This window comes from Pteronotus mesoamericanus, unplaced genomic scaffold, assembly GCF_021234165.1.
Source record: "Pteronotus mesoamericanus isolate MK-2021 breed Mesoamerican mustached bat unplaced genomic scaffold, CSHL_Meso_final scaffold_408, whole genome shotgun sequence".
Taxonomy (NCBI): domain Eukaryota; kingdom Metazoa; phylum Chordata; class Mammalia; order Chiroptera; family Mormoopidae; genus Pteronotus; species Pteronotus mesoamericanus.
In genome coordinates this window covers 4468909-4593046 of record NW_026555315.1, presented here as the reverse complement: position 1 = coordinate 4593046, position 124138 = coordinate 4468909, and the positions used below count along the sequence as shown (strand labels likewise).

General features: G+C 51.6%; 9 protein-coding genes and 3 non-coding genes across 17 annotated transcripts in view; 6 read left to right on the top strand and 6 right to left on the bottom strand.

Annotated features, from left to right (window-relative positions):
- The first annotated feature begins 5275 nt into the window (after nt 1–5275).
- On the top strand, nt 5276–15517 carry CDR2L (cerebellar degeneration related protein 2 like). Its single transcript, XM_054593310.1, has 5 exons — nt 5276–5449; nt 10537–10649; nt 10894–11042; nt 11620–11784; nt 13102–15517. The coding sequence occupies exons 1-5, from the start codon at nt 5371–5373 to the stop codon at nt 13991–13993; spliced, it is 1398 nt and encodes a 465-aa protein (XP_054449285.1). The 5' UTR covers nt 5276–5370; the 3' UTR covers nt 13994–15517.
- A 3680-nt stretch (nt 15518–19197) lies between these two features.
- On the top strand, nt 19198–25799 carry MRPL58 (mitochondrial ribosomal protein L58). 3 transcript variants are annotated; one of them, XM_054593246.1, is made up of 6 exons: nt 19198–19317; nt 21950–21986; nt 23975–24034; nt 24610–24692; nt 25029–25198; nt 25463–25799. In XM_054593246.1, the coding sequence occupies exons 1-6, from the start codon at nt 19219–19221 to the stop codon at nt 25545–25547; spliced, it is 534 nt and encodes a 177-aa protein (XP_054449221.1). In that variant the 5' UTR covers nt 19198–19218; the 3' UTR covers nt 25548–25799. The 3 variants fall into 3 exon arrangements, with proteins under 3 accessions (XP_054449221.1, XP_054449223.1, XP_054449220.1); XM_054593248.1 differs by having other exon boundaries at nt 19198–19404; nt 25468–25799; XM_054593245.1 differs by having other exon boundaries at nt 19198–19404.
- A 3251-nt stretch (nt 25800–29050) lies between these two features.
- On the top strand, nt 29051–29123 carry TRNAR-CCU (transfer RNA arginine (anticodon CCU)). Its single transcript has one exon. It is a non-coding gene; the product is annotated as a tRNA-Arg (tRNA).
- Nucleotides 29124–29456: 333 nt separating this feature from the next.
- TRNAR-CCU (transfer RNA arginine (anticodon CCU)) lies at nt 29457–29529 on the bottom strand. The gene has a single exon. It is a non-coding gene; the product is annotated as a tRNA-Arg (tRNA).
- Nucleotides 29530–29852: 323 nt separating this feature from the next.
- TRNAR-UCG (transfer RNA arginine (anticodon UCG)) lies at nt 29853–29925 on the bottom strand. Its single transcript has one exon. It is a non-coding gene; the product is annotated as a tRNA-Arg (tRNA).
- A 2297-nt stretch (nt 29926–32222) lies between these two features.
- Nucleotides 32223–36461, bottom strand: ATP5PD (ATP synthase peripheral stalk subunit d). Of its 2 annotated transcripts, none has more exons than XM_054593043.1 (6): nt 36398–36461; nt 34688–34818; nt 34296–34392; nt 33334–33405; nt 32547–32609; nt 32223–32424 (listed from the first exon to the last, which is right to left on the bottom strand). In XM_054593043.1, the coding sequence occupies exons 2-6, from the start codon at nt 34807–34809 to the stop codon at nt 32293–32295; spliced, it is 486 nt and encodes a 161-aa protein (XP_054449018.1). In that variant the 5' UTR covers nt 34810–34818; nt 36398–36461; the 3' UTR covers nt 32223–32292. The 2 variants fall into 2 exon arrangements, with proteins under 2 accessions (XP_054449018.1, XP_054449019.1); XM_054593044.1 differs by having other exon boundaries at nt 36364–36415.
- Nucleotides 36462–36608: 147 nt separating this feature from the next.
- Nucleotides 36609–49343, top strand: KCTD2 (potassium channel tetramerization domain containing 2). The gene is made up of 6 exons (XM_054593001.1): nt 36609–37053; nt 38678–38786; nt 40553–40644; nt 44058–44153; nt 45815–45940; nt 46711–49343. The coding sequence occupies exons 1-6, from the start codon at nt 36718–36720 to the stop codon at nt 46738–46740; spliced, it is 789 nt and encodes a 262-aa protein (XP_054448976.1). The 5' UTR covers nt 36609–36717; the 3' UTR covers nt 46741–49343.
- Nucleotides 49344–60982: 11639 nt separating this feature from the next.
- On the top strand, nt 60983–74156 carry SLC16A5 (solute carrier family 16 member 5). The gene is made up of 6 exons (XM_054593257.1): nt 60983–61150; nt 62151–62335; nt 66074–66342; nt 68954–69097; nt 71094–71903; nt 73159–74156. The coding sequence occupies exons 3-6, from the start codon at nt 66144–66146 to the stop codon at nt 73407–73409; spliced, it is 1404 nt and encodes a 467-aa protein (XP_054449232.1). The 5' UTR covers nt 60983–61150; nt 62151–62335; nt 66074–66143; the 3' UTR covers nt 73410–74156.
- Nucleotides 74157–77088: 2932 nt separating this feature from the next.
- Nucleotides 77089–90902, top strand: ARMC7 (armadillo repeat containing 7). 2 transcript variants are annotated; one of them, XM_054593334.1, is made up of 3 exons: nt 77089–77472; nt 77567–77710; nt 89175–90902. In XM_054593334.1, exons 1-3 carry the CDS (start codon nt 77382–77384, stop codon nt 89534–89536), a joined length of 597 nt encoding a protein of 198 aa, XP_054449309.1. In that variant the 5' UTR covers nt 77089–77381; the 3' UTR covers nt 89537–90902. The 2 variants fall into 2 exon arrangements, with proteins under 2 accessions (XP_054449309.1, XP_054449310.1); XM_054593335.1 differs by having other exon boundaries at nt 77567–77646; nt 89175–89315.
- A 56-nt stretch (nt 90903–90958) lies between these two features.
- On the bottom strand, nt 90959–92470 carry NT5C (5', 3'-nucleotidase, cytosolic). The gene is made up of 5 exons (XM_054593333.1): nt 92250–92470; nt 91848–91948; nt 91716–91776; nt 91404–91518; nt 90959–91274 (listed from the first exon to the last, which is right to left on the bottom strand). Exons 1-5 carry the CDS (start codon nt 92445–92447, stop codon nt 91108–91110), a joined length of 642 nt encoding a protein of 213 aa, XP_054449308.1. The 5' UTR covers nt 92448–92470; the 3' UTR covers nt 90959–91107.
- A 2261-nt stretch (nt 92471–94731) lies between these two features.
- JPT1 (Jupiter microtubule associated homolog 1) lies at nt 94732–108942 on the bottom strand. Of its 2 annotated transcripts, XM_054593336.1 has the most exons (5): nt 108775–108942; nt 101378–101520; nt 100895–100992; nt 99462–99480; nt 94732–95704 (listed from the first exon to the last, which is right to left on the bottom strand). In XM_054593336.1, exons 1-5 carry the CDS (start codon nt 108828–108830, stop codon nt 95556–95558), a joined length of 465 nt encoding a protein of 154 aa, XP_054449311.1. In that variant the 5' UTR covers nt 108831–108942; the 3' UTR covers nt 94732–95555. The 2 variants fall into 2 exon arrangements, with proteins under 2 accessions (XP_054449311.1, XP_054449312.1); XM_054593337.1 differs by lacking the exon at nt 99462–99480.
- Nucleotides 108943–115897: 6955 nt separating this feature from the next.
- The window catches only part of SUMO2 (small ubiquitin like modifier 2), a 14161-nt gene continuing 5920 nt past the window's right edge, over nt 115898–124138 (bottom strand). Inside the window, exons 3-4 of the mRNA XM_054592939.1 lie at nt 122226–122297; nt 115898–116574 (exon numbers count right to left, since the gene is read on the bottom strand). Of these exons, the coding sequence (XP_054448914.1) occupies nt 116512–116574; nt 122226–122297 (135 nt within the window). The 3' untranslated portion in view covers nt 115898–116511. The remainder of the gene's footprint in view (nt 116575–122225; nt 122298–124138) is intronic.

The following is a 124138-nucleotide window of genomic DNA, read 5'->3' as shown; positions in this document are numbered from 1 at the left end:
GGAATGACACATTCACCGGCTGTTTCTCAGATTCTTTTTTTCAGCACTTTTGGGAGCCTTTCAGGTGGGACAGGTGGACCTGAGCTGGGACGGAGAAGGATGAGGAAGGGCCAAGGGACGTGGTTGTACCACTGGCTTTAGTGCGTTTGCTCGTTCATCCGCTGGGGACTGCTACGTGCCTACCCTCAGGGGCTCTGTCTGACAGGTTGGTCCCGTGCAGGGTCTTGCACACTGTGAAGTGGGCGTGCAAGACACAGTGGGAGCTTCTCCACGTGTCTTAAGCCCGTGGCTCCGGCCTTCCCTGGAAGCCTCACCTGCCCCGGACTAGAAACGTGAGATCCCTGGACAAGGCTCCCCAGGAACCCTCCGGAAGAGGGGTAGTCACGGGCAAGGAATAGATCCTCCAGGTAAAAAACGGTATACTAAAAACGACCCTAAAGGCAAACTGGCTGGTGCTCACATGACCTAGGCCCTGCTGGACACCTTTGGCCTGTGTTAACTCACAGAGTCCTCCCAATAACGCCCCCGAGGTGGCCCTGAAGGAGCAGGGTGAGACCCCAGGAGGACAGTCAGCATGCATTTCCTAAAGGACAAGCGTGGGACTTGAGGAAGACATGGGAAATGGAGGCACTTTCAGACCGCTGGGACTGAGAATCTGGTCTGGGACAGACTCGGATGGTTTGTGGGGGGAAGGGAGGGGCACCAGATGACCTCACTCATTCAAATGTATTAAGCGCCTTACCCTGCCAGGCGCTGACCTCAGACTGGAGGACGGGCAGATGGGGCCAGAGCATTCAGTGCAGCGGGCGCCCAGCGCTGGAAAGTCTGAGGACAGGGAGGGCGGCAGCTCAGCCTCCAGGGTTAGGGGCACCGGAGGAAGGTGTCCTGGCGCCGCCTGATCCCTTGACCTCACCCAAAATGCTCAGTGTTGGAGGTGGGTGGGAAGCCCGAGGGCCCAGAGGCGCCGCTGGGCACCCTGACCCTCCCCCGGCGTGACTCGCGTGACTGGGAGTGACCGAGACCCTCAACGTCAGCACTGCCTGCGCCGTCATTTCCGGTGGGCTGGGCTGGGCTGGGCTGGGGAGTGGGCAGTGGCAACTGTGCCCGCGGATTGTTGCATCAGCATCCCCAGCCGACTGGAGGGCGTCTGCAGGTTGCGTCCGGCTCGGAGCACCGCCCCGCCCCGCCCCGCCCCCGCCCCCACCCCCGCCCCGGTCCATATCTAGCTCTGGTCCCAGCTCTAGGATCTGGGCTTGCACTCTGAAGGGAGGTCCTTGGCTGGGGACTGGGCAAGTGCTTCTGGTCCGAGGAGTGTGAAACCGACCCAAGGGGAATCACACTGCCCAAGGCTTAGGAGACGGTGAGTCCTTGAACGTGCCTCTTCACGCTCCTGACAAGGACGCATGAAATAGGTCTGCCTGACCCACAGACGGAGCACCAGGCTCTGGGGGTTCCCATGGTCAGGTCGGGTGTAGGGCCCAGCCATGGGCTCGCTCTATACTCTGTTTAGGGCTTCTTGGCTCGTAGCTCAGGAAGGCAAAGGAATTTCCTTCTTCAAAGGCAGGTCTGATTTCTCTCCTCATGCAACAGTTTAGAAAATATGAAGTCTGCCCCGAAGATACCAAGAGTGATCCCACTGGGCAAGGAGCCTGGGGCTCCCATGAACCAAATTGGGCAAAAGGCCCAGCACAGCCTGGTATGCAGCAGGAGCCCCATCCCCCAGCTGCCCACAGCTCTGGGGATCACCTGGGCCTCCTCCCTCTGTCCCCTGCAGAAGCCGACAGGGAGGTTCCACCGACCTGGCGGAGTTAGTGGCCCAGCGTCAGCCAGCCCCCGCCCCATGCCAGCCTCGTGGGACCGAGGGACCTAGGGGCGTCCAGCCGGAATTCCCCTGCCTCGTACTCGAGAATCCCGCCTTTGGGACATGCCCGTCCCTACGAGGCATCACTCCTGGGACGGGCACAGGGAGGGTGGTCACGGGAAAGGAGGGTACGTGGGTAGAGCCACGCCGAGGGTGCAGTCAGTGTGGTGAAGGCCAAAGGCCAAGGGATGGCCCCGGAGCTGGGTGTTTTCAAACATCATCCGTGAAAACAGCCTTAGCTCCAGGGGCTGCAGGTGCACCTTCAGGTCGGGGGCTACATTTCATTGCCTTGGCAACAGGCGGCCCCCTGGTAGCATCGACAGAGCCAAGGCCCCGGCCCTTTGGCCCTGCTTTGTCTCTGGGACTTCCTACACTCCCCTGGGGCAGCCCTGGCTCCTGTAGTTAACACTTCCACAGAGCTGCAGAATGAAAACATGAACAAGGGCAGAAGGGACTTGGTGGGCTGGGGACCCCGATCAGATCCCTCTGGAACTCAGCCCTCCCCAACCTCGTTGTCCATTAGACTCATTTTGTCCCCATCTCAATAAATGACATCGCCACCGCCCTGTTACTGGAACCAGAAGTCTGAGTGGTCACTCCGATTCTTTAGTCAGTTCATCTGAACATCTTGGGTCTACACGCAAAATATTTTTCATCTCGCCCCTTCTCCACTGCCACCAGCTTTGTCCACCCCACCGTCACCTCCTTTCTAGACTATTGAAGAAAGCTCCATACTCGTCTTCTTGCTTTTCTTCTTAAGCAAGCTATTTTACTGAAGTATAGTATATTCAGAGAAGTGTACACATCGCAAGTGTACACATCAATGATTTTCACTAGTGAGTACACCTGTGTAACCAGCACCGAGGTCAAGAAATGAAACACTCCCAGCCCTTCAGAGTTCCCCACGTGACTCCCCAAGGCCAAACGCTGTCCCAGTTAGATTCATTTTCACCAGTTTTAAACTTTATATAAATGGAATCATGATTCTCCCAACGTGTCCACACTCTAATCTTAGAATCTTTGAATATGTTGCATTACATTGCAAAAGGGACTTTACAGATGTGAGGAAGTGAAGGACCTTGAGTTGAGGAGATGATGCTGGATTATTATCCAGGTGGGCCCCATATAATCCCACATGTCTTTTTTTAAAAAAATATTTTATTTATCTATCTATCAGTCATCTATGTATTTATTTTAGAGACGGGAAAGGAGGGAGAAAAAGGGAGTGAAATATCCATGTGTGAGAAACACATTGATCGGTTGCCTCTCAACCAGGGACTTGGACCACAACCCGGGCTTGTGCCCTGACCAGGAACCAAAATGGTGCCCTTTCGGCCGGCACTCAGTCCACTGAGGCACACCAGCCAGGGCCCCAACGGTCTTTAAACGTGGAAAAGAGAAGCAAAAGGGGTCAGAGTGATGCAGTGTAAGAAGGGCTCAACCTGCTGTTGATGGTTTGAAGATGGAGGAAGGGGGCCATCAACCAAGGAATGTGGGAAGCCTCTAGAAAGTGAAAGAAGCAAGGAAATAGACTCTCTCCTGGAGCCTCCAGAGGGAACTCAGCCTTGCGGACACCTAGAATTCAGTCACTGAGGCCACGTCAGACTTGTAACGTACAGAACAGTAAGCAAATCAGTGCTGTGTCAAGCCACTACCTTTGGGATAATCTGTTACAGAAATGATAGTAAACACAAGTGCTTACTCCTTGTGTCCAGTGTCCTTCACTCAACATTTTATTTGTACTCTATAATCCTCCGATGCATGAGCACACCACATGTTATTTATCAACTATTGATGGACATTTGGGTTGTTTCTGGTTTACACTGTTATTATGAACAGTGCTGCTGTAAACGTTTTTTGTACATGTCTTTCGGCTAATGTATGTACCTATTTCTGTTGCACAAATACATGAACAAAATTGCTGGGTCCTAGGGTGTGCATTTATAGCAGATGCTGTGATGCAGAGGCTGCATCTTCAGGGCTGCCCATTCCCCCAGCTGCTGGAGGCTGTCAGCCCTCTCTGGGGAGAGAGACACCCAAAAGAGCTCCTATGCCAATGCCACACCCCCTTCCCAGGGGCAGCCTGCATCCATTCAATGACTGGTGATGGGGGGGGCACGGGTGGGAGGGGAGCAAATATAAAAACCCTCTCCCTGCTGCCACTTGGACCAACTTGGATGGGTCATCCCAGATTCAAAGCTTCCCAGAAACCAGGGGAGGTTTCGTTGAGGCCGCATCTTAACCCAACTTTTCCCTCTTTTGAGCCTGCTTCCTTCTCTTTCCCTATAGGTGTTGATCCTTTTAAAGAAGTTGAACACCTTGTCACATGTTTATTGGGTCATTTTGGTCATTTGTGAAATTCCTAGTCAAGTCTTTTACCCATTTTTGCACTGAATTGTCTTCCTTTGTCTTGTGGTTTGCAGGTGTTCTTTCTATATTCTAGATACAAGTCCTTTGTTGGATATATTTGCCACATATTTTCAGTTGAGTATGCTCAGGGTACTTCAACAGTAACAGCACATACTGGGTGCTAATAAAAATGAGTTTCATGAATGCTTGAGTCCAAAAACTCCTTTAAGGGAAAGAATGCTTGGATAGGTAAAACTGTATTTGATTTTAATGGGTATAATTGCATATAGGATAGGGATCCCACTCCTGGCCTGAGGTTTCTGACCAACAGGCATTTAAACACTCAACTTCTTAAAGGTAATTGTGAATGAATAGTCATTCATTCATTCAAAGAGTCTTTGTCCAGAGAAGGTATCAATAGGCCAGCTTGTTCTAGGCACTGAGGAACCAGCTGTGGACAAAAGATAAGTTCCCTGCTTTCAGGAGACCCAAAGGGAGAGAAACACAACAACAGGTAAACAGAATAAAATAATTTTACACAAGGAGCCCTGAAGTGAAGGAGGTCATCATGGAGGGAAGGGGCGTGTTGATCCAGCAGCATCTAAACCAGGGCACTACGGAGATCCCGCCCCGGCCCCGCCTCCAGCTTTGCATACGTCTTCTGATTGGCTAACGGTGTCTGGCTCCACCCCGTGGAGCGGGCTGTTGGGGAAGCGCTGGGCGGTTGGGGAAACGCCGGGCGAACCCTGCCGGGATGTAGCCGCAGCTCCGGGTGTCGCCGGGCGGGCCGGGGCAGCGCGGGCCGGAGTTGGGCAAGGGGCGTCCGCCGTGGCACCCGCGTATTCTTAGCGCCCCAGACCTGCCGGCGGACCCGGACCCTTCTTGTCACCGAATCACCCGCCGTCCCCTCCCCTCCACCCTTTGTGCCGCCGCCGCTTCGTGTCCCAGGCTCCGCAGGACCCGGGCCGGGCCAGATCGCCGCGGCGAGTCAGCCCCGTGTGGGCGCCGGGTTAGCGGCCGATGGCGAAGGGGCGCGGCGCGGGCTGGGGCGCTGCAGCCGGAGTCCGCGACGCGGGAGACCCGGCCCGCCTCCGCCGCATTGTCCCGGGCCCCGCACCCCGGCCCTGAACCTCGCCGCTGCAGCGCCCGCCCGCGGGGCCATGCGGAGGGCCTCGGGGATGGAGGACTTCTCCGCAGAGGAAGAGGAGCCCTGGTACGACCAGCAGGACCTGGAGCAGGGTGAGCACGGAGGAGGGGGCAGGAGAGCGAGGTGCGCCCCGCGACCCCGTCCGCTATTCCATTGTTGGGCGGTGTCACCCCCGGGAGGGCTGGGCTGGACCCCGCGACCCGGATTCCCTGGGACGATGCGTGGGGGGAACGGGAAGGTGGAGAGAAGGGGCGTGCTGCCGGGGAAGACCGGGCCCGGGCCCGCGGAGACCTGCAAAAGTCGGGAGACCGCTCTTCCTCTTTCCCGATGGACAAGGGCGTACTTCATCCAGCTCGCCCACCCCAACTTAGAGGCGGGAGTTGCCCAGGGCCCCTGATGTTGTCGGGGCACCAGAGTCCTGACTGGAAGTCTTTGGAGGCAGGGAGGTTGTTTTCCTGGGAGGGGTGGAGTGTGTGGGGGAAGGGGGGGACTTATCCCAAATCCAGCGACACCCTTCCTTCGCTGCCAGAATTCCTGAGCTCTAAGACTCCCAGAAAGTTTCCCCAGCTCCCTTCCCCTCCACCCAGGGAGGGAGTGGGGCTGCAGGGACCCTGCCAAGGGAGAAATGGAGATTTGGAGTCATCAATCTGGCTTCCTGAGGGAATGGTCCCCTGGTCCTTCCCCTCCGGTGCCCTCACAAACTGCTGGTGGTGTGGAGGGGGTCAGGTGTGGGAATTCTGAGCAAGCGCCCAGCTTAGAACCTGAATAAAGAGGGAGCCACCTACCCCTCCATCTGAGGGCAGAGAGAGTGAGTCGAAGTGGGTTAGAAGCTGGTGATGAGGTGGCCGAAGTGACATCACTCCGAGTAGGGGGCGGGCTGTTGGGGACAGGAAAGAGGAGGAGGCCTAAGAGGGTCAGGGCCAAGGCCTACCAGAGTGGAGTCAAATCCACCCTCTCCTTCCCAAGAACGCCTCCTTCTGGAATGGTCAGGGCCGGAAGGGTGTCCAGGAGGAGTGGCCACAGTCCCCCGCAAGCCAGCATGTGCGGACACGAGTCTGGTCCAGTGTGTGCAGAGACTCCTGCTCTGGGGCTCCACCCACGGCCCCGAAGCCTGGCTTTGCCCTCATGGGAGGCACCTACCTAGATTCTGGAGCCTTTGCTTCCTGGCTCTGACCCACATCCCCCTTTGGCCAGATTTGCTGGCAGGTGAGGATTGGTCCTTGTGCTCAGGAATGTGGGGAAATCCGAGCCTCTGGGGGAACTAGCGTGGGAACTATCCGGGTGCTGGGCCATCCCCTGCCATACTCTATGCCCGGAGTCTACCCTCAGCTCTGCTGCCTGGAGCGAGAGGCCCAATTCTGGCTGTGACAGCCCCTCCCTAAACCTGGGCACTACCCCCACCCCCAAATGTTGCCTCCCACAAACACCTATCAGGCTCCACTTAAGTGTCAGACACTATGCTGGGCACTGGGAGTAGCGCCAGCCCTGGGCCCCTGAGTGGACCTGGGCAGGTGGAGGTGGGCCTGTCATTGAGTATAGTTGGCAGGATGCAGTGAGAGGGCTCCATGGAAGAGGTGGGCCCGGAAGGAAAGCCTGGAAGCCGGGTGCCTCGGAAACGACCTCTGGGAGACAGATGCTGATATTCTTGCTGTCTCATTTCATTCTGCACCCTTAACGAAGTCTCTGGGCGTCTCTGGCACTGTGCCCGGCCCAGATGTGGGAGGAAGGAGACCAGAGAGTAGCAGTGGGAGATGTGCTGCTCCCAGAGAGGGAGAGGTGTCCAGATTCCCGGCTGGGCTGGGTGCCCGCTCTGGGCCAGGGTGAGGGGTGGGCCCAGCCGGCTCCCTGCTCTGGCCTTGCTGCCCCAGAGCGGTCAGCTGCCCCTCAGGCTCCCCTCGTAGCCACCAGAAATGAGACAGTCTCAGAAGACACTGGAGCTTTGCACCAAAACCAGATGTCTGCTGCCATGGCTGTGTGCTGAGCCCGGGGAGACGCCACATTCCAGCGGAGGGAGCAGAAAGGAGATCAAACTAGCAACTGTGGCAGAGCCACAGGGGCGCTGCAGCGGGCCCAGCCAGGAGGGTTCCCACAGAGGCCCCTTGGAGCTGCGCAGTGGAAAGGTGCTCCCTGGGCTGAGGATGGCAGGCAAGCATTCGCGGGGGAAGGGACGCTTGTGCAAGGCATGGAGCGACGTGGGAAGACCACACGTGGCTGGAAAGAAGGACTTAGGTAGAGTGTGAGCTGGGATCAGAGGAAATCCCAGGCACAGGTGCTGCGGCACCATCCCCGTGGGGCCCGCACGGAGGGCCGATGGTGGCGTGAGTGTTCACCAAAGGTCGGCCACGTTGGGGATCAGGCGCCTGTTGCGTTCTCCTTCCCTATACTCAGTCCCCCAGTTCTCTGCCCAGCTGCTCCCCAGTGCCTCAGTGGCCCCGGAAGCAGTTTGTCCAGCCAGCCTGGTCCCCTCAGCCACGCTAAGATAGGCCCTGACTTCACTTCCAAAGCTTGGCCGTCGAGGTCCTATTTGACTTTGATGCTGTTCTGTCCCAATAGCAAGGTTCTCGGTTCTCACTGTGTTCCCTCTGCCCACTGCCACAGCACCTCTAAAAATAGAAAATGCCATTAATTATTAAGCGCTGGCACTCTTTCTCTTCCCGCCTGCCTCCCCATCTCGGACCTGGCTTGGCAGGCCCTGTGGGTACCACTCTCCAGCCTGGGAGATGGTTGCTGAGTCATGGATTTGAAGTCCCGGGCACCTGACCTTGAGTCTCAGCCTCTGAAGAGAGGTCTGGCGTGGCAAGGGGAGGAGGTGACTGGATCCCAGTTCTGTGGACCCAGAGTTCCGGACGTCCATACCCTGCGGGCTATGTGCCAGACACCCGCAGCCCTGCCAGGTGGTAGATGGCCTCCTCCCTCCCCCCAGCCCCTTTATCTTTGTCTCTCCTTCCCTGTGCCTGTTCTCTGTCCCTTTCCTACCTCTCTGCTCCGGGGTCTATAGGGCCCCACCCAGACCCCAACCAGTGAGGGGCAGCGGGATTTCAGCGTTTCTTTTCAAAGACATCTGCCTGTCTCCCGGCCATGCCCTCTCAGGCTTCCGGGGCATTGCTCCTGGGCAGCATCTCAGCTGACCGAGGCGGAGAGACTGCTGAAGCCTGTGGCAGGAGACCCAGGAAACTCCGGTCCAGGAAGGGGAGGTGCGGTGGACTTAAGCCCAGTGCTTTCCCTGGCTTGGTCCGGGGATCTGGTTGTGACAGGCTGTTTATCTCGCTGGCACCCAGCCCACCCCATCGCCCACTCCCAGGCCTCCCCCTGCTCTGCTCCATGGGGAGCTGCACTCTCCCTGGAGCCCTCAGTTTGCTGGCGTCCCTTCCCTGGCACTTGGCTGTGCTCAGTCCCTAGCTGCGCAGCTTCTGTAATTCTCTCGTGATCCCTCGCGGCGGCTTTGACCAGCTTAGCTTGCATTGTGATCCGGTTTCCCAGAGAAAGTCCCTGAGACTCTACCCACCCCAAAGAGCTTCTTTTGTGTTCCCTTATTCCCCATTCTTGAATCACTAGGGGACCCAGGTCACAGTCACTGCCTTCTGAGGGCCATGTCCCTGGTTTTGAGTGTGACTTTAGCTGCCCCGGCCCCCGCCGCAGGAATGCACATAGCTCAGATGCTCGCCTGGGAGGAGGACGAGCAGAAAGTGCAGTGTTCACGACCATTTTTCGCTCCACCTGAGTCGTGGCTTTGGACTGTAGGTTAAGCTGCAAGGGATCCACACAGGCCACCCCCAGAACCTGTCCCCTGACACCAAGGCATGTGCCATCAGTAGCAATGGCGTCTTCACAGGCTACCTGACAGTCCCCGAGGGAGAAAATGATGAGTGTGATCCTAGGAGTGGTTTTGCTGGGCCCCTAAATTTCCAAGCACTCAGCATAGCATGGGGCTGCAGATCCATGGCCCTAACGTCAAACTTCGCACTTTGTAGACTTGCCAAACTTACAGTTAATAAATTTATACTGCAAGTGTCGTCATTCCCCCTCTAGGTGGGTGGCAGGTAACTAGTTTTTCTGGGCAGCATCATCAGAAGGTTAATTGCTCAAGGCTGACCTGACATTTGTATGAGCTAGTATTTTGTATAATGGCTAAGGCAGGTGTTCAGGACAGCAGCTGTGTTTGTTCAGGCAAAGTTATTGTTACTGCAGGTTTGCACTCCTCAACCAGGGAACTCCTCTGGGTGACACCTGGGCACAGGGTCCTCCCCACCCCCGACTTAGGTCCTGCCTGGAGGCTGCACTCAGGCTGTTTTAAAACCTCAGCTCCCTGTGTGGAGGCAGACTCTGGGCTTGTTTCCAGGGAAAGGAGGTTTCAGAGAGGGGCACGTGTCACTAAGGCCAAGTGCTCCTTGAGCCTGGTGCAAGGGACCTGAATTCTTCCAATATGGCTATAACCCAGCTGGTGACCTTGAGCAAGTCATTCTTCCCTCTCCAGCCTGTCATCCATAGAATAAGGTGGTCGAGCCAAAGAGCTTTGAAGCCTCCTCCAGTTCTAATACCCAGCAAGCCCTGTGCCCCTTCCACTTCTCAGTGAGCTCCTAGTCACCCCTCCGGACCCAACTCAAACGCCGCCCATCGTCTGAGCCTCTTGCTGTGCCCGGGAAAAAGGATCTCCCTCACTTGTCGTCCAAGGCACTTTGCGCCTATGTCTTATCATTCTGTCAAAACAGACTTACATACCTGCTCTGTGCCAGGTACTGTTTTAGGTCCTGGGAATATCAGTGAAAGAAACAGGCAAAATCCTGCCCTGTGAGCTTGCAATTAATTAATCAGGAGAGATGAAAAGATAAATAAGCAAATTGTTTGGTAGGTTAGATGGTGATTTCTGCTAAGAAAAACTTAAGTGGGGAGGGAATGCTGGCGGGGGGAGGGTACAATTTTAAATCAACGGCTGGGGCCTCCTGGAGAAAGTGATGTTTAAGTCCAGACCTGAAGGCAGAGACGGAAGAGCCCTCAAGTGTCCGGGGAGAGCGCATTCCAGGCAGAAACCACAGCCAGTGTAAAGGGCAGCCCCTGTGTCCTGGTCGTCTTGGGGTCCCCGGGCCCAGCTCAGAATGAATGCTCGGAACATGAATGGGGGTCCTCTGGCTTCCTTCTCACACTGCTCATTGCTTCCCCCACCCTCCGCCCCTCCTCCCAGACTTGCACTTGGCCGCGGAGCTGGGGAAGACGCTGCTGGAGAGGAACAAGGAGCTGGAGGAATCTCTGCAGCACATGTATGCCACCAACGAGGAGCAGGTGCAGGAGATCGAGGTGAGGGCCTTGGGCCCCGCACACACTCCCCCACCTAAGTCACCTATGTGCAACTTACAAAAAGACACAGCTTGCACGACTCTCCCGGGCGGTCCTCTGGCCCCACAGTCTTTACCCCGCATTCTGGGCACAGGAATGCCCCAAAGCAAACCTGTTCCTAGAGGTGGGCAGAGGCCCCGGCAGAGACATTTCCCTAACCCTCTTCCGAAAGGTTCCTCACCCTCTGTCCCCTCCCCACCCCCAGTACCTGACCAAGCAGCTGGACACGCTGCGGCATGTGAACGAGCAGCATGCCAAAGTGTACGAGCAGCTGGACCTGACAGCCCGAGACCTGGAGCTGGCCAACCAGAAGCTGGTGCTGGAGAGTAAGGCTGCCCAGCAGAAGATCCATGGGTGAGGGCCGGGTGGAGGGCTGTGGGGAGGAGGGGCGGGCAAGGAGAGGCCCGGGACGGGGTGTGCACGTGGGTGTGTGGACCGGTGGGCGTGACTCCTGCTCCTTCTCCCAGAAGCTCAAGCTGGGAACCTGGGATAGTAGTGAGATTGTCCCTGTAGATTTGGGGTGGTTTAACATTCAGGCTATACTCCTATAAGCAGCAACTATGCAGCAGGCTCTGTTCAGGCACCTAGGGTACAAGGGATGGGGATACAAAGACACTGTCCCACTCTGGGAGCTCGCAGCCCAGGAGGGAAGGCAGGCATGTGAATATCTCATTGCAATGCAGGGTGATAAGTGATAAAAGAAGATGTACAAGGAATGGAGGTGGTGCAGAGGAGAGATGGTGGGCGCGGCCTGGGAGGCATGGGAGAAGGGTGGGTGCTTGCAGTGCCCCATCTGACCTCAGTACCAGGCAGCATGGCTCAAGGTTGCCCATCTGTCCCCAGACGCATGTCCCCCCAGGGCTGCAGTGAGGAGGGCTGGCCGTGTCCCCTGAAAGTGCCCCCCATGCGTGTCCCCCACCCAACCCCCCAGGCTGACGGAGACCATTGAGCGTCTGCAGGCCCAGGTGGAGGAGCTGCAGGCCCAGGTGGAGCAGCTTCGGGGCCTGGAGCAGCTGAGATTGTGCCGGGAGAAGCGGGAGCGCCGGCGCACCATCCACACCTTCCCCTGCTTCAAGGAGCTGTGCACCAGCCCCCGGTAGGTGAGGGCGCCGCTCGTGGGTAGAATTCCTGGACCCTGGACGGCATCCGCACGTGCCCAGGACTGCCATCCAGGGGAGCGGGGGGAGGGTGGGCACCGGGCAGCAGGTGGGAACAAGAGCTGGTGCATTGCCCAGGCCGTCGGCGAGACCGGTCCTGTTGCTAACAGCAGTCGGCAGCTGGTGTCCGCTGAGCACTGGCCGTGTGCCCGCGACTCTGCTAAGTGTTGTAATAGTCATGGCAGTGCCGCGAGGAGTGTTTTATCATCCTCACTGCTCAGATGAGGAAATTGAACCCCACAGGTTATGTGCCTTTCCCAGGCCGCCGGGTTAGTAAGCCAGAACTCTGACCCAGGAGGGGTTAACTACTGCACCTCTCAGTTCCCATGAAACCTCAATGGGATGACTTCTTAATGTAGGAATACATATGGTCTATTTTGTGGGTTTGTTGTTGTTGTTGTTGTTTTTTGCATAAGTGTTGAATTTTTATTTTTTTAATTAAATGATTGGGGTGATGCTGGCTAATAAGATCACGTAGGTTTCAAGTGTGCTTTTCTATGATACGTGATCTGTATGTTGTTGCACTGTCTGCCACCCCCCAAAGTCAAATTGTCTTCTGTTACCCCCTTCCTTCTGGTAACCATCACAGTTGTTGGTGTCTATGAGCTTCAGTTTTATGTCCTCATATGAGTGAAATCATATAGTTCTTAGCTTTCTCTGACTGACTTATTTCCTTACCATGTTATTCTCAAGGTCCATCCATGTTGTCGCAAATGGCAATATTTCATCTTCTACGAGTAGAAGTACGAGGCTGCGTAGTTTTCCACTGTGCATGTGTACCACATCTTCTTTAGCCAATCCTGGTGTTTCAGTAAGGGTGCTGTCAAGAGTAACTGAGGGGCGATTAATAAAGAGGTGTGGACAGGTGTAGGAAAATGGGCGCCCCAGGCTTGCTATGGTGAGAAGCCGTTGCATCCCTAGGCTGCAGACGGCAGGGTGCAGAGCCTAGACGGCATGGAGGATGTTGCACTGATCAGGAAGGAGCCTGGGGGAAGACATCCCCACTGCCTGCGTCTGCTCCCACTCTCCGATCCCCTGGCGGAGCGCCCCCCCCCCCCCCCCCGACGGAGCTCGGGTAGCCTGGCTGAAGTAGGCCGTTGGGGTCAGAGGGCAGAGGGAGAAGGGCCTGGAGTGGCTCTAGAGGGACAAACAATACGCAGCTCAGTGGCCTAGAATGATGTTAAGTGTCGGGTGCCAGGCACCCAGGCCTTGCCCATGACCAAAGCCTCTGCCCACCTGCCCCTCCCTCCTCCCAGGTGTGAGGATGCCTTCCGCCTGCACAGTTCCTCGCTGGAGCTGGGCCCCAGGCCCCTGGAGCAGGAGAATGAGCGCCTGCAGAGCCTGGTGGGAGTCCTGCGGTCCCAGGTGAGCCAGGAGCGGCAGCGCAAGGAGCGGGCGGAACGCGAGTTTGCGGCCGTGCTCCAGGAGTACGCGGAGCTGGAGCAGCAGCTGTGCGAGATGGAGGGCTGCCGCCTTCGCGTGCAGGAGCTGGAGGCCGAGCTGCTGGAGCTGCAGCAGATGAAGCAGGCGAAGACCTACCTGCTGGGCCAGGAGGATCACCTAGCCGAGGCCCTATTGGCACCCCTCACCCAGGCCCCTGAGGCCGATGACCCCCAGCCAGGCCTCGGAGATGAGTTCGGTGTCCAGGATGGTGTCTCCTCCCCGGCCACCTCCCCGGGCCACTCCGTGCGCAAGAGCTGCAGCGACACGGCGCTCAATGCCATCGTGGCCAAAGACCCAGCCAGCCGGCACGCAGGCAACCTCACGCTGCACGCCAACAGCGTGCGCAGGCGGGGCATGTCCATCCTGCGTGAGGTGGATGAGCAGTACCACGCGCTGCTAGAGAAGTACGAGGAGCTGCTGAGCAAGTGCCGACAGCACCGGGCTGGGGTGCGGCATGCTGGCGTGCAGACCTCGCGGCCCATCTCCCGGGACAGCTCCTGGAGGGACCTCCGGGGCGGCGAGGAGGGCCAGGGGGAGGCCAAGGCCATGGAGAAGAGCCTGAGCCAGCACTTGGAGGCCGTGGACAAGCGGCTGGAGCAGAGCCAGCCTGAGTACAAGGCGCTCTTCCAGGAGATCTTCTCCAGGATCCAGAAGACCAAGGCCGACATCAACGCCACCAAGGTCAAGACCCATAGCAGCAAGTGACCTGCAGGCCCCCCCAACCAGGGTCAGGCCATGGGTGCCTCATGCCTGGGCCGTACTGCCTCTGGTGAATGAGGGAGCCTCTTTGCGGCAATATATCCCAGTGGAGGCCGCTGTCCAGCCCAGGGAGCCGGCGGAGGACCCAGCTTGTTCGCTGCTGAAGTGGGAGGTGGTCAACATGTCGACACGCCTGGCCCCTCAGGACCCTCCATGATCCTGTGTCAGCCCAAGGCACAGCTAAGAGTTACAAAGCCAAACACCCCTGCTTCCCTCCCCTGGCTTTCTGACCCCAGATTTGTCGCCAGGCTTCTGAGAGCCATGCTGGACCTAGTTTGCTTCCCCCCCACCCCCCAAAGTTTGGTTTCTTCTTTTTGAGAGATTTGCAATGTAAGGTCCCCCTAACTCCTTGCCACAACTGGAAACACTTGAAGGGGGACCCCAGAGCCCGCCGTGGCAGGTTCCTGGGGCCTCCTGGACCACCCGCTGCTTCTCCCCGGCTCTAACCGCTGTCATTCCTTTGGCACCAGCTGTCCCACCCCCAGGGTCCTCATCAGGTCAGAGATGGCCTCTGTCATGCAAAGCAGAACACCTCTGCCTGGCCTCGAGTGTCCCCCACCCTGGCCCAGGTGAGGGTGGCCTTTCTTTTGGAGACCCTCAGCCTGGCACATCTGGAGCCACGCGAGGGGCGGGACAGAGCGCCCCTCGCTGCCATATGTGAGCGAGCGGCGCGCCACTGCCCTCAGAGCCCTCCTCCTTGGGTTCTACCCTGGAAACACCCTCTGGGCACTAAGCCTTCCAGGGGCCTGGGCCGCGGGGAGCCCCCTCCTCTGCACGCTGCCTGCAACGCATCAAGTCCGGCCTCCGCCTGCTCCCGCCTCAGGGACCTTACCATGTCTCCCTCACTCCTGTGCTCCCCACACGCTGACCTCACCACAGGTCACACCTGCTGCCCCCAGAATGTGCTGCAAGCCAGTGGCCGCAGCTTCCGCCCTGCCCCCCTTCCCTGGGGATGGCCCAAGACTCCCACCCCACACTGAACAGTATTTAAAACGGGACTGGGAGGGAGAGTGTGTCTCCTTCCTCTCATAAAATGCCTGCTCTTAACCTCCTGCCTTTGCGGGGGTCTCTTGAGGACCCTGCTGGGGCTCAGCCTATTGTGAAGGCTTCAGAAAGTCCAGCTTCAACTAGGAGATGCCCAGGTCCCCAGCTTGCCCTGAGCAATTCAGGGCTCCCAGTTTCTGCCGCCCACTCCCCCTGAAGCCCAAGCAGTCAGGGGGGCCATCCAGCCCGGGGAAGGCGGTGGCCCTGGCCTCTGTGCGGGGAGCCCAGTGGGCACCTTCATGCCTTACTCACTTCTAAGGGGTAAAGGGGTTTTCTTAATACGCTCGCCGGACCTCCCCAGAGGTGCCAACCTGCTCTCCGGGCGGCACTGTGATGAGAGCTGTCGGCTGGTCCTTCGGCCACACATCTTGGAACCCTTTGTCCTTTGGAGCCAGGCGGCTCCCAGCCCTCCATGTGTCTCTGTCATCTAGGGTGGAGGGGGTGGGGTGCATCGGGGTGGGGGAGGGGCTCCTGCCTGTTCGATTCCCAGTTCTGTAGCAGCCGACCAGCATCACCTTTGAGGTATACATGAGAGAAATATATTTACAAATGCTTTATTCTCTTCTTTAATAAAAAAAAAAAAAAAGCACCAGTATTCTAAAAGCAGAAATGGCCCTGGAGCCATGGTCCTATCTCTGTGCGTCTCACACACCTGCCTTCCATCAAACAGCTCTGAAGGGAGAGGACTTTCTGAGCCCCACTCCCGGCACGGGTGGCAGCCACTGAGCTCTGAAGAGCAGGTCTCAGAAGTTGTTTACTGAGCGCCACCCATGAGGGCCATGTTGCCTTGCAGGGCACCCCATGCTATGTGGACCCCCCTTGCTGGAGGGAATTTTGCGGTTCCCTCCTCCCAACCCATACCTGCCAACACATTCAACTTCAGAAGCCAAAGAAAATGCGTCTGAATCTTTGGGGCTCAGTTTCTCGTTGCCTTCTCCACTCTCTCGCTTCCATGCAGAAAATTCGGCGGACCCTGTGGACCTCACCCCCACAAGGAAAAGCTTCCAAAATCGTCCCCTGGAGGCGGGCTCAGGGACCTCGCCCCAACAGCCCTCCCCGCTCTTCCTGAAGGAGCCGGGAGCAACCTCCCTTGGCCCCTGCAGGTGAGGACGGTGCGCTGTGGTGTGGGGAGCCCAGAACCAGGCCCCACATTGGTGGTGTCTGCTTTCTAAATGAACTGACCAGCACGCAAACGGCTGTCGGATTTTCCCGTCCTGCTGTGACCCGTCTGCAGCGGGATGGGGAGCACAGTGGGGCAGCCGGGGCAGCCGGGGCAGCCGGGGCAGCCGTATCCGAGGCGCAGAGGAAGCTGTGACTTGTACCTTCTCTCGCCTTTCGAATTCCCCACTGGATATATTTTCCCCCGGCCTCCTCTTCCTTCCTGTCACCATTTTGTCCTTCCTGGGCTCCCCTCCCCCGCCGCCCCAGGGTCTCTCCCCTGCTTCCTTCCTCTCCCAGCCCGCCAGCCGTCCCAGAGACCAAACACTGGGTAAGAGGAGTTGTGCCCCCTTCCCCCCACTACCCAGGAAGCAGACCCCCGCCTGTGCCCTCCCTGCAAACAGCTGGAAGCCTGGCCGTGTTTTCAGGTAACTAGGCAGAGAGGGAAGCAGCTTCTGGGAAGCAGGGGGCAGCTTTGCCCACCCAGGCCAGGGGGCACGCTCCCCTGCCTGCCCAGCCCCTCGGGAGAAGGAAGGAAGGTCTGGAACTGAGCTAGTCCACCTGGATTTCCCAGCCAGTGCTGCAGAAAAAAGAAGATAAAAGCTATCAGGTCTCTGAAAGTAAAAGGAAGTTCCTTCAAAAAACCTGTACACACTTAGCACCCTTAGTAACAGCCAAGTTTTGCTGCCTGCTGACAGGCAGCTATAAAATCTCTTTTACTGAGGGGGATCCTGAGGCTTAGAGGTTAAGTTAGTAATTCAAGAGCACATAGAAATGTTTGAACCCAGGCCTCACCCACTCCCACTGTGCACTACTGCGCAATCCCTATTTCCATATAATGTTGAGGCTTAAGAGCCATTCTGTCCCAGGGCACTCCAGAAAAGAAAGGAAAATCCTGTGGACCCCCAACACGGCTGTGGCACTCCAACTCCGGCCACCGAGAAGGGCCGGTGCCTGCAAGCTCCCCAGCTGCCAGGAAAGCCTGGATGATTCTTTCTCGCCTCTTCCCCCTGCTCACCTCTGTGAATGTCCCTTTTCTGAAGTACTGTCTCCACCTATGGGGGACCAAGGAGGGGGAAGTAGGCTGGCGTCAGCCTTTGTGCCTACCATTTTAAGGGAACAGGTGGCACCTCTCAGTCCCGTTTTTCCCAGAAGGGCCTCTATTCTGGATGGTTCACCGCAGCAGCAGGTGAAAGGAGCCTGGCGGCTGCTCTCTCTGCCCCCTCCCCCAGGGTAACTTGTCTCATTCTCTCCTGTACGTGCCTCCGCCCCCCCTCCCAGAATCCAGGGCGCCAGATGGCCCGAGCAGGCTGTGTTTATTTGGGGCCAAGGAAACCTGCAGCTTCCTTTTGCTATCATTCTGAGTCAGGCACAGGGCTGGAGCTCAGCTCAAAGTAATGATTGAATGGTGGTGACTTTGTTATTCATAATCCCAGAGCATGGACCTGGACGAGCCCTGGCTTTGCTCCCCTGAGCAGCTTATTCCAGTCACCATGTAGATACCTCTGTTCCCTCTGAGGCCTTGGGACTAAGTCAGACAGGAGGGACCCAGGAGACTCCCACCCAACCCAGAGCCACGCTGCCCTTTGGGGTTTACAAAGCCAGGGTCTGGAGGGCAGCGTATTCCCTCCTAAACACTGCCTGGATCAATGAGGCCAAGACCGGAAAGCCCTGGTTTGATAACAATCTCCTGTTTCAAACAGCCAACATCCCCAGGGACATATTTTTCTAGGTAATTATGCTTTTCCTAAAAATAGAACTCTTCATTAAGAAACAACCACTAATATTACTAATCTCTAACATTCATCAAGCTGTTTTCATTTACCACACTGCCTCTCAACAAAGTAACTCAGTCAATATTTAGCTGTTTCTAAACACTGCTTACTCTACTTTGAACCTTCCTTGGAGTTACAACTTTTCAGTTTTCTAGTTCATGTCTTAACATCCCTGCAAAAGGGCTCTGCTTAGCCTGTCTGGCTGTCTGCAGCTCCACCTACTTCCTCAGCCTTCCTTTACCTCCTGGCTAGGAGAAACCCACCGGGCTCCACCGGACTGCTGGTTCTCCCACAAAGGGGGGTGGGTGGGGTCCACTTATATGTTTATTTTAGAGAGAAACTTCGATTTGTTGCTTCACTTATTTATGCCTTCGCTTGTTGATTCTTGTATGTTTCCTGACCGGAGGATCAAATCCGCCTCCTTGGGTATCAAGATGATGCTGCCCTGCACTTCTTTCTCCACCTTCCTGCGTCTCCTCCCATCTGGTTAATTGCCCTGTAGACTTTTCACACACGTGCTCAGTGCGGTCTTGCTTATACGCTGCCTTGTGAAATGAAACTGCATTTACTAAAACTCAGCTCTAGCGGATCTCAACTTTTAAAAACACATTCCCAAAGAACTGGTCCTAACAATGTTTTATGAGCACCTATGATGTGCTAGGTTCTGGCTGCTTGGGATCCAGCAGTGACCCAGTGCCTTCCTGAAGCTTCTTGCAGTCTGGCTGGGAGACAAGCAATAAACAAGTAACACTGAGTGATGTGAAAGAAAGAAAAAGATTAAAAAAAAAAAAAAAAGACAGCAGGGTAAGGGGGATGAAGATGAACTAGGCCAGATAGGGCTGGCCTCCTAAGGAACGGTGTGAGATATGGGGGGAGAGCGGTCCGGGAGGAGAGGTGAGAGGGTGTTTTGGGGGACACGGATCTGGGGGTTCTTTCACCAGGAGCCTCCCTTGGGCGCTCACTGGCTGGCTAACGTCTTCCCCACCGCTGCGGCCGACCTCAGAGCGCCAAGCAGGCCTCCCGGAGACAGCCGATGGGGACGTTCCAAGACCAGCCGCGCTAGAGCTGCGCCGAGAGCTCAGCTCGCCGCTTCCCTCGGCGCTAAAAGTCGCGCGGAACCAAAGTCCAGAGCGAAACACGACGTAGCGGATCCCGGAAGGAAGAGCCCACCGGAAGCAGCTCCGAGACTCGAACATGGCGGCCGCCCGGGGCCTCCGCTGGGGCCTGAGCCGAGCCCGGGCCTGGCTGCTACCACCACCCGCGCTCTGCCCCCGCCGGGAGCTGCACAAGCAGGTAGACGGCACCGAATTCCAAAGCATCTACAGTCTGGACAAGCTCTACCCGGAATCGCGGGGCGTGGACACCGCCTGGAAGGTCCCGGTGAGCCGGGAGGGCCAGACGGAAGGGGCGTTTCCTCGCCTCTGGAGGGTGACGTCAGGAAGCCGGGGCCCTATTGGCCATGCGCGCCGTTCATCGAAGGGGGGCCACCTTGGAAGAGAGCTGGTTGCCTGAGCAACCGAGAACGGGGGCCCCTGGGCGGTAGGCGCCCCGGGAGGCTCGGAGTGTGGGGGTGCTGGGAGAACACGCAGGACCTTCTTACGAGACCACCAGCTTTTCCACATTAGTTCCCCACCTTTCAGACCCAGATCCTTGCCCCGGGGAAAATGAGGGCATTCTGGCCCTGCAGAGTGGGCAATAAATGCAGGAGGCTGCCAAGTTGTTTGCTCCCTTCTAGAATCTTGGAATGTTACACTGTCTTAGCCTCTAGTAACCCCAGCGCACGTGAAGAAGCTGGTCTCCCATTCGTTTCCTCAGGTCGCATTTGATCACAGCCCGTTGTGTGCAGGCTACAGCTCTGGCTCTGGCTCTAGCCCTGGCCGGGGAGCAGGAGAGATAGCACCTAGTCAATTCTGTTGAGTTTCCACGAACAGGACTGGAAGAGAACGTTCGTCGATTCATTCACTCAGTCAACAAAGTTCTGTTGAGAGCATGCTTTGTGTAGCACACTAGGCATGGGGATAGAGTAGTGAACAGAACACAAAAATTCTACTCTTTGTGGAGCTTGAATTCTAAAGGAGGGAGACAGCAATAAGTAAAATAAGTAGTACAGAACATGTGAGATGGTGACTTACTTTGGAGAAGATAAAGCCCGGAAGGAAGAAGTGTGCTGCGGTAGGGGGTGGCGTTACGGTTTTAAGTAGGATGGTCTGGGAAGGCCTCTGAGAAGGTGATGTTTGAGTAAGGACCTAGAAGGAGCAAGGCAGGGAGCCATGAGAATAGAAGGGAGGTGGACATCCTGTAGGGGACAGCAGATGCAGCCACCTGAATGCAGTAGCATGCTCTGCTTGTTCAAGGAACTGCAGGCAGGCCCATATGGGGACCTGCTAGAGGATGAGGCAGAGGAATGGAATTATCCAACTGGGCTTAACAGGGCTCACTCTTACAGAGCCTTATAAAGAGGAGACTGTGGAATGACAAGGGCAGAAAGGCCAGTTAGGAGATTGCGACAATCCAGGCGAGAGATGAGAAGCAGGGTGGAAGCAGTAGGAATCATGAGAATTGTTCGGGCTCTAGATGCATTCTGAAGGGAAGGCCTCTAGAATTTGCTAAGGGATTTTCTATGAGAAGTGAGAACAAGAGAGGAGTTGAAGTCTGGCGCCTTGAGCAATGGAAGGATTAAGTTGTCATAAATTGAGGTTAGAAGGTTCTTTCATTTCGCAAAAAAGAAATGACTGTATGCCTGCTGTGTCAGACACTGTTCCAAGCTTTGCAGAGACAGCTTCTGTTCAAGTGGAAGGAGCAGGCAGTAAACAAGTGGAGAAGACATACAAGCTGTTGAAAAGAAATGACCAGAGCAGTGCGCTGCCGTCGAGAGTGCCTGCGAGCTACTCAGTGGGAGTAGGAGAAGTTCTCTCTGCGCTTGGACGGTTGAGGCATCTGAGAGGAGGCCTCGAAGGGCTGTTGGCTGTGGGTCGGCAGTTGAAGGAAAAAGGTGTGAGTTTGCACCAGGAAAGTTGGGAGTCACCAACACAGAGGATATTTTTATCGACACGGAGGAAATGTTCTAGGGAAAGAGTAAGAGTGAGAAGAGAAAGGATTTCAGGGGCACATCAGTGTTTAAAGGTTGCAAATAGCAAGCAAAGGAGAGCGATAAAGTCCTAGGGAGGGAAGAGAAAAAACAAGGTCGCTCAGAAGAAGGTGCTGTGTGGAGGGCCTGGTCCATGGCCTTCAGTGCGGCGGAGAGGCAGAGTAAGATGAGGATCCCCCAACCCCTGAAATAATTCCAAGATGAAAAGGGGCGGGGGGTGGAGAACAGGACAGGCGAGGCTACTTTTTGAGATCGGTTGGCCAGAACCGCCTCAGAGGGGCAATGTTTGCCCGGGGCCCGTGGGTATGAGGCTCAAAGGCTGAAGGCCACTGCCAGAGGAACGGCCGGGAGAGGCGTGGAGGCAAGAAATCCTGGAGGGAGTGGCTCAGTGTGACACAGACTCTAAAGGCAGAAGTGCTAGTCACCGTTCAAGGCAGGCAACCTCCTAGGGGAGCAGAGAGAACGCGATGGCCCACCAGGTTTATCACTCCAGGCCAGCAGAGGGTGTTCCTGTTGGAGTCCCCCGATGTATGTGTGCTGTGGCGCCCACCCTCCCTCTTCCCAGCAGCCAGGCCTCTGATGGTCCCACGCAAGTTCGGGCGGGGGCAGGGAGGGCTGGAGACGTCAGCTCCATTTTCCTGGAGGAGTGTTTCTGAGATGCTCCGTCTGGAGTCTTGGGAAGCTTTTTCTGTCCTCTGATAGGATTTCCCTGGGGTCCTGGAAATAGCTGTATTACATTTGTGTCGTGGCTTTACATCATTTCTTTGGTTGCCCTGGACCAGTTAGGAGTCACCCAGCAAGTAATATTTATTTGACACTGTGTACCTTACATTCCAGGATGACGCAAAGCAAGCCAACAATGACATTCCTCTGGGTAAGTAATTTGGTTTTATTTAAAAAATCAGCCATTTCCCCCACCCCTCACACATTCCTTCCAGGTCTTTTCAGCCTGATAAAAGTAAAGAAACTGTCTTTGGGTGTGCAAAGGTGCAGTCCTTTCTTGGTTTAGAATAGCAAAAAACAGAAACAAAAACAATGGCACAGCCGCTCTGGAGTGCTGTGTGGCTTGAACAGAGAGCTCTTCCGTTCTTGTGGCGTGGGATAATCTTAACAATAGCTGAATTGATCCTTAGGTGGAGAAAACAACGTACAGAAGAATATGTATAGTAAGCTAGCATGTGTGTCTTATGTGTATATATATGTATGTCTGAAATATATACATATATTTCTCTATAGGTACATAGATCCGAAAGGATGCACAAGAAATTGGGTAGGAGGACTGCCTTGGGGAGCGGAGAGGGAAGGACACACTCATAGGGACTTCTCCCAGTAAACCAATTGTGCAGCCATCATGCGTGAGGCAGGGCCTGAAAAGATACAACCAGCCCTTTTCCAATTCAGAGAGCTTGTGACCTCCCAGACTGGGAAAGAAAGTACCAAAGGCGCCAGCTCCCCATGGCCCTTGCTCAGGTGACACTGAAACAAAGAGGCCAGGTGACAGCTACACAAGGGAGAGGACGCCCTGTGACCGACTTGATCGCTTGCAGCTGAGCCCTGAGGTGTGCACATGCCTGGAGGCAGGTCTCAGAACAGGAGGCTCCAGAGCTGTCTCAGGACATCCTTCCGGAGACAGGGAGACGAGTGGGAGGTGGCCGCGCTATAGCTCCTCGGTTGCCAGCATCGCTCCTGTGTTCTGGGAGGGTCATGGGCATTCCTGCGGGGACAGGCTTGGTGGTGGCACCAGCCAGACCTCGGTGGCCTCCGTGGACACAGGCTGTGTTGCTGATGCCGTGGTTGGAGTGCTCCCCGTACAGTACCGCGGGCACCCGTCACCTAAGCTGTCGCAGGAGGGAAGCGCCTCAGAAGCGGTCCCGAGATGGGTCACTGCTGGCCGCGGGGGCCTGCTCTCCACCGCCAGGACGCCACAGTTGTTTGCCACCCAGGCTTCTTGCCGCCCAGCTTCTAGTCACCCGGAATTTTCCCACTTCCCTGCTCTCCTCAGACAGTACAAGGCTGCTTGTCATGAATTACAAAAATAGAAGGAAGAGCCCTGGCTGGCGTGGCTCAGTGGATTGAGCCCCAGCTTGCGAAATGAAAGGTCTCGGGTTCCATTCCCAGTCAGGGCACATGCCTGGGTGTGGGCCAGGTCCCCAGTGGGGGGCGCACGAGAGGCAACTGATGGATGATGAATCTCTCACACATTGCTGTTTCTCTCCCTTTCTTTCTCCCTCCCTTCTCCTCTCTAAAAAGAGATAAATTAAATCTTTAAAAAAAATAGAAGGAAGAAACCTCATTTTACAGATTGCAAACAGACACACAAAACAGACCCAGAGAAGCAGTGGCACTTGGCCAAGAGCACATAGTCGGTGGCTGTGCCAGTGTTAGAAGCAAGGCCCCCCAGCTCCAAATCCAACGCTCAGTCACCCAGCACTGACCAAGCGCTAGTCACAGGGAGTCCGCCGTGAACACGTACCTGCCCTCTGGGCGCCTACAGGCTACTGGACACCATGTCCCTCACGTTTTAAAATAAAACATTAAACTAAGTGTGTCCCTTAGGTTGACCTTCTGAAAGTCTTTGCTTTAAAACAAAGTGCAAAAAGCTGGGACAGCTGGAATGTATGGACCAGAAGCAGACGACCTGGGTCATAATTTCATGTCCTCTGCTGTCTGTGACCTTGGGAAAGTCGCTTAGTCTTGACTCTAGTTTTGACATCTATAAATAATCTCTTCTTACTCTACTGATCTCAATGTTAATGTTTATATGTACATATATATGTACGTAAAATATACACGTCATTGAGAGGGATATGTTACATTTTGCCATGGGATAACCATTTCTTTGGTGTGCCTTTTATTTTGCAGATCGTTTGACAATATCTTATTGTCGGAGTAGTGGTCCTGGAGGCCAGAACGTTAACAAAGGTACAGGCACCTTGCCGTTTCCTTCGGTTGGAAGAGGGACTTGATTCTGTGTTTACAGTCATGGGGAATAAAGAGTTTCCGTTTTGGGGGTTGGTTGTTTTTTTTTTTTTTTGTTTTTTTTTTGAGCAGAAGCTTAAATGCTGCCAGTTTATAATAATCCTCTTTATTCTTTTAAATGTGGCCCAATTCTCAGCCCGAGCTGTGGGTTGCCGGGACTCGGGTTGGCTGTGAGTCTCCACAAAGGGCAACCCGGCGCGAGCTGGCAGCTGCTCTGAGAACAGGCCACCCGCGTTCTTGTGGAGCACCCCCGCCCCGCCCTTCTCAGCACCCAAGGCACTCACTGTAAGAAGGGCACCGGGCATCTAGATCCTGGAAGTTTATTTTTGTCCCAAAGTGTCTCACCATCTTGCGGGCTCATTCCACGACCAGCTTTGTGTCCCCACGTTGACAGAGGATGGAAACGTCCCTGGTTGGGTTCCTCGCCTCCCCTCCTTTCAGGATGCTCACCAGCCACCCAGGCGCCGAGCCTCCCTAGAGTCTCAGTGCCCCGTGCCCCCTTCTCCCTTTCTTCCCAGTGAATTCCAAGGCTGAAGTCAGGTTCCACTTGGCCACCGCAGACTGGATTGCAGAGCCTGTGCGGCAGAAAATAGCTGTCACGGTAACCGCCGCCCCTTTTTTTTCTCTTGAATCCCTCCATCGCCTTCATTGTTTTTATTTTTTAAAAGATTTTATTTAATTTTAGACACAGGGGAAGTGAGGGAAAAAGAGAGGGGGAGAAACCTGGCTAGGTTGCCTCTCCTTGGCACCCTAGGCGCGCGCCTGGACCTGGGTCAGAACCTGCAGCCCAGGCACGTGCCCGGACCGGGAATCGCACGTGTGATCTTTGCTTTGTGGGATGATGCCCAGCCAACTGATCTACACTGGTCAGGGCATCCCTCATTAGCTTTTAAACCTTTACTCAGTAGAACCCTGGTTTTCCTTTTGTTGCCTGCAGCATAAAAATAAGATCAACAAGTCAGGAGAGCTGATCCTCACCTCTGAATGCAGCCGCTATCAGCTCCGAAATCTGGCAGATTGCCTACAGAAAATTCGAGACATGATCGCTGAAGCCAGCCAGCCAGCCAAGGAGCCCTCCAAAGAAGATGCTGCACTATGGAGAATCAGGTACCAGAAAACACCCCAAATTTCTTCCAGCTGAGTCGTGAGGGAGCAGCACAAGGAGGAAAGGGGGCAGGGTCAAGTCCACGCCCTCCCAGCAAACGGGCAGAAAAGCTCCTGCGGGGGAGAAGCCGGGCCCGGAGTGGTGGCTCGGGAGCTGCCGCAGGCTGACTTGGCGGCTCTGCTTCCCGCCGAGCTGTCAGCTCCTCTCGCTGCTTTGAAAAGCGCTGACTGGGCCCCTGGGCCTAACTGTGCTGTTTTTCTTTGCAGGATAGAAAGGATGAATCGGGAAAGGCTGAGAAAAAAGAGAATCAGTTCTGCTGTAAAGACAAGCAGGAGGGTAGATATGGACTGAAGTCGCCCTCCAGAGCTGGCAGACACCCTCTGCAGGGCACCCAGGCCGCCGGCCGAGAGCTTTGGTGCCGTTGGGAGACTGACGTGCTGCTCGCGGTTGCTGACACTGCTCGTCTCTGAGACTGGAGCTGTCTGGGGATGTTCATTCGGAATGAGGGCGGCAGGCACTGGCTGCCGAGGTCCCTACGGGCAATGACATGTTGTCGAACCTTAATTAGCCACCGTATGTATGAGCGTCAATAAAATTCTAAATACAGAAGGCGTCTGTTCTTCAGAATGCTTCAGAACAGGATTCCTACCTTTCCCTCGGTTGAAATCTGCCTGCCTAACAATTCCTGATCGGCGCTGACTGCTTGTCATGGCCTGCGGGAAACAGGGATGAGCGAGGTGTGGGCCCTCAAGGGACACACAGTCGTTAGAAGCTGAGACAGGCGAGTGGGCAGCAGAGCTGGGCCTCGAAAAAGGTGCAGCATTTTAATCAGGACAAAGGCGGGGGCCATGCCAGTTGGAAGAACAGTATGGATGAAGAGAACCAAAGAAAAGGCTGGGCGGAGGAGACAATGAGGAAGACCCTTGAACGGTGGATTTGTGCAGGGGGGCCCAGGAGCGACGTCTGGAGAGGGAGATGGAAGCTCAGTGTGGAGATTCTTGAATTCAAGTTCAGCAGGTTAGGTTTTAAGAAATGTAGGTAACGGGGAACCACCTGAGTGGGAAGGAATGCCATGTGTTAGGCACTGTCGCAGGCTCTAGGGTTGTGGGAGCCGGAAAAGAGTGGATTGGAACTAGAAAAAGGGTTTTGCAACCCTATGGGTGGGGAAGCAGCCAAACCAGCACAACGGTAGCAGGTTGCTCTGACATGCTTGAATTTCATAGAATATTCTCTATTATTTTTATCTAGTTCACTCATTTGACAAAATGCATTGTGATCCTCTAAATGCAACATCGTGGATGTAGTAATGTGTACACTATATGTGAGCAGGAACCTCATTCATGTGAGTGTAAACAAAGGGAAAAAGCTTCAATAAATGACTTAGAACATACAAAAGATGTGGAAGGCATGGTCCCAGTCCTCAAGAGACTGAGAGCGTACTGGGGACCAAGGAAGTACGACATTCATTAGTCCATGAGGCCCTGGGTGAGTTCCCCGGCGAATCAGCAGTGAACCACGTCCATTCTTCCAGAGAACTGACATTCGGTCAGTTGAAAAGAAAAACGGATTCCTGTATGGTAACATGACCTAAAACGTAGTAAATAACATAAGAAAGGTCCAAATAGATTGTGGGAGGCAGAGAAACAGTAAGTTCCAGCTGGAAGCTCAGGGAAGATGGGTTGGAGGTGGGCCTGCAAGCAAGGTAAGAGCTTGTCGCCCGGAGGCTCCAGAGTGGCCAGGAAGCTGGGACAGTGAACTGTAGCACTGAGAACGGGCTCTGAGGCCAGACCGGGGTAGTCCGGCCCCTGCCCTCCTCCACCCCCAGCTGTGGAGCCTTGGGCACACTACTTAGCCTCCCTGAACCTTTGTTTCCCGTCTGGAAACCAGGGATGATGTTATCAGTGCCTACCTCCTCGGGCTGTTCTGAGACTTAAGTGAATAAATAAGTGGTTAATGGCTCTGAGTTTGTGCCATTAACTCAGGGGGAATGGTGGTTAATAGCCCAGTTTGGCGGGGACCCAGGGGATGAGGAGCTGTGGAAGGCACATCTGCCACATTGAGAGGGAGCCAGGTCTAGAATGTCCTTAAATGTGACAGCTAAGACACTTAGGCCCTACCCTGACAGAGGCTACCGGGGGAAGGCTAATCTGGCCGTGAATGGAGGAGGAACGGCCACAGGGAAGTGAGCACAGGTTGGTAGACTGACCCCCCCTGAGCAGTCAGGGGCCCATCCTGGAACTAGAGCGGTGACAACAGGGATGGAGGGAAAACATGTAAAAGGACTGTGGGGACAGAAAACTGGCCCACATGGAATGGGAGCAGGTGTGTGACGTGGGCGATGCTGTGCACTGAAACAGAATCACAAAGGGAGCGGGCTCGGGAGGGCGGGGGGGATGATGAGGGTGGTTTTGTCTGGGAGAAGCCGACGTCACGGGCCTGGGAGCGAGGTTGCCTCTGGGAAATGCAGGACAAGGGGAGCCTTGGGAATGGCAGGAGCTGTTGAGGAGGAGGCAAGGCAGAGCGCAGGGATACTGGCCCCGATGGTGTCAAAGGGAAACCGGAGAAGGCATCCCTGTGGGTTGCCCCTGAGCAAAGTGCTGGATCCCTGAGGCCCTCAGAAGACATTGGCGGCATGTGAAAGGACCTGGAAAAGCGTTCAAGACAGGAGGGGAAGGAGAGGTACAAAGAAACAGAACAGGCTGGGGGATGAGAGGAGAACACCGGGGTAGGACTTCTTCTTTTAAAAAGCTGAGGGCGAAAGAATGAACATGGATGAACCTCATGGACACGATGTTGAGCAAAAGAGGCCAAGATACCAAAGAGTATCCTTCCATTTACATGGAGTTCAAAACGAGGCAAAGCTGCTTAATGGTGATGCAAGTCAGGAAAGTACTCGGGGGAGGGGGAGATCCCCTGGGACGCTGGGAATGTTCTGCATCTCATCAGGCTGTGGCCTGCGATGCGTGCACTTTGCCACATGATTGTTACACCTCAGCAGACAAACTGATTAACTTAAAATGAGGGCAGGAGACTGGAGCCAGGTCGGTTAAACTCGTCTTGCTGATGTGAAAGGAGGAGCTCGGTTTCTGCAGACTCTACACGCTGGAGAGAGTAACGGAAGAGTATGCGCGAGCGCCCTGTGCCCTGAAATAGGGAGGCTTGGGGGTCAAGGTCTCAACACGGGCCTGGAAATGCACGTCGCCCTCGCCTGAAGCTTCTGCTGTGACTTCTTTCAGATGTGCATGGGTTCTAAGAGTGGCTTTTCAACGTTCGTAACGTTTAAAAATGTGTTTATTCTTTATTTGTATTATTTTTTGTCCAACAGTTTTAAAGGAACAAAATATTAGGGTGAAGTATCTATTTGGCTGATACATTTTTCTTCTGCATATCACACATTTGCATATAACATATACATATGTATATACACGTATACATACATGGAAGGATTTGTTCCTCCTGGTTGTCCATTGTCCTTGTTTATGTTTCGGTGTTCATGCAACCTGTTCTCCTTCACTCCTCACACCACTTTTCCTTAAAACACCTGGATTTTCTGTCGGTTCAGTAGAAGTAGACACGATGGCTCGAACCGCAGTCTTCACCCGCCGTGACCCAGGTGTTTGGGCAGCCCCAGCCCCACTGTGCTTCGAGGTGTGGAGGCTGCAGGTCGGTCAGCTGGGCTCCCAGGGTAGCGCCTTCCCGCATCCTCGTGGTCGACTGTGGACTTCCGGGGCCTCTCCATGCCCATCCCTGGCTAGGCATTCCTCCGTAAACGTGTGACCCGCTGACTCCTGCCTTGCAAGACCCGAAGTCTGACCATCTACTAGAGAGAGAGATACGAGGGGTGTGAGCTGCAAGCCCCAGTGGCCTAATGGATAAGGCACTGGCCTCCTAAGCCAGGGATTGTGGGTTCGAGTCCCACCTGGGGTAAGGGTTTGTCTCTTTTGTCACTGAGAAAATTTCACCCCGTCGTGGGTGGATCTTATTAAAAACGTCCCTAAACCTCAAGTGCGCGAGGTGAAAAACCGAAAGGTTCCCAGAAAAAAAAAAAAAAGGCACCTAGCGGAGACACCCGCCCCGCTCAGGTTTTCTACAGATCACAGGCCGAGAATAGACGGCAAGACGGCAAACGAGAGGAGACTGTAAAACGGGTGCCCAGGGCCCAAATTACGTGCAAGGGAGCCCCTGGTGACCCGGGCGAAGCCTGAGAGGGTACATGAACTCGCAGAGCCAGAATTACCCGGAGAGCAAAACCACACATATCACCCCAGGTGGGACTCGAACCCACAATCCCTGGCTTAGGAGGCCAGTGCCTTATCCATTAGGCCACTGGGGCGCGACAAAACGCCGTGTTCACGTGGTCCATGGTAATGCTCAAAAGCACGTGCACAAATCTCACAAGCCTTTCCCTCCATTGCTCGCGCCCGAACTGCCTACTCCTAGACCAGGACGTAGTACAGGTCGCGGGAAGCCAATTAGATAACCGATTACATCGCCTTGCCAAGCGAAAAGCTAAAAATCAAGGCGAGACGATTGGGAAGTGCCGGCTCAGACCTAAGACCGGTGGCACGCGAGTTCAAGAAGATAAGCCAGGTCCTCAGAAGACAGGTGCTTTCAGGGAGAGAAACTAGGACACGCGCCGCTCGCCCAAAATGGAACCGACCACGAAGGGACTCGAACCCTCAATCTTCTGATCCGAAGTCAGACGCCTTATCCGTTAGGCCACGCGGTCCTAGTACAACGCGGTACCCAATGCGCGGTCCAGGTACAACCTCCTCCTAGGTGGTAGCGCCGACTTCAGGTGCCCGGCCTTAGAATGCGATACCGACGTAGCGAAGGCGGAGCCAGGATGCAGGCTCTGCGGTCGACATCTGTGCTGTTGCGTCCACTGATCCCTAAGGAAACAGCGCGGTAGAGCTGTTGTCTCCGTGGAGTCTGCGTGGCATAGCGAGTAGAGCAGCTGGCTTCTGTTCAGGAAGTCGAAAGGTCGCGTTTCCTGCACCCGTGTACCGTCCTCCTCCCATAAGAGAGGACAGCACATTTGCACCACAGCTGAACTACAGCCTTTGTTTTCCTACCAGAGGGTTCCGGCATGATGTCATCACGCAGCTCCGCGGCATCACAGCTGAAAAGGCAAAAGATTGCACGCAACCTACGTAACGTTTTGGCAGCCTAGTGGTTAACGCGCTAGTCTATGAGCTTGGAAAATATAACGGCGAAGGGTTCTAAGGTTCGAGTCCTCGTTGAGGTAATTTAATGACCAACCCTTCTCTATTACTAATGTAAGGTGAAAACAAAAATTATGAGGTGTTTTCCTTTTAATAGCGCCTCAATCATTTTGCTTTTTCTTTTTGGTCATGCCAAACTACACTTTGAAAGGTAAACCAACGAGGGCCAATGGGACCCTACTTCTTGCCACTTTGAGTCGGTATCCACTCATCTCGTGAAACGAGTGTGTTCTGTGAGGCAATCACTGTAAAGTGAAAAGCAGCTAAAACTGCAGCCTCTGGCCCCTCCATTCTCCCTAAGCCACCCACTGGAGACAGGGCAGGTGAGATGGGAATGCGGCCCAACTCCATGCCTTCCATCCCGCTGTGAGCCCTTCCCATTGCGATGGCGCCCACAGCTCTGTGCAGACTGTGTACAAGGAAGCATGCGTGCACTCATTGGACAGTAGGATTAATAATCGCCGATCACAGGAAGATGGCACACTCAAATTGTGCAATCCCAGTCGTGTTTAATTTTTAAACTGAGTATTAGAGAGAGAGCGGCATCGGTTTGCCGTTTCTCTTTACTGATGCATTTATTGGTTGATTCTCCTGAGCCCTGGCTAGAGATCGAACCAGCGTACTGGGACAGTGCACTAGCCACCAGAGCTGCCTGGCCGGGCCCGATCCCAGTACCCTTCAGGAAGGGACTATTGGAGAGATGTGCATTTATGATTTCTGCACTTTCCTGTGTATTCCCTTAGTAAATTAAATCTTGAAGCCAATAGCTCCTGAGGAGCTATGGCTGGGCTTTAGAAGTTGACTATCTCACATTATGTGCACTTTGGGGGTAGTTGTATTTATTGAGGGAAAAATTGAATTGTTTGTAAGTCCTTGATTCAAAAGTTTCAAAACCACTGTTTTTTGTACTTTTGTACAACAAACAAAACAAAAAATTGTAAGTACAGAATTATCGTCTCCCTTCTCCAGGGTCACCCGGAATCCTCCTCTCTACTCCAAACCGGTCGCTGTCTCCTGGATGCCACTTTTAAGCTCCCAGGCCCTGCTACATAACTGCAGCCCCCTGGGCCTCGGCTGCACTACTCCAGACAACGCTGCATTTCTGGTTTCAGCCTTCAATTCTACCTAAAGCTATTCCCCAGGCTGCCTCCAGGGAGCTTATATTCTATTGACAGGACAGTAAACAGGTTAATAAACAGATGATTCAAAATAAAGAGGGTGATGGGAAATATTAGAGAAGGCCCCTGGGTAGAGTTGCAAACATACCATTGACAATTTTGTCACCTTCAAAGGACCTCTTTAATGGCGTGGCTGATACACTACCTACCTCATAGGGTTGTTGTGAGGTACACATTTATCTAAAGTGATTAGAACAATTCCTGGAACTTGGTATGTGCTCTGCAAGTCATGATCACCATCAATTACTAATATGCTAGTTGGCCCTATTATTCAGGGTTTAAGGGCAATAATCTCCTCCCTAGATGTGAACCCCTGAAGGTTCACAGGTCTTTTCTTTCATTCATAATGTACTCATATTAAGACTCTTCTAAATTCCAAGCACAGTGCTAAGTCCTGGGGAACATAAATATGACTGAGATATAGTGCTGACACACAGCAAAGAATCTTCTGGAATCCTCTAGATCATTTTTATCTTCGGGGATTAGAAGCAGATCCTGATCACCAGATACCTGGACCAGCACACACCTCTAGGCTCACCCTTCCATTTGAACAAAAAGCCCACTTCCAGTGGGGTCGCCTCCGAGTTGTAACCATCTCAACTGCAAAGGAGCACACACACAGGGCATCACATAATTATGTTTAATGTCCAGAGTTTATAATATAGAAGACAGAGCCTTCTCCCAGACTGAAGTTTATAAATTCTCAATTGGCTTGTGAGGCCAGTAGGGATACTTCTTTTTGTCTAATTTGGTTTCTGGGAAGACTTCATTCAAATCCTCAATGGTCATCTGGTCAAATGGAATTATGTTCCTCATCTTCTCTAGCTGGAAGGAAGGCAAACATGTTAAGGTAAACAAGGCTGCGAAGATGCAAAAAAGATTCCATGACAGGTCACCGCCCCTAAGTGGGAGAGGAAACATACCACAAGGCCAAAGCTCATCCTTACCTCTTTCTCATATTGCTCAATCCTGGCCTTTGAGAGAGACAAAAACTCAGCACAACTTTTCACCTTTAAAAGAAGGGAGAAATTCTGTTTTGAAACTGAGTTGAACTGTCCTAACCCTGAGACTCCCAAGGTCTGCGAAGTCCCAGCGGCAGACCACCCCTGCTCCCGTGACTACTGGGGGAAGCTCGCTTTGGGAGGCCAACTATATAACCTTTGCAAAATGCACAAGGAGGCCCACACGGGAGAACCAGCTTAGGATGGCAGGACCAGGGTCCCTCAGCAAGTTACTCGTCTAGGCAGCCTGCACAATGGCTGTGTTTCATGGGGCCTGGTTACCAAACGGTCAGGACAAGCCGCTTGACCACCCAGCCAGGCTGCTCTTTGGTCATGCCCCCTGAGCTCCAACATTTGGCCTTCAGTATTTTCAAGCACATTGTTTGGTATTTGAATATTACCTTAGATAATTTTCCCACCCAACTCCAACTCCTTCATTGTTTGTAACAGCTTTGCTGAGGCATAACTGATGTACAATAAAATGTACATGTTTAAAGAACACTACTTGGTCAGTTTTGATATATGTATCTGCCTGTGAAATCAGCCACGACCAAGAGAGAGAACAAATTGAATAGCCCCCTCTCTCCAATTCCCAGGCAACTACTGAGGTTGCATTTTCTCGTTTTATTTTCTCTCCTTTTAGTTCACTCTACCCCAACCTAGTGACAAAGAAATACAGAGCCATTAGGAATTAAAGATGATTTTAAAATAAGTAAGAGCCTCAACTACTTACATCTTCTTTTTCTTCAGCGTCCACCAGGGCGCTGTATTTATCCTCGGGCACAGGAACCTTCAGGGCATTAAACTACAAACACAGGCACAGTGAGTTGTCGCGAACATCCCCAGGCGCCCAAAGAAAGGGCTCAAGGCTGCTAACCCTTATAGACAACATAACAACACATTCTCCACTCCAAGGGGATACCAGTATGAATGTAGGGTGTTGTAGTGGAAAAAATTACTAAGACTGGGGAAGAGAGCTCAAGGTGCTTCTCGGCCCTGTTCCTAACTAACTGGAGACCTCAGACAATTCTTTATTACAATGAGCTTCAGTTTCCTCATCTGAAAAGGACCGTTGGACTGGCTGACCTCAAAAAACGGCCTCCTAGAGATTTGTAGTTTTAAAGAAATTATGATTTCTTTTAAGTGAACCCCTGTGGACATGGTGGAAGTAATGCTCGCATAATGGAGATAGAGATGGCCTCCTTAAACGACTGCTTCGGGTTAGAGCCCAGCACTCAGCAGCCGTGCCTGGCACAGCAGACCCTTGATAGGTTGACAAGAAATTACAGCTACAGGAGACAGTAAAGAAGGCAGCGCAGAGAAAGGAGAAAACTGTGAAAGAGTAGAAAAAGATGTCAGTTTTTCCCAAAGGGTGAGAAGAATGGGAACATTTAACGTGACAACCCTCTAGCCCCCTGCCCAAGGCCATACTGTATTGTTTCTTTGGATAAGAACCTGCTGAATGAACGGACTCTGAATTCTTTGCATGTATTCACCTTCAAATCAACTAGCGTAAGACCTTTGGCTACGTCGTCTACCTCTCCTGGGCTTCCTTTGGGATCTGAGTGTTTAACACCACCCTTCCTTCCTTGCTGTCAGCCTGCACATGGAATTATGTATCATCCTCCCCTCCCGGCCACAAGCCGCGTCGCCAGACCAGTGCTTTAGTTGACACCTTCCTGCCTGAAGTCTCACCTTCTTCTCAAAGTCATCTACCAAGCCGGCCTTTGCTATATTGGCCTTGTAGTACGCCCAGTCAATAGCAGGTGGGTTCTCAGGAAGGGCAGCCAACCTGCTCACATGGAAAAGCAAAAATTAAGATTGTTCTATGAGCAACACAAAATTCACACAATAATTTCCCCGTTCATTATTCCTATAGCCTGGACCTATCATCACACTTTCCTCTAGGAGGAAGAGCACAGAAATGCAAAAACAAAAATTACTTTTACTTGGTAAATACACGGATTTCGTCCTACTTTCTGTCAAAAAAGCATCAGAAAGTCGCAGTCATTTGTAACTGCAAATCACTGTTTTGTTTCCACATTACAGTGGCAAGTGAAGAGGCTCCCTCTCAGAAGGGTACTGACCTGGAGGTGAGGGTCTCATTCCAGGATTTCAGGGTGTTAGCAATGGCCTTCTGGTTTCGGGGTATTATCTCCCCAAAAGCTACCCAGTCAATGGCTTTCAGAGCAAGTTTCCGCCCGGCCATCTTGAGATCCTAGAAAACAAAATAGCTTAGATCAAAGCAGGGCTCTTGGGGAGAATCCCGTCAAGGTCACCTCATTCCCATGAAGTGCTTTAGGAGACCCGTCAGCATCCCCTGAGGGCGCGGTGGGTATATGAACTAAAGAAATTAGGATTACTAACTCAGCAAAGGAGGACAGTTTAGCTTTTCAAATTCAAGGTGGACGACCTGGCACATAAATACACCCTTTCCCCCTAAATGTCCCTCCCTCTATTCCGTGGCTCCTAACTCGTCCTTAAAAGCCCAGTTCCCTGGTGTTTGTTCTCCATGTACCTTTGGAAACTTTGCCAAAGCAATACGTTTACTTTACATATGCATTGCGTTACAGTTAATAATTTAATTCAAATGCATTTCCACTCAGATTGTGTTTTATTCACTGACTTTCCAGTGCAGAGAACAGACACACCCCCAAGTTCCCACAAGGTTTGAACAGAGCAGACTCTAGACCAAAATGTCCTCACCTGAAATACGACAATAACATCAGCCCTGCCTACCTGAGAAAGCTGTTGAAAGTATCACATGAAACTGTGCACGTCAATTTGCTCTACAGTCTTAGACAAACTTAAGGGGCTCTGTATTCCCCTTCTGTTGGATTCGTAATACACCTGTATTTCCTATTCATGTCTGATTTATCCCCTGCAGCACCAGCACATACCCTAAGTATTAGCAACCCCTTTAAAAGAGATATTCGATATACATATGAACGTGAGAAAAGATGGGAAATGATTACAGCCCTTTTAAAAAAATCCAAAACAGAATAAAGTAAAATAGTCAAACTAAATAATCAGACATTAGGAGAAAGACTGAAATGTCAAAGGTCTTTACAGGCCATGGGGTGGATCACAAGGGAGGTGGTAGTAAATCTTCCCCAGGACCTTAGAAATCGTCCGACACCTGCCGCTTCCTTTCCTTTCCTCCCAGGATAGCTTATGTTTCCTGGCATGGAGGCGAGAGGCAGGTGACTTAAAGATGCCAGAGGAATAAGCTTCCTAACAGACACTGTTCCAAGCCCCAGTAGCAGGTAGGCTTCATAAATGAAGGGATTGGTGTGTTTTATTTACTGCGGAACCCCCAGCGCCTAGAACTGCTTATGCACACGGGAGGTGCTCAATGACCATTTGTTGAAGGATTACAGGAAGCCTGCACTTGAGAAGCTCCGAACGGCCCACACGCTCGAAAGCTGGGACCCTGAGGAGGGAGGGGAAGGTATATCGAGTCATATAACTAACTTCAGGTAACGTTTCTCCAGCCCCCAAACTGGACTGCTGCAGTCGGTCGCTCCGGGGGCCGAGTGGACGAGACCAGGTTTGTGGAAGCGCCTAAGTTAGAGGCGATCTGGTCACAGCTCGGCCCCTTCGACCTCTCGCGCGGGGGAGGGAAAAAGGGAGAGCGGAGCAAAGGGGCAGAAAATACAGTCGGGGCCCTCTGCCAGCGGGGCAACGGCAGGCCCGACCTCCTTAGCAGGGTTGCGACAAGGGGCCACGAAAAGTTTTGAGGCGAAAAAGCAAAGGAACCGACCTGGGTCCGACCCGACGTCCCAAACCCTACTCACCTTCACCGACCCCGGCGCCCCACAGTCTACAGCCGCAAGTAACGGAAGTGGGTCACCGGAAAGTCTTCTCCCAGCCAACCCCAAACCCAAAGGGGCAGGCCTTGTTCCACAGGTCAGCCAATAGAGGCAAAGCTCTGTTTAGGAAGTCCCGCCTACAGGGCGGGCCCAGCGCCTCCACCGTGCGGGTCCCCGGGTGCTGGTTGGGGGTGCTCCCATCCCTCTGCCGGCCCCACCCCCGCCGATGGGCCGGCCCGGCTCTCCCTGCCGAGAGATGGGCCGGCCCGGCGGCGCGCGGGCAGTGGCGGCGGCGGCGGCCCAAGATGGCGGAGCTGCAATTGGACCCGGCGATGGCCGGGCTGGGAGGGGGTGGTGGGAGCGGGCTGGGCGACGGGAGCGGCTCGGGCCGCGGACCTCCGAGCCCTCGCCCTGCTGGCCCCACGTCCCGCGGGCACAGCCGCCAGCCCACCGCCGCGCAGCCGCTCGAGCCGGGTCCCGGACCGCCCGAGCGGGCAGGGGGCGCCGGCGCAGCCCGCTGGGTTCGGCTGAACGTGGGCGGCACCTACTTCGTGACCACCAGGCAGACCCTAGGCCGGGAGCCCAAGTCTTTTCTCTGCCGCCTCTGCTGTCAGGAAGACCCGGAGCTGGACTCGGACAAGGTGCGCCCCGCCCTCGGGCGCGCCCAGGCCTTTGGACCCCCTCGTTCCTTCTAGGCGCGTCCCCAGATTCCTGCGACACGCTCGTCACAGGCGTGCTCCTAGAGCCGGGACCCCCCTCCCCGATCCTTCCTCAGCCAGGCAGCTATTCTCGCCCATCCTCAGGCGCTCCCAGGGTTTCTCTCTGACCCCACCCTTCGTTTGGTTCTCAGCGACTCGTTCCCCAAACTCACCACCAGCACCCACGAGATCCCACTCCGCACCCTTTCCCCGTACTCATCTCTACACCTCATCCCAGCCCCTCAGGTCTGCATGAGTTTCTCCCTGGCTCCTCGTCAGCCCATCACTGCATGTGCCAGATACATCCAGAACTGGGTCAGGGTGAGCTAAGGCATCTTTGTAGCTTTCTCAGACTAACTCTAGGACCCTCTGCCAAGTTGGGTGAAAGCCTGGGTTAGAGGATGGCTTCGACTGCCGCAGGAAGTGTTTCTCGTGGTACCACACTTCTTTCCTGTGGTGCTGGTCCCAGAGCTCGTATCTAAGAACAGCCGCTCTTTTGGGTCCATGTTTGAGATCAGATGCACTCCTCGGAAAGAGGTTACCGTTTCCAGTGCAAACCTAACACCTCTGGTTAAGACCCAGGAAAAATGAAAACGAGAATGCTGTTGGGCAAGATGCGTGGCTGTTAACCAAATTGGTGAGAGGACCCAAGATACATAACCCATTTCCAGTTTGAACTGTTGTTGGAATTTTTTTAACTTTACACCTTCGTCTTTTAGTCCCCAGTGTATAGGAATTGACCTTCGTCTTTTAGTCCCCAGTGTATAGGATTACACCACCTATCTCCCATGTAGCATTCAGCCTGCTACCTTGGAACAGTCTTGGGGTTGGGTAAAATTGGTTGATTTCATTCATTCATCTCTTACCTTTCCTCTAACAAATTTCAGATTGATGGAAACCTGTCCTGCCCCAACTTTAAAGCAAAAAGATTCTAAAACCTTTGCTTAGAGAGGAATTTTTTCATCTTCCCTATCTGCCTGATTGCAGTAGAAGCCAGTTTATTCTTGTTTCTCTTACTGTAAAGATGAGTAGGCTTAAAGCTGCTCGGAGCCAAGTCCTGTCAGTGCCAGGCTTCCTCTTGGCACGGAGCTGGGCTGTGTGAGGTACAGCTGGCAGTGCAGACTTCCACTGATGTTGGCCTTGAGCTCAGGAGCGTTGCCAGTTAAACAGGTTTTCTTAGAATCAGGAATGTGATTTGGGGGCAACAGAGAATTCAGAATGTCCATCTCAAGCAAAGATTTAAATCAAAGGAGGGAAGTGTTTTCTTCCTCCCTTTCTTTATAACAAATATCCTACAGAAGAATGTTGGTAATTGTCTCCAGTTAAATATTTTAGAAGTTCAAGTAAATGCCTAGAATAGATGATATGACTGTGCATCCACAATACCCTACCGGGCGTGATCTTGAAGTACAAGATCATAAAGCTAACTTTCTTGCTAGTATCCTGTGATAAGCAAACATGTAGCAAAACTTGCCCTCCCACTGACAGATTGAGACAGAGGTTGAAACCCTGTCCTGACTTGGTCTGAAAGCTCGGTGGTGATGACACCCTTGTGTTTGGTTGGCAGGACGAGACGGGAGCCTATCTGATTGACAGGGACCCCACCTACTTTGGTCCTATCCTAAACTACCTCCGCCACGGGAAGCTCATCATCACGAAGGAGTTGGCAGAAGAAGGTAAGGACCGCGTCTGAACCAGGCGTTTTCAAAGTTCAGGTCGACTTTTTCGCAGCTTTGACTTTCACGCGAGCCTTTCACCGAGCTTTTGTGCAGGTGTCAGTGAAGGCCCGTGAGAGTGAGCAGAGGGCCTCCACCTGCCTAGTGGCGTCTGAGGGAGGCCCTTTGAAGGGAGCCCGTCAGGTCCCGAGCATCCGCCTTCTGGAGGTGGCAGACAGGTTGCGCAGCTTCGCTGACGGCTGAGTTTCATTCTGCACTGCAGAATCGTCGGGCTCCCTTCTCATGTTCGCTTGTGTGCCAGCAGTGAACGTCCATAGCCTGGAGCAGCACATCCTGACAGCTAGTCATTTATATTTCCAAATTTAATTTGGGTTTGCAGCTGTAAAAAATTATAAAGGCTTGGCCTCGTTTCTTTTACGGCTGCTCTCGGGCCTCCTTGTAAATTTTTTCAGCTGACCCAGTTCCTTCTCCGGTCCTTGTCAGGTGCGTCGTCTTTGGTTTTTAGGGCATTTGGACTGTAAGCAGGTCTACATATCTTTGTAAAAGTCTTGACTTGGTCTCATTGAAGGCATTCAGTTGAAAATCGGGGCCTGTCCCTAAATCCGAGGCACCTGACCGGGGAGCGTTAGCTCCGAGAAGAGCGCTGTAATGGCTGTGCTCGTCGGTTAAATGGCTGCACAACGCCTGTTTCAACCAGTAGGAAGAGGACTTGCTCGCTCTCTTTTTTTAATGCCCTCTTTAAAAAAATAATTTTTAAATGCATACAAAAGCACTGGGCATATAGCACAGTAAAGTCCATGTACCCACCATCCGGCTTCAACAGTTGCCGACTCATGGGTAATCTTGCTTCTTGAAAAGAGGAATCTTAAGCATCTTTTCTAATGCGTTTTTAAAAACTTTTATTTTGAAAGGAAAGGGCAAGAATAATACAAAGAACTCCCTTTACCCATGTTCACCAATTTTTAACATTTTTTGTCATATTTGCATTGTCATTCATTCATTCTCTCCTCCTCCTCCTGCCTCCCCTCCCTCCACCCCGCCACAGTTTTATTCCTGAACTATTTGAGAATAGATTCCAGACTTCACCCCTTGATACTTCAATGTGTATTTCCCAAGAACAAGTATATTTTCTTACATAACCACAGTACAGTTATCAAACTGAGGAAATTTAACATTCATACTTTTTACAGTTTATTTTCCAATTATGTCAACTGTTCCAACAATGGCCTTTATAGTAAGATTTTTTCCTGGGACAGGCTCACACATCCCACTCGGTTGTCCTGTCCGAGGCCTTTGGTTTTATTTAGCATGGGATTCTTTCCATGATTGCCTTTTACATTGTTCAAATAATAAGCGTTCTGTTAAATTTGGTCCACGTATATTTATATACACAGCCCACCCCCAGTCATTTTTAGGACAAATTGCGAGCTCGGGAGCTGTCCAGTGGGAGTAGTTCCAGGAACTCGGTGACACACGGGAAGGTGTCCTGCAGCTAATGAGCAGGTAGAGGGGGAGTCAGGGAAGATGCCAGGCAGGAAACCAAGGGCGCAGTGGAGTAAACAGGGCGGGCCTTTCTCTGACTCACGTTGAAGCAGAGGCGATGGGTACACCGTAAGCAGCCAAGAAACACTTCCCAGACTGAGGGAGAGCGAGTAGACTGGCGTTTGAAAAACGCTGTTCTTGGCAAGCGTGCCAACGGCAGCCTCCCTCACTGCCCTCTGGGGTGTTCGCGTGCGTTTCTAACTGCAGTTTGGTCCTTGTTCTAGGTGTGCTCGAGGAGGCGGAGTTTTACAACATCGCGTCTCTGGTGCGGCTGGTTAAGGAAAGGATACGGGACAATGAGAACAGAACCTCACAAGTAATGGGTTTTGAACTTTTATGGGGGAAACTGTCTCAAGTGGCGCTCTGTCCGCGTGGCTGGTGTGGTTAGGAACGGATGGCCTGGCCCCAGGGCCAGAGGTCAGTGAGGAAACACTGTCCCTCTGCCGGCAGACAGCCCGAACTCCACCAGACTAGCTCAGAACAAAAAGTAGAAAAGAAGAAACAACAAAGAAAACCAAACAGCCTCATGTCCCTTTAGAAGAATGGGGAGGTTGTGGCTGTTCGCCAAATGGCGGTGGGAGGAGCCCACAGCACTTAGGTCCCAAACCTGTCCTCTGGGACAGACCGTCTGTCTCCTGCCACACAGAGACCAGGCAAGGTCTTGCTTGCACCTGTTGGCTACTCTTTATTAGGACCAGCCTTTAGGGTATGAGCACATCACATCTGGCCCCAGGCAGCCACTTGAAACAGGTCTCATGGCATAGACTTCAGAAGCTGCTTGTAATTGCGCTTCTGAGAACTTAATACCAGCTTCTCTTTTTATTATGAAGTCTAGATTTTGATACTAACTCACTAGATATGGTAACAGAAATGAAACACACAATTTGCCACCTAGTTTGAGAAGGGAAGACAAGAGGGCATACTTAGCTTATTTTGCCTTCCATCACCCATCCATTAGGCGTCTTAATTGGCCACAATAGCTTCTACTAGGCCCTTGGGATCTGTGACTACTAGAAATTCTGTGCCTTCAAGAAGCTCAAAGTCTAGCAGGAAAAACAAAGGCTCCCTTTCACAGAGGTCGGCTCTCTGTTGAGCATAACCGCAGTAACAGGGCGGGGTCAGAATCCACTCCGCCCGCCCGTCCTGCAGTGTGGCCCCTCCGTCCTCTGCAGTGTGGCCCGTCCTGCAGCTGGCGTGCCTCTTACCCAGCAGATTCCAGGGGTGGAGACTTTCTTGAGAGCTAACCTGTTGCATTTTCCTGTGATTTTGGAAAAGGCGGTCCATTTCTTTTTCAAATAAAAAGTAGTTCCTTGCTTCTTCTGTGTTAGACTTCGCATATCAGAGTTGTCAGGCTCTGAATGGATTATCTGGTTGAATGGCCCACACCTACGGTAAAGAAAGAGCCTGAGCCTCGCTGCCTTTTGTCCAGTCATTTGCCGGGGTGGAAAGAAGGGCTTACTCATTTCATTCTCTTTCATCTGGCCGAGGGCAGAAAGGCTCCTTTAATGTTCACAGATTACTCTCTAGTTGGTTTGCAGATTACCGGTGTAATAGGAGCTAGTGTCGCCAAGCTTTTTGTCATCTTCTCTTATATTTACACACCACCTTTCCCTGTTGTAGAGAATTAAGAGCTTAGACATTTCTGAAAATCTGGTCTTACCCTCAATTTTCCATATTCCAAACACTTTTGCTTACTGTAAATTTTGATGGTGGCATGAATTATGTATTGGGAAACCATTCAAATCATATACCTGAACATTCTAGTTCTTTGCCATTTGGCTAGTTCCTTGAGGGCATTGTAGGATTTCTATTTGATGACAGCAATTAAGTTAATTAGTTCTAAATTCTGAAGGCTTGGGGATTTATACCCAGTTGGAAGCTTTTTTATTCTAGGAATGTTCCGACCTTTTTGATGTTAATTGATCTTTGCATCTCTGAAACTCAGGAAGCAAGGATTTGACATTGTTCCAAGACACCCTCTTCTGCTTTCGTCACACACAGCTCTCAGGTGGAGCTGGCTGTGTGTGGCTGTCCCTTCAGACACGCTGTCTCCTTTAACTTGTCTGTGTTTAAAGCAGACCCGTGTGGCAGATACTTAGATGAAGCCCAAAGCGCCAGGCCTGCCCCGCCTTTCCTTAGTGACTTCCCACCTCTTTCCATGGCTGCCTCCATTCTGCTACTCACTGTCCCCAATATTTTTTGCTTAACGATTAATCTTGGTATATCTGAGAACACCAGTCGTTTACTTTGGAAGAGAAAAATTGAAAACACAATACAGACGTCTTAAATACCTGGGACTTTGGCATTTGTGGCCAATATCATAGATCTTTTGTGATGCTCTGACCTTTGTAATACAGGACACCTGGTTGTTTCAAAAGTGTGTCGTTAGTGCTGGCGGGTGTGGCTCAGTGGATCGAGCACTGGCCAGTGAACCAAAGGGTCACCAGTTCAATTCCCAGTCAGGGCACAGGCCTGGGCTGTGAGCCAGGTAACTGGTTGGGGGTGTGCAAAAGGCAACTGCTTCTCTCCCTTTCTGTCTCCTCCCCTTCCTCTCTCTCTAAAAATAAATAACTAAAATTAAATAAAATCTTTAAAAATATACTTGTCCTATATTTTATATGAAAGAAAAACATTTTTTTTAAAGATTGTATTTATTTATTTTTAGAGAGAGAGGAAGGGAGGGAGAAAGAGAGGGAAACATCCATCGTTGCCTCTCACATGCGCCCCAGGTTTGGACATTTGCTAGGATGCCTCATAGACCTCAGGAGGGTGCTCTCCTTGCTATTACATTTTATTAGAAGGATACACATGAACAGCCAGGTGAAGAGAGACATGGGGCCAGGTTCTGGAGCGCCAGGCCTGGAGCCTGGCCCCGAGCGGCCAGGGTGCGCTGCCCACCAGCGCATGGATGTGTGCACCAACAGGGAAGCTCCCTGAACTTAATTTAGAGGTTTTAGGAATGTTTTGTTACGTAGGCATGATTGACCAAGCCATTGGTCATTGGATATTGAAAACAATCCCCAGCCCGTCTCCCCACTGCAAGTCAGGAGACGGGACTGAAAGTTCCCTCTCATCACGCTTGGTCTCTCTGGTCTCTCTCTGGTGATCAGTCAGTAGCGTACAAAAGACATGTGTCACCCAGGAGAGTTTAAGGGTTTTAGATCCTCTGTGCCAGGAGCCAGGGACAAACACCAAATGTATGTCTGTTGCTACACTACAAGCCTGCGGCAGGCACGTGACCGTTAACCGCTGGGCCGCTTTCAGGGAGTATCGGCAGGGGGCAAACATGGCTTAAACACCCGTGTGTGATGGGATTTCTGTTTAATGTATTATCCCCATAATAAGGTGTCAGCCTCAATAAACCAAAATATAATCTACATTTTCAGCATGCATGTCAGACATGAGCAACTTAAGAAAATGTGACTTTCTCGTCCAAAGTAATTTCACACTATTTTCTATTTAGGAACATAGACGAAATCTAAGTGTAATTTCATTTCTCTGCGCTTCAGAATTACTTTCCCCACTAAGTTATATCCTTGGACTCTTTCTTTCCTTGGATAAGTTTCTATTGAAAAACCACAGCAGTGCTTGTGAAGGGGGATAGCGGGTGGCTGCTAGAAACGGGATTCCACGCAGCTGCTTTCGGGGTCGACGGCGCCGCCTCACGGAGGCTGCTGCCCGCCGGGCGTCCTGGGGCTCCCCCCTCAAGTCTGTCTGTGGCTGTCGCAGGGGCCCGTGAAGCACGTGTACCGAGTGCTGCAGTGCCAAGAGGAGGAGCTCACGCAGATGGTCTCCACCATGTCTGACGGCTGGAGGTTCGAGCAGGTACGTTCCAGGGATGGCAGCCCCGGGGTCTGAGCCCGGGCGTCCGCGCTCTTCAAACGTCACCCTCCTTGGAGGTCGGTAGGACCCCCGCGATCCTGTTCCGAAACACGGGAAGAGAGCCTCTTGGTATACGTTATTTGCTCTGTAGTGCCCGGTGAGTTGGGAGGACTGAAAATAATATCAGATCTCCCAGCTTCATTTCCAGAGTTTCAACCTGATTGTGTCCAGAGGGAGCCCGCCCGCCAGCTGGTTTGGGCTTGAAGTGCCTCTCTGTCTGCTGTTTCTCTCCCCCAGGAGAATCTTTATCAGAAGTGCTTGTTGACACATTCTGGAATAATTAACTAAAGAAAACTGGGGTGCACCTTTCCTGACCCCAGGCTGGGAGCTTTATCATCCTGAATAGTGTGTCATCCAGCCGGGGAGAAAGCTCTGTGAGTGTGAGCGAGGGGTGATGGGAAGGGAATGAACGCAGAGCGGGGTCGGCGCCCGGGCTGCAGCCTCGTGTGTTAGCTTTGTGCCTGTGAGCCTGTGAGCGGGTATCCGGGAGAGGCAGGGTTTTACTCTCTCCTCCATCAGGTGGCAGGATTGTTCAGTTCATCCGCTGCCTTCCAAACCCAGCAGGGCCGGGCTGGATGAAACGAGCCGTTACAATTTGTATGGGTCATGCCTGCTTTTTGTAGCGTTTAAGAGGTTGGTCGACCTGTCACCGTAAACTTTCCTTCTCAAAAGCTCCTTTTTGTGTCTCTGTCTTCAGAGCCAGCCCAGGCGTCCCTCACACCCCTCCCACCGTAGGCCCGCCCTGCCCGTGGGCGTCCTCCTGGTCCTCACTGGGTGCGGCTGCGAAGGTTGCAGGAGTTTTACCTGACTAAAGTATTAAGCAAATGATGTTTAAAAACTTTTTTAAAGTATTCTTTGTGAAACCAATGAAAAATTTTTATCTTATTTTTCTCATTAACATCACATCGGAAAACAAACGGGGCCCCTGTGACGGAGTCACGGGGGTGAGGAAGTGAAGGCACAGAGCGGCTGCGGTGGCTGCGGTGTCCGCAGCCCGGCCGCACAGCCAGCTGCTCGGGCCCCGACCTGGGGCCCCGTGGGCTCGCCGGGGTGGCCTGGCCCTTGGGCGCAGCCTCTCCTTCTGCACATGTATTTTCTATTTAGAATTAAAGCCTGGAATCAGTTTTCCAAAAATGTTAGAACTCCAGCGGCATAAGGCTTCTGGTAGTTGCTCATAATCCTCCTGCTGCTTTCCAGAGCCTTCCGAGCGCCAGTCTCCTGTCTAGGCCTTCTGTTTACAGATCAGCCAGCTCCGCGTAGGTGTTTTGGCTGAAAGAAGTGTCCATTTTAATTCAGAGGAATAGTCCCTTTTGTCTCCGTGTTGGCTAGAAGGACTGCGGTCTGGTTAACCCTGGCTGCTGCCCCGGGGCGTTTCAGCTGCTCGGGGCTGGGGGACTGGGTGGCACTCATACTTTTATCTTTGGAGAGGCCTCACCAATGACGCCCTGATGAGTAATCCAGGAATCCCCTGGGCCTGGGCGGTCCCAGAGAATCTTGCACCCATCGGGAAGCCAAGCGGCAGAGTTCACTCGGTGAGGATTTGGTTAGTGTGGCGCTTCGTGTTTTAACACAGCTGTGTGTTTGCCATGTTCTTGTTTTATCAGCTCATCAGCATTGGGTCTTCCTATAACTATGGAAATGAGGATCAGGCAGAATTCCTCTGTGTTGTCTCCAGAGAACTAAATAATTCTACCAATGGCATTGTCATAGAGCCAAGTGAAAAGGCAAAGGTAAGAAGTTGCTTCACCGGAATTTTGTCTCTGACTCCTTTGCTCCCAGCCCCTCCCCGGGCTTTGCCTGATTTCCTCCTGCCCCTTGTCAAGCCAGCCTAGCGTTTCCCCTTCAGTCGGGTCTTTTGACTGCTGCCATTTAAATCCAGATGTACAGAGCAGTGAGAGGGCTTTAGTTAGGAAGCGTGACCCAAAATAGGGCAGACCTTTCCCAGCCCTGTCAGATCACTGTGAAAAAGAAAAGCTTCTTGCCCCCAATTCCTCCCAGGGCCGAATTCTGACACTCAGAATTGGGAAGCAGCTTGCCTTTATTATTTGAAACTGTTCTCTCTTTTTATTTTCCTGCCTCAATAGAGAAGGTATTTGTTTACCTTAGTGACTTCTTAAGTTACTGGAAAATGTTGTACACTCTTCTCTTTTTCCTCTTGTGGGTCTCCTCAAACACACACACACACGCACGCACGCACGCACGCGTGTGCGCGCCACCTGGTGTGCCTGGATCAGGCTCCTGCTGAGCACGGAGAAGTGGTCCCACAGCCAGTGGGCCCCGCGTGTTCAGTGAGTCTTTTACGACCCAGGTGCTTCGGGGAAGGCTGAGGCTCCAGTCCCACGTTGCATCCCGGGTAACAGATTGTGGGGCTGCTCGCCGGGTCCAGCGGGAAGCTGTGGGTCCCCTTCTTTGCCCTACGCAGTCTGCTTAGCCACCTCAGCCTAAAAGCAGTCTGCACTGAGTCCAAGCCTCAGCCCTTGTCCCCATCTTCCACTTCCAGATTCTTCAGGAGAGAGGATCTCGGATGTAACTCCAGAACCCTACACACCCAGAGTGCAGCCTGGCAGAGTGCCTCTGGGAAGTGCCATCTTGCGCCTGTACAGTAACCGAGCTGCTGCCAAGCTAAGCTGAGCCTGGCCCCCGTGGACAGTTTCTGGTCAAACCGAAGGAGCCCCCACCCCACCCACAAGAACATGAAGACAGATGCCACGTCCGGCTGCAGAATTCCTTGTCAGAAACCTGCTTTGTTTCCTTAGCCAGTGTTACAACAAACCTTCACAACCGCATCTGGGCTGGGTTCCCCGTTGGAGCCCTTATGGGGAGCTGGGGGGAGAGGAAGGCCTGCGCCGGGCCCAGCCTGGGCTCCAGGGGAGCTGCGGTGAGTGCAGGAGGACTGGCCCCGGGCCGGGCCGGGATTTCACGCGAGGGGCCGCGGTGGGCGTTGGCAGCCGGCCGCTCTGCGACTCTTTCCCTTCCTTCTACACATCCCAAACTAACGGAGCAGGTGCCAAGGATTCTAGCTTCCATTTGTCAAACTGAACTGAGGTTTTGGAAGAAGGACAGAGTTGCCAGGGGGCCCCACATTCCTATGAACTAAGCCTCTTTGAGGAGGGTGGGGGCGTCCTCGCTTGTGGGTGGAGGTTGGGGTTCCTGCCCGGTGTTCTGGGCGGCCCCACTCAGCCCTGCCTCGTTGCCTCCCGCGGCCTGGGCCCTCCAGGCGCCTCACTCCCTTCCCAGGAAGCGCGTCGGGGCAGGCGGCACCCTGCCCTGAACCAGGCCGGAGCCCAGGATAGTTGACGTAACTGCTTGCGCAGCCCTTTTTCACCCTCCTTGGGCCCGTCTGCCTTCCCTGACTTTAAACTGCAGTGGAGAACTTTGGACCTTCTGGTGGCTCGGGGTGGGGGCGGCTGTTTCTTTGAGGGTTGCTAGGTGTGTTATGTTGTTGTATCCAACGTGTTCTTTTTGTGATTGTCTGTAGGCAATGCCTTTGACTGAATGTGTGGTATTTGTTTGTGTCTCTCTTGGTTTCCAGCCATGGCGGTCCCGCCCCACAGCCTTTTCAGTGACCCCACGCCTTCCCCACTAGTGTGTGCGCGTGCTGGGCAGCCTGAGGGCTCCCCGCACCCCGGGCCCCACCCCTCACCACCACTTCTTTCTGTGGGGTGCCACGTCCTGGAGGACCAAACGCTTGTTTGACCTGGGGGAGCAAGGCGGTGACCACAGAGCTTCTACCTAGACCTTCTCTTTGAGCTTTGAGTCTTGGAGAGCAGCCACTGAATGCACAGGGGCCAGAGAATCCTCGTTTTCCCTCGATGACTCCCGTGGTGTGGTAAATGGTCCAGAGCAGGGGGAGCCCCGGGAATGCCTCGCCACTAAAAGCCGCCTCAAGCCACTCGCTCCTGGTTCCTTCAGAGCCGAGGTCGTCCTGCTCCGCAGCTCAACAGCCTGCTGGCTCGTCTGGGGTCGTAATTTTTGGAAATGAATATAGACTGTGCCAAACGTCCTTTGAGCTGGTGCCCAGGACTCTCTCTCTGACCTGTTTCTCTGTGTGTAAAGTAGGATAGAAATGTGTGTGCGGGGTGTCTGCCACCGCGCCGGCCCGCACGCCGGCCCCGGGCGTGCATCTTGGCGCCTCAGAAGCCTGGCGCGTGCCCAGGATTTTGACAGCTGTAAGACGTTGCCTACAATAAAAGCAGTCACCTCTTCAAAAAGGTCCAAGCATCATCCTCTCATCTTTCAGGAGGGGAAAAAAAAGATGTCCGTGTGTCAGGAAAAGCTGCTCTGACAGGACGGAGTAGGACAGAGGACTGGGAGGTGCTCTGGCCAATTTGAATAAGGAACTCCGTACTGGAAGGAGGACCAGCCCCTGGGGGCTCGCTTTCCGGGGCTGCCTGGCAACCGGCCTCTCCTCCCCAAGCCAGCGCCGGGGCCCACCCCTCAGGAATGCGCTGTTGTTTTATTTCAGGATCCCAGAGTGGGGCCTGTAGAAAGACAGCCGGATCCCTTGCTAAGTGTTCTGAGCTCTTGGGGAGCTGGCTTTCACCACGTTTCCCTCCTGGTGGCAACCCAGTGACTGAATTGTTCCAGTGCTCCAGAAATCTCAGATGATCTGTCTGTTGTGGCTTCTGGAAAAGTCTTGTACCCAAACCCTTTATGAACCAAGGGGGTGTTTTTCCCGGAAGCCTTCTTCCCCTGGCAGAGTCTGGATGATAACTTCAGAGAGGTCTGGCCATCGGCCTGGGGGCGCCACGTGACCAGTGACCCGCGTGGCTCCAGCTGCCCAGCGGGAAGCGTCTTCCTGCTTCGTTCTCTGCCAGGTCCGAGGCCGCAGGCCGTGCAGGCCCAGGGGCAGCCTGGCATCTCCTGAGTGACCGCCCGCTTCTGTCTTTTCCTCAGAACCTGCTTTTCGCCTTTGCCAGTGCAGTGGGGGCTAGTGCCCTGCAGGGTGACTTTGTTCCTGCGCAGTTTTAACCATTCTCAGGGGTGTCAGGGCGGAAGGGACAGCGATGCTGAGGGAGGCCAGCCAAGAGGACACCTCTCCCCTCCGGCGCGGCCCTGGATCCAGGTGTTCGGGACCATGCCTGTCACTTGTGGATGCCCTTTGTTACTGTTTGTGTGTTTGAAGAGTCTGAAATGGTGACTTTTTTTTTTTTTTTTTTTTTTGGTCAATAAAGACATTCACAGACTTCTGAATCTCGAGAGCTTTGGTGTATGTTTTCCATCCCACAAGCTCCTTGGTTCCCACTCTCACCGCTCATGACTCTCAGGCTGCTCCCTGGAGGAGCGTTTCACCTCTTTCCTTCAGGCTTCGCACAAGGTCCTGCTTTCTCCCGCTGCCAAAGCTGCCTTCTTGCTCCCCACTGTCCTCCCTCTGAATCTGAAGGACCCAGAGGGCGCAGGGAAACAGAAGGTGGGGGCAGGCAGGCTGCCCCCCAGGAGCTGGAGAGGAAAGCGACAAAGAGAGGAGGACGAGATGGTTCTTAAGAGGGAAAAAAGGCCTTCCTGGAAGAGAGTAAGTGACTAGGTTGCCCGTTTGCTCTGCAAGGTAGAAGGTGAGTGAGAGACGTGAAAATTCAGCAACCAAGTGAAGGATCGACCCCTTAAGGCACCAGGCAGGGTGTGGGATCCTCAAACAGCCTTAGGAAGTCTTCCCTCCACCCCCCATCCCCGCCCATCATAGGAGACGATGGTACAAAAAAGGTCGAGAGCAAGGTACAGGCTGTATTAGCCAGGGCCCAACAAGAGATGGAGACCACAGCAGTTAACAGGTTATGGGGAAAGGAAAGGGCCTGGGGACACTGAGGGGTCCCAGATGTAGTGATGACAGGATGCAGTCGTTCCCAGGACCCAGGAGCAAAGGGAGGAGGTTAAGGTTATTAAAACGGGGAGGCAGGCCCGGGCTGGTGTGGCTCAGTGGATTGAGTGCTGTTCAGTCAGGACACGTGCCCAGGTTGCAGGCTGGGTCCCCGTTGGGGGCCTGCGAGAGGTAACTGATCAATGTATCTCTAGCACGTTGATGTTTCTATTCCTCTCTTCCTCCCTCCCTCCCCCTCTTTCTACAAAAAAAAAAAAAAAACACTTTACAGTCATTGTTCTGCATCTGAAAGATTCACATCTATTCCTGGGCTATGAATTCAAATTGGCTTGGCAAGTTAGACAACACCTGGTTTGTGAGGAGCAGCTCAGGCCCTGTGGCCACGTGACATCCCATGGTTAGGTAGCAGGAGCTGTATCTCGAAAGCAGAAGGAGAGTTCATCTGCAAAAGAAGGCGTGGATCGCTTCCCAAACCCGGGAATTCCGCGAGCTGATTCCCCAGCCGGAGGCTCCCTGCGGCGGCGCTGGGACCGGCTCACTGGAGCGCTGCCGACTGAGCTCGGTCAGGAAGGCCGGGGGGCCGCCTGGAGCTCCGTTTTTAATAGTCTTACCACCCGCGTTTCCATCAGTATGGCTTTCCCGTGGAGTGAGCTGCTACTCCATTCAGCGAGTTTAATTCCTTGATCAATTCCCTATACAGTGCAATTAAATTGTTTCCAAGTTTCCAAATTTCATTTTTACTTAAAAATAATTTCATTAAGATTGTTGTTCTCCATGAGATTTTTATGGTGGAAATTTCATTCAATTTAACCAATTTTAGCTTTTGCCCTTGTGGGCTGGCTTTTGAGGTATTACCTCCAACATGTTTAATTTTCCCCAAGTCAATTTGGCAGCTCAAAATCGAAGTCTCACGAATCGACATTTGTGTATTTTTAACTAATGTCAGCTTTCTGTTTATTATTTCCAGGAAAACACTTACCAAATGGGTAAAAGGTTAATAGTTTGTATTTCTCAGCTTTCCTGCGAGGAATCGTGCACAAGCTACCTCCCGGGTTCTTGAGTCGATTTATGTCCCAGGTTGGGCTGCTGCTTCCGGGGGAGCGGCCTCGCATTTCCAGCCCCACCAGCCACTGCCCCCGCGGCTTCTCACGTCGAGCGCTCAGCAGAGTTAATGATTGGCTGGAAGAGGAAGTGAGGCGGGTCACAGGAGAAAATCCTTAGGGCCCCAGGGGGCTGCACCTGAATTCCGTGGGGCGCGAGGGGCTGTTCTCGGAGAGGTTAGTGGCCTCCTTGCTCAGTAGGAGGTGGTGGTTTAGGAGCTAGCTGGAGCAGGATGGGGGTGCCCGGGTGCTCTGAGGGGTCACATGGTGGGGGTGCCCTTTGGCTCCTCTGAGCAGCCTTGGCTGGGGCTCTCGCGCTGACCCTCCTCCCTGCAGCCTTCATTCAGCACTGATTCCAATCACTGGTCCCCACGGGCCGCTACCTGTGGCGAGGGGTAGGAAGCAAGCCTAAACCTTTCCCTGATGTTCAGGAGAAACCTTTCATGCCAAAATGCCTAGATCTTGCCCCTCCGTCCCCAAATCTTCATTCTTCCTGGTTCAAGGGGCTACAGGCTTCTGCATCACCAGGCGGGCGGAGGTAATAATGCCAAGACAACGAATGTGTGACCCGAGGGGACCAGGGCTGCCCTTGCTAGCTGTGTGGACCGCGGAGTCCTTCCCAACGGGCAGCTGACGATGAGGGGGACACGCAGTTCCAGGGTGGAGTGGGGTGCGAGCCTGGAACCATCAGACCCTCAGGCACATGGTGGGAAACCACATCCAAGTGTAAGGGGCATCGCTCACTTCCTTAAACAGTGGTTCCTCATTTGGAGTCGCTAGACCCACAGGGCTCCACAGTGGCAGCCCTGGGGTCCGCACATCAGTTCTAGTGCTTCAAAGAGCCCAAGGGCCAGCCGGCTGCCGTCGGCGAGGCGAGCCTGGCCAGCAAACTGAAACGTCAGGGTTCTCTGCTCACAACTCGGCATGTGCTTCATGGCGGGAAATGTAGAGGGGGACCTTCGTGAGCAAGAGCAGCCAGGGTTCTTAGATAATCTACATCAGTGAGCCCTGCCCCTTCCCTTTCCCCTACTGCGCGGAGACCAGGGAGGGGACTGTCCCCGGAACGCCACCCACACGCTTCTCATGCCTTCCTGCTCCTGTCTTAGCACGCAAAGAATATTTTGTTTCATGTGAATCCAAACAGGCTGTAAACGAGTCTGTCCCCAAGGATTACCTCACTTAAAAATGTTCCGTGTTACTCCTTATGAAAAGATTGTGTTCCTGTGTTGGGTAATTTTTAAATGTCTTTCTGCATTTTCTATAAAAGTAATTTCGCTTTTATTTAACAAATACCTAGTGCCTGCTGCAGGCCAGCCACTGGTCATGGCCAAAGAAGTGTTCATGGCAAATACAAACTCACTGAATCCTCAGAGCAACCCAATAAACACGTCTCATTAGTTTTCCCCACTGTAGGGATAAAGAAACTGAGGACAGAGGTGAAATGACTTCCTGAATGAAGGTCCTGAAGGTGCATGCCTTGGGGAGCCAGGATTCAAACCCAGGCAGTCTGGGTTTTTTCAGCGTTATGCTACATTGGCTCTCCTATAACATATTTGTTACAGAAAATGTATGCAACATAGAAAAAATAAAGAAGAAAATTAGCCCTGGCTGGTGTGGCTCAGTGTATTGAGTGCCGGCCTGAGAACCAAAGGGTCCCCAGTTCGATTCCAAGTCAGGGCACATGCCTGGGTTGCAGGCCAGATTCCTGGGGCGGGGGGGGAGGTGAGAGGCAGCCACGCACTGATGTTTCTCTGCCTCTCTTTCTCCCTCTCTTTCTCCCTCTCTTTCTCCCTGTCTTTCTCCCTCTATTCCCCTCTCTATAAATAAATAATTAGCCAACTGGAAACAAGAACCCAGGGTGGCCAGATCAAATTGTTTAAAAAAAGAAGAAAATAAACCCCCCCATAACCCTGCCTTCTCCTTCTCCCTCCAGCGTCCTAGGCAGGGAGGGCGCCGCCGCAGTTGAAGATGTAGATGGCTGGAAGACGGAGCTGTAACTCCCACTGTGCATTTTCCATCAACCTCTGTGCACATTTCCCAAAGTTACTTTCAAAATGCAAAACGGCTTGTTCGCGGGCTGCCCCATGTGACATCCTATGAATCTGTCCGATAGCTTTGTTTTTCCTGAACCCCCTCTGTAGTATCCTTGAGAGGTGGGTGGCAAGTGGCGAGCCAGCCGGAGCCTCAGGCGTTGCTGCCCCAGCGCCCCTCCCCAGTTTCTCCGGAAGCCAGGACAGTCACAGTAGGGGCCAGAGGATGCCAGCAGCCTCAGTGGCTTCCCACCATCTGTCTGGTCTACGGTGTCATCACGCAGGTTGGGGAGAGCAGGAAGCAGGACCAGAAGGGAGCAGTGCAGGGAATGAGCCCAACCCTTCCCTCGCCCAAATGAAGCTGTTCGCAGGACGGGGTGAAAGAGAGGACGTCGTCTGTGGGAGCCTGGGGTAGGGGCCTTGCCTGGCAGAGCGGGGCCTCTCACCTAAGATGGCTCCGGCTCCACTCGGCACTTTTCCTGCGAGGAAGGCACCTGGGGGCAACCTGGACCGGGTCCCACCAGCTGAAGGAGGTGGATCATCTCCTGGCACCCTGCTGGCCCAGTCCCACCCCCTCCCGCCCCCGCCCCCCCGCCCCCCCCACCCCGTTGCTCCCCTGGCTTCATCACCAGCCCCGCTCCATCCTGCCTCCCAGACCGTCTGGCCTGCTGGCCGCTGCTCATGCCGTCCCCGCTGCCCAGAGCTCTCTTCCACCCTCACTCCCTTTCTTACTCTGCTTTACTTGCTCACTGCTTTCTCTTCCTCCTCTGTCCTGAAGGCTCTGCTAGGAGGGGCTGTGCCCCAGGAAGCCAGGGCTGAAGTCTCCCAAAGCCAGGCAGGGCTCCCTTCCCTGTGCTCCCATAGGGCCCTCCGCATCTGTCCTCCCGGCACCTACGCGTTTCTATGGTGAATTCTCCAGGAGGCTGGGGCAGGCTGGCTACTTCCTCTCGGTCTCTAACCCTGCCACAGGGCAGGTGCTCAAGAAACGCTGACCCGAGGCCCGAAGGACCTCCTCCGGAGGCTGGGACACGGGGCCCACCCAGGTCCTTTCCTGGGACAGGTCGCGCTGGGTGTGAAAGGCCAGAGCATGACCGCTCACCTCCATCCTTCTCCCTTCGTCGCCCCTTCGCTCCCTCTGGCAGCTCGGCCGTGAGCCCAGTGTATCCAGTTAGGTGCAGAGGACCCACCTATTCCTCCTCTGTTTCCACCTCGGCTTCCCCTCCAGCCTGAGGATTCTGGGAGGCTGAGGACCCTGCAGCAGGTGGAGGAGGAGACAGACACACTTCCCTCTCAGCCTGTTTCCTAGCCTGTAAAATGGCCCTGTAGGGACCCCCTTCACATGTGCTGAGGAAAATGCACCCCCAGGGCTCCCCGGCCCAAGTGGCTGGGAAACGGGGTGTGTTTCATGCGGAGCCAGGGCTGGGCCAGTGAGGCACTCCCCTCGGGCATGAGATTTACAGGGCAGCGCCCAAAATCTCAGCATCCAAGATAAATAATGTGTGAATGCAGTATGTTACAAAATCAAAATTAGTGCAAGACCCACGATGGGCAGAATAGCAAAGTCATAACTGAAGGCCGAACCGGGCGCGTTGCTGAGCGAGCGCTCCAGACCCTCGCATGAGGGGGCCTCGTTCCACCACAGTTCCATTCGGGAAGCCAGCTGACCGGCCGCTCCGTCGGCCGTAGTTTGTTTGATCTCATTTGCTTTAAACACCATCGTATTACATTATCTTGATTACTGAGTTTTGTTGGCGTCTCTAAATTCTGAGCCCCAGGCGGCAGCCTCACTGGCCGCACCCCAGCTCAGGGTGTCCCGTGTCTGCAGGGCACTAGTGGAATTTAGTAGCTGGGCCAGGGGGAGGTGTCAGGGACACCAAATGTCCTACAGTGCTCCGAACAGTCACGCCCCGGATGTCCCTGTTGTTGACAATGTGCACGTACGCCCACGCTTCAAACAAAAAGTGAATAACAGTCCTTTGACCGCTCACCCTTGCCAAATAAATCACAAAGCAACAGAAGCTGAAGGACGCCTATCTGAAGGCTTGGGTTCCTGGCCAAGTACTTCTAGAAGCTGACTCTTTCTCGCTTACAGCTCAATTCTTCCTGCCTGGAGGACATGTGTTTCGGTCCTTTTGTACTTCACACACGCTGGAGGTTGCTCTGCTGTTCCTCAAGTGTCCCCAGAGGGGCCCCTGCAGGCCAGGCACAGGGCTCCCCATGGGGGATGCAGTGGGAGGCAAGACAGTAGCTTGGTGAGGAGGGACAGACCCTCACTTCTAGCCACGCACGGAGATAAAGCCTCCTCAGGGGAGAGGTGACCAAGGAGTCGACCTGCATCAGATGTCCCTAAAGAGGAGAAGTTGGCTCGCCGCGCGGAGGGTATGCCCGCTGGATAGGAGCGTGGTGGTTGGCTTGGCGGGAGACAGAGTTTTGGGCCACGTCATACGGACCTTGCCACCATGACAGGCCTCAGCAAACACTATGTAGTGGTTGAGCACAGGGACTCCGAAGCCAGATTGCTGGGGTTCAAATCCTCGCTCTGCCACTTATAACTCTGTGACCTTGAAAGAATTACTTAACCTCTCTGGGCCTTAGATTCCTCATCTGGAAGAGCGTGAAGTAATGATAGTATCCCCTTCATTAGTGAATTGACCTATGTACCTGGCTCTTTTTATTTATTCAACAAATACTCAGTGAGCTGGGCTGGGGGCGGTAGAAAAGAGGGAGGAATATTCTTCCCACCTATGAGGCCGCGGGGACACAATAATGAGCTGAGACGGACGCAGTCCCTGTCCTCCTGGAGCGTATGATCTAGTGACGGGTGGACAGAAAGAGCCGTCACGGAATTGTTTCAGTGAGGACTCGGTAAACTAAGGCCGCTTGCTTCTCTTTGCACAGCTTGCAAACTAATAAAGAATGTTTTCCTCAAATTCATGTCCACCTGGAACCTCAGAATGTGACCTTATTTGAAAACAGGGTCTTTGCAGATGTGATTCATTAAGATGAGGTCATGGTGGCGTAGGGTGGACCCTGATCCAGTCACTGCTGTCCTTGGAGGAAAACAGAGACATGGAAACATACATACAGATACAGAAAGGGCAGAGATTGGAATGACATGTCTACTAACCGAGGAAGGCCAGGGATGGCATGTCGTCACCAGAAGCTAGGGGACAAGCACGGGAACAGATTCTCCCTCAGTCTCCAGAAGGAAGCTGCCCTGCCAACACCTTGATTTGGGATGTGAGTCTCCCCGCATTGTGAGACAATACATTTCCGTTGCCCACACGCCCCAGTGTATGGTCCCCCCAGGCGCGGAGATACCTAAGCAGATAATCGCCTGAGTGGCTCTCAGGAAGCAGCGACAGCAGGGATGCCAGGGCGGACTCCCCAGAGGAGGTGGCACTTGGCCTTTGTCACTGCACACAGTGGGGATGACGCAGGGTGGTGGGGGAACACCTGAGCGAGAGCAGGGAGGTGACCGGACTTGGGTCGCGGCTGAGCGGAGGAAGGGACGAGGGGAGGGCCCGGGAGGAACGCGAACTCGATTCCAGGGCGCTCTGGGTGCCCCAGAGGGAGGCCCTCAGCAGGGCGGCCTGGTGCGGTTTGTTTGAGGGCCAAATGGAGGGCAGGAGGGAGGCTGGGGTCAGGACGAGCGAGGGGAGGGTGCCGGGGGTGGGGCAAGGGCATGAGGGAGAGGGAGGAGGAAGAGCGGTGATGGGGGGGGTGAGCCTCACACGACAGCTGCCAGGCACACGGGCTGAGAGAGCTGGGAACCGGGTGTGCAGACATGAGCCCTGCCCAGGCGTGGGCGAAGTGGAGGCTTTCCAGTGCAGCCCCTGCAAAACAGAAGCTTTTGGAAGATGAGTCCGGGCAGGGAGGCGGAGCTGGGACATCCTACCGAGGCTCAGGGTCCAGGCCATGCGGGCCTGAAGTGGCCCCCACATCAGGAAGAGATAAGACGGGAGCAAGGCTGCAAAGGGGAGAACTGACCGCAAGCTGGACATCAAGATGAGGTCCCCGCCGGGCAGAGGCGGGGCCTGGGCTGAGGAGGAAGGTGGTGTGGGGACAGGCTGCCCACGAGTGACCGTGAGATCGTCTCAAGGAGACCGCTGGAACCTCAGAGAGGATGTGGGCTGGAGGAGACAGTCCGGGTAAGCGAAGGGGAAGGAGGAAGCAGGGAAGGGAGAGGGGCTCTGGCCGAGGGGTGGCCCCGAGGCCCCGCGAGCACCGCTCCGACAGCCTCTGCCGAGGCCAGGGGCCTCCGGAGCGCGGGCCGAGCCGGGCTTGCGGCTCCAGGAGCGCCTGCTGGCCTGATCGACAACCTTCTCCCCTCTGCACACAGCTGAAATCGCGGCAAGGCTCAGCTCAGGGACAATCCCAGGTCAGGAGGCATGAGGCCTCCCCGCGATTTCCCTTGTCCTGCGCCCCAGCAAGGCCTCCGCGGCCCCTGAACGGGGAGGCCAGGACGTCTCTGTCCCCACGAGGGGCCGGGGCTGGAGTGGAGTGGAGTGGGGCGGAGGAGTGGGACCCCCAACCTCACAGCCAGCATCTATGGCCAGCCCTGGGACAGACTGTGCCCATCAGATCTGAGTTCCGGGGGTCTTGGGGGAAATAGCCAGCTGGGTGGCACAGCTAGCCCCCTGGGACCAGCTGACAATCTTCCACCTGCCCTGTGCAAATAGGCAGAGGGGGAAGACGTGGAGAAAGGCCGGAGAAACTGCCCTGGCGCCGGCGAAATGAGATCCTGTGAAGAGGCCGGCGCAGGCGCGGAGCAGCCCAGCGCCGACAGCACCGAGAGCCGGGAAGGACCTTGTCCCCATTCTTCCAACAGAGGGCGTCCTGGCTACGCCAGAGATACCCGAGGGTCTACGCAGAGGCCAAGGGCCGGATGGAGAGAGAGGTGTAGGGACCAGGAGCCCATCATCCCAGAGCTTTCAAGTAGTTAAATATTTTTAAAGGACCCCAGGCCCAGGGACTGGGGTGTTAAGACCCAGGAATGGGGGAGTGACTTGGGTGGGCAACACTCCATTCCTTCATTCAGCAGATGAGTTGGTACCTGGACAGCACTTAGAACCATGCTCCATACATATGACACTTACTGTTAATTATTATCCTGTGCTACGCACTGTGCTGAGTGTTGGGGAAGCACTGGTCAGCAGGGCAAGCCTGAGGGAGCTTCGTGGGGGAGACACATAACAACGCCAGCTGGGTTAATGCCTCAACTTGGGGGGTCTGGGAGGTCTTCCTGGAGGAAGGGGCTTATCAGCTGACACCTGCAGGCCAACCAGGTAAACAAGGGTCATCAGGACAGTGTTCCAGGAGAAGAGCACAGCCATCACACACAGAGCTCTCAGGGGCTCCACGCCACATACAATGTGATGGCGGTGGTGGTTACTGGTGCATGGCAATTATGCTATTAACTACTAATAATTTACTGTTAATTTCTGAAGATTTGACTTTGAGCGACTGCCTCCCTCTCTCTCTCTCTCTTTTAAGATTTTATTTATTTATTTTTAGACAGACGGGAAGGGAAGGAGAAAGGGGAAGAGGAACATCAGTGTGTGGTTGCCTCTTGTGAGTCCCTTACTGGGGATCTGACCCACAGACCAGGCATGTGCCCTGATTGGGAACTGAACCAGAGACCCTTTGGTTCGTAGACTCCACTGAGCCACACCAGCCAGGGCAACTTCCCTCTCTCTTTGAGGAGATGCCTCAGTTCTCTTATCTATAGTATGGTAAGTGACCCAGTTCCTTCCAGACTATGACCCTGGTCACTCACTCTGAATTGATAACGATCATAGGTCCTAACACAACTGGGTCTGGTGACGAGACTTTGTACTGAGACCTGCTCTTAGGGGGCAGAGTCCCAGGAAGGCTGGGGAAGGCTGGGGACTGTCTGCAGGTGCCCGTGGCCCTGACTCGTAGTTCTGCAGCCGCAGCAACCGTGACCCAGCAGGGGAACCTCACGCTGGAGAAGCACCTAGAGTCCAGGGTGGTGGAGGGGTGTCCCCCCAACTCTATCAATTTCCACCTGATGAACGACAGGTCAAAGATTAAAGTGGGGCTCCCCAGAAGACGGTGGGTTCCCTGGGAAACTTCCCTGTTTGACTTTTTCTGAGATGGTAGGACCCTCCAGGAAGTCCCTGGGTGTGGAGTCCCCAGGTCCTGCCAGAGAACCCAGCGACGGGGTGGAAGGCCGCGTGCGGCCTGTTCTGAGTACCCAGGGTGGGCACCGCCCCGCACAGTGCCTGGCCAGGCTGGGATAAGGAGTGTCAAGAGGTTCAGACCCCCAAGTATATCCTCTCTCTGTCCCCCATTCAGGGCCTCCCAAGGTCTGGGCTCATCTCTGCAGGATAGTAAGATAAATCTTAATAGATCCCGCCCCCTCTTCCTAGTGTTTATATCCAGAGACCTTCAAGTTAAAATCGAATATCCTCCCGTGTCAGAGCCAACCCCAGCACTGAGACAGTTGGCAAAGAAACAAACCACATGTAGAGTGATGACTTACATCTAAGACATGCCTTACAAGCTGGCGCACGTGTCTCCCATGTGAAACACCTACAAACTAAGTTATCCTCGTGTGTGGTACGTGGTATCTCCTCGTGGTTTGATTTGCACTTCCCGGATGACTAGGGATATGGAACACCTTTTCTCATGTGCTTGTTGGCCAACTGTATGTCTTCTTCGGAGAACGATCTCCTCAGAGCCTTTGCCCACTTTGAATGAGGTTGTCTTTTTATTGCTGAGTTGTAACAATTCTCCCTTATGAAGTCCCTTATCTGCTGCATGATTTGCAAATATTTCCCCATCCTTCAAGTTATCTTTTCACTTTCCTGGTGGTGTCCTTTGGTGCACAAAAGTTTTTCATTCTGTTGATATCCAATTTGTGTGTTTTTTCCCTTTGTTACTTGTGCTTTTTGGTGTCATATTTAAAAATCCATTGACTAGCCCAAGATCATGAAAATTTACTCCTATGTTTTCTTCTACGAGTTTTATCGTTTTAATTCTCACATTTCCAACTATGATCCTTTTTTTCCTGTACATGGTGCGAGTTAGAAGTCCACTTCATTCTTCCACATGTGGATGTCCAGTCGTTCCAGCACCATGTGCTGAGGAGACCGATCTTCCCTCATTGAATTGTCTCAGCACTCTTATGGAAAATCAGTTGACCATAATGTAAGGCTTTATTCTCAGTTCGATCCCATGGATCTACGTGTCTACCCTTAGGCCAGTACCACAGTCTTAATTACTGTAGTTCTGCCGTAGCTGAACACGTTTTGAACAATGCACAGGGAGGGCTGGCTCGCGGAGGGCAAGGCGGAGGCCCTGCGGTTCTGCGGGCGTCTCAGGATGTGGTGGGCGTGTCCTGAGCGGCTCCCAGGGCTGAGGGGCTTCGTTGTCTGCTCTGCTCCCCCACAGCTGCCTGCCTAGGTTCCACTGGGTGTGGCCCTCCAAGCTCCAGGCTGGCGTTGGAAGGACCCCTGGGCATCTAAAGTCCCCAAAAAAGGGACCCTCCCCACTGAACCCTGAACTGTAAAATCGGGAAGCTGCAGAGTGAGCCTATGGTCTATGCAAATCACATGCTAACGACATGAAAATGAACCCGCTGCGCCGAGGTCAGGCCCCGGCCCCTCGGAGGAGGCGACCCGGCTGGGAGCAGGGTGGCGGTCCTGGCCACGCCCCGCCACGCCCTCCCACATCCTGGCCAGGCCTTCCGCCCCCAACACCCGGAGGCTCCGAGGTGGTCCCACCCACCCACGCCCTGCGGCCCGCCTCCCCCGGCCGGCGGCTCCAGGCCGGGCCCCGCGGGAGGGACCGGCCGCCGGAAGCCGCGCTTGGCTGGAGCGGAGCTGTCGGTGCGCCGGGCCCGTGCGAGCCGGGAAGCGGGCTCCCGGGCCCCCCACGGCCCCCAAGGCGCCCCCCGCCGGGGTCTCCGTCCGCGCGGGGCAGACCCGCCCGCTCTGGGCCTCCCGGGCCCCTTCCCGCCTGTCGAGGGTGAGGATCTGGAAAAGCCTTTTTGTCCCGGGTCTTGGGCTCCCACAGCCCTGGGTGGCTGGGGACTCCCTTCCCGAGGGGGGTCTCTCCAAAGCCACTCCTCGCCCTCTGCGGCAGGGGATATTACGGGGCGGGCAGCCCCGAGGCCTGGCCTGAACTGACCTGGACGCCCGAAACCCCACCCGGAGCGGCTCCGTCCAGCCGAGGGTGGGAAGCCCAGAGGAAACTAGATCCCGAGGGCAGGGACACGGCCCGGGGTGAGGAGAGGTCGTGGGTTTCTCTTGCCCATCCCATCTCCCTGCAGGCTGTGGTCAGCCGGCCCCTGTGGGAAAAGTGGGGCACTTTCGGGGGCCGAGAAGGGACAGGGGGACTTGCCCCAGTTCGCCAATCTCTGGAATTGCCTCCTTCTTTCCGGGGCCCTCTAGGTGCAGGGGTTTGAGGGCTGGTCAGCCCCAAGTTCAAGCTGCTCTTGGGGCTCTCCGGGCCCAGCGGGGAGCCCCACTGCCGCTGCCGGCGTGTGTCCCGAGCTCCAGGCGCGGCTTCCTCCAGCCTGGCGCGTGTGTGTGGCCTGGTGACGGAGGGGGCCTCCGGGGGCTGCCCATCCTCTCGCGCTCTGGGGCCCGTGGCTCCTGTTTTTCCCCTCACGGTGGGAAGAGAGCAGGGGAGAGGAAGAAAGGAAGAGACCCCTGCGTGAGAGCATCCGCTCACCCCTCTGACCGCGCCGGCAAACTCAGATCGGCAGGGAAGAATTGCGAGGGCCTAGCGAGGCCTCTGATCGGGAGCTCTCAAAACAGCCGGGACGCTGTGTGATGCTGGGAGGATAAGAAATGTCACCTTGGCGTTGTCACCTGGGTGTGAAGCGCTCTCCTCTGGGTAGGGGAGCCGGGGTGTCCCTGGAGGCTGAGTGGGCAGCTGCCTGGAAAGCGGCTCCCCTCCTGTGTCAGGAGGTACGAGTGAGGTTATCTTCAGCCACATCTCCCTGGTCCCGACCACGTGGCAGGTGGCGATGGTGACACATGGTTCCCAGTACAAAGGCAAGATCACCTCGCTGCTGGGGCAGAGGCAAAGCCAGAGTCCCCAGCCCCGTCTCGTCTCTGCTCTGTTCCAGTCTTCTGGAATGGATGTGTCTGCCAGAAAGCCAGGTCGCCCTTGGTCCTGGACTTGCCTGCCTTCTGGGGAACACAGGTGGGTCACATTCATATTATTTTTGGGGCTCTGCCAGAGGCTGGGTGGGAGTTCATGAACAGATCCTCACTTAGGGTGTAAAAGGGGGGGCTAGGGGCGGGGGGGCACACGATAAACAAAGGATCGCACCGCTCCAGTGCAGTATGAAAACCACTATTAGGGAGAGAAAACGGGAAGGCATCTATCCCAGCCGGGGGTGGGGGTCAGGGTAGCTTCCTAGGGGTGCCGCCAGGGCTGAATCTTTAAGGAAGAAGCAGACTTCTTTCAGGCCAAGGACTGCAGAGGAACCACCGCTGTAGCCAAGCTGGTGGTGGTGGGGGGGGGGGGGGCGGGCAGCTTGCTGGGCAAGGGGGCTGGGCTTAAGAGGTTCGTGTGTGGCCTGGGAGTTGCTGGGGGTGTGGGAGGGGAAGGCCCTCTCCTCCCCAGGAAGACTGGATCTGTCAGGAAGCTCCCAGGAGGACGCCAGGGGTCCCCAGAACTGGGCGGCTGCCAGCAACAAGCGGGCAGAGGTGCTTAGCGGTTTCTAGACTCTGATTGTCCCGGGAGCCCCTGGGAGGAGGGGCTGTGAAGAGCCGGCCACGCTGAAAGTTTCGGGAGGGAAGGTGGGTGCGGAGTGAAAGGCAGAACCCTGGGCAAAAGTCCCCAAAGGTACTGCCCAGAGAAGTGGCTGCTGAGCAGGGTGCCAAAAAGACCTCTCCATGGAGGGGCAGGGCAAGAATGAAGGAGAAGAGACAAGGGCCATGAGGGGGGACTGGTGGCCGGGGTCCAGCCACCAAGACCCCTCCTGTCTTTTCTCCAGCCTCCCCTCCTCCCTGCCACCTCTTGGTCAGTGACAGTGTGCTGCCGCCCTGAAGGGGGACAGGCAGGGCCCTGGAGCTTGGGAGTGCCAGGCCGGCAGGGAGGGCAGGGCAGGAGGGGCGAGGGCTGCAGAGGAAGGCTGGTGGCCCTTCCGGGAGGAAGACTGGAAGATGGCAGGTCACAGAAGGGTGAGGGGCCAGGATGTGTCCGGGAGGAGGGGTGAGCTACGGAGGAGCGTGTGGAGACTGACATTCAGGTCACTGTAGAGAGGATCAAGTGGCATTGGTGGCCTTTCCATTTGCTGAGGGAACAGAAATCGTGGAAGGGACGAGAGCCAGCTTGCTGGAGGGGCCGTAGCGGAGGCTTCCCCAGCCTGAAGCTGGGCTGAGGGGGTCTCTAGGGCTGGTGTCATTGGCAGGAGCCAGGAGGCCAGGAGGTGCTTCTGGCCCACACAAGGCCATGCGCGAGCACACACACCCCCACACCCTGAGGCTGGGGTGAAGGGGTCGCTCACCTTGGCAGGGCTGTGCCCTGAGAAGGAACTGGAGCATGGAAAGGAGTCATTTTAGGGTGGGTCCCACTGAGGTGCCATTTTACAGCTGCTGGGCCTGGGGGACAGGCATGGGCTGGCAGGAAGTTGGGGGGGGGTCATATTTCTCAGAGTTTTACTGGGTTTCCATGGATTCTCCCTGGACCTGGGGCAAAAAGGAGGGAGGCTGTGGGAACAGTCGCTCAAGGGAGCCTGGCTTCATGGCGGCAGAGGTTGCTCCCACGGCCTGCTGAACCTGGAGCCCTGTGTGCAGGTGAAGTCAGAGGGCGCAGAGGAGAGCCAGCCTGCGGCAAGGGGGCTGGAGAGGGCTCTGCCTCGGGGGAGGGGACTTGAACTTCTAGGTCTGGTTATGGCGGCCTCTGTGATGAGGGGGAGTGGCCTGGTGGTGGCAAGGAGCTAAGACAGTACTGAGCTAAAGATGCGAGGGGGGCCTGCTCCCTGAGGTCCTCCGGGAGCATTGGATGGCAGCTAGTGCCTCTAGAGGGTACCCCTCTTCTTCCTAGTCCCTCTCCCTCCAAGGTCTCAGTCCCATTTCCCCCTCAGTCCTAGACAATTCCATTCAACCTTTGGAGGCTTTAAAACACTCCGACACAAAGTTCTTTTGATATGTAGCCAGCTGTGCACTTTCTTCTCTTTCCCAATCCCTGGAAAGAAGAAGGTTTCTCCTGTTTTGTGTGCTTTCCCAAGCCCATTCCTCTGCTTCCTCAGGGGAACGCCCTGGAGATACGAAGGATTACTCCCATATCACGTCCTGTATCCATATGATTACTTCCATATCATGTCCCTTTCAAGACTCTAACCTGATGAGACGATGCTTTAAAGTGTGCCTTTATTTCCCATGAGACATCTAAGGCGGAGAGAGAAAAGGGGCAAAACCTGGCAGGGGAAAATAACATTTTGGCTATCATTCTAACCCCCTGGAAAGAACAGGAAGCTTAAAATCTTGTGGAATAAAGAAGTTAGGAGTAGATATTAATGATGACTATTGAGCATTTACTTTTACACCAGGCATTGTGCTAAACTACCTATGTCGTCTGAAACCTTAACGCCAATTCTGTGACCTAGGTCTTGTCCCATTTTACAAACAAGGAACCGCACTTTAAAGAGATTGACAGGTCCAGGATTCAAATGAGTCGGAGCCCTCAGAAGAGCACTTGTGTTTGCACTGAATTAAATCTAATCCCAACAACCAGCCTCCTGTGCCCAGACGACCCCTCTCAGGAAGGGAGTGGTCAGAAGGAAAAATTAACCAGACATCTTCATGTAAACCGAATCCTACATGTGTTGTAAATGATCTCCACTTCTTATCCAAGGGACAGTCACAAGGGTCCCAAAAAGAGCCACTTTTAGGAACTTTCTCACCAAATAATGGGAAGCTTCTGGTCGGAATAGAAAGGACCCTCTTCAGGTCTCTGTCCCATTGGATAGGAAACTGGGGTTATCTCACCGAAGTGTTGTGTTTTGTTTTTGTACGTGTCTGAATAAAAATGACAGTTAAAAAAAAAAAAAAGATGCGAGGGGGGGATGTGTCTGTCTGTGTATGCAGCATGTGTGTGCGTGCATCTGTATGCCTTTGGGCTTCCCTGTGTGTGCCTATGTAAGTGCATGTCTACATATGTGCATGTGTGAGCGTATGTCTTGAAATGTGTCTACCTGTGAGTGTGTATGCATTTGTGAGTGTGTGCGTGTGTGTGCGTCTGTGTGATGTGTATGGGGACACTCGGAGAAGCCCTTGCAGATGGCAGGTCGTTACTCAGCGTGAACGTGGAACTGGGTTCTTGGCCGTGGCTCTGTAGCAGGAGCGCTGTGGGGCGCTTTCGGAGCGCTGCCGATGAGACCCCTGCCTTCTCTCGGGAAACTGCTTGTCTGGGCCCTTGTGAAGCCGCCCTGGGTTCATTCCCTGGCTGCGCCCGGCACCAGCTTGCTCACCTTGACCTTTACAGGAGCACTGGCAGTGAACTTTGCTGTCAGCGTGGCATTGCCAAAGTGTGTGTGTGCTGGAAAGCCAGCTTCTTAAGGAACTGTGCTGGCCCTAGAGACTTGCTCCCTTCTACAAGCGGTTCCTGGGTGCCTGCTCTGTGTGTGGCCCAAGGCCCGGCCAGGAAACCCCCACTGCTGCCACCAAGCAATGTTAGACTGGAAAGAATTCCACTCAGCTGCTTTGTCCCACTGATCCCTCACTTGCCTGCCCCTCCTGCCAGGCTGGCCCTGGAAAATGGGTGAAAGGAGGTGCCAAGGCCAACGCGTGGGCCTCTGGCCACCTCCCAGAATGGGTGGTGCTCCTCCAGTACCTGGTGCTGAGACAAGAGCAAAGGACGGTTTCAGCCGCCCAGGAAGGGTGGCAGGTGAGCCGGGGGAGTGCTGGCAGCTTCACCCCCTCCCCTCCCCAGGTGGCCCAGGCCCTGGTAGCAGTGGTGGCAAGGCTGTGGGGCGAGGCTGTCGCAGCACTCCCAGCAGAGGATGCCCCGGGCCCTGGAACGCGCCGAGGGCTGCTGGGCCTGGGTTGTCCTGCTGGCCTCCGTGGTGGCCCAGGGCCTCACCCTGGGCTTCCCCACGTGCCTTGGCATCTTCTTCACTGAGCTGCAGCATGAGTTCCGGGCCAGCAACAGCGAGACCTCCTGGTTCCCCTCCATCCTGACAGCCATGCTCCACGCTGGCGGTAAGCAGCCTGTGGGGGCCCGGGAGCGGGGGAGGGGAGAGGGGCAGTGGGGGAAAGCCATGACCTCCCTGGCCTCCTGGGTCCCCCTCTCCGCAGCCACAGGCTTTGCCTGTCCAGGTGAATTCTTAAGATTTCACCTGATTTCGTGGGGCCCACTCCCCTGACTGGAATCCCGCCTGGCTGGGCTGGAATCCCGCAGGGCTGGGCTGGGCTTTGGCGGGCAAAGGCAGGGAGGAGCCTAAGATACACAGCCAGTCCTCTCGGGGGCCCCTGAAGGATGGATCCAGACTCGAGGAGTAGGAGGAGGAGGAGGAGGAGGAGGAGAAGCCTGGGGTGCAGCTGGGAGATTGCCCTGAACCTCGGTTTCTACCCTGCCCTGTGGGAGTAGCGCCCAGCATCCTGCCTACCTCCCGCATGTTATCGTAGGGAAGAGCACATGACACTCAGCAGTGCTCAGAGTGGAAACCTAAGCGGCGTGAATGCTTCATACTCTGGAGACCTTCACGGGCTTCAGGACGGGGAGCGGGCTCTTTGAAGACACCAAGAGCAAGATGGGGACAGGGCAAGAGCCCTGTCTCTCACCAAGAAGCAGAGGGGAAGGGCTGGGAGAAGGAGGGAAGGGAGCTCCCTCGTTTCCTGGTTGGCTCCTCCCTGACTGACCGCCCCACCCTGACCCCAGCGGAGGGGAAGGCCAGGGGCCGCCCAGGAGGGTTCTCCACCGTAGCCTTGGGCTCAGTTCTGAGGGCTCTTCAAGGAGATGCCACAGACCGCAGCCTTGGGGGGGGGGGGGGGGGGCGGGGCCTGGCCAACTGGAATGGGGTCTGATGAGCCGCAGGGTCCCCCCACGTGGGGGTGTGCTTGTCCTATCTGTCCTCCTCCCCAGCCCACCTCCTGCTGCTCCCTCCACCTGGCACCAGAAGCCTGCTTGTTCTTCCAGTTCCTCCCTGGCAGCTGGAAAGGAGGTCATACCTTTGCTGGAAGGACTGTTCAATCTGTCACTCAGGGCATGGGCTCAGGGTAAGGGGAAAGGCCAGGCCTGACCCAGACCTCATGACTCCTTCACCTGCAAGCCTGGTGCAGGTGTGGGAACCGCAGAGGGTTCCTGCCACCTGGTCAGAAGGGCGTCGGGGCCAGGCTCTGGGAGCCGGGCACCCAGTGGGAACCCCGACTCCCTAGCCAGCTTTAGACTCGCTGTCCCCTAGCAGGCTCTCCAACATTTCGGTTGGCTTGTGACCCGTCTTGTCTGTCTCACGCACATCCACACCTTTAGCCCATGCTCACTCAGAGTGTGATAGAAATCGTAGATGTGAAAGGCTCATCAATCCTAAATGTACCCTGCTCCTACACATTTTGAGGAAAGCAAGCGAGCACAAAGTCCAAGGCCTGTCCAAGGCTGCAGAGTGAGTTCAGGGCAGAAGCAGCGCCCCTGCCAAAGAAATACCCAGTGCCCCAACATGGCACCCTCAGCTGAGTTGGCACATGTCCCAGCCCCGCCCTTAACCCATGACTCAGGGCTTTTCCCAATATCACCTTTCCTAAGCCGGGTCAAAGCCTGGCAGTGGGGAGATGTGTGGGGTGGAGGTCATGTCCTCTTCAGAGAGTTCCCCGCCCCCCCGCAGCTGCCTCTGCCGGGCTGCCTCTGAGGATGCGCTGCTCCCTGTCTCTTCACTCCCAAATTCATACCGGCTCGCACCCTAACACGCCCTCTCCACCCCAAACGCCTGCGGTGCACCCACACCCAGGCCTTGTGTTCGCCCTCGCTCTCTCGAAACTCCATTACGTGTCTCTGGGGGCAGGGCACTCAGTGAATGGGACCTTGCAAAGTGTCAAGCAGCCGGCTAGGACTGGCTCCTTTCTACCCCTCCGGGCCTGGGCCGGAAGAAAGCCACTCGGGGTGGGGTGGGGGTGGGGTGGAGGAAAACTGGCCCTTCTCCAGACAGAAGCCAGACATCTGGGTACAAGACTGGTGGGGGCTGGAGGTGGTGGGGGCAGGGAGAAGGGACCCCACACCATCTTTGGAGGCGAGGGGCTGCAGAGTGGCCCGGGGCCCCAGCTGCCCACCCTGGACGGGTGGGAGGTTGGAGGGAGGGCTGTGGCCAGTCTTCTTGAGGATGGGGTAGGAGCAGGGGCCGGGGGTGCTCCCACGACTTAGAGGCCCAGGATCCCTACCCTCTGAGAAAGACCCCCAGTGAGGAGCACTCAGCTGGGTCATGAGCCAGTCCTGTTTCACCCGGCTGGCAGCAGCCGCAGGTCATTGCAGCAGAGTCCTTGGTCTGCACCTCCGGGGACCCTGGTCTGGGTCAAACTGACCGCTGGCGGCACCTCACCGCACCCCTGGTCAGCCATCTCCCAGCCTGATCCCTCATTCCGTGGTGGAGGACACTAAGCCAGGGAGGGACAGCCTTGCCCAGGCCACGTGGCCAGTCTGCGGCAGAGCGGGTTTCAGGACCCAGACCTGCGGGCTCCAGGCCTGATGCCCTCTTACGCTCCTGGCCGGGTCCTGCTGGAACCCCCACCCAGCTTCACTCAGCCCCTCCCTCCAGACCCGCTCAGCCAGCTGCCCCCTGCTGGCTGGCTTCTCATCCCTGCCCCTCCCGCCTCTACCCCACAGGACCCCTGTGCAGCGTTCTGGTGGGGCGCTTTGGCTGCCGAGTGACAGTGATGTTTGGGGGCGTGCTGGCCAGCCTGGGCATGGTGGCCAGTTGCTTCTGCCGCAGCCTCGTCCAGCTGTACGTCGCAGCAGGATTCTTTACAGGTGATTGCCACTCCCTTGGGAGAATTACCGGGCACCCGCCCTGGAGTGCCAGACTCAAGGGAGCAGGACAGGCGAAGCTCCCAGCCTCTGTCTGGGGTTGCGTGCATGAGGGAGCCCGTGAGAGAGAGGGATGATGAACAGATGAATGAGAAGGATTATATCTGATCGTGACAAGTGCATGAGAAGATAGGGCCGCTGATGTGATAGTGTCTTAGCTGAGGGTGAAGGCGGGCAGAGAGGAAACAAGCACAAGAGTAGACTATCTAGAACACCCAATGTAAAGATACGCAGGGTTGGGGGAGGGCACTGCTTTCAACAAGGCGAGCAGAGAAGGTGCCATCGGGCAGAGACCTAGTGGAGGAAGTCTGCCAGCAGGCTCTGTGCGGAAGGGCATTCCCGGCAGAGGGAACAGCCCGTGCAAAGACCCTGAGGTGTCGAGGAGCAGTGCGGTGGCTGGTAGGGTGCAGGGGCCAGGCTGGACGGAGGCCCAGTTGTTGTGAGATGAGAAGCCATTTCAAGGGTTTGGAGAAGTGACACAGAAGTAGGAGAACCAAGAAGGTGAGGTTTCTCGAGAAAGGGAATGAAGCAAGTTCGAGAGGGAGTGATTAACCAATGGTGTCAAGCCATTGATGGATCAATGGACAGGGACCCGACCCTTTGGATTTGGCAATGTAGAGGTTGGAGACCTGGGTAAGGGCAATTCTGGAGCAGAGGCAGGGGTAAAGGTCTGACTGGAACAGTTTATTTTTTTTAAAAAGATTTTACTTATTTTTTTCCTAGAGAGAGGGAGAGAAACATCAACGTGTGGTTGCCTCTTGCACGCCCACTACTGGGGACCTGGCCTGCAACCCAGGCCTGTGCCCTGACTGGGAATCAATCCTATGACCCTTTGGTTCGCAGGCCAGTGCTCAATCCACTGAGCCACACCAGCCAGGTGATTGGAACAGTTTCCAAAGAGAACAGGAGGAGAGAGATTTGATTCATCTGAGATGTTAAACATTTTCAAGAAATTTCAGTGTAAGGGGAGCACAGCAACAGGGCGGGATGCAGGAGAGGCCGTGGGATCAAGAGAGGGCTTTGCTTTGTTTTTAATGAGAGAACTAACAGTGAAGGAGAATGATCTAGAAAAGAGTAAATGGATGATGCAAGAGGGGGAGATGGCCGGAGGGAGATGCCTTTGCGTGGACAAGGCGCAGGGCTGGCCTGGACTGGGAATGCAGACAGTCCATCGCCACAGGCAGGAAGGCAGGCTGTCAGCTGGGAGTGAGGGGTGAGGCGTGGAGGTAAAGAGGAGGAGCGCCCAGGGTGCATCCCGGAGGAAGGAGAGTGAATGGACGAGGCACATGTACGGGCATCCCGAGCAACCCAGGGCCCCCCCCCGAGGCCGCGGGTCACGGGTGGTTGTGTGCCTTCCCTCTAGAATGTTCGGCTGTGCCAGGGCAGGCAGAGTGGGCGGGGAGGTGGCATCTGAGCTGAGGCAGGAGAAGTATGTTCCTGGCAGAGGGAACCGAAACAGCAAACATCCCGAGGTAGGAAGCAGCTTGGTGTCCAGAGGAAAGGAAAGAAGCTGATGTGGCTGCATCGTGGTGAGTGACAGGGAGAGTGGCCTGAGACGGCAACCAAGAGGTGGCCAGGGGCCAGGCCGTGCGGAGCCTTCCAGAGCATAGTAAACGCTTTCTTTCTAGGTGGGACGGGAAGTCTGTGGAAGGTGGTAAGCAGGGGAGAGACTCAGCTTAAGTTTTTGAAGCTCGCCCGGGAGCTGTGCCGAGGGGACAGGCGTGCCCCTGGCAGCCGTGGGATGGCCGATCTGAGGGTCAGGGGTGCTTCTAGGGAGGGGCAAGGCAGGTCCCGCCTACTCAAGTCCCTGGGGGCAGGGGGAGGGTCTGGGCTGAAAGGGAAGGCGCCCAGATGTGGGACAGGACCCTGTGATCCCCACTGTGGGTGCAGCGGGAGGCCCAAGAACACCCTCGAGCTGACCTCCCCTCTTCCACCACAGGCCTGGGCTTGTGTTTCAGCTTCCAGTCCACCATCACCGTGTTGGGCTGCTATTTCACCCGCCGGCTGGCGCTGGCCAACGCGCTGGCCTCCGTGGGCGTCTCCCTGGGCATCACACTCTGGCCGCTGCTCGCCCGCTACCTCCTGGAGGACCTGGGCTGGAGGGGCACCTTCCTCATCTTCGGTGGTGTGTTTCTCCACTGCTGTGTCTGCGGGGCCATCCTGAGGCCAGTGGCCCCCAGCGTGGCTCTCGAAACCAGAAAAGGCCCTTCTCCACCTTCCAAGACACCTGCTCCTGGCTGCCTGGCAGCATGTGGCCAGGCCGTCCTGCACTACCTGGCCTTCGACATCCTGTGGCACAACGCAGGCTACCGAGTGTTCACGCTGGGGGTCACGTGGATGATCCTTGGTTTCCCGCTGCCACATGTCTTCCTGGTGCCCTATGCCATGCGGCATGGGGTGGATGAGCACAGAGCAGCCCTGCTCATCTCCATCATCGGCTTTAGCAACATTTTCCTGCGGCCCATGGCTGGGCTGGTGGCGGGGCAGAAGAACTTCGCCAGCTACCGCAAGTACCTGTTCACCCTAGCAGTCCTGCTCAACGGGCTCACCAACCTGGTGTGCACGGTGTCGGCCGACTTCCGAGTGCTGGTGGGCTACTGTCTGGTGTACAGCGTGTCCATGAGCGTAGTTGGCGCCCTCTTCTTCCAGGTCCTCATGGACATTGTCCCCATGGGCCGGTTCTCCAGGGCCCTGGGCCTCTGCACCATCCTGGAGAGCATCTCCATCCTAGTCTCCCCCCCTATGGCTGGTGAGGCCCGGGAGGGGCTGCGGGGGTGGGGGTGGGGGAGGGAGGACTGCTGGGGGTTGGGGGTGCAGCCTGGGAGAGCAGGGTAAAGGGGTGAGGCAAAGGGAACAGTCTGGATGGATTTGGACCCTGTCCAGCACCCCAGGCGCAGGGACTTGGAGTCTGTGATTTCCCCAAGAGCCCCAAGGGACTGGCTCCATCCTATTCCCTAGCTGGCACTCAGAGATTAAACAGTTAAAAGTAGGGGTTTGCTTATTAGGCACCTGAGTCTGTCTTTCTCTCTGTACCTCTGTTTTCTTGTCAGCAAAGTGAGGAAGATAACAGAGCCTACCAGGCAGGTTTGTTGTAAGGGTCACAGGTTATACAGGAAAGAGCTTAGCTGGGGAGCTGGTAGAAGGTCCTATGCCCAGATTTACTGTGATTAACGTCCTGCTTCTCCTGCTTCCTGCCTGTGGGACCCTGCCAAGTCATTTGCCTTCTGTGAGCCACAATGTCATCTGCAAAATGCAGAAAAGAACAGCTACCACAACCATTGCAATATGGACCTGTGCCGGTCACAGGGTGTGCATGACAGGGTCCCGAGACATCCCTTCTGGTGGAAGCACTGGGAATTAAAAGCAAAGGGATATATTTGTGGTCACAATGGCAATCTGTGCCCAGAGGGAAACGCACAGATATGGAAGCAGAGCCCAGTGAGAGGGCTCGCTGAGCAGCTGACAGCGTGCCATTCAGAGCAGAAGGGAAGGTTTGTGAAGCCTTTGGTGCCAGGAGGGGCAGTCTACAGACAACACATGGCTGCGGTTATTACGGAAGATGATGGGTCTCTTCCCTCCCCCGCCCCCCCAGTGTGGAGTTGGAAGGCCCAAGGGATTTCCCCAAGCCAGCAAGTAGAGAGAGCTCTCTGGAAGGAGGTATTAGGGAAGGGGGAGAGGATAGCGCATGGCCAAGCAGATGTCCCAGACTACACTGGTCCTTGTCCTCGCAGCTTCCTGCCACCAGGGTAAAAGAGGCATGCCCCTAAGTGCTCTTCGGCCCAGGGACTCTTCCTGGCCTGGGCCAGAGGAGGTTAGTGTTTCATCTCCCCCTTTCATTTAACATCTATTTATCGAGTGCCTACTAGGTGCCAGCCACAATTCCTGGGACTGGGGATAAAACAGAGATAAAAAGAGCGGGGGGCAAAAGTCCCCGCTCTTGTGGAGCACAGTTTGGTGCAGGGCTGGTAGCCCTGGGCAGTAGCCTAACTTGCTCTCTCTTTCAGGGTTTCTCCTGGACAATACTGACAATAACTTCAGCTACGTTTTCTACATGTCAAGCTTCTTCCTCATCTCGGCCGCCCTCTTCATGGGTGGCGGCTTCTGCACCCTTTGGAAAAAGGAGAGGCAGGCCCCCCGGGCCACGGGGGAGCCAGCGGTCAGGGAGGCTGCCCCGGAGCGGGCCCACACTGGGGAGGCCACGGACAGTTGTGAGAAGCGGCAGCGGACTGAAATCATGTATGTGACCAGCGTCTGAGCCCCAAGATCACATGTGTGACCAGCGTCTGAGCCCTGAGGTCAGTGAGTGACCGCTGCATCAGCCCAAGAACAGGATATCCAGCTGTTTGACCAGGGGACGTGCCGCCCAGAAAGCCTGAACCAAAGGCCGTCAAGGCTCTGCCCGTCGGGACTCAGCTGGCTGCTGGGGCCTTGGAAGCTGGCCTCTGAAGACTCAGGGTTCCTTCCATGAGTCGGATCCAGGAGCGGGTCCTCCTCCCTTTTCTCCCTTGGGCACCAGGGTTCGTGGGGCCCAGGAAAGTGGGTCTGAGCCCTGCTTGGGTCTGCCAGGCCCGACTCCGCTCAGCTGGCTGCCCGCTGCTGCTGCTACAGCTCACCACACCAGATCATCCTGTCTAGCCAGAGGCCTCCGATGTGAACTCTTTGCCCTTCTCTGACGTCTAGACAATTCCAAAGAGCTCACCTGTCCTAAGCCCTCCTGCCCACTTCCTCCCAGTGACTCAAACCTTGCCCTTAGGGCTGCTCCCAGCACAGGTTGCTGGGCCCCCGACTGATCGGAACCTTGGGAAGAAGGGCCTTGTGAGAGAGAGAGCTTGGCTTGCAGCAGTGGATGGCCAAGCTGAAGAGCTGGCCTGGCTGCAGGGTTTGGACAGGGTAGATGTTGGGCGGAGGACCTGTCCTGGTGTCTGCGCAAAGAATCGGAGGGGAGCACATGACTTGAGTCCGAGAATCGGTCAAGTCTGAGGGGTCCCCTGCACATTCTGCACAGCCTGCTCCAGGGTCTCCTTCCTGCTTTGCGCGCCTCCCCGCCGCCCCCCCCCCCCCCCCCCCCCCCGCCGCCCCGCCACCCCTCTGGTATTTTGGCAGGGAAGGTAAGCACTGGGGTTGAGGAAGCCAGACATTGGACTGACCAGGGAGGATAAGGATTGCTAGGCAGGGCCCCAGGGCCTCGATGGAAATAGAGCTGCTTTTGTAATAGAAGACCTTTTCCCTTCTCCCTGCCTCAGAGGTGTCAGCCCTGGGGCAAGTAGCTGGCTGGGCCAGCTGCCAGTCTGCCCCTGCTCCCCCGCCCGCCTGTGTCCACGGCCTGGAGGTCAGAGCTTCCCCCATCCCCGCAACACACACACACACACACACTCTCTCTCTCTCTCTCTCTCTGTCTCTCCCTGCTGGTGCCCTTCCTTGAGGTCATCCCTAGGTGGGGAGGGGCGCTTGCTGTCATCAAGCCAGGCTTGTCCCAGCCAAGGGAACCAACCAAGGGAACAGAAAAACAGTTTGTTTGAATTACACACAAAAGCGACTCCTGCAGCAGGCTGTAAACCCTATGAACTAATGAAGCAGGAAAACAGGCCTGGAATAAGTCTCCCTCCCCCACGTCTGTGCTCCCAGCTTGGCAGGGGCTGCTCACGCCCGGGAGCTTGTTTGTTGAATCAGGCTCAACCGGGCTCCAACAAGAAAACCTTATCAGAAGGATTGATTTTATTTTCGTGACCCAACTCCAGCCTTCCTCCTCCACATGGCCAGCTGGGGTGAATAAGCATCGTTGGGAATAGTCAGTCTTTCCCAGGACCCTGTTACGAGTGCCCCCTTATGTCCAAAGAAGGTAGTGCAGAGGCGAAGAAAAGGGCTCTTGGCTGGGATAGAAGCCTGAGTTGGTGTTTGACTCTGCCATAATTTACTGTGTGACTTTGGACAAGTTGCTCACCAAAACTGGGATTTTAGAAAAGGAGGAGGTTGGCCGAGATAAGCTAAAGTCTTTTCCAGTTTGAAAAGTCTGATCCTGAAGAACTCCACCGCGTTCCGGCTCCCCACCCCGTCCTCCACTTGGCTATTGTCCCCAGAGTGTGGACTGAAGGGGAAAAGCTCAGATATATTTTACCAAGTTCTGTATCCTCCATCCTCATGGAGTAGAAAAGGAGGGAGTTGGGGCTGGTGAACAGGTTCATGCTTTTGGTACTAGAGGCCACTAGGCTTTGAAATATGCATCCCTTAATAGGCCTACTTTCTTAAAACAGATTTTTTGAAAAAAGATTTTTTTTTAAGAGGGGAAGGGAGGAAGAGAGGGAGAGAAACATCACTATGAGAAACTAAGCAGCTGCCTTTCGTACGTGCCCCAGCGGAGGACAGAACCCGAAACTCAGGCCTGTGCCCTGACCAGGAATCAAAACTAGTGATCCTTTGCCTTGAGGGATGATACCCAATCAACGAAGCCACACAGGTCAGGACAAAACAGGTTTCTTTTAGGGAAAAAAAAGATGATCAGTGGCCATTGAGCAGAAAGAACTTGGTTTTCAGGCCACAGCAGCAACAGTCACTGGGCAGGCTCTCTTCAACAAATGGTTAAGCATCTGCTACGTGCCAGGGGCGGGCAGATTGGAGAAAGAACCGGTTGCAGCGCTCAGCACAAAAGTAGGGGCTGAGAATTTGTCTCCAAGGAGCAGGGGCGCTGAGCCCTTGGGAGGAAACAAATGAGGGGAAAACGGGAGGCCTATCTGACTCCAGACCCCACACTTGGCTGATTTTCTGGGGATCCTCTAGGCAGGGTCTGGAAGAGTTCTGAGTAGCACCAGGTGAGGTGCTCACTTACATTCTGACCCTAAGCTCTAACCTTCTGGTCCCCAAGCCTTTGCTGCTCTGTCCAGCCAGAGGGAGAGAAGCCCCCTGGCCACCTTGGGCTAAGATGTATATCCCCAGGTCACATCAGTTCCCAGAAGAAGCTGAAGGGCCTGGTGAGGGCCCTGGGGCCACCACTATCACAGAGCAGCCACGGTACCCAAGCACCCAGACTGTGGTCGAAACTCCTGCCCCAGGAGGTGTGCAGAAGGCAGGGAGTGACGGCAAGGACCTGAGCCGGCGCGTGTGGGGCTTGCTCCCAATGGGACGGTGGCAGGGTGGAGTATGGCCGAAGACCAAAGGCACATGCTCCTTGCCCTCTAGAAGCTCGCAGCCCAAGCTGCCTTTACCTTCACGTTTTCAATCACGATGGGAGTGCGGCAGGACCCCTTCCTCACTGGTGCTTTGGCCCCCGCGTCTGTGAAGTCTCGATCATACATCACTTTCCTGAGAAGCACCAAGAAAGAATTGGACAGAAGGGCTTCCACGTGCAGGGCTGCTGCCCAACCCAGAAAGCTACCAAAAACGGTACATTTGGGTGAATACAGATTCCTGCCACCTGTCGGTGCTGCCCAGCGATCCCCATCCTCCTGGCTGACAGGGTCTTATACCCAGTTCCCGAGATTTCTGGCCAGAGGTGGAAGACTCAGCTCGGGGCTGGGGAGCAGGGAGTACCAGGCTCGCACAGCTTTTTGGAAAAGCTGACCATAAAGCAATGTCAAGGGACGCAAGGGGTGGGGTGGGGGTGAGGGTGGGTGGGACCGTACGGTGCCGACGCCCACGCTCCAGAGGGTCGTCCCTTGGTCAAAGAGGCTGGCCTGTGTTTCCTCGTCAGGTACAAGAGGACCTGGACGTGGTACTGCCTCGACAGCCCCCCACCCCACAACGTCTGGCGCCTCTACGCGCTTATGGACCCCAGATATGCCGCTCAAATCACTAGCACCCCTCCGCCGCCGGCAAAAGCGTTAAGGCGTGAAGCGCAATGCGCACGCGCGCCGAGCTCAGCGACGGCTCCGCCTTCGCCCTGCCCCTTTCCGCCCTCTGGGGCGGGGCTAAGCGGGGTTTCCGCCGGAAGCCCGGAATCGTGCGGAAAATCCTACCTACTAGCTGGGGGTGGGTGGTGCTACTTCCTCCTCCTTCGCGCAGTCGCCTCGAAATCTGCGGCTCAGATCCTCACGCCCATCTCTTACAAGGTCCTGATACCCCCACCTCAAACCAATTCCAGCTGCAAATTACCGCAGGACCTGAATCCAGGAAAGGAACCAGTGTCCTACCCTGGTCTGCCCTTGCCCAGTGAGGCCCAGTGAGGCTCTCGCCAGCCTTTCTGGCCTCATTGACGCGCTCTTCTGTGCCCCGGGGACCCTCTGCCTCCCCGACCATGGCCCAGAAGCCGAAGGTAGACCCCCACGTCGGGCGGCTGGGATACCTGCAGGCGCTGGTCACGGAATTCCAGGAGACGGAGAGCCAAGGTGAGGGCGACAGGATGAAGGGCAGGGGACGGGGCAGGGGTCCGCCCGCGACCGCCGCCCCGGACCTGGCTCCAGCGCCGCTTTTCCGCTGCAGACGCCAAGGAGCAAGTCCTCGCCAACCTTGCCAACTTCGCCTATGACCCCAGCAACTACCAGTATCTGCGACAGCTGCAGGTCCTGGATTTATTCCTCGATTCGCTGTCGGAGGAGAATGAGACCCTGGTGGAGTTTGCTATTGGTAAGGATGGGACTGGTCTCCCAGAAGCCTGATTGGTGATGGGCTGTGATGAGACAGGAGAGTGAGAAATGGGTCCTTGGGAAAGGAACCTCGGGCGAGGCAGACTTCGCGGGTCACACAATGTCCAGGTCACAGCTAGCTTGAAGCAGGTCTGGAACTCACGCCCAGGACTCCCTCGGCAGGCCTGCCTTCCCCTCCTGCTCAGAGACGAGATCATGAATGAGGGAATGGATTGAAGCCACTTGGAGGAGGGGGAAATGTAGAGGGCTCTTTTAAACATCTTTATGTTAAAGTTTTAATATCGAAAGGAGTAGAGGTGATTTGGGATGGCTTGTGGTTCCTGTAGTTGTTATGGCCTAAGATATAGTAAGTTATTCACTGGGCAGGAAGGGTGCGAGCAAGGTACTGTTCTAGTGCTGGGGAGATGGCAAACAATCCGGGAAAGGTGTTTGCCCTTTGAACTTTGATTCTAGTAGGGGCAGACAGATGGTGGGCAAACAGACCGAAAAGCTGAGACTCTGAAGGAGACAGAGGGATGAGATAGAGCAATGGGAGACGGGGCTGCTTAAGTTTTGGCCGCCGTGGCAGGCGTTCTAGGCAGAGGTACAGCACGGGCGGCAGACGGTCTGGCAGGAGGAGGCCGGAGGAACGCCGGTGATGGGTCAGGATGGGGGGAGGGAAGCAGAGAGGCACAGGACGAGGTTGTAGAGGTGGCAGCTCCAGAGCCCGCGGGCTGAGATCTAGGCCATGGGAGAGAGTGTGGAAGTTTTTCGGAAGGCAAACGAAAATTCTTTTTCAGCATGCATCTTTAAAAAATAACATTTCTGCCATGACCCGTGTGGTTCAGTTGGGTGGTCCTGCAAAGCAAAAGGTTGCTGGTTCGATTCCCAGTCAGCGCACATGATTAGGTTGCAGGTTCAGTCCTGGGGTTGGAGTGCGTATGAGAGGCAACACTTTGTTGTTTCTCTCTCACATCAGTGTTTCTCTGTCTTTCTCCCTCCCTTCCCTTCTCTCTGAAAATAAGTAATAAATTAAAAAAAAATTTAAATACATAAAAAAATCATATAGTGAAAAGAATCTTATCTATGTAGGGAAAGAAGCCTTTAAGAATAATTCTGTTGTCACCTAATGCCCACTTATGCAAATTTCTCTCATAGTTCCCAAAGGGCCATTTCTTTGGTTTATGTAAACCAGAATCCATGCAATTTAATCTGGTTATTATTTTCCTTATGTCTCAATCTTCTCTCTTTTAAAATAAATATTGTATTTTAGAACAGTTTTAAGCCCCAGCTGGTGTGGCTCAGTGGATTGAGTGCCAGCCTGCGAACCAAAGGGCCGCTTGTGGCACTCCCAGGTCATGGCACACGCCTGGGTTGCCGGCCAGGTCCCCAGTAGGGGGCGCGCGCGAGCCAACCACGCACTGCTGTTTTTCTCCCCCCCTTTCTCCCTTCCCCTCTCTCTAAAAATAAATAAATAAAATCTTAAAAAAAGAGAACACTTTTAGAAAAATTGCAGAGTTAATACAGAGAGTTGGCATATATGCCACACCCAGTTTCCCTGTTATTAACATCTTCCATTAGTGTGGTATATTTGTTACATTTAATAAACCAGTATTGATACGTTATTATTATTTTTAACTAAAGCCCATACTGCATTCAGACTTTCTTAGGATCCCATCCTGGATACTGTATTACATTTAGTTGTCACATCTCCTTAGGCTCCTCCTCTTAGAATTTTTTTTCCTTTTTGATAGTTTTGAGGAGTACTGGGCAGGTATTTTGTAGACTGTCCCTCAGTCAGAATTCGATGTTTTTCTCATGATTAGACCAGGTTTTAGGGAGGACAACCACGGAGCTAACGCGCCCTTCTCAGCCCATCAGATCAGAGGTCCCTGCTCGCAACCCGACTTAACCACTTTTGCCGACAGCCTTGATGCCCTGGCTGAGGAAGAGTTGGTCAGGTTTCTCCACTGTAAAGTTATTCTTTTATCCCCCTTACATATTGTACCCTTTGGAAGGAAGTCACTGAGTAAATTATCTCTCTTTTAAGCATTGGGAGACTTTTTTTTCATAACACTAATTGTTAAAGGACCCAGACCAGTTCTCTAGAACATCCACTTTCCAGGTTGTCTGGCTGCCTCTTCATGGTGTTAGTTTATTTCTTTACCCCCTTTAATTTCCTGTAACCTAGAAATTAGTTCGAAAGCCTTGACAGCATCAAGAAACACTTGTTATTTTCCAAATACATCATAGGTGCGTGCGATTTAAAATTTTAAGAGACCACCCAAGGCCCGCCCCAAATGTTTGCGGCACTGGGGCTAGCGTACAAATGGGGGCATCCCTCCTCTTCTTACCACGGCGGGTCTCACACACGTGTGAGGACACCCCAGCTTTGTCCACAACCCCCACACACCTGCCCGTGGCCCCTCCTTGGACTTTGGAGTGTGCGCACCAACCGTGAGGATCACCCTGGGAGTCAGGGTCCAGGAAAGAGGCCCGTGCAGCTGTGGGAGGGGGTGCAGGGCCTGGAGCTCTGGGTGGGGGGGGGGGGGGGGGGGCGGAGGCCTGCGCTGGGCTCCCTGGAGTTTTCAACCTGTGGAGAGGGCGGGACTAAGTTCCTCTCAAGCTGGGTTAGCGGCAGGCGCCCCAGTGGCCCAGATCTAGTAGACTGGCATCAGCTCCTGTCCATACCCGTCTGGAAGATTATTATGCTAAACAAATGTTCTAAACACTTGACACTTTAAGGCATTCGCCAACGGAAGCCCCCACCCCTCCGTTTTTATAACTCAGCGCCATGCCTTCTGACGCCAGCTTGGTGGCAGCGGCCCCGGCGGTAGCGTGCGACCGAACCTCGCCCGCGAGTGACAGAGCTCCTCGAAGTCAGGCTTTTGACTCTGGAGAAAACTTTCCTGAAAAGAGCAGTCACCCAGGAAAAGTTTTTACAGGAGTAAGAAGCAACTTTCCCCAGGCAGGAGCCCTCAGAACGTGGGGGAGGCTCGTGCCAAGCCTGAGTTTTCGCTCCTGGCCGGCCTCCCAGTCTTCTTTCAGCTGCATTTTTCTCCTTTTTTTTTTTATTCCTCCTTATTCCCATCAGAGCAAGGTCCTCAGTTCCAAGAGCAGTAACTTTCTCAGCTCTCTCTTCACTGGATCCTCTCAGAGTAAATTTGTCTTTTATTTATTGTGCGTAACTTAAAAGGAGAGCCCCAGTGATACTTAGAAGCGAATGTTGTTACTGCTGTCAGTTTTCTTTTCTCTTAATGTGTCTGGCGCTAAATGGGAAACACTGTCAGGCGCTTATTCTGCTTTCAAATCTCTTATCTCTGGTGGCAGGCCCAAGATTGTGATTGCCAGGAGGGCAGAGCACAGCCTGGCTCGTCTCTGTTAGGTCTTGAATGCTCTGGCCTTTTGGTCTGGAGAAGGTGAAAGAAGGTCCCCAAAGGTATAGAGTACTGGCTGTGACTTGGCTCTGCAGCCCTGAGTGGGGCCAGCTCTGCAATAACTGGCAGAGAGGGGATCTGGGTTAGATTGCCCGTGGCCATGGCGCAGAACCAAAACCAACGTCTGTTTGTTGGCAAGGAACGTAATGAGTTTGGTAAGAGCTAGGCTTTGGGGTCAGGCAGGCCTGGGTTTAAGTCTTTGCTCCCAGAACCATCTCAAGGATATTTCAGAGGTGGCAAGGTGCAGAGGAAACAAAGATCCAGAAAAGAAGACACACGGGACTTTGAGCCGGCTCTGAGCACAGAATTTGGATCCAGGAAGGCTGGGTTCAGCTCCTGGCTCCAGTTATCGCCAATAGTTTGAGCCTTGGGCAATGGGCCTGACCTCACTGAGTTGACGCTCTGTGCGTGACTTCCCTCCTCCCACCGGCTGTCCCCCGGGCCACGTCAGTATGTGCCTCACGGAGGGGCTGGGCGGTCAGCTAGACAGAGAGTCTGCGGCTGCGGGATGTGGAGCCCCTTTGAGGATAACCAGGTCCCGCACCTCCCCGAGAGAGGCGGCGGGGTGGAGTCGTGTCCTGCCGTGGGACCCAGCTCTCCGCTCCAGGGAGCCTTCCCTTCTGGGGAAACATCCCCGGGTGGCAGGAGGATCTGTGGAGTCGATCCTAAGCGTCCTGGTGCTGTCCCCGCAGTTTCAGGGGAGGCGAGTCCGGCTGTGCTGTGTCTCCGGTGCCACACTCAGCCTCCCAGCTGCAAAGCTGGCGCAGCCCCGCTGATCAGGACCTGCTCCAATAGCCCCTCGCATGGAGCCCCTTCTGTGCCCGCACACCGGCCGCCTATGCTGTGTCCCCACTGACCCTGGGACAGCGCCGAAAGCAGGCAGGCTCACAGCGGGCCATTTCCAACGACGAGGCCGAGGCTTACGGGAGGGTTGCTCACAGGTTGAAAGAGAGCAGACCTGGGACTTGAACCCGAGGCTGTCGGGTTCTAGCAGCTGCCCTCTTGGCCACTTTCCGGCCCACAGAAGATTCCTGAGTTCTTGGGTTGGAGACTGTGAAAGCTGGAAAGAAACATAAGTCTTTCACTTAACCGATGTGGAATCGGGGGCCCAGGCGGCTGGTCAGGGGCGGGCCAGGTCAGGATGCAGCCGCCACGCTCGCAGGCTTCCTTCCGGGGCCCCTCTGCGGGTTCAGCCCTGATGCGGGGCCTCTCTTGTGGGCTGCAGGCCTGAAAGTCGCTGGGCGGTGGTGCGCTCATATCCCTGACTGTCGTCTCCGTGGGGGTCATCCTCCTGTGACCTCGCAGACACCCTGGTCAGCAGAGCTAGAGCCCCAAAGAAGAATCTGGCTGCAGCATCGCAGGCAACACACGGGCTTTTTTTCAAGTCTCCTCTGTGTCTTCCACGGTCCTGACCTTATGTGCGCTTGTCCGTTGAGAACGATTATGCCTACCCTTTGACTGTGGTCCTGGCTGCCTTTCCTCCTGTCAGAGTCCAGGGCAGGGTTTGGGGGTCGTCATGATAAAGGCCACCTTTTCTGGAGGCCGACCCCATGCCCACTGTGTGCCTGCAGTGCCTGCAAGGTCTCTGCATTTGTCATGAACCCGTGGCACACAGTGCTGAGTGCTCTTTACTTGGGAGGAAGCAGCGCCCCGGTGAGGTAGGGCCATCACCTGAATCACCTGAGGCTCGAGCTCTTGGTGGTAACGGGGGCCCGGGGCTGACCCCAGCCTTCCTGGTCCAATCCTGTGCCCAGGGGACCCAGCTGCCAGAGCTGAGCCTAAAGTCCCGTGTGTCTTCTTCCCTGGATCTTTGTGTCCCCTGCACCTTGCCACCTCCAAAATACCCCTGAGAGGGTCCTGGTGGCATGTCATCCCTGGCGCAGGCGCTCAAGAGGCGCTGCCCCCAGGAGGTGGTCCTGCTCAGGCCAGGCCAGGGTTTGGGAAGTGAGTGAATTGGGGAACCAAATATAAAGCCAGGATCTCAGCAAATGCTTGAAAGAGTATTCTGAGTTCATGCCCCAAATAAAAACACTGGCAGCCTTTGGCATTAGGTTGGAAACGTTTGCCCAAAGCACCACGGGTCGACCCTCAGGTGTCCCATACGCTGCAAGTGCACACCCGCACCATCCTAGATGCTGTATGGAGACCTACAGGAACCAGAAGAGAATTCTCTACTTCTGTGAAAATTGGATAAACCCTAGGATATCACAGAATTCTTGGTAGTCTTGGTACTAAAACAGGGTCCAAGTAAGTTGCCTCCCAGAATTCAGGTTAAAGCCCTTTCCGTGGGTTGTATTTTCTGCAATACATGTAGCCGCCACCAGATGGTGGTGGCGTGCAGAAAAAGGTTGATAGATAAATTCTCGGGGCGGCCTCCCTTTGTTTTTGTTTGCTTGCTTTTAATATAACCTTTATTGTATTTTTTCCCGTTACCATTTAGTCCCCTAATATCCCCCGTCCCCCGGCAATCACCACACTGTTGTCCATGTCCATGAGTCCTCTTCCCTTTTTGCTCAGCCCCTCTACCCGCTGACTACCACGCACTGCCCCCGCCTTCCGTTTTTGTCTGCCCTCCGTCTACGTCTGTCCCCATTTTCCGTGTTAGTTCGGCTTGTCCATTAGATTCCACCTATGAGTGAAATCCTGTGGTATTTGTCTTTTTTCTGACTGGCTTATTTCACTTACCATAATGTTCTCCATGTCCATCCATGCTGTCGCAAAGGGTAAAATTTTCTCCTTTTTTAGAGCCAAGTAGTGTTCCATGGTGTAAATGTCCCACAGTTGTTTGATCCACTCATCTACGGGTGGGCACGCGGGCCGCTTCCACATCTTAGCGATTGTAAGTCACGCCGCATGAACATAAGGGTGCTTATGTTCTTTCAGGTTGGTGTTTTGAGTTTCTTTCCAATTTCTTGCTCTTTCTCTTCTCTTTCCGGCACCCCAGTGAAGTGAATGTTGGACTGCTTGAAGTTGTTCCAGAGGCTCCTTCACTATCCTTGTTTTTGTTATCCATTTTTTTTTTCTTTCCGTTGTTCTGTTTGGTTGTTTCTGCTTCCTTATGTTCCAAATCATTGATGTGATTCTCGGCTTCATCTACCCTACTCTTGTTTCCCTGTAAATTGTTCTTTATTTCAATGAGTGTATCTTTCGTTTCTGACTGGATCTGTTTTATGCTGCTGAGGTCCTCACTAAGCTCCTTGAGCATCCGTATAACCAGTGTTCTGAACTCCGCATCTGATACACTGCTTATCTCCAGTTCATTTAGCTCTTTTTCTGGAGTTTTGATCTATTTTTTCATTTAGGCCGTGTTTCTTTGTCTCCTCGTTTTGGCAGCCTCCCTGTGTTTGTTTCTATGTGTTGGGCAGAGCTGCTTTGACTCCCTGTCTTGGTTGTGTGGCCTAATGTAGTGGGTGTCCTGTAGGGTTCAGGGCACCGCCTCTTCTATCACCCAGGCTGGGTACCCGAGGTGCACCCTTGATGTGGGCTGAGCACACCCTCTTGTAGTTCAGCCTTCATTGCAGTTGGCAGGTCAATGGGAGGGATTTACCCAGGCCAGTCAACCGCAAGGACTGGCTGTGACCACGGACCACCGCCCTCTGCCCTCCGCGGAGGAGCCGCGGTGCAGGGGCAGGGCGGTGGTGCTCTGACGAGGTCTGTAGCTGGCCACTGGGTGCGCTGGCCCTGGGGCATCCTGGGTGGTGCAGGCCAGGGTCAGCCCCCTCCTGTGTTCTGCCCAGGGCCGCCCTGCCTGAGCTGTAAAGCGGTCGGAGATGGCTGCTGCTTGGGCTGGGCTTGGAGACTCCCAGGCGAAGCCCAGCTGTGAGTCTAGGCTGGCTGCTGCCGATGCAGGGCCTGGGGCCACTTAGCAAGAGGTATGGGGTGGGGGTGCGGGTCTGGCAGCTCGCTTCCCTGTTTGATAGTATTTAGGAAGTGGTGAAGCATTCACCAGGACGAGCCATTGATCTGGAAAAGTCAGGGATAACAGGTTGGGATGGGCTGCGGCCAGCTCAGGGCCCATGGGGTGGCTGGGCCCTCAGATGTAGTGGTGTCTTAGGCCGTTATCTCCAAGGGCTCGCCCAGCCCCCAGGCACCAGGTGCTGGCCAAGCATTTGTCAATGTGACCTAATTTAATCCCTAAGACAACCCGTGGACCCTCCTGTCCCTTCCAGCAGCAATGCCCCACTTGCTGTGTGACCCAAGGTCGCCTAACTGATCTCAGATCCTCCAGCTTACTCATCCCGGGCTGCTCTTGGGGGTTTCTCTTCTGCCTCCCCGGGGGGTGGAGAGGCGGCTCTGTGGTTCCCTGCGGCTAGAAGCATGCGTCTTTTGCCTCTTGTTCCCTTTTTCTCGGTCCTGTCTGGTTTGTCCAAAACATGTTCGCCCGCCAGTCAGAACTTGTTCTCCTTTTTGCTTGGTAACCATTTTTTAAACTGTAGCATGGTTAACCTACAGTAAAAAGCACACACCTTAAGTACTGCATATGTATGTCTGTGACCAGCCCCTTCATCGAGACACAGAAAGGTCCTTCTGACCCTCTCCCAGTTAGTGTCTCTGTCCCCAAGGCAATCACCATCCGGACCCCTATCCCTGTGGGTTAGTTCTGCCTCTTCTCGCACTTCACAGGAGTGGGGTCACACAGACTGCATGCTCCCGTGTTTAGTTCCTGTTCCCTCAGCAGCATGTCAATGCAAGAAACATCCACAACTCTAGAGAAGTTTTATGAGTCTATTTGAGCCAAACTGACAATTGTCGGGAAGCAAAATCTTGATGGATTAAGAAGATGCTCCAGAGACTGACAGTTTTACAGCTTATTTTATTCATTAGAATCCAAGGAGGAGATGGATGAGGGGCTACATGGAATTTATTGGTGGTAGGTTAGGGATGTGGGAGAAAGCAAAGCAGGGAAGGCTCCGGGGCTGGGTAAAGAGTCAGACAGGGAGACACACTTGTTTTACATTGGCGGTTACAAGGTGGTTAACAGTGACCGTTCACAGCACAGGGCGATGGGATGCGGGCAGCCGATACCCGGGCCTTCTGTGGCCTCTGCTCCGGGGCCGCGGCTGTGCCCCGAGGGGCGTGGGAAACAAGATTACAGGAGAAGGAGATAGATTACCTTCGATGAAAAAAGACAGTAGACAGGCTCACTTAAAGATTGACCTTTGTCGAGGAAGCTACGGGCTTAGAATGTGACTACCTGCCATGACCCGCTTTTACTGAGGAATTTTTCTGTCCCGGCCGTCCCGCGTGGTTGCCCTCCGTCCGAGTTTGTAAGGCCCACCCTGCGGACCTCCCCAAAACGTGTCAGGTGTCACGTGGCGCCTTTTTCCTACACAAATGTGTTTGAGATTATCCAAATTGTTGCAGTTTCATTAGCTCCTGTTTTTGTATGAATATGCCACACTGTGTTCATCCACTCACCTATTGTTGGAGATTTGAGTTGTTTTCAGTGTGGAGCGGTTATGAAGAAAGCTGTTATGATTATTTGTATACAGATCTTCTACTTGTATACAAATGTACTCATTTCCCTTGGGTAGATTCCTTGAATACATGTGTTCTCAGGTAGGAGTGGAGTTGTGGAGATAGGGCAGATCTATGTTTAACTTGATCAGAAGCTGCCAAATAATTTTGCAACATAGTTATGGTGAGTTACCCTCCCCGCCCCCACCGTTTGGGAGTTCCAGTAGCTCCCTGTCTTCGCCAGCAGAGGCGGTGTCATCTCTCCTGGCTTAGCCATTCTAAAGGGAATGTCCAGACATCTTACTGTGGTTTTCTATTTCTCTGATAAATAATGATGAGCGCATTTTCATGTATACTGGCCCTTTTGTGACGAGGTTAAGTCTTTTTGCTCATTTTTAAAGTGTGCTATTTATCTTTTGATATTCAGGGATTTTTCATATATTCTGGATATCAGTCCTCTGTCATCTAATCTATGAATATTTTCTCTTTTTGTCCTTTTACTGTTTTTAACTGTGTCATTTAATGAATTATTCTCCTTTCTGAGCGAAACTCAGCTTTAAAGAAATAGGCTTCTTTTTCCTGGTTATAACAATAACATTTTCATTAAAGACAACTTAGAAAATGAAGAATAAAGGAAATTAAAATTACTCATAATCTTACTACACAGAGATAACCATTTTTAACATTTTGGTGTGTTTCCAGCCTGCCTTTTTAAAAAATGTAACTATTCGTTTAACAGTTATTTATTGAGCACCTACTATATTTACTGAGCACCTACTATATTATATGCCAGGCTGAGGATACGAAATGGGAGAAGATGAAGTCCCCATTTCCATGGAGTTCGTTCTCTAGTGGGGCAACAGCCAACGAACATGTTGACACATAACTCTTAAGTAGGAGGAAGAGAAACGAAACCAGGCGAGGGGCGGGCGTGACGGGCTAGTGAGGGTGGTCCTGGAAGGCTGTGAGAAGAGGACCTTTTTTAAAAATTGCAGTTGTATTGTATATACAGTTTGATGTCCTTTTTTCTCCTTAACCGTACACTGCAAGCATTTTTGCATGCTAAATATTTTTCAAAAGCATGATACTCAGAGCTGTATACCTTTCCATCATACAAATTTAGCATAATTTCTTTAACCAGTTTGCTGCTGTTATGCATTATTTAGGAATCTTCCAGATTTTATATTGCTTTTTAAAGAAGATTTTACTTATTTTTTGGAGAGAGAGGAAGGGAGGGAGAAAGAGAGGGAGAAACATCAATGTGCAAGGAAAACACCCGTTGGTTGCCTCTCGCCTGCCCCCAACCCAGGGGACCTGGCCCACAACCCAGGCATGTGCCTTGACCAGGAACCACACTGGTGGCCTTTTTCGGTTTGCTGCCCAGGCTGTGTTGCTCTTTTACAGCCCTCTTCGGTTCCTCAGGGCCGTGACCCTCGCTGTGACCCTCGCCGCTGAGGCCCTGGGGTCTCCTTCTGTCATGTTATGCAAATGAACAGGAAGCTCAGTCCACGCACAGGAAGTCGGCTTCCTGCATTGAGTTGCCACTGCTGTGCAGTGCACCAGGTCAGGGTAGCATTTGTCCCCTGGGCGGAGAGGTTACTAAATCAAGGGGGCAGCGCTCACAGGCCTGTTGTGAGAGACTGGGCAGTCTGGCCACACCGCCTGAGCCATGGTGTCCTTGTCCCAGAACCACAGGTCTCACTCCGGCCGGTTTTTTTTGTTTTATTTTTTGCCCCCAGAATCCTAGTAACAGTGATGTGAAAATGACACTGAAATGCTCTAACCTCTTAGAAAGTTACACTGTATCCATAGAATGGTTTGTGGCATAGCCACTGATTGATGCCATCATTGTAGAGCCATTGGCTCAGAAAGATGTGGACAATACATCGTTAAGTGACAACAGTTGGCTTACAAAACAGTAAGGGGAGTATCAGATTTTTAAAAAATATGTATTTACTTATTTAAAAATTGTGGAATGAAAAGCAAAGGCTAAATGGGTGGGAGGATTAAGATGGTTTATATTTTGACTTATAGTATTTTTAGCTTTTAAAAAAATTTTATAGTTTTTTAAGAGAGAGATCGATTTGTTGTTCTGCTTTTTGATGCATTCATTGGCTCCTTCCCATGTGTGCCCTGACCAGGGATCAAACTCACAACCTTGGCGTATTGGGATGATGCGCTAACCAGCTGAGTTACCCAGCCGGGGCTAATATTTTTAGCTTTATTGAAATATAATCGACATATAATAAAACTGTACATACTCTAAATGGTACACCTGAATAAGTCTTGACATATATACACATCCATGAAACCATCATCTTACCTATATTTTAAAATTCTTCTAAAGATATATTGCGGGTTTTGTTTTTGTTTTACTTTTTAAAAAAGGGGTGGGGGGAAGGACATCACCCACTGAACAGGCTGAACCAGAAGGAAAGCGCCCTCTCCCAGACAGCTAGGCTGCGGCAGGCAGGCCCGGGCCCTTCCCTGGACCCTGCGTGGAGAGGAGGAGGAGGAGGGGCGCGGGGAGGCCAGGCCGGAGGCGCCCAGGCTTACCTTGCTCTCCCCCAGGCGGCCTCTGCAACCTGTGCTCAGACAAGGCCAACAAGGAGCACATCCTGCAGACGGGCGGTGTCCCGCTCATCATCAGCTGCCTGTCCAGTCCCAACGAGGAGACTGTGCTCTCCGCCGTCACCACGCTCATGTACCTGAGCTCCCCGGGCCCCGGCTGCCACCCTGAGCTGACCGCACTGCCCGTGGTCCAGTGCATGCTGCGCTTCTCTCTCTCTGCCAACACGAGGCTCCGGAACCTGGCCCAGATCTTCCTGGAAGACTTCTGCTCCCCAGGCCAGGTGGCCGAAGCCCGCCGCCAGCCGGCTCACTCTGCCCTGGGCATCCCCCTGCCACGGGCCGAGGCCTCACAGCAGTCCTAATGCAAGTCCTCAAGGCCGTGGTGCCCTCGTTGCCAGAGACAAGATCGAAATCCTGGTGGGGCCTAGGGAGCACGTTCTCCCCAAATGGTGCCTTTGCAGCCATGTAACAGGTGAGTTTTCTCAGCGTGACAGGTATCACACTGTGATGCAAGGCATTGGGAGATGAGCTGAGAAAGACAGACGCTGAGACACGTGAGAAGTCAAAGGCAGTGCCAATCTCTTAAGCTGGCATTCTCAGCCGAGGGAAGGCGACGGCCCTGCCTCCAGACACGCCACACTGCCAGGCTTCTCACCCTCATGAGGGAGCAGCAGCCAGCTCCCTCGACCCAGAAGCTGTTGCCGAAGGCGGTTCTCTTGTGAGCAGCTGGGCTGGGCTTAGGAGCACTGCCCGAGCCAGAGGAAGGAGGCATGACCCCTTACCCGGAGCGTCTGGGGCACTTCTGAGAAACAGGAATGAGAAGCCGCGGCGCTCGGCCAGGGGCACGTGTGGCTCCCCGGGGAAGCGGCGGAGAAAGGACCGTAGGAGGCCAGCCTCAAAGTCGGCTAGCACGCCGTCCATGTCCACCAGCACCCGCACAGGCCGCGCGTGCCGCACCACCGTCGCCATTGCCAGGACCCGCTTTCGAATCGGGAGGCCTCATTATTAAAACTATTGCGAGGCTCTGGGAAGCTGGCTCACAAGCTTTCCAGGTTGGGCGCTGGGCACGGTGGACATGGGCCTGTAGAGCTCTGTGGCCCAGGATGAACCATTTGTCCACACTGGCCTATCTGCCAGACCGGGTGTGACGGCTTCAAAGACAAAGACATGGTCCTTGCTCTTGCGTGATGCAGCCCAGTGACTTAATGTGGCCATTGGGCGTTAAGAGCGAGGCCATGCGGGTGAGGAACACTGGCACCAACTCTAGGAGCTGCACCTTCGCCCCCACCCCCTCCCTTCCCTCCTTCACCCAAAAGCCCTGGCCCCTCCTCTGCCATCAGGGTTAAGTGCAGGGGAGTCCCTGTCCCTGAAAATGCATCTCAGCCTCAAGAGGGCTTCGGGGCTACATGCAAGAGTGGGGCTCAGGGAGATGGGACCAGACAGACAGTGCGTGGCCCACAGTCCACGGTGTGTGCTGGTGAGCACTGGGGAGGGGGTGTGGGACAACCATGGAAGGTTAGCGTTCGGAAGTAATGGGGAGTCCTGGGCAGTTGCACTCCCTTAATGTGGACCTCCTACAAGACCAGGGAGAGGCAGAAGTGAGGAATGGCGTGGGGGGCTGTGGGGGGCAGGACCTAGGGCCACTGGAGGTAGGCAGAGGAAGGCCTCTTCATCAGCCTCCATTTCAGCTGCAGCCCTTGGGCTCCTCCCTCTTTATTTTCCCAAATAAAGGTCCTGAAAAGAGCAATGAGCTGAAGTGTTTTTATTAAAAGGTTCCTGACTGACTGATCTCCCAGTGTGTTTCCATGCCAGCCACCTCGGGGGGTGCCAGGTGGCTGGCCTGTGAGAGTAGAGGTTATTGTGTCCCCCTGCTCCCCCTTGCTGGGGTCACTCAGCTCTGCTGGGGCTCCCTGCTGGCCAGCCTTCCCTTCCTTCAGCCACTGTCCACGGCCCTGATCCCTGGTTGCCGTTTGCTGTTTATGATCTCCCTCCAGTTGTCACTCCAGGAGAGCAGTCGTCTCCTTGTGGGGGGCAGGGCCAGGTGCTGGTTGTGGCAGCAGGTGAACAAGATGTGCTCCCAGCTTGGGTTCTCCTCTTGGCCTGGGACAGGGCACGGGAGAAAGGCAGCAAGCATGCAGTGTGCGTTTTTTTTTGGGGGGGGGGGGGTTTGCTCCCTCTCCCTAATCCCACACCAGGTGCCTGGAGGTGGCCAAGGAAAACAGATCCAACCTTGAATGGTGTCCTTATCATCAATGAGCAGGTCCCCCAAGACGACCGTCTTGTCCCTCGTCATGATGATGCGCTCCACAAACTGGGGCCCCAGGTGCTTCTCCACCCAGCGGTACTGTGTAGGGGCACAGATGTGTCAGTAGGGCCTGATGGGCCCCTGAATTCAGGCTAGTGAGGAAGTAGGTGTGAGTGGTGTCTGCGGCCCTTGACAGATGCAGCTCCCCTGGCCCCCATCCCACACTTCCTGTGTTTCTGCTGGTTTAAGACCATGACTTAGCTAAGTGTGTCTAGGAGGTGCTGGGGCAGCCGCACCTTCTCTCCCACACAGTGCTCATACTTCAGCAGAGGGCTGGTGCAGATGAAGACCTCGGTGCTGCGGGGAAGGCGCCAGTTAGACAGGGCGGTGCTGGCCCCTGCTCCCCGCCCCCTCTCCCGCTTCCTCACTCCTTGAGAGCGTTCATCTGCTGCATGGCTTCCAAGGCTCCAGGGATGGGCTCCAAGTCTAGGAAAAAGCCGGGGGCTTCATACACACTCGCGATTTTGTCCTGAAAGACAGTGTTCCCATCCTGGCTTCTGCCTCAGCCAGTCTACCCCCAGCGAGGGTCTCAAAGGCGGGGGGCGGGCTCTTCTTATCCTGGGGTGAACTCTCTATCCTGCAGTGAGTTTTGTTAATTTTAAACTGGAAGAGAGCGAATCGGGAGGTGGAGCAGAGACCATACTGCCCCAGGGTAGGACTCCCTACTCCTAAGTGTCCTGCGGGGTTGGAGCTCCCGCTCCCGGACATGCAGGGTGGAGGATCCCCCTCGGAGGGCGCCCCGCGCTGCGCCCGCCACCCCCACGCCCTACCGCCAGGTCCGGCCGCAGGGCTCGGTACTGCTCCCGAGCGAAGAAGCCGCGGCGCTCGGCCAGGGGCACGTGCGGCTCCCCGGGGAAGCGGCGGAGAAAGGACCGTAGGAGGCCAGCCTCGAAGTCGGCTAGCACGCCGTCCATGTCCACCAGCACCCGCACAGGCCGCGCGTGCCGCACCGCCGTCGCCATCGCCATGGCGAGAGCGCCAGGACCCGCTTTCGAACGGAGTGCTGGGAGCGTGGGGAGAGCCCTGGCCGCCGCTTCCGGAGCCGCGGGTGGGCGTGGCCGTCCCGGGCGTGTTTGCATGGGCCCCGCCCACCCGCCTCCCCGGAGGCCTAAGCGCTGGGAGGGCTCGGGAATCGCCCCTCTAGTATTCAGCCGCCGCAGGTGTCCCCAGGGCCCGACAGGGGCGATCCTAGGGTCCAGGCGGCCAGTCCTTGCTTGCGGGCGCGGGGCCCGCGGGGACGCCGCGGACCCCGAGCCGAGCTCCCCAGAAACGAATGCTCAGACCTGCCGACTTGGAACACGACAGCTTCTACTTAAAATATACAGCCCCACCTGACAGACGATTTCCGTCGAGCTCAGGTCCTCGGGACTGCCCTTCTCTCGGTGGAACTAGTGCCTCGTCTCTAGAATCGGCAGTTAGATCCCCCTCTGGAAAATGCTGGATGTTGCTAAATTTTGTTAATTCCCCATTTTGTAGATTTCACACTTCTTGACTACATCCATGTATAATCCCCCATATGAGCACCCCGATACTGCCAAACCAATGCAACAGAAGCATTACAAAGGGGAACCTGGTATCTCATTCTAAGATACTTAAACACTTAAGAGCCCGGGCTCACGGGGCTCAGTGGATTGAGTGCCAGCCTGCGAACCAGGGGTCACTGATTTGACTCCCAATGAGGGCACACGCCTGGGTTGCCGCCTGGGTCACCCACCAGAGGGCGGCGCGAGCCACACGTTGGTGTTTCCCTCTTTTTCCTTCCCTTCCCCTCTCTGAAAATAGCTAAAATCTTCTTTAAAACAAACAAACAAAAAAAACCCCTTCCACTTAAAAGAACAGGTAGAGGATGAAAGAAGTTGAAGGGATTAGCCAAAGGACATACTTGTATATGTGTGACTTTTAGATGAGGGCAACGACGTGGCGTTACCTGAGGAGGGGGTGGGGGCTGGGGAGAGGTGGAAAAATTAAGGACAACGGTAATAGTCTAAAAAACAAAAAATAAAGGAAAAAAAGGTAGAACTTATTGTGTAAGCAGTAAATACTGAGAACTTGACTACTTCCGCCCCCTCCTTCACTACCCCACTGAAGTCGCACAAACTGGGTAAAAAGTCCAAAACGTCAATTCCAGTCATCATTTTAAGATTCTTAAACTTCACTTTCAAGACCCTAAGCTTTCTAACTGGAAAATGTAACACTAACCTTTAGCAAACATGTTTACATAATTTCCGAAAATTTTATGTAATTCTGACGGTAGTAAAACGACAGGCAGAACTGCCTTTCCCTCAGAACACCTTAATTTTTTTTTTAGCAGTTTTATTTTCTGTTGTAATAAAATAATTAAAAGCTCCCTCCAGAACACCTTTTGATTAGGCATTTATCTTCACAGAATTAACTCCAAATCACAAGTCATACACAAATCAGGGACATCTTTTCCAAGAGCCCCTGCCTCCAGGCTAGTCTGCTTTACACTCCAGGAAAATCTTGGCACCCACAGCCTATAAATACCTCTATTCTTCCCACAGAGATGCCCAATAGTTGAAACGAGTCTGTGGTCACACACCACACTCATCCCAATCATGGGAGGGGCTAAGAGGTGTCCTACTTCAAAGGGGTCACTTTTTAAGTTAGGAAATCCAGTCCCAAATGACAAGCCAGCAGAATACAGGTGGTCAGTGGCATAGCTGTTCCTAAAAGTCAGGTCTTAATAATGCTCAATTTAGACATTTAATATAGCACATTGACCTGGAACTTTCTCCCTAGAACCCAGCTGTCTCTTTGGGACTTAAGGGGACTCTTATCCCCTGTCCCCACCCCTGGCCCCTTCTAATGATGTAGACCCTTCCCTCCTCTGGAGCTCTCTTCTTTGACCCACTATTGAGAAGCACCTTGCAGGTGTGAGAGGACTTAAGGGTCCAAAATATTTGGGCCAATAATTACTTGGGCTACCAACTCCTCTTATTATGCCTGAGTTTTATTGCCGCGGACATCAGAGCTCATGATCGCTGCGGCACTGTGAACTCCCACTATGAACCTAAACCTGCCGCCTGTAGCTTTGTGTAGAGAGAGGCAGGCCCACTTGTCTTCGGGCCTTCACTAGTTTCACCTGAATGGCTCTTCAAATCATTGAGCGACAGGATTTACAGTAACAAGGAAAAAGCAATCCAACAGGTAGAACACAATCTCAAAAAGAAGACACGGGACACAGTATTTCAAAATTTGTACATTGTTTACTTTAAGCAACAGTCCAGGATTCTGAAGTACAACACATGTTTTGAGGATGAGACTTTTCGTTTCATGGTCAAGCACCAGCATCATGCACACAGCTTCAAGTTACCTACGCACTGCCGCCCCAGCGGGTCCACTCAAGACGCCCTCCCGCCGCGTGGTCACCGCCCTTGCTCGCTGCGCGGCCTGGAGTCGGCCGGTTCCTCTGTGAGAGCAGGAGGCTTTGCTCCTCGGCCACTCACGTTAGTATCTGGCTTATTTCGTAAGGTTCAAAAAGAAAAGGCAGTTTCTTTGCTTTGCAGGCAGCTCGGCATGAGGCGCAGGCCTCTTTTATTTTCCATATGGCACAGGAAGATGCTTCTGGCAAAGGGCACTGACAAGTTAGGGCAACACCGAGAAGGTGCGGCATAAAGACAACCCTGTGTTGGGGCCGTAGGGACGGTGCCTGTGGCCTGTTTGTGGGCCTGTCCATCAAGGCCTGGTAAACCCAAGTAAAGCTGACAAGAAAAGGGGTTTAAAAAGCTCAGTACAAAAGATCCTCTAACAGATTTGGAACCAAATTATTTGTCCTTAAAAACACAATACTAAGTGTCACAAAGCTTCCCTCCAATCTACTACTAGAAAACACCATGCCATGGCCTACAGACCCAGAGGAATCAGGACAGATCAAGAGAACCTGTTCTTCAAAAATAAAAGGGGGCAAAAAAAAAAAGACAGCAGTACATAAAGTGCTTCTTTTTTAATGAAACAAATCCAAAAGATGTACAGTCAGGCTCAAGTTGTGCAGCTCACAAGCATGGAGAAAACAAACAAACAAACAAACAGGACGACAGCGTTCAGGGCAGTGGGAGCTAACCCAGGACCAGGCTGGACTTGCCGCCGGGGGGGTTCCTTCGCGACGGCACGGGGGCCGGCGCCACCGGGCTGGGCACAGGGGCCGCAGGCACAGGCTTCTCCTCGCTCTGCCCCAGGCTGGCCTGAAAGTCTGTGTCCACGTTTTCTAGGAAAATAGGATGAAATTGAGGCTAATAACTATTTCCAGTGAAGATGAAGAACCTAAGATATATTTTTTGAGGAGGGTTCAAAACATACCTAGAGATACGAAGATGAAAGCACCAGCTACATTCCTACTACTCAGAATTAACCACTGTTCATGTTTTGCCCTATTTGTCCCTGGACCTTTTTCTGCATATGTTCTTGTCTCCATTACACAAACAATGAAGGCATGTGTATTTTAAATTAGAACCTTACAGATAAGCACTAGGTCCCTCACCCCGAACCCACCTCCACATGGGTCTCCTCGCCTATTCCCAGAGGCCCCGTGGCTAGGTGTCTGCGTTCCTCCGGTCCATTTGTTTCATGCATATTTACGTGTATTTTATTTCCAACAGGTAACATATAATATCATTTCTGCTGTATTTAACATAAACGATTATCAGCTTCCTTTTTTTCGCTCTTTGGGAAACTTACCCATATTTATGCACATGATCATAATTTACCTTGCTTAATTAAACTCCTTCATAATATACGTGTATATACATATAGTATATATTTGTCCAATCTTCTTCTACTGATAGCAACAAATTGGAACCAACCCAGCCATTCCAAAGAAAGCTGTAAGGCGCGCGTACACCGGGAACATGCGCCATGCCTTCAACCGGAACACTGCCCGCCACCCTCCCTAGGGGCGGAGTCCCGCTCCACCCCGCAGCCCACGTTCGAGCACGCCCTCCTGCCGTCCGCATACCGTCCATTTGATAACCACCTCACTTTAACACCTGCCAAACAGACGGGTGAAACCGTCACTGCATTCCTGTTTTCTGTTACCTGTCCACAGTTACTAGGTGAGGTTGATTTCAACCACGCAGATTCCCAGGGTGCCATCAACATATATTACAGAGTCCACTTCCCCCCGCCCGCTGGTAATAACCATTAACCAGGGTGCTCCCATCTCTTGTTAACTGGGCACTCTGCACGTTAAAGTCTTTAGAATTAGTGTTTCATTAGCCAATACCCTGGATATTGCTTGCTTGATTGATTCACTGGCTGATGTGTGAAATTCCCAGCAAGCATATCTTCCTAATCAAGTAGTTTCCAAAATCAGAGAAGTCATTTATTCAAAGTCAAGAGTAACTGCAAAAGAAAAAACTCAGTTTTTTCTGTGAAAAAAAGGTCTATGAAGAGTTCAATAGTTTTAAGGCATGTTAGACTTATTTTTAATTTTTAAAAAAATGTCAGGTCTCATTTTGGTGTTAAACCACATTCAGACCCCGCCAGGTGGCTCAGTGGATTGAGCGCTGGCCTGTGAACCAAAGGGTCGCCGTTGATTCCCAGTCAGGGCACATGTCTGGGTTGCAGGCCAGGTCGCCAATTGTGGGGGGCACGCAAGAAGCAGCTGATGGATGTATCTCTCACACGTTGATGTTTCTCTCCCTTTCTTTCTCCCTCCCTTCCTCTCTCTAAAAATAAATTAAATTAAATTAAAAACAAAAGGAACACATTCAGTTGCATACTCTTAACACCTGCCTTAGAATAGCCACATACACACAGACACCTTCTGGTAGAAGACTTGGGAGAAAAACGACCATGAGGATTAAAGACGTTTACTCCCCCCGTGTGGGAATTCCAAAGCTCCGAAGTGGTGAAGATGAACTGTCGGCTGTGATGTGTACACTGGGCAAGAACTCTGCGTGCACTCACTACTGGATACAAATGAAAAGTTCTAGTTTTGAAAAAATGGAGTTCCTCAAAAACTAAACAATAAAAGTTCATGTTCCTAAAACCACTTGTACCAAGTTTTGATTTAGCTGAAACGAGAAGTCCAAGGGGGAAGAGGTTTTAGATCAGAAACAACAAAAATCTCAGAAATACTAATGTTGCATTTTGCGAATTTTTGGAACAATCTATAGAAGTGACATAATGTGACATACATAAGTATTGAACTGACAGTAAAACCCTAATAGGACGCTTTCCAAGATGACAGCCCCCGTGGCTGCGACCAGAAGAAGCTCGGAGGGAGAGGGTCGCCCTTCAGGTCCCTGCAGCCACGCTCTCATCACACAAGAGACCGTCTCGTGCACCAACACCGAGCGCCCAAGCCCTGCAGTAAGCGCCCTTCATGGAGTCTAAGGAAATACGTCCACCGTCCAAATACAAATCACCTCCGAGAAAACACATTTTAAAACAATGCAAACAGATGAACAGAGACCAGGAACTCCGGCCGAGCCAGCGCCCACGACCCGCTGCGCTGTCTGCGTCAAGCAGTTAACCTTCGGTCACGGTAGTTAATTTCCTGAAAGTGATTTTTAGGGAAATCAAGCTCATTTCCAACAATCTACTTGTCTTTTATTATTAATGGAACTGTTCTGTCTTTTACAAGGAGGAAACGACATACCAAAAAAGAAAAAAAAATGCACATATGGAGACTAAAAAGCAGCAGGCTTTAACTTAAATGCTCATTTGTCAGAAATAAATACTCCAGCCAGCAAAGATGGAGGTTGGTTTGTTACTCGAACTCATTAAGTCTGCAGCGGGATAAGGAATTGAGAGTAAAGGTTTAGAAACTTCTATAGCAACAGGAACTTCACAAAGCTTTTGTCTGTTGAATCTAATAATTTGTTTTAGAGGGCTTTAAACAAAAATACTTCTACCATAATATCCGTCTTACACACACTCCTGACTTGCCTTTCTTCTCTGGCGCCTCAGGAGAGGCACTGAATGGACACCTGTCATAACAGGACGTGAACAAAACCAAATTGATCTTCAGTGCAGTGAAAAAGTAATTTGTCCAGTAAGGACAAGCCCAGGTTACGCTCACAATAGTTCGGAAGACCCTCCTCCACTCATCCCCATCAAAAAACCCTCTGGCCCGGCCAGGGGGCTCGGTCGGTTGGAGCATCGTCCCGCACACAGTTCGAAGGTTTGCGGCCAGGGACAGTACCGGAGGCAGCCAAGGGGCGTTCCTTTCTTCTATCAGTGCTTCCCTCCACCTGCCCCCTCCAAAATCCCTCGGGTGGAGATTTAAAAATGAAGAAAGAAAGAAGACGCTTTGAGAGGACAGAAGAGGAATGTGGTTCTCAGACACTGGTTTTCCTGGCAGGAAAAGGCCATGAGGAAGCCACTTTATCCGGCCCAGAGGGCCTACGGTGGTGGCATTTCACCGGGTCCATTTGAATCTGGCTGCCGCTGCCTGGTGTGTGTGCACTTTGCGTCACCCTTGTCCGCGTCCTGCGGCGCGTGTAAGGAAATGCCAATAAACACTTCAAAGATTTAAAATAAGTAAATGATAATAGCTCATTTCCACAAGACGCTAACTGAAAATTCACATCTGCCCCCAAATCATGATTTATAAGGTCACAGGGTTATCACTGTCCTGATGAACAAGCACCTGAGTGGAAAAATCAAACAAAAAGTGGCAGGGCCAGGCTTGAACTGACAGAGCCATTTACTGAAAAGCTCTCATTAAGTATAATCAACACCCGCCTGGGCAATGCACACACACTGGTAAAGGAATGTTGGCTTTTTTCCCCTTTCTGTACATTTCGAGCATCGCTCTCACTGCTGGCTGATACCAAATGTGCCAAGTTTGCTAACTTCCCCGTCTCATTTTTCTCTCCCTCCACCCAGAGTCTGCGGCGCTTGGGCAAAGCCAAATTCCAGTCCCCAGACTCTTTCCCCAAGACATGACTGGACTCAAAATTCCAATCTATTCTAAAACCATTTACAGAACCAGAAATGTGGGCGTCAGAGGTACTCACCATGGATGTCACCTTCTCCCTAGAAAAGAAAAGACATTAAAAATTTACTTCCGATGTTACCTTTGCAACATACAAATAAAGCAGTCACAGTTCAGAGAGGCTGCTCTCTCTCTGAAAACAAGTGTCTTCGTTTTGACGTGGTCAAGGTCAGGACCAGGCCTCGTTATAATAAGCAACCTTTATTCAAGGGGGACAACAAGGCACAAAAATGCCACAGGACTGACTGCTCCAGTGCCAGTACCACACCCAAAATTTTTTAAAAACCCAACCTTAACATCTAACCGTCACCCCAATAAATTTAATTTTTAAAAAAGATTTTATTCATTTATTTTTAGAGAGAGGGAAAGGGAGGGAGAAAGAGAGGGGCAGAAACATCAGTGTGTGAGAGACACATCAACTGGTTCCCTCTTACACACCCCCAGCAGGGGGCCTGGCCAGCAACCGAGGCCTGTGCCCTGACAGGGAACCCAACCAGCGACCTTCAGCTTGCAGGATGACACCTAACCCACTGAATCATACCAGTCAGGGCAAATTTAATTTAAAATTCTTTAAAAAAATCTTATCTATACTGATGACCTGTGTCAAGTGGCATTTCAGAGGCTCTTTTATCAGCACGGGAAAGTGATGAATCTGTCCCTCCCTTCTCCCTCTTTCTTCTGACCTGGGCGCTGAAGGGCACCTAACAACCCTGAAACCCCCCCTGCACGCCTCCCCACACTCGGAGGGCTGGTGCCTCCACGTGCCCCGCGGTCCCTGCTCAGCACGACTCCCTCCCGGGCTTTCCGGCCCCTCTGCTGGGGACCGCGGGGCGGCGCTGCAGTCTCCCGGAGTTCAGCTCGAGGCAACTGGACAGCACTGGCCGGCAGTTTAAAGAGAACTGGAGCGCAGAAATACCACTGTGTATATGTGAGAGACACTGGCTGTGAGTGTGATTCAGAAGCTGGAAAAATCAGTGCCGTAGAGACCAACCCTAATGGTTGAAGAGGCATCAGGCGGGACCTGGGTCACCCTGGCTGGCGTGGCTCCGTTGGCCGAGTGCTGTCCCGCAAAGCAGAAAGTCACCAGTTTGATTCCCGGTCAGGGCACATGCCTGGGTGGCAGGCCAGTCCCCTGCTGGGAGCATGCGAGAGGCAACCCATCGATGTTTCTCTCCCTCTCTTTCTCCCTCCTTTCCCCTCTCTCTAAAAATAAGTAAATAAAATCTTAAAAAAAAAAAGCCAAAACAACAGACCAAGATCACGTTTTCTCACTTTCTGACTTCCCTCCCTTTAGTGAATAACCTTCCCGTCACCAACACGCCCCAGTCCCTCCCCGATAAACCCTACGGCCGCCTCTAGGGGCAGAACCGAAGCTCTCGGAAGCGGGGCGAGAATCTGATTTCTAAACTGAATGCGCCTCGAGGCCTGCCTTCCTCCCGAGGCTGTCACGCTGACCTTGAGATCGAAGAAGTCTCCCGAGTTCGCTTCGGAGGAGTTCCTTCTCTGGGGTCCGGGCAACTCAGAATCTTCTCTGCCCCCGCTAGACTTGGCACCTGAATCGAGAGACTTTCTTGAGGGATATCATAGGAAGACCTAAAGCACACACTTTTTCAGTGAATGATATTATATGTCAGTCTCCTGTTACAAAATGAGCAACAGTGTTAGAGAGGTTAAGTGGTGACTTAAAAATGTGACAGAGGGACTGAATGAACCAATCTGATGTCACTCCTTACCCTGATCCATCCCACGAACTCTCAGTATTTCCCGATATTTAGTCCCAGTCTTTCCTCCAATGAGAAGCTTTCACTGTTGTTTGTCTCACGACGACAGAGCTAGCTGTTGCTCACCGGCCCTACAGCAGCGGTGGGCGTTCACACCGGGGCCTTGCCCGGCCAGCGACCACAGTCATAGGCCAGCGACCTCAGTCAGAACCCGTACCTGCCGACTTGGCCCACGAAGGGGGGTTTTCCTCAGGTGTCCCGAAGATGCTGGAGGCCATTTTGTTCTTCCTCACGGGTTGTTCTGTTGGTTCATCAAAGCCTAATGAAAAGTTGGATCCGCCACCGGGAGGCCGCAAAACCCTAGGAATCGTGGCAAAACATCGATTTCAAACCAAAATATTTCTTGGCAAAAATGATGTCAAATACCTTTCATTGCATTTCCCTCGCCCATTCATTCCCCTTCCTTCCCACAAAAGAGCTGCTCACAGGGAAGAGGAACCGACTCCACGGGGTATAAATGCAACACTGGGTGTTACGATACGAAACGCCGCTTTGTGTTTGTAGCAAGTCTGTCCCACGGTCATCGCAAGCAGCCTGGCTGGGTCCCCTTTTAGGAAATGGCTGAGGACCTGAGGGGCCTCGCCTCCTGGGCTTCGCTGAGGTACAGGGTGGGGCAAAAGGACGTTTTCAGTTGTGAGAACTAGAAAGAGTTTATTCTTGCATTATTTAGGGTTGTATTTTTTTCCACATGAACAGCTATAAACCTCCTTTTGCCCCACCTTGCATGTGCAAAGAAGTTTAGAAGCACATATTATTTATTTTTCCATTTTTATTTTCAACGAAATAAAAAAAATAGAAGAATATTAATAGAAAAGTTAGCTAGAACAATTTAGAAGCCCAAGCAAAGGTGATAAAAAGCGTCTCTCCTCTCTCCTCATCACAGACAAGCCCTGTTGAGTACAGTCGTACCTCGCTATTGTCCCTAGTAAACATGAGTGACTTGGATGCGGAGAAAGTCAACAAGAGAAAATGAGTAAGATTCATGGCATGTTCTACGCACATGCACCTTTGGACACCACTTACAGCTTTTTGTCCAACAAGGAATCTAGTACCTTTCTTTGCGTTTCCAAATCTTCCTGCCACGGGCGAACCAATTTGTCCCCTCCTCGGAAAAAACTCAATTTAACGTGTCCTGGCACCTCTCAAACACAGAAAACGGAGATGGTTTTATGGGAAGATTTTCTATCTACTGATTCAATTCCTTCAGTAAGGATAGGAGCAGTTTGGTTTCTATTTCTTCTGAAGTCAGTTTGAATAAGAAACATTTTTCTAGGAATATGTTCATTTCATCCAAGTTTCCAAATAAATACAGTTGTCATTTGTAAACTCAGCTCCTTATGTTAGAAAATAAAGGAAAAATTAAACACTTAAAGTATAAATTCTCTCTTGAAGTTAAATGCCTCTAAGTACCATACTAAAGGCATTCTCAAGTTTTTATTTATTTTTTACTATTGTCTTTTCTAAATAGTTTCACATTTCCACTTCTTTCTTCTTTGACCCATAAATTATTTAGAAGTACATTTGTAAGTTTCCAGATATAGGGGTCTTCCTAGTTTATTGATTTCTATCTTTTAATTATAACAGACGAAAGTTTTATGACATAAATCCTTTGAAATTTGATGAGATGTACCTTATGGCCTAGTATGTGGTTAGTTTTGTAAATCTCTACATGTGCTTGAAAAGAATATATATTTGCCAGGGTTCTATATACCCACTAGATCGAGCTTGTTCATCAAGTTATTCAAATCTACTAATTAAATGTTTTATCACTTATTGAGAAGCTCTCTTAGCTTCTACTACAATGGGGCCTTCTCATTTTCTCCTCAGAATTCTGTCAAGATAAAGAGTCCCCTCTCAGAAAGGCTGCCACTGGGACATTTTAGATGACGGGGGGGGGGGGTGTGGAAACTTCACTGGATTAACCGGGTAGTCATTTGATTAATCAAACCAAATATATATCCCTAACCCACTTCACTTACCAAAAAGTTCCAGCTAGGTCAAATATTTCCCTTTAAAAACTAAAACTAAAATGCTGGGAGGAGTTGTGTGTGAACGTGTCCTGGTCTGGAAGGAAAGGGCTTTCTTTCCAAGGACAAGATGAAAGCCAGGAATCCTAAGATGAACAGATTAAACCTGGCAAAAATACACATAACATTTGACAAAGGATAATATCGTCAGAGTGTGGAACGCTCTTAAAAATGCTTTTTAAAAAATAACAAGATAAAAATGGACAGAAGGTACTAACAGGAAATTTAAAAACATGGATAGCCTCTAAATACTAAAAATTTTACCTCACTAACAAATAAATGAAATTTAACACAAGGCGAAATTTTTTTTCTTATCAGACTGGTAAAGACGGGGGGCGGGGATGCCAATTCCCAGTATCAATTGAAGTGTGAGAACAAATTTGTACAAACTGTCTAAATAACATTTTGATAATATGTATTAAATGTTTAAGTTTGCATTTTATATGAATCTGCATTTCTACTCCCAGAAATTATCCTAAGTAGATAACCAGACATATGTACAAGGAGACTCCTATAAATAGGTTAATCTGTACAAAGTTGGAAAACCCTAGTTACCCAATAGTAACAAATTAGTTATCTGCCTGTCCGTACAACAGAAAGACATATACATTAGGCCCTGGCTGGGTAGATCAGTTGGTTAAAGTGTCGTCCCAATTAGCCAAGGGTGCATGTTTGACTCTGTCAGGGCAGACAAGCGGCAAGCAATGACGGCACAGGGAAGTGCAACAACAAATCGACATCTCTCTCTCTCCTTCTCTCCCAATAATATATATATATTTTTAAGGCTATATACATCCAGGTGAGATTTACCTTTATTAGTAGATGCAAAACATTACTCCAAACCCAGTGAATAAAAAAGGCTGGAGAACAAAAATGAGCCCAATTACATGTTACAGAAAATGATGTGTACAGAGATAAACACTTATCTAGCTGTGTGACCTTGGGTAAGTTGCTTACCCTCTCTATGCTTCGGTTTTCTCTTCTATAAAAGGAAAACGCTAGCTGCCTCGTGAGACACGGGGAAGGATATCAGATATACTGCACTTAGAACAGTAACTGGGATCTGGCAACCCCGTGTCCCAGCGATGACAATAATCATAACTAGACACAAATGCCCGAAAGCACGTGCACCAAAATGTCATCCAGATTTCTGGGGGGTTTTAATGTCTTTCTGATACTTCATATTTTTCTGTACTGCTATTAATCTAAAATTCTTTTAAAGACCACTTCTGGTTGCAGGATGCCCTGACTTTCTGTTGACAATACTGCTTCCCCCGCCACGGGCCATTATAGGTGATCTTTCCGGAGCACGAGCGTCCATACCAGCATTCATTTGGGTCTCTGGGCAGAAATCTCAGCATCTCTGCTCCCTTGCGTGGGGGCGGACACCCTGGCCTCAGCTCCCTAGCGCTGCCCCTTCCTGCCCGAGGGGCGAGGATCTGCCCTGTTCTGAGTCCTTTCCCACCAAGCTCGCCTGTCCAGTCTTATCCCTGCACCCAAAGCCAGCAGACGCAAGGCCTGGGTAAGCCAAGGTAGACCTGAAGGAGGCCCGACAGACTTTGCCAAGTACGGACGTAGCCTCCTCTCCACCACACCTCGTTCTGACTGTCGTCTTCACGAACCCAGGCAGGCCACGTCACCGTTGCACACAGTTCTGGCCGGACTCCCCCGGGGGCCACGTGCTCCCTGCAGCCTGTCGCCACTCTTCCTCCGCGACTCCCATACCTCGCCTCTGCCAGGAAGCCGGTCGAGTCCTTTGTGATCTCAGAGAGTAACGGGTGAACCCAAGAGGTGAAAATGCTGGAGATCCTCTCTCGGTTGCCAACTTTTTGTGTGAAGGGCCAGATAGGAAATATTTTTGGCTCGTGGGTCCCACAGTCTTGCACAACTATTTAATTCCGTCGCCCAGCACCAAGGCAGCCAGGGACAACATGGAAATGAATGCTTGCGGCTATGTTCCAATCAAACTTCATTTACAGGCACTGAAATTTGATTTTTATGTCATTTTCACAAGTCACGAAATAATCTTCTTCTTGTTTTTGTTTTGTTTGTTTTCTTAAATCAACCATTTGTAAAAGTCAAGATCTGGCGCCAGCTGAGTTTGGCCCTCACGTGGTAGTTTGCTGGGCTCTGCTCTATCCCAGAGATTTCCAACCCACGTGCCACAAGAATTTTTTTATGCGTGCAATACCTGACTGTTTAGTCAGGGACTCTGACTTCTTTTCTCTTACTTTGTCAAATAAAAAAATGACAACAGCCAACACAACAGTAGTCCAGTGTGAATGAATAAAAATTATACCTGTTTTTTGTCAGAGCAGCAAAAAATACATTTTTTGGTGTGCCGCAAAATTTGAGTACTTAGTTTCTGTGTGCCAGGAGATGAAAAAGGTTGAAAATCGCTGCTCTATTCAGTTCAACAGCCTCATTTCTAGGAGAGCCAAGTCGGGCTCTGAGAAGTTCCAAACGAATTGCCCAACATTAGTTAACTGACAAGAGATGGAACCGAAACCCAAATCCCCAGTTCCTGGCAAGCATATAATGTGGGCTCAAAGTACGTTGATATAGTGGAACCACACAAGGCCATTTTTCTCTTTAAACTACAAACCTGCATAGTTGGTGCTTTGATTAGTTTTCTTATTTTCTAATCTTAGACTGTCTTATATTTTGTATATAGGTCCTCCAGTGTCTTCTCTGAATCTAATATTTCTGTCTGCCCATAGTAAAATTCAGTACTCAATTTACACTAAATAAAAATGTCATCATTTTTCCTCTGAGGGATGGGAGGAGAAGAATCTATTGTATTCTTTTATAACATGTTAAACATTTAAAATCCCACTGTTGTTTTTTAAGTCTCAGATATTAAATATCCACTTATATTAAATTCACCATATGAAGATAAATGTATTCAGGCATATATTTTATAAAGATGATAATTTGAGGTTAGCTTAAATTGTTAAGTCATAATTAAAGCTGTTATAAATTCTTAACAAGCTTTCTCTCATTTTAAAGTTTGAGGTGATTAGGTTTTTAACACTTGTACCCGAAGTCAACAAAGACACTTGGAATATTATCATCAAAGTTAACTTGCTTCATTGTCTTCCCCTTCATTTCCTGGAGAGTAGAGTGATTTTGTTTCCCCTTACCATCCTAATGAAATCTTATGAATTTTTAGCCAGATGAAAATCTTCAGAACCCTAATGGGCTGGGAAATATTTTTTGGCCTTAAAAAAAAAAAAGACACTAGTACCCAAACACCAGCTTAAAAAGTCAAAATTCTGACCAGCCCAACTTTTTAAAGGTCTGTGTTTCTCTTATAACAGCAGGTAACACATACTCCGATGACGTCAGTGTTGTGGAGCCCATTTGTAACAGCCAGACATCCCCAAACAAAGGATTTGAATCATAAGACAGAAATTATATCTATTTTACTTTTTAAGTCCCTACTATTCCTTCTGAGCTGCACACATGGTAACAAAACCAGGATTACATATTTGAGATTCAACAACAATGTCTTCATGTACTGCAGATAGCAATTTTTAAAAAATTACTTCTTTCTTCTCTCTTGAATCCCAGAGTTCCCATATGGTCTTTGCGGATCATTTCCTAACAGACTAAATTTACAACACCAGGAGAGTGTTCCTGGAGAAAAGAAGTTTAGGAGCACGAAGGTGAGAGTATAGAAGGAAAGGCAGGAAGTCAACAAAAAGACAAAGCTACAGCCCTCATCACAATACTACAGAGAAACTGATGACAAAAGGTGAACTAAAACACTAATTTTGCAGAACCAAAACTCATTTCTGTCTCACATTTCAAATATACATATCAAAAACCTCACATGAGGATTCATCTGACCAGGCTACCGAAATTCTTCATGAAGCCCGAAACTGCAGTCGGCCCCAGAGGATAAAACCTCAGATTTTTTTACACATTAACATTCCAGCCACTACATTCTGAGCCGCAGAAAGTTGACCACATGGCATGAAATGAAAAACCAAGGTTCAATTTGTTCCAGTGTCCTCTGAAAAAAATGATCTCACTGGAAGGCTGACAACAGAAGAGGGAGTGACCCTCTTCAGCGTTTTCACAGGTCCCTACTACCCAAGCTCCCCCACCCTCCCAGGAACCACCGCTTTAGTTTCTAAAAATCTTTCCTGTTTTTTTCTACATTGTTAAAGGGAAAGGTATGAGTTAAAAAAGAAATGTCATTTCCAAAGCTCCCTCCTAAGACTCACTGCTGAGGCCTGCTTTTGTCCTCAAGTTCTCCAACCCCTAGGAGACACTGCTATTTCACGGCTGTCTTCTTAGCCCCACAAAATGGCTCCCTTTGTGCCACTTGCTCAGGACCCCAAGGCTGGCCATACATGACTGCATGTCACCGTCAATGACAAACAGATGCCCAGAAAAAGTGGAGTCTAAGCGTCCTCCAAGCCCTGAGCAAGGATCCCAGAGATGCCTGTATCCCACCTTAAAGAGCCGTGTGCAATTAGCAAAGACAATGTGAACATGTTGCACCAGATCAGAGCCCTTCCACCAAGTTAGGCATCCGCTTGGAAAAGGGCCCCAGTCCAAACTCCGTGCCCAGTGGCCCCTTCCCCAAATGCAGTGGCATGAGTGGCCAGAAAGGCCCGGCTGTCCAGGTGGAGACAGAATACGGAAGAGACAATGGATGTCTCCGGCCCCGCCCAAGAACAGGAAACCTCCTCCAGCAAGGGAACCAGGGCCAGAGATGAACTCATTTAACAAACGTCAAAGCGGGAAGCAAAAGAGGGGGGATGCAAAGACCGAGGTCCGAAGGTGAGAGCACAGAAAACCTACTCGAACTGTCGCTCTCCCCCTCCGGTTCGGAGGTGGGAGCGAGCAGGGAAGGAGCAGGGGTCTTTCCTTTGTTATCAGAGGGGAGGCACTTCGTGAAGGGATGACGGCTAGGTCCTGGAAAGGGGTGGGGGGTCACTATGACCACCCCCGCCTGACCACAATGCCACCTGCCAGACCAGCCCCAGTGGGTAGGAGCCCGCAGGAACCGATCGCTGCGACCACGGAATCTGATCTCCACGCCGATCGCACGGCCGCCACCTGCCCCGGACCAGTGACAGGAGCGCGTGGCCCTGGGGTGGGACAATGGGGCCTGACCGAGGAGCCCCGGGCACCCGGGGCCAAGACCACTGCCTTGGAGCCTGGCAGGCCACTCCAAAAAGGGGAGTGCCCCTACCTGCTCGGCACATCCCAACTTACAACCCGCGGTGCTATACGGGCACGCGGCCCTGGCCATCGTGTATCCTCGCTCCGGGGCAGGAATGAATGAAAGGAGCAGGAATAGGGCGGGGTCGCCTTGCCCCGCTGGAGGGGCGGCACAAAGGCGGGGCCGGCAGCCGAACACCGCCACTCGGCCGGACGCAAGCGTGGCGCCCGGGGCACGTTATTACCAACGAACGGCTGTTCGGCCCTCTCGGCCCCGCGGGGTACCGTCCCTCCCTCCCGACCCCGAGCCCGAGCCCAGCGCCGCGCAGGCGTGGCCCTCTCGCCTCACCGGGAGCTATTCCTGCTGTTCGGGTCGACGCCCTTGAAGGTGGTGGTGGTGGTCATGGCGCCGACGAGCGAGGTAGGCTGGCGCGGTAGCAAAGCGCAGAAAGGATCCGATCCGAGGGACGCAGGGTAGGTCCCTACCCCACCGACGGCGACCGCTGCGGGAGCCTCCGCCACCGCCTGCTTGGCCGGCCGCCGCTTTTATAGGGCTTGGAAAACCCGCCCCCAGCCTGCCGGCATTGGCCGATTCAAATAGCTCTCTTTATACCTATTGGTTCTCTGGAGTGCCAAGCATCGTGCTGCGTCAGGACTGGCTATGGCCCCCTTACTCAGCCAAAACCCGCCCGCTTCCTGGTCAGGGAAGATCTAGGGAAGTCCCCCCTCCCCCACCCCAATATCTCGGAGATGATTGGACAAAGGCCAAACCTGCCCGGCGCTCGGTACGAGTTACGCTCGCTGTCACTTAAAAAAAGTTACCTGTCGGAGGGGAAAGCTGGCTCTGGGCAAGCTCGAATCCACAGTGTAGAGCGGATCTGCCGTTACCGCACACTTATTTGCCTTACTTATGGTGGGATAACAAGGGCATGCTCCTTAATAAGGGATCAAAATTACTGCTCCAAATCGACATTTATTGAATACCTACTGTATTCCGTGTGGAAACCTGACAGTCCCAAAGCAGCAGCATTATGAGTCAGCGACAGAAAGCACGCCAAGATGATCCCTTTTAAAACGACTGGAAATTCTTTACATTTTAATTGTTACTATTTAGCTGTCATGGGCGGTGCAAGCACTAGACCAAAATTACAGTCGTTCCGATTTGAGGGCTTGTTCTAAGGCTGGTTAATGCCTGGCGGCTGGAAATGGCCACATCTCTTGCTACCAAGACCATCCCAGAGCTCTGCAGCTGTTTATAACCCTTAAGTCATGACTCTTCCACCTGTCCGGGTAAGTCTATCCCTGCAACAAATGCAGACACACTTGGAGGGCTCAGGAATGACTATTTACAAAATCCTAACAGGAAAGCCTTGGGCAAACCAGAGTGGAGGTCGTCTAAGTCATGCGCGTTTCCTCAAGGCAGATCTCTTTTTTCAGTATTTCCATAAAAATTGAACTACATTCCTCTTTGCAAGGCCTCCTCCTTCCAGGCAGCTGGAAGTTTATATTCTTGGTTAACCACTCTTCTGGGCTTTCATGGAAAGACAGAGACGAGTTCTTCTCTTCTAGAAGGCATGGATCATGTCTTTATGCGCTTACCACAAAAGCATGAAGCACACCCCGTGTTTAGATTAAAACCTTTCCATTCTTAAAGTCCCCGCCTAAATTTCCAAAACCTTAAAAACAAACAAAAAAAACTTCAGACCCATCTAGCTAGTGAGCATGCAAACCCTCCTCAAAAATCATGTAATTATAGACTAGGAGGTAGAGGGGTATGGTGGTCGCTGGCTCAGGCTCTCCTGGGAGAAATCTGGGTTTTAATCTGAGCACGTTTTCTCATTTGTAAAGTAAGGATAAAATAGTATCTAGACTCCGTAGAGTCGTGAGGACTGAATTAGGTAATAGACGTAAATTGGCCTGACATGTAAGAAGTCATCAAAGTGACAGCCATGTTTGTTCTCAGACTTACTTGGAAAATAATCACATACTTTCTAAGAATCTGAAATTTTGTGTTAATTCAGGGGTGTGCACCTGATTCTTTAGGGTCCCTTTTGGCCTAAATTTTTGAATTTGTCCTTGACTTGCCTTACTTCCTCCACCCCCTGTAGTTCAGCACTGGACTGGAAATCAAAAGGCCTAGGTTCTGGGTCAGCTTTCTCTCAATGTAACAGTTCTAAGTACAATCATGCCTTTGAGCCCCATTTCATCTGTAAAATGAGGTTAAGAATTATACAAATGTTGTACTTAGTAAATGAAAGCCTTCTACTAGAGGCGCCCCACCCTGGCTGCATATCAGAATAACCTCTGAGCTTTTACAGAGTACAAACGAATGCCACGCCCCAGCCAACATCTTCTGAATTGGAATTTCTGGTGTAGGGTTCCGCCACAGGTATCTTCAAGAGGTCAAACAGATAATGCTCACAAATAGCTTGGGCTGAAAACCTCTGCTTCAAAGGTAAGAAATCGGTCCCAGGAGGTGGCTTTTCACTCATCTACTCTGATTTATGAAGAAAAGTAAATTTATGGAAAATAGACATCAGATGAAGTCCATTTTAGGCAGACCTGTTTGGCATATTCATTATACTTTAAAGTAAAACCACCAGAAATATCTGCAATAATTAACCCTCCTATTTACTTGTTCATGTACTATAATGGTTTTGACTAAAATCACTACATTCCCCTTGCTGCTGTAAGAAAGAGAGAGATTTGGGGTAAAACAGATGTAATCTGTAGCTCTGCTATGATAACTGTTGCTCTAGGGGACTGACTCAGTTGAACATGGGACATGAATAAAATTGCATTTTGTCCAAAAGATCAACACAGATCAGGACCAAAAGATGCAAAAGGATAGGGCAATGTGAACACCTGCCTTTAGAACCAGTGGCCCATCATTATGGTCCTAAATATACGTATCTGTACCAACACAGAAGTTTTCCCAATTCTTGGGTTAACCTACAACCTAAAATAGAAGACACGAAATCTCATGATGAAGAATCATCTAACAGGAATTTCCTGACTGATAGCAATGTTTTCAAACCTTTACGAAGTGCAATCAAAATTTGTAAAATAGGCTAATTTACAACAGAGAAGCTGTGATTGAAGCTGGCTGGTCTCAAATCTTGGCCCTCACTGCCTTCTGGTCCTTTGCCGGCTTTTCTCACCAGTCTGTCTACTTTTTGGACAACCCTGGGGTTCCAGTAGATGTGGTTTTAAAACCACCGTCTGCTTTTTAAATAGTCAAGGGGAGAACGAGCAGGTGCCCACATGCTTCATAACTTTTCATGTCTTTAAGCTATTAAGTGCCCTTCAATTTATCTTAGTTCCATGCTGCCACTTCCCTGTTATATTGGAAGTATTGGCCATCCATATGTAATTCACTTTAGAGAGACTAGTGAACAGCTTACCCAACAGGTTTGTATAAACCCAACATTCTCAGATTTTGCTCAGCACACAGAATCTGTTGTTCTGGAGCATGTGGCAAGAAATCTATTTAAAATATGTCAGAAAATGTTTAAAGGCCTAATATTTTTCCTTTAGTATGCATAGGAATCCCATTGGTTTTAAATTTTGTTCCTGGGTATGTGGAGAGTTTTATCCAAGAATGCAAGGCACAACCTACTCAAAATAGAATAATCTGGAAGTTGTTTCTCTTCACTTGTGCCTACTAATAATTAACTAAACACAGAAACATGCGCTAACACAGCATCTCTTAGCTCTCAAGCACGTTTAATGTTACCAGCTTTCCCACTACCAGACAGTGTTCTGATTCCCCCAAGTTTGACCTACCCCAATTTATTGCAGAATGTCAGAGGAAAGGGGCAACCGCCTGGCCTCATTATCGGGATTTACCCTCCTTGGACGGATTCTGCAATTTGGTTTGAACCAGCCTCTTAGACAGGTGCCTTTCACTGAGATCCAGCACACATACTAGGCTGAACCCTATGAAACTGCAGCTATTTGACTATTTTTTATCTACAAGAATAGTAATTACTTATGTTCAACCAGTTTAATAGTCTTAATATTTTCTTATTAAAAAAAAAGATGCTGGTCATGTGCTTTTGAACTTGACTTAATGACTGAATGAGTGGCCTACTGACAAGAATTTCTAACTAGGTTTACTTGTCAGATGTTTAAAGCCCCAACACTTCTCCTTCACTGTGGACAGGTCTCATATAGGACTTGACCACATCTACTTACACAGAAGTCCTGCTCCATCATTCTCAAAGGCAAATGGAGCAGGCACCTGTCCATTCTTTTCTCAGTCATTTCCTCACCAAAAGGGGGGGTGGGGGCAGAGCAGATCAGTGCTCACTGAGACAGCCCGAGTTCTCTTAAAACTCATTTGCCGTTAAACAAATGCGCGGAGAGGCCTCCAACATGGAAAATAGCTTAGTCGTGTTCTTGCCTTCTCTTTATTCAAAGTTAAGGTAAACAAAATGGTACATATACTCTCCTAAGGCCTGACATATCCCTCTCAGGTCCTTTTAAATTACTGAACCGTAGAGAGGGAGAGCCTAATTTCTATCTCCCCATTATTTCTTCCTCAGACCAAACTGAATAAAATAAGATTATGTGGTTGGTTTGTCCACTTTCCCCAATTCCATGTTATTTCTCTATTTAATAAACGAGCAAAAACTCCTCTAACCTAACAATTCTGTCCCACTTTCCTAGAAATGAATTTCACCTCCTAAGCAAAAATAACTAATTTTAAACATCAAATCATTTTAAAGAGTATGCCCAGAAAAATGTATGGAAAAATTCTTCCTTTAATATTCCTAATTCTAAAACTTGTGGCAAAGTTAGTAACATATGCCTTAAAAACTGTGAATTGCAAAGGAAACATAACAAATCTTGGACTTTTGTTTTTTATTTTTAATCCTTCCATGAGGACATGCTTTGTTTTAGAGAGAAAGGAAAGGGGAGACACAGACAGAAACACAGATGTGAGAGACATCAGTCGGCTGCCTCTTGAACATGCCCCGACTGGAGAGCAAACCTGCAGCCCAGGTATGTGCGCCAACCTGGAATCAAACCCGCAGCCTTGTGGTATACAGGACAATGCTCCGGCCCACTGAGGCTCCTGGCCAGGGCAACAGTTCTTGGACTTTTAAACTGTGTCACAGGCCCTGGCTTGGTGGCTCAGTTACAGTATCGACCTGATGTACCAGGGCTGCAGGTTCAGTCCTCAGTCAGGGTACATGTAAGAATCAACAAATGAATGCATAAAAGTGGAACAAATTGATGTTTCCTTCTCCTCTAAAATCAATAAAAAGTATGTATCTTTACCATAAGGTCCTTAACTCCTGAGTCGTGAGGATGTCGCCCAGATTTGCTTCTCAATTCCACATTGCTTTGAAAATACATTTATTTCTAGGGGTAGGGCAGAAGCACTGGGATTTCTTAAAAGCTCATCCAGGCATTTTAATGCAAAACCACGATCCAGGATGACTGTTAGTCATAGTTAAAAGCAGCAACATCCTAACTCAAAAATAGCCCTCAGCAGCACAGCTGGCCCTCTGATACACCCCGCACACCACCAAAGACCTTGGAAAAACCCTCCAAAGGCCTCCCTCAAATCCTGGGACTCCACTGACTTGCTGCTGTCAAGATCCCCAATCTAATTACACACTTTAACCAAAGTCTCCCATTTCTCCTCCAACTATATTATTCCTTCCCGCCTGCCATTCAATCTCATTAATGTGAGGGCAGCCAGAAAGAGTTGAGCTAAATTACTGGAAGTCAACCAAAATGGCAGGATAACTCCTGTGATTTGAATGTTCCCTCTCAAGCCAAAAAAACTAAAATGCAAAAATTTCAGTATTTTCAGCAATTGTAACAATTTCACTTATTTTCAGTGATTTTTTAAAAAGTATTCCATACTTTTTTTTTTCCATAGAATATTTGTCTTGGTAGCAGCCTAATGTGAAATGGGCGAGAGCAACAATCAGGAAAAGTTCATGTAAGGTACAAAATACTGTATTATTAAACAGTGGCCTTTCCACACATTTCCCTTTGGCTCTTTTTAATTCTACCAGAAATTCTTCTACCAGGAAGGAATTTACTTTAAAGTGTATCTTCCCCAAACAAGGCACAAACTCACAAGATTAGTAAATTCCTCTGACTAAAGAACCCAATTCAAGACCCTTTCCATAATAAAGTTCTCTTGCCTGGAATTTCAATGCTATCTTTAGTTTTTAGGATACCACAAAATTCCACTATTTGACAGTACCTAGAGAAGTGAGTCAAAAGAAATGTACCTACCTGATCCCTTCTAAGAATTCTTGGGGGCAAGCTTCCCACAGTCTTACAATATAGATTGTAAAAATAGGTTGGTAGCAAAATAAAAGTTCAGTTGATTTAACTTATACATAACACAGCCAACAATCTACTGAATTCCTGTTTCTGGGGAGGCTCATTCTCTAAAGACACGGATAATGTAAAAAAAGACCAAATTGCAACAGAGGCAGAGTGAATTTAGTGAACAAGGGTGACAAGGCATGAGGGCACATGGGGGCTGTACACAAAAGTGCCACACTGTGGGTAGACACTAGGGGTGGGAATTTGGTTTCTTGAGAACCAGTACTGGAGAACTGGAATTTAATTGGAACAGGCATCAGGAAACCTATCTCTAGTCCCAGTTTTATAGCCATTTAGCTGTGTGACAAACACCCTCTTGATTTCAGTTTCCTCATCTCTAAAATGGATTAGAATGACATAATCTTTTTCTATCTTTCCTGCTCTAACATTCTGTTCGGTTCTATAGCTGCAACCTTTCCCCATACATGTGAATTTAAAGACAGTAGTGACCCGCATATCTAAAGCTGTAAGAAATAGCCCTGGCTGGTGTGGTTTAGTGGATTGAGTGCCTGCGTACGAACCAAATGGTCGCCAGTTCAATTCCCAGGCAGGGCCCACGCCTGGGTTGCAGGCCAGGTACCCAGTTGGGGCTGCGTAAGAGGCAATGATACACTGATATTTCTCTCCCTCCTTTCCTCTCTCTAAAATCTTAATAAAGCTGTAAGGAATATGGATAAACACTTTCTGTCCTTCAACACCCTCAAATAAAACAGAGTATTTTCAGTTAGGGAATGTTTACTTAACAAGGTGAACCCTAAAAGGGTTAAGTGATCTATCAGCATAACTAGCTAAACCAGAATTTTTCCCTAGCTGCAAGTGCTAATGCACCATCTCAGGTAGTTGTTACAGAAAAGAATGCTTGGGAGTAAATCCACACATTATGACCCATTTTTCTATTTTTAGCTAGTGAAGTTGCATATTTTGAACTGCCTAAGCTTTTTGAACAAAGAGGCTGAAACATCAGTTCCTAGTTATTTCTATAGCTTTGTTACTGTTTTGCTAGTCTGTCAGAAATGAAAAGTATCTCCATTTCTTCCTTGAAATGTTACTTCTAGGGGGCCTATTGTTGTCATGTCTTTTCCTAAACTTCAATTTTCTATTTAATATTCCTCAGAATAAACAAAACAGCTCATTTTAAACAAGAAGTTTATTTAAACAACAAGACGCTTGACTTGAAGGGAAAACTACCTAGGATTCATTTCTTTTAGAGTAATTTATCCCTACTTAAAGACAGGTTGCCCTACATGTAACAGCTACGTACAAAAAAGTTATAAAATTGTCCTTGGTTTTACAATGATAAATGAAAAACATTAAAATTCTCCAATCAAACAAGGTATGCAAGAGTTTTTATGTTGTTCTTTTTTTTGTTAAACAGCGAGAGCAAAATAACTTACTGGAATATAAAGATAAGAGCTGAATGAGCATGCCACTAATGGAGAAAGGGGGTATCTTCACAGAACCAGTTATTTTTCCCCATCCCATCTCCATGTGATGTCAATCAAAACATACCATTGGCCATTTAGTTAAAAAAAAAAAAATGCAAATGCTTGTGCACATACACCAGTTACTTTATGTACAATAAAGGAATGGGGAAAGGGAAAATGAAAGAATAGAGAAAACTATACTGTAGTAGTCAGGATGTGGTGGAACCAAATTGCAGTTTTCTAATTGAGAATGTCTTCTTGGTCTGGAGGAACAGAGTTCTGAAGTAAAGTAGCAGGTTCCCTTTTTAGTAGACACCTCCTGTCTGCTGCTGGAACACATCAATTGTATCTTCATCCTCCATTTCCAACTAGCGTAAAGGAAAAAAACAAATTGAAAGCCATTGATTATTCAGCTCTTAAAAGCTGTAACGATCACCCTGGCCAGGTAGCTCAGTTGTTAAGAGCGCTGTCCCGATGCACCAAGGTTGCAGGCTTGATCCCCAAACAGTATATACAAGAAGCAACCATGAGTAAGTGAGCAAATCAATGTTTTTCTTTCTCTAAAATCAGTAATTTTTTTTGAATTTATAACTATCAGACTTAAATATCCTGAAAAACTGCTCAAGTTTTACCAAATTCCAATGTTTATTAATTTAGACATCCCAGAGCCTAATTAAGGATTGGCCTTAGGTTTAAGTAATTTTTCACATGGTCTTCTCTTTTATGAAGATTATAAAAAGTAGTTTTTAAGTTAAAAACTGAGTATGTCTGCCCTGACCAGTGTGGCTCAGTTGGCTGGGCACTGTCCTGCCAAATGAAAGGTCCCAGGACAGTGTGTACGAGAGGCAGCAGATCGAAGTTTCTCTCTCACTTCAATATTTCTCTCCCTCTTTCTCCCCGCCCCTCCCCCTCTCTAAAAATAAACAAAATCTTTAAAAAACTGAATATGTCTATGAGTCAAGTCACCTCCTGCAATTACCGAAAATTAAGAGTTATGTGTATAAAGGATCTCACTATGTGGTTTAGATGAATAAAAAACTGGAAATTACCTAAATATCAATAGAAACCCAAAGAAATATGGTACATTTATACATGAAATACCATATAGCTGTTATTAAAGAATACGCAAAGGGACTTCCAGTTAAGTTGGTGGCATCGATAAACATGGCTCACCTCCTCGCACCTCATCAAAGTTACAATGAAAATAGAACCTTCAGAAATCAAGTTGAATGGAAGTCTGACAACTGAAGACTTAAAGAAACCACATCCCTCCAGACTGGTAGGAGGGGTGCAGACGTGGAACAGGCTGGTCCCACATCCACATGTGGTGGATAAAAATTCGGGAGGGATATCTTGGGAGTCAGGAGTCCCAGCCCCACACCAGGCCCCCCAGACCAAGGTTCCAGTGACAGAAAGGTAAGTCCCATCACTCCTAGCTGCAGAAACCGGGGGGGGGGGGGAATTGAGTCAGTGGAAGAAACTGCTAGAGTCCCAAGCAGTTCCCCTTGAAGAACCCATACATGGACTTACTCAGGCTCACTCATTCCCCCGAGCTCCAGCACTGAGGTAGCACCTTGAGCGGCACCAGTGGCACACGGGGAGGAACTGAAGTGTCTTGCCTCAAGGTGGGAGCTGGAGGACAGTTTTCTCCCAGATAGAAAGGTGGGCAGAGACCACTGTCCCTTTTCTGAGCCCTCCCCACCACAGAGCCACAGAACCACAGAACCAGCAGGCAGGTATCATATCTGAGACTCCATCAATCTGGCTAATACTGTTTGCCCCACCTTGGAGTCCCACCCGATTTACAACCTGTTACCCTGTTACCCGTGACTTTTCCATATGAATGGCTGGTCCTGGTAAACGCTTCACAACTTCCTAAATCCTGTCAAACAAGCAACTGCCAGCCTCAGTGAGCCCCAACCAGCTCCCCAGCAACCCTTGCTAAGTGGCCCCAGGCCCTGCATCGGCAGCAGCCAGCCTAGACTCACAGCTGGGCTTCGCCTGGGAGTCTCCAAGCCCAGCCCAAGCAGCAGCCATCTCCTACGGCTTTAAAGCTCAGGCAGGGTGGCCCTGGGCAGAACACAGGAGGGGGCTGACCTTGGCCTGCACCACCCAGGATGCCCCAGGGCCTGTGCACTCACTGGACAGCTACAGACCAAGTCGGAGCACCACCGCCCTGCCCCTGCACCGCTGATCCTCTGTGGAGAGTGGAGGGTAGAGGTTGGTGGTCAGTGGTCACATCCAGTCCTTGCAGTTGACTGACCTGGGTAAATCCCTCCCACTGACCTGCCAACAGTAACCAAGGCTCAACTACAAGAGGAGGGTGCAATCAGCGCACATGAAGGGCTTACCTCAAGTACCCACTTTGGGTGATAGAGGAGGCTGTGCCACTGGTCCCTGGACCTACAGCCAAAATTGCTCTACCCAACAGAGCTGTCATTTAGAATCAAAGGGCAGATAAAGAGCTTCCCAGACAAGAAAAAACTAAAGGAGTTCACCATCATAATTGTTCACCATTATTATATGAAATGTTAATGGGACTTTTTTAAGAAAAAGATCAAAACTATGAACAATAAAATGGCAATAATCTAAAATACTAAGCAAACAACAACAGAGACAGATTTACAGATATAGAGAGCAGTTTGGTGGTTGCCCGATGGAAGGGGGTTGTGGGAGAATGGGTGAAGAGGTGAGGGGATTAAGGAGTACAAATAAGTAGTTACAGAACAGCCATGGGATGTAAATAAAGTACAGTACAGGAAATGGAGCAGCAAAGAACTTATTTGCATGACCCATGGACAGGAACAATAGTGTGGGGATTGCCTGAGGGAGGCGGGGGTGCTGGATAGAAGGGGGCAAAGGGAGAAAAAAAACCAGGACAACTCTAACAGTATAATCAATACAATTAAAAATAAAATTGAAAAGGAGTAAGCACAATTACACAACAGAAGTAGAAATATCCCTAGGATTCTAGTATTAGGCTAAAGACAAAATTTAAAAACTAGGCAACATTTGTATTTTTAAGTGTTATGTGTCTGTAATGAGAATATATCCTTGCCTGTGCACAAATCAGTGGTTACCTCTATGCAGGAAGGCAATGGATAAAACATTGGGGAAAACAAACAAACCAACAACAACAACAAAACCCAAACCAACCAATCACTAATTCAAATTGTAAAATGCAATTCACAAATTAAGTTTGCAAGGTTCACTACCCACACATTATACATAAAACAACTATGTTGACAGTAAAAAGGTTTTGGTACATACAGCAACACTGGAAAGTATATGAGCTTTGTAATGGTTTTGGTTTTTTTTTTAAAGACTTTACTTATTTTTAGAGAGGGAAAGGGAGGAGAAAAACATCAACGTGTGGTTGCACCTCACGAGCCCCCTTACCGGGGACCTGGCTTGCAACCCAGACGTATGCCCTGCACTGGGAACTGAACCAGCAACTCTGGTTCGCAGGGTCACTCTCAGTCCATTGAGCCATACCAGCCAGGGCTGTAATGGTTTGTGTGCTGACAATTACCCTTGAAAATTCCTTCCTAGCCCTGGCTGGAGTGGCTCAGTGGAATGAGCTCTGGCCAGAGAACCAAAAGGTTTCCAGTTTGATTCCCGGTCAGGGTACATGCCTAGGTTACAGGCCAGGACCACAGTTGGGGGTGTGCGAGAGGCAACCAAGCGATGTTTCTCTCCCTCTTTCTCCCTCCTTTCCCCTCTAACATAAATAAAATCTCTATTACCAAAAAAAAAAAAAAAAAAAAAAAAAGAAATCCTTTCTAAAAGCTGGTAATTTTTAGGATAAGCTGGGGCACCTAAAAATATGAAAGAGAACTATTTCTAATAAACTTGAAATATACTCAAAGTAGAGCTAAAGTATTAAAATATTACTAAATGAGTCTTAATTCCCTCTTTTGTAAAATGGAATAGCATTCAGTCGAGAAATAAGTCAAAGGAAGTATTTAACAGAATGATGGGCATATAATAATTATACTGGTATTAAAATTGGCTGATAAGATTTTCTAATTCATTACAATTCCTCAATTTAATATTGGGAGAACAATTCTAACAGATCAATTTCATTCTAAAGTGAATTCTAAATACCAAAATGAGTTCAATTCTAAACTCATTTGAAGATTTTGTAATTAAGTTCTGAACAAATCCTCCTCACAGTTTAGTATTTGCAGAATTATTTTGTGGTGATTGGGGAGGGCTTTATAAGACAGAAAATATATTCTAGCCCTGGCCAGGTAGATCAGTTGTTGAGAGTTTCATTCCGATCCACAAAGGTTGAGGGTTTGATCCCTCATTAGGGTACACAAAGAAATTAACCAGTGAATGCATAAATAAGTGAAACAAGAAAAATGGATGTTTCTTCCTCTCTCTCAAATCAATAAAAAAACAACTTAAAATAAAAGAGCCCTAGGGGGTAGGCAGAGACAAATGTATTTGAAAAAATAAATAAATTTTTTAAAAAAAGAATAAAAAGAAAGAGCCCTGGCTGGTATGGCTCGGTGGATTGAGTGCCGGCCGTGAATCACAAGTTTGATTCCCAGTCAGGGCACATGCCTGAGTTGCGGGCCACGTTCCCAGTTCGGGGCACGTAAGAGGCAACCAATCCATGTTTCTCTCTCACAAAGATGTTTCTCTCCCTCTCTCCCTCCCTTCTGCTTCCACTTACTCTAAAACTAAATAAAATCTTAAAAAAAAAAAAAAAGAAACAAAATCACTCTAAAACTAAATAAAATATTAAAAAAAAAAAAAAAGGAAACAAAAAATATATTCAAATTGTCACTGTTTAGCACAATGGATTCTTTTTATTCTTTTAAAACAATCAAAAGAGGTCTTTAGCCTAATTACTGAAATAAAATACTGGAATGTTAAATTTTATAGTGAAACTTTAAATCCCTTCGAAGGATAAAAGAGCCTTTTCTCTTTCATCAAGAGAATTCAGCTCCTCCTTGTGGCTAGGGACTATAATTGCTCCTTAGAGACTCACCAACAGAAATTTCTTCAAAATATTCTCTCAAGTATAACTCAGACATTTCAAATTTTTGAAGATTATCAACAAAACCACAATCTTAATGTGCTTACTCATACCATATTTATCAAAGTTTAGTTTTTATGGGGCGATAAAAAATCCTAAAAATATACGGGCTCTAATTCAAATTTCCTATTTAAATTTCTGCTTAAAAGACATTTGTCCCCAAAAAGGAAGTCCTAAATGGAACATGAAAAGGTAAAAAGAAGCAGAGTTCTGCGATAGAAGACTGCCCGGCAGATCTCTTACAAAGTGACAAAACAACTGAAGTGACAGGTAGAGATGAAGGGATCAGACAGCATTACCTTTTATAGTGAGGGTCTAGAAAGCAACCTATTGCTAAGGACCCTTTCTCTCAAACTAAGCTATCAAAAGCTTTGCAGTGACAGCCATTAGCTCCCTTTACCTCACAAGGACGGGTAAAAAAATTCAGTATGGGAATTAAAATGGTCAAAATCAAAAGCTAACTGGTTCACAGAACCCACGTATGATTAAGAGCTACAGCAACAAAAACAAGGAAAACAGCCCTGATCAGGCAGCTTAGTTGGTTCGAGCAATATCCTGATACTCCAAGGTTTTAGAGGTTTGACCCATCGTCAGGGCACATACAAGAACCAACCAATGACTGCGTAAATAGGTGGAACAACAAATCGGTGTTTCCCTTTCCCTTCTACCCTCTTAAAAAAAATCAATAAGTTTAAAAAAAATTAAAAGAAACGGACAATAGGGGAAAAAATGGATTAAAGTAACTAAATGACCTACTAGCTTTACTAACCGATAACCAGGTCTTTTAAAACAACTATCATTTCCTCAATCTATTTCTATGTATTTGTCTTTGTTCCCCTTTGATATTTTACATAGGCCTGAATTGTGGTAAAGAATTATATTCCAACATCTAAAAATTCAGATAAATAAAGCTGTTGAGAAAATTACCAAAAAAACTGATTTTTCTAGTTAGCACAAAGAGATTTTTACCTGTGCAGGTGTGTCTGTTTCATTGATTGGCTGCCCGTCAAATCGGAATCTGATCTGCCTCATTGACAAACCCTGGACGAGAGAGTTTAAAAGCAGTAAGAATGCAAACAGTAACAAATAAAACTGTAGGCATATTTAGCCCTGAATGTATTAAGAGAAAGGACTAAATAAATCATCATCAATATGCTAACAACATTTCTATGTGGGTAAAAAGATCTGGGGTGACTTTCGCTTTGTCTTTGATTTGGAAAAATGGTTTTTAAATAAAGGTCTTCTTAAAAAAAGCTCTCCTGTTTTGAGACGACAGCTATTCCAAGCTTGAATAGGTCATACAATGAGCCAAACAGTATATTTAAGATACTAAAAGGAAATTTAAAGAGATGCATACAGCAATACTCTTCAATGTATGTTAAAGAGATCTCCAACAGAAACATAAAAGTCACCTATGAAGATGTAATGATTAAAATAAAATTTTGCCTAAAAGCCATCTCACCTTCGTTTTTATCCTAACAGTTCCTACCACTACACAGAAGTAACCTATGCCCCAACCCATCACGATGCTAAGCACACCAAGGGGTATTTAATAAGTTATCCATAGGCAGTTGGGACACTTCCACAAGAACACAAGGCAGTAACCGTCCTAAAAGCATTCATAAGACCACAATCCACTCATGAAATTCCTGGAATTTCCTTTTTAATGTCAATACTTACCTAAAGCTTCACGTATTACTTGTCAACCTATTACTAGAAAATAAACTTCAGGATCTCTCTGGCCAGGTAGCTCAGTTGGTTAGAGCATCATCTGGATACCCGAAGGTTATGGGTTTGATCCCCGGTCAGGGCACATACAAGAAGCAACCAATAAATGCACAAATAAGTGGAACAAATCGATGTTTCTCTCTCCTTTTCTCTAAAATCAATCAATCAATCAATCAATCAAGATGATGATCATCTTCAAAAAAGAAAACAAGCTTCACAAAGAATAGGAACCCAGACTGTCTTGGTCACCCTGTACTCCTTGCACATAGTAGGTGCTCATTAAAATTCTGATGGAATAAAATGGATAAAATGCAGTATCCACCTAACCCTGCCTTTTCATTTAAAAATTAATCTAAAGTTATTAAGTTGGGAAAGATTATTATAAAAAGGAGAATTTTTAACCCTGACCAGTGTGGCTCCATTGCTTGGCCGTCATCCAGCAAAAAGGTCGCTGGTTGGATAGCTGGTCTGGGCACACGCCTAGGTTGCAGGTTCAGTCCCGTCAGGGTACTTATGGGAAGCAACTGATGCATGTTTCTCTCCCTTTTTCCCTCCCTTCTCCTCTAAAATTAAATATTTAAAAAGGAGGAAGAATTTTTATTTTTTGATTTTATTTTTATTTATATTTTTAGACAGAGGGGAAGGAAAAGGAAAGAGAGGGAGAGAAACAGCAGTGTGTGGTTGCTTCTCATGCACCCCGTCCTGGGGACCTGACCTGCAACCTAGGCATGTGCTCTGACTGGGAACTGAATTGGTGACCCTTTGGTTTGCAAGCCAGCACTCAATCCACTGAGCCACTCCAGCCAGGGCCGAATTTTTAAATTATACCACTAGAATATAGCTTCAAGGTATTTTTATACACACTGAGGAGATAAATGAGCCTAAACATGCCCCTTCTGCAAAGGGGATTCCAGTGTTTTACTAATCAAGCATCACCTTCCTAACAGAGGGGTAGGGAAAATGGGAATGGAACAAAGCAGTGAAGCTGCTGGTAACTATAGCCAAATGAGGACAAGGTAGAAAAATAAAGGGTCTTTGGAGGTGCACCGTACAGGTATTACCTTTAAAGACAGCTTTCTAGAAAGCATCTTACAAAGTCACTCCTGTATCATGCTCAAATTATAAATTATAATTATTCAAATTCTGTGCTTCAA

What these genes read in the sequence shown, in the direction of transcription:
- CDR2L (XM_054593310.1), top strand. Translation starts at nt 5,371, where the DNA reads ATGCGGAGGGCCTCGGGGATGGAGGACTTCTCCGCAGAGGAAGAGGAG. An exon ending in GCCCAGCAGAAGATCCATGG is followed by an intron (nt 11,043 to 11,619) that starts GTGAGGGCCGGG and finishes CCAACCCCCCAG; the next exon opens with GCTGACGGAGACCATTGAGC. An exon ending in GAGCTGTGCACCAGCCCCCG is followed by an intron (nt 11,785 to 13,101) that starts GTAGGTGAGGGC and finishes CCCTCCTCCCAG; the next exon opens with GTGTGAGGATGCCTTCCGCC.
- MRPL58 (XM_054593248.1), top strand. Translation starts at nt 19,219, where the DNA reads ATGGCGGCCGCCCGGGGCCTCCGCTGGGGCCTGAGCCGAGCCCGGGCC. An exon ending in ACACCGCCTGGAAGGTCCCG is followed by an intron (nt 19,405 to 21,949) that starts GTGAGCCGGGAG and finishes CTTACATTCCAG; the next exon opens with GATGACGCAAAGCAAGCCAA. An exon ending in GCTGCACTATGGAGAATCAG is followed by an intron (nt 25,199 to 25,467) that starts GTACCAGAAAAC and finishes TTTGCAGGATAG; the next exon opens with AAAGGATGAATCGGGAAAGG.
- ATP5PD (XM_054593043.1), bottom strand. Translation starts at nt 34,809, where the DNA reads ATGGCCGGGCGGAAACTTGCTCTGAAAGCCATTGACTGGGTAGCTTTT. An exon ending in AATGAGACCCTCACCTCCAG is followed by an intron (nt 34,393 to 34,687) that starts GTCAGTACCCTT and finishes CCATGTGAGCAG; the next exon opens with GTTGGCTGCCCTTCCTGAGA. An exon ending in TTGAGCAATATGAGAAAGAG is followed by an intron (nt 32,425 to 32,546) that starts GTAAGGATGAGC and finishes CCTTCCTTCCAG; the next exon opens with CTAGAGAAGATGAGGAACAT.
- KCTD2 (XM_054593001.1), top strand. Translation starts at nt 36,718, where the DNA reads ATGGCGGAGCTGCAATTGGACCCGGCGATGGCCGGGCTGGGAGGGGGT. An exon ending in ATGAGAACAGAACCTCACAA is followed by an intron (nt 40,645 to 44,057) that starts GTAATGGGTTTT and finishes TGGCTGTCGCAG; the next exon opens with GGGCCCGTGAAGCACGTGTA. An exon ending in ACGGCTGGAGGTTCGAGCAG is followed by an intron (nt 44,154 to 45,814) that starts GTACGTTCCAGG and finishes TTGTTTTATCAG; the next exon opens with CTCATCAGCATTGGGTCTTC.
- SLC16A5 (XM_054593257.1), top strand. Translation starts at nt 66,144, where the DNA reads ATGCCCCGGGCCCTGGAACGCGCCGAGGGCTGCTGGGCCTGGGTTGTC. An exon ending in AGCCATGCTCCACGCTGGCG is followed by an intron (nt 66,343 to 68,953) that starts GTAAGCAGCCTG and finishes TCTACCCCACAG; the next exon opens with GACCCCTGTGCAGCGTTCTG. An exon ending in CGCAGCAGGATTCTTTACAG is followed by an intron (nt 69,098 to 71,093) that starts GTGATTGCCACT and finishes CTTCCACCACAG; the next exon opens with GCCTGGGCTTGTGTTTCAGC.
- ARMC7 (XM_054593334.1), top strand. Translation starts at nt 77,382, where the DNA reads ATGGCCCAGAAGCCGAAGGTAGACCCCCACGTCGGGCGGCTGGGATAC. An exon ending in CCAGGAGACGGAGAGCCAAG is followed by an intron (nt 77,473 to 77,566) that starts GTGAGGGCGACA and finishes TTTCCGCTGCAG; the next exon opens with ACGCCAAGGAGCAAGTCCTC. An exon ending in CCTGGTGGAGTTTGCTATTG is followed by an intron (nt 77,711 to 89,174) that starts GTAAGGATGGGA and finishes GCTCTCCCCCAG; the next exon opens with GCGGCCTCTGCAACCTGTGC.
- NT5C (XM_054593333.1), bottom strand. Translation starts at nt 92,447, where the DNA reads ATGGCGATGGCGACGGCGGTGCGGCACGCGCGGCCTGTGCGGGTGCTG. An exon ending in CAGATGAACGCTCTCAAGGA is followed by an intron (nt 91,777 to 91,847) that starts GTGAGGAAGCGG and finishes CCTTCCCCGCAG; the next exon opens with CACCGAGGTCTTCATCTGCA. An exon ending in TGATAAGGACACCATTCAAG is followed by an intron (nt 91,275 to 91,403) that starts GTTGGATCTGTT and finishes GCCCTGTCCCAG; the next exon opens with GCCAAGAGGAGAACCCAAGC.
- JPT1 (XM_054593337.1), bottom strand. Translation starts at nt 108,830, where the DNA reads ATGACCACCACCACCACCTTCAAGGGCGTCGACCCGAACAGCAGGAAT. An exon ending in AACAGCAGGAATAGCTCCCG is followed by an intron (nt 101,521 to 108,774) that starts GTGAGGCGAGAG and finishes CACGATTCCTAG; the next exon opens with GGTTTTGCGGCCTCCCGGTG. An exon ending in TTCGTGGGCCAAGTCGGCAG is followed by an intron (nt 100,993 to 101,377) that starts GTACGGGTTCTG and finishes CTCTCGATTCAG; the next exon opens with GTGCCAAGTCTAGCGGGGGC.